General features: G+C 51.3%; 2 protein-coding genes across 4 annotated transcripts; one reads left to right on the top strand and one right to left on the bottom strand.

Moving 5' to 3' along the window:
* Positions 1–1,059: 1,059 nt before the first annotated feature.
* KCNJ1 (potassium inwardly rectifying channel subfamily J member 1) lies at positions 1,060–2,175 on the top strand. The gene has a single exon (XM_009097828.1). The coding sequence runs from the start codon at positions 1,060–1,062 to the stop codon at positions 2,173–2,175; it is 1,116 nt and encodes a 371-aa protein (XP_009096076.1).
* A 10,477-nt stretch (positions 2,176–12,652) lies between these two features.
* On the bottom strand, positions 12,653–115,653 carry FLI1 (Fli-1 proto-oncogene, ETS transcription factor). Of its 3 annotated transcripts, XM_018922798.3 has the most exons (9): positions 115,296–115,653; positions 113,406–113,487; positions 52,762–52,970; positions 42,225–42,379; positions 38,746–38,949; positions 32,312–32,377; positions 17,770–17,832; positions 16,076–16,123; positions 12,653–15,084 (listed from the first exon to the last, which is right to left on the bottom strand). In XM_018922798.3, the coding sequence occupies exons 2-9, from the start codon at positions 113,442–113,444 to the stop codon at positions 14,555–14,557; spliced, it is 1,314 nt and encodes a 437-aa protein (XP_018778343.1). In that variant the 5' UTR covers positions 113,445–113,487; positions 115,296–115,653; the 3' UTR covers positions 12,653–14,554. The 3 variants fall into 3 exon arrangements, with proteins under 3 accessions (XP_018778343.1, XP_009096074.1, XP_030088692.1); XM_009097826.4 differs by lacking the exons at positions 113,406–113,487; positions 115,296–115,653 and adding an exon at positions 87,372–87,832; XM_030232832.2 differs by lacking the exons at positions 32,312–32,377; positions 38,746–38,949; positions 42,225–42,379; ... (1 more) ...; positions 113,406–113,487; positions 115,296–115,653 and adding an exon at positions 19,066–19,355.
* Between the last annotated feature and the right edge of the window lie 25,466 nt (positions 115,654–141,119).

The raw sequence follows: 141,119 nt of genomic DNA on the forward strand, positions 1-141,119 counted from the left end.
ATCCAACATCCTCTCTGGCAACCAAATACATTTTATGCTTCAAGGGCGATAAACTCAGAAATCAATTATTTCTAAGAACACTCCTAAGTTTTGGGTCAAAATCAGGCCCTAGGATGGCCCAGGAACACCCGAGGCAGTGTCTGACTCCACAGTGCACCAGTGTCTACCCACACATGTGTGTCTGAGGACACACATTCCAAGACTGGAATTTTTCAGATGTAGGGTGATCCAAATTCCAGTCTGAAATTCCACATCTGTAGCATTTTCTCCATCAATGACTCTTATTCCCTGGGCCTCTTGTTAACATGGTTGGACATACAGGACAAAATAAGAGGGACAGAGAGATACACTTTCCTTTAAAGGATCAGGTTCAGAAATCCATTCTTAGTCTTAGCATCACCTTTGTGGTGAGCAAACACCCAAATTCTCCTGCTGGAGTTTCATCTTTTCTTTTGTTCTCACATAATAATCCTATTTGAGAAGCTTGTATGATTCCAGGGTCTGAATTTCACACCTCCAGACCCATCTCTAACCATGCTAAAAATAATGATGTATCTGCCTTAATTATGCCTTCTGCATCTGCTCCCCTTTGTCCCTAAATTTCCTACCCACATTTCATCCCACATTTCATCTAGGGTCTCCTAATGTCGAGATACACACAAAACTGCATCAGCAGACCAGGATTCATCTCCTAAAAGGCAGAAAGGTCTCCAAACCCAGAAGTTTTCCCCACACATGCCCATGATGGAGTTATTGCTGCTCCAGGCTTCACTTACACAACTGAGCACAGGACAATATTAACACTTGACTGCTCAGAGTTTATTGAGCAAGCCTAAATGATTGGTTTTTGCTGGAATGCTCCTTAGGCAAGGAACTCTTGAGTTTCCTCACCAGCTTACTGGAACTCTTCCCCACCAACTGCGGGAAAATATGCAAATTATATAACTTTGATCTAATCAATGTCTTGAGCCTGTGTCAGAGTTTCCCCTGGCTTGCAGGCAGAGGTTAAACCCTCCTGGTGGTTGTTTCTCACCCTGCAGAGCCCTGGCAACAGTGGGGATGTTCAGCTACCTCCGGGAGCGCTTCACCAGCCGCCTCCGGGAGCGCAGCCGGCGCCGGGCCAGGCTCGTCTCCAAGGATGGGAGGTGCAACATCGAGTTTGGCAATGTGGAGCAGTCCAGGTTTGTCTTCCTGATTGACATATGGACAACCATCCTGGACCTCAGGTGGAGATACAAGATGACCATCTTCATCTCGGCCTTCCTGGGCAGCTGGTTCCTGTTTGGGCTGCTCTGGTATGTTGTAGCCTACATCCACAAAGACCTGCCCGAGTTCAACCCCTCCATCAACCACACCCCCTGCGTGGAGAACATCAACGGCCTCACCTCAGCCTTCCTCTTCTCCCTGGAGACCCAGGTGACCATCGGGTACGGCTTCAGGTGTGTCACAGAGCAGTGCGCCACTGCCATCTTCCTGCTCATCTTCCAGTCCATCCTGGGTGTCATCATCAACTCCTTCATGTGTGGGGCCATCCTGGCCAAGATCTCCAGGTCCAAAAACCGGGCCAAGACCATCACGTTCAGCAAGAACGCTGTCATCAGCAAGCGTGGGGGGAAGCTCTGCCTCCTGATCCGCGTGGCCAACCTCCGCAAGAGCCTGCTGATCGGGAGCCACATCTATGGGAAGCTGCTGAGGACCACCATCACCCCCGAGGGGGAGACCATCATCCTGGACCAGGTCAACATCGAGTTCGTGGTGGACGCCGGCAACGAGAATCTCTTCTTCATCTCTCCCCTCACCATTTACCACATCATAGACAAGAACAGCCCCTTCTTCCACATGGCAGCAGAAACCCTCCTGCAGCAGGACTTTGAGCTGGTGGTGTTTTTGGATGGCACTGTGGAGGCCACCAGTGCCACCTGCCAGGTGAGGACGTCCTACATCCCCGAGGAGGTGCTCTGGGGGTACCGCTTCGCTCCCATCGTGTCCAAGACCAAAGAAGGGAAATACAGAGTGGATTTCCAGAACTTCAGCAAGACAGTGGCCGTGGAGACTCCCCACTGTGCTTTCTGTCTCTACAATGAGAAGGAAGCCAAAGCCAAAGAGAAGAAAGGTTATGACAATCCTGGTTTTGTCTTGTCTGAAGTCAATGAAACCAGTGACACAAAAATGTAGTGCCAGGTATTCGTGGGGCTGAGTTTTCAGAGAGAATTCAGTCTTGAGAGGATTAATAAATAATCAGTAAAACAAAACAGAAAGACAGGTTTGGGTTTTCTCTAGCCCAGCATTTGTTTTCTCAAAAGCCTCCAATCAAAGAGGAGCAGCATACCAGTGATCACTATTTAACTACTATATATATATTTCATAGAATTTATATTTTTATATCCATGAGATGTTTAATGAAGCTGCTATGTTGGAATGTCCAACTCGCCAAAGTTTTCAGGGGCATGCAAAGGTGTTAGAAAGCCTGAAAAGGTGGAAAGAAATTTTAGGACAATTAAGATACACAGCTGCTGGAAGGAGAATGTGAAAAGGAGAGACAGAAGGCAAAGCTAAAGAAACCTAAAGGACTTAGGAGCCAAAACCTCAAAAAATTTTCTGGTTGCCGAAGTCCTCTATGAAAACAGAGTCTCTGGCTCTGGAACTTGAGCACCTTTGAATGTTCTGGAACAATTCCTTCCCTCTTTCTTTAGGGCTGGTACAGCTGCAGGACAGAGCAGTAAGGGATGGGACAAGCCTAGGAAATAGAGAAGACAGGGCTTGGGCCAAGCTGCTGCATCTCCAACTCCAAAATGTGACTTCTCCTCTCTGAAAGCCTTTGACTCCTTTCAGGGAAAAAGAGCCAAATGGAAATGACAACTGAAAAACCAAGGAGAAGCAGAGACCCACTCTGGGACAAAAGGAATTTTGCAGCTTATTCCCAACCTGTCCCAGCCTTCATCTGCTCTTCAGTGCCCCAGGAGCTGCCTGGATGGGGAATAGGGAACCATTTGAAGACAACTCTTCAGAAAGGTAGGGAGATGGAGAACACATTCATTCCTTCACACCTGGCAGAAAGCACTCCACTGGGAGAAGAGAGGAAGTTCCCAGCTCTGGATGTATCCTTCCAAAAAAATCCCCAGTGCAAACAGAGATTATCTTCCCCTTTGAAGCACAAAGGTCTTGTTCAAACAAAAACACAGCCCAGGAGCCTCCTACCAACATTTAGCTTCAGATTGGGTTCCAAACTATTCATCCCCCCAGAGCCAAACATGCATCCCTACAGGAAACAACTCCTGCTCACTGGGAGCTGAGGAGTGCTGGACATTTTCTGGGGGTGATTTGGGTGATTTCTGACATAAATGCAACAAGAAACTTCAATACCTTTTTAGTGAATTTCTACTTTCTCACAGTCAGGTTTTTTTTCCCCCAATTCATTCTGTTACTGAGAGTCCTAGTGTCAGACCAGAGTTTTTGGGAACTCTTCCCAGCAATGTAACTCAACTCATCAATTTTCAATGCTGTGGTAAAATGGAAATCCTGTTAAAAGCTGCTGGACTAAGTGGTTTTAAAAGAAGGGGAGAATTCAGCAGGTCAGATGATGACAAGAGAAAGCTGTGCTGCAAATGAGCACAGTGTGAGTATGGAAATCAAACTCTGGGAAACAGGAGTGTCTAGGTCCTGGTCCCAGTGTAGTGTGAGCTCCTCTCTTGGGTCAGAACAAATCACTCTGCTCTGTATCTCCAATTGCCATCTGTAACACGGGACATAAACACTGACTTTGTACAGAGAGCAATGGTATGAACAATTATGTCACTAAAGCACTTTAAAAGCCAATTCTCAGCTGTGTCAATCTTTCCTCTGTTCACCACTGTCACACCCTTCTCCACTCTGGATGGGAAGGTCAGCACACAAAGTTCTGCTCTCATCACACATCAGAGCTACCAACAGTGGCTGCACCAGGGCCAGAACTGAGAATGGAGAAGCAGGAGTGAGACCTTTGAGGTAACTCACAGATAGTGCCTGATATATTAATTGTGCTGCATTGCAACTTTGGAAACCAACAATGGAAAAAATACTTTACAGTCCCAATCACCACAGCACCTTAGTGCCCTTCATATAATCAGCTTGGAAGGGCAGTTTTGAACCCCCAAAACAAACATCAAGAAATCAGTGGCAATGCACAGAAATCTCAGAGGGAGCAGGGAAGTGAAATTATGTGTTCAGAGACCCAGAGTGGTCTGAACCAAAAGGCTGCTCCATCCTTCCAGAGCTGCATTTCCTCCCAAGGCTTCCTGTACAGTTCCCTGGGTGTGATGTCTCCAGAAAATGGCACTGTCAGGGCTCAAGGCTCACAAGCTGCACCTCTTACCCCTGGGAGAAGAGATGCATCAAGATGCCTTTATAGAAGCAGAAAAAGTGTCCCCACTGGACAAAAATAGCAAGTCCAAGGGAAATCCATTTGAAAGGTCAAACCCAGCTGTGCAATGAGGAGTCAGGGAAGATTCCTACCTTAAGTACTGGTTTGGGATGTTAGTGCTAGTGGGAAAAAGAAACCAAATGCTCTGCAGTGCCTGTCCAAAAGGTGGTGCACACCCTCCAAAGCCTAGAGGGTCCCTAAACAGTGCACTTCCAGGTACTGCCCCTGGAAAGGCTCCTCAAAATCCTAAACCTCAATGTTCTTCTGACCCAGCAATGGAACCTTTTGCCCTGTCTCTGCAGCGTGAGCATGAGGAGGTGTTGCTCCATTTCTAGAAGCATGAAGTGCTCCCAGAGCTCAAAGAGAAAACACCTTATCCCCCTGTGGGGGTGGTTACCTGTGCTGAGAAAACACCTGATCCCCCTGTGGGGGTGGTTGCCTGTGCTCCCTCTGCTGACAGTCACACCTGCCTTGGAGCCTGCAGCACAAGGGAGCTGCACCAGGGGAAGGGTGGGTGTTCTTTTGTGTATTTTGGTGTTACTGGAAGGGATCCAGGAGCAGAGGAAATTCCAGGGGATGGATCCAAAGCTGACAGGGCCATGGCTGAGCTATCAGGCTCCCTTAGAGAAGGATCGTGCTGGGAGCTGACTGGGAATCCCAGAGCGAGCCTCCCGCTGGTGCCACCCCAGGAAGCCCTGGCAGCCCCACAGCAGCAGCAGGAGATAGAGCTGAGGGAGAGCCCAGCAGCAGCACAACAATGAGTGGAATTTCCTCTGGCTGTCCAGGGAGAGCAGTTTGTCACCCTGCAGATAAAGGCCTGGCCAGGAAGGAGGTTATCGGGGACAGGCCACTCGGGACACGCTCCGGAGTAAAGCTATTTTGGGGGCTGTCACCCCTGCTGCCATTAAAAGAAAGTTCAGTTAAGAGGATGAAAATAAATTTAATCTTGCTGAACAGAAGTGGCTGGAGGGAACCACAGAGCTGATATTGAAAGACAAAGGCAGGGCTCTTCACCCTGGCAGGGCTTCACTCCTCCAGCTCTGCTCAGGTCCCTGCTCCCTCGGGTGCCCTCCTGCCTTTGGGGCTCCCCACTAACTAGGACACCCCATGGAGCTGACAGCCTGGTCCATACCCTGCAAAGCTCTCAGGAGAAAGGCCTGCCCTTCAGGGGAGCAAACCAGACCATTCCTGCTGGATTAAGGCCTAAAGGATTTCACTGGGAAAGCCAAGCAGCCAGGCTTGGGAATAATGCTTCTACTCTAAACTTAATTTATCTTCTCATTTCACAAACAACATGTTTCTTCTACTGTATTTATTTTAAACACTCATTCAAGCTGTGCATAATAATTCAATCATTTTGAAATAGATTTACCCTCCTGCTGGCAAATGAATAAGGCATCCTGCTGACTGCTGGAGAAAGGGCGTTGAATTAAAATAACTGCTTTTGGTAAACTGACATGTGCTGGTTTGCTGTCTGTCTGCACACATGCTCAGGGAAGAGCTGGTGAAAAGGCACCCCTAAATAATAATAACAACAATAATAAGAATAACAAAAGCCCCTGGCACACTGTTCAGATGCTCCCACTGACTCGCACTGCTGGATTGTGGCAGACCACTGCTCACAGGCTGCCAGAGAATGCCTGGATAGCTCCTGCCTGGACACAATTCCCTGGAAACTCTGCTGCTCACCACAAACCAGTCAGCAGGGAGCAAAGACACTCGTGGTGGCAGCTGAGGTGTCCCATCCCCTTCTCCCTCCCAGGCAAACCCTTGGGAATTCTGCTGGGAGCAGTCAGGATTTCCACCTCGTTTCTTCACCCTAAAATCACCCCTGCCTTGATCCATGGTTGTGGTGCTGGCCCAGCTCCTGCTCCCCACAGGAGCAGGGAGAAAACACAGCACCAGGCCAGGAATGTGAGCAGAGAGGGAAAATGTGCAGGGTCCTAAACCCCCTGTGAATTCTCCTGCTGCAGCTTGGGGAAGCTCTGACACCACCAGCTCTGGCCCTAAATCACATTTAACCCTGTGACAGCATCACTGGAACTAGAGTGAGGAAGGTTGAAGCTCTCTCCATGGCTGCTCAAATACACACAAAAGATAATTCCTGAGGCCAGGCTGGCATTCCTGTGGTGGAAGCATCTGCCTGGGGACACTTTCACTTGAACTCACTGCTGCACATAAATTCATAAATTCTGCCTACTCAGAGGAGGTGGATGGGTGAGGGGAGGCTGAAGATGAGACAGACTCACTTGGTGTCTCTTTTTTTTACACTGCTGGCCAAATTTAAGCAAAGAAAGCATTAAGCCCTTGCTCTCCTGGGCAACCATGTCCCAACCAGCTGTGCAAAATCACCAGGTTCATTCATTGTGACAGCCCAGAGACAGGTCGGGATGCTGGGGACTATCAGGGATGCTGGGGAGCACCGGGATGCTGGGGACCATCAGGGACGCTGGGGAGCACCGGGGATGCATGAATGCAGCCATCCCCGATGTTTTCTGTGCCGCCGCCACAGGATGGCACCGCTCACCTGCGGATCAGCCGCTCCGCAGCCCCCAAACTCCGCATGGCGACCGCGGCAGCCTTGAAAAGCAAAGCAAGAATTTATTGGGACTGTTCCGTGTTTTATTACACAAAGTTCAATGCATTAGTGGCTCGGTTTTGGCACGGGCCGTGCTAGCAGGATGTATTTAGCCCCTTCACAGAAGTGTTGGGAATTCTCGGCGGTGAATTCGGAGCTGATGTGTGAGTGGAGGGCTGGGGACTGTAAACATCGGCTGTTGCTGCACCCAGCGCGGGCGGGGGGGGGTGGTGGTCAGGAACGGCGAGGTTGGGTCTTCAGAGACCCATATTCCATAGGTAACTCTGCTCTGGAACGCCAGACCACACTGCTCCCTACTTTGTGCCTCAGTTTCCCGAGCTGTTAAAACCCAACAGCACGGTGGTGCAGGGCTAATGCTTGGATTCCACGACCTCAGAGGGCTTTTCCAATCTCACTGATTCCATGATTCCACCACAGACCACCCCGGGACAGCCCTGAGTCCTCGCTATGTCAGTTTACAGCAGTGCCCAAGGCTCCTGCTCAGATGAAGCTCCCCCGTGCTCTGAAGTGCTCCTGGTGCAGCAGGGAGCCACCCCCCCCCCCCCCCCCCAAGGAGTCACTGTCACTGTGGCAGGGCCTGCAGAGCCATCACACCCCTTGGGATGGTTCTGGAAGCCCACATGACATCCCTTTGTGCTGCTGTGCCTGGGGCTTCACAAACACTGCTATGGAACCAGCCCAGAGTCCCAGGATGGTGTGGGCTGGAAGGGACCTTAAAGCTCATCTCCTTCTACCCCCATGCCAGGCCCCCTGCTCCCCTCTATCCCTCATGGAGAAGGATGCTGCTCCCCAAATTCCCACAGCAAGGCTGGGGTGCTGGTGCCACTGGGTCTGCAGAACTTGGAATATGCTGGCTGAGGAATTTGGGAAGCTGCTCAGCTCCCTGTAAGCCTTGAGCCTCCAGAAATGGAGCATTAAGGGAAGTTTTAAATCCTCCACAGAAACGCCTGCCCCAAGCTGAATCCCTTTCTTAATTTGTTTTACTGTAACACCACAGTAGACTCTTTATATCAGATATGTGTATATATAAACACACACACAATTATAGCAACTAGGTGTACATATACACACGATAATATCAAATGTGTGTATATACACACACAAAATTGTATCAAACATGCATGTATATATATATATATATATATATACTGTTCTATGAAATATACATACATCTATATGGAATCACAGAGGGGTTTAGGTTGGAAGGGACCTTAAAGTTCATCCCATCCCACCCCCTGCCATGGGCACTATCCAACATTGCTCCAAGCCCTATCCAGCCTAGCCTTGGACACTTCCAGGAGTGTGGTAAGTGTATATATATAATAGATAGATGATAGATGATAGATTAGATAGATAGATAGATAGATAGATAGATAGATAGATAGATAGATAGATAGACAGATGATAGATAGATGATAGATTAGATAGATAGATAGATAGATAGATAGATAGATAGATAGATAGATAGATAGATAGATAGATATGTATGTATTGTACATGGGTTCTGAGGGAGACAGAAAACCCAAGGAAGGTGTTCAGGTTTCTACAGGTGCCCTCTGCCAACGCCCCTGGCACAGCCCCCTTCAGCCACTGCTCAGGGACACCGGGAAGGCGGACCCTGTGCCCAGGGCTGGCTGTGTCCCTGTCCGGCCCGGGCTGGGGACACCGGGACACCGGGAAGGCGGACCCTGTGCCCAGGGCTGGCCTGTGTCCCTGTCCGGCCCGGGCTGGGGACACCGGGACACCGGGAAGGCGGACCCTGTGCCCAGGGCTGGCCGTGTCCCTGCCAGCCTGGGCTGGGACACCGGGACACCGGGAAAGCGGACCCTGTGCCCAGGGCTGGCCGTGTCCCTGCCAGCCTGGGCTGGGGACACCGGGACACCGGGAAGGCGGACCCTGTGCCCAGGGCTGGCCGTGTCCCTGCCAGCCCGAGGGGACCGTGCCGGGCTGAGCGCGGCGCTCGCAGCAGCAGCCGGGGAGGCGCGCCCAGCCCTGGGCTCTGCAGCTCCGGCAGACACAAACTCAGGCAGAAGCCAAAGCAAAGAACAAGTTTGCAGCAGTTCCTGGAAAGGAAGGAGCCGGCTCTGGTGGTGAAATCGCCCCGAACTGGCAGAGCCCCGGGCTCCTCATCCTCCACCGCTGCGGTTTCACATGAGAACTCCAGGACCGAGTCCTGTTGTGCCTGGCCCGGGTTAGGAGCAGCAGGGTCCCTTCACCTGGGAACCTCCCCTGCCCAAAGCCCTTCCCCTGCGGTTATTGTCCGGCTCCGGGTGGCTGCTCGGCTGCAAACCCAGCTGCGCCCATCCCCTGGCCCCCAGGGCAGATCCCCGGGGCAGCTCCCGCCGTGTGGGGTGCAGGGCTGAGGGGCTTATTGCTGAAATGGCCTTAAAACTGCTCTGCCTTTGGTCTTCACATACTGTGGGTTTGCTATCACGCTCTGTTCCCTGCTCCTGGAGCCTGAAGAGCTGATTTTTGCCAAGGATCTCTAATTCTATTCTGATATAATAGAAGAATCTGAGCTTCATGTGCAGGGATTTCTACCTCTGCAGTGGAAAAATCAGAACACATAAGCTAAATTATGTGTTGTCATTCTCCACATGACCTTAATCAGAGGTCTCTGAATTCTTTTCTGATTTGACAGAAAGGTCTGAGCTTTATTTGCAGCGAGTTCTGATTTCACAGATGAAAACTGTCATGTGTGTGTTGTGCTGGATATTGTGCAAAAATATACAAATAAGGTCTTTGAAGCGAATTCATAAATGCCAGCCCCTGACGTTTCCCTGGACTGCAACTCTAATTAACACCAAATGCAGCCACGCTCGGTTTGATGTGGGAGAACAGACTTGGGTAGACGGCAGGCTGAAGTCTCACCAACTAATTTCACAGGAGTTATTAAAAATACTGGATCAGCACAGCAAAGCAGCCTGTAAAAACTCTATTATTGTAATAGGATAATGAAGTGAAGCTGGCTGCTTTCATGCAGCATTTACAGACTGATGGCTCTTTCCTTGTGACACAGAGGTGGGAAACAGCAGCTGGGTCCATCCCTCCTTTGAGCACAAAGCTTCAGGCCCAGGCATTTACTGTCATGCATGTGGATGGAACACTGCAGCCTCACATTAAATATTTACATCAACAGAAGTTATGGCAGATTTCTCTCATAATTAATGTCTCGTTTGGGCTGGAGTGTACTTGTTGGGCATGAGTATGAGAAATCTGGCCTTGTCTTTACTAAGGAAAAGTCTTGGCACAGGAAAATCCCTCTCCCCTGTCCTGGCACAGGGAAATCCCTCTCCTTTGCCACAGCACTCTGTTAGAAATCTGCAGCTGTTTGGAAGTTCATCCTCAGGGCTAAAATACAATTTTTAGGTATATAAAGCAGGAAGGCACCAGTGTGCACAGGACGTGGGTTCTGGCATTCAGGGATTCTGGACAGGAGTGATCTCAGGTGCTTGGCTCTGGAAGGGTTTCTTATTCCCTAGACTAGAGCATCAAACAAGTGCTTAAGCTGGGAGCTCCTTCTTCCAGTGGGGTTAAAAAGCTTCAAAATCCAGTTCAAAGCAGGTTCTAAACCTGCTGGCTGTAATTAAGCAGGAGGAATTCACACACACAGAGACAGGACCAGCTCAAACAGAGAAAAGCACCACAGAGATCCAGCCAAGAGAAGCAGAGCTCTGAGCCTGTAAAGGCATCACTGTTTCTACTGCATGTGCAGGCTGAACTCTCTATATGAAGAATGTGGAGTTAATTCCAGTTTGGCATGTCTGATTAGATCCCATTCAGGGTTTGAGGCTGGTGGAACAGAAATCCTGGGGAAATACCAGATCCCTGGAAATCAGCAGCTGAATCCACCCTGAGTGCAATGGGAGCTGGATTTCCTGGGGAGCTCTGAGTCCTGAACATCAATCCAGGGAAGGTTTTCTGCTGCCCCTGCTGACTCCCAGCTCACAGCCAAGTGATCCCAACCATCTGCCTGTAAACTTTCTGATTTAAGCCTGAAATACTTGAATTCAATCTACCTTGTCCTCCTGGGAAAAGCAGAGAGTAGCAATAGGGCTGTCAAATTCCTTGTTTGCCTTTTCCCAGTGTGCCCCAGAAACTGGGGCTGGGAGGGCAGATCCCCCTGTTCCCATCCTTGCAGCTTCCAACGTGGCAATGCCAGGCTGATTTTGAGGAGTACAAGTTACCAGTCTCTGTCTTATTCCTCTTTCTCTGGGTGAGGAATGTAAATTATTGAGATCTTGTGAAAATGCTCTAAAAGGTGCCTGGGAAGTGCCCCAGTGTGAGGCTGTCTGCTACTCTGGGGGGAGATCTACTTGCTCTAAGATCCCTGGATTCCATGGGAATGCCCAGAGTAGGAGGCAAAAAATCTGTCTAGAGCTAAATATTAGCAAATACTAGGAAAAAAAAATATCCTAAGATAAATATTAGTGAATACTAATATTTAGAAAGGATTAATGCCAGCAATGCCTGAAGGGAAGGATGAAAGGAGGCAGAGAATACCTGAGTTGGGATGCTGCTGATCACCTCCCATCTCAGGAGGGCTCCTTTAACACACTGAGCAGCCCAGAATCAGATGCTTCTTAAATTGCTAGTTATTTTCAAATGTCTTTTTTTTCCCTCCAAGGTTTCTAGTGGCCAAATTTTGCTATGAGGGACATCTTTGCACTCTGATAACCTTCAGCTTCTGCCTTTAGATGCTTTTGTGCAATCCCATCTTCTGATTTTCCTATTACTGGCAGGCGGGCAGGACATGGTATTCAAATAAAATACTGGATATTTCCACTGATGCTGCACAGCCAGAATTAATCTTGCTGGTGCTGCGGTGGAAAACAACGGAGATAAGCAACAAACCACTCGCTCCTGTGACTAAATTGAGCAACTCTGTTGGAATCCAGAGAGGGAGCAGCTCTGGGGTGCTGCAATGGCCCCTTTCCCGAGCCAATCAGGCTTTGTCCCGGCGCTCAGCAACAAAAGGTTGTGTGCAGGAAGGAAGTGCTGTGCTTGTGCAGCCCTGCCTTCCCAAGGCTTTATCAGGTCTGCAGGAGCTCCAGATATCTCTCAGGACCACCGTGCAAAAGTGCAGGAAGTGCCGTGGCCTGACCTTTATCCACAATCAGAAGATTCCTTGGCAGAGCTTGTTTTTGCAGCCTCCGCCTCAGGAATGCTGTGGAGCACTGGCTCTCCCTGGGGTTTGGGGATAGGTGGGAACCAGGAGCAGGCTGGGCACACACTGACATTCCTGGGGGGCCCTGGGGCACCCCAAGAGCCACCTCGATTCTTCAGCTTCTGAGCTCTGGCTACCCTCCCACTTTCTTCATCTCTCCATGGACAAAAGCCAGAGCCTGGGTTTTAATCCCTTCAATGACCAAATCCAGTCTGACCATCTCTGGTAACAATTTTCTGGAATGAGTGGTCAATACACCAGGGATCAGGATGGGTTGCCACGACTGTGGAGATGCTTTCTTTCCCTTTTTAGCTAAATTTAATTTCAAGTGCATGCAAGTGTGAGAGGGGAGGGAGAGAGTGGGACAATTTGATGCCTTAGAGAAGAAAACCACCATTTATTTTGTCACTTTTTTTTTACACCATCTTCTTCATACAACTGTTTCATTGTAACATTAATACATTTAAAAAAAAACAACCCACCAAGATAGCTTGCAAAATTATATATATTTTAATATCCAAAAAGTACATTGCATATATATAGTAGCAAAAGCCCCATTTCCCATGGGTAGTTCCTTCATACTTAAATTTTGCGATTATTGCAGAAATGTTGCTTAAAAACACCCCGAAAGCACTAAGAGCTAACTGTATTAGCTTGATCTTCTCTTCCCACTTTGTTAAATAATTGCATCAGTGCTTGTGTTTAACATTCTGAGCTGACTCCAATGCTCTGGTTTCAGACTCCCCTCCTGCAATGGGATGCACATGGACCAAATCTCGCCCCCACAGAGTCCCAGGGGTTGGTCTAGACTAGATAGTTGTGATCCTGTTAATTGGCTGCCACTTAATACAAGTCAGCTAATGGGTTGTACATGGAACTCTCACCCCCCAGACATCTGTTCCAAACCCCAAATGCTTGTGGTTTACCCTCTGTTTATGGCACCAAACCGCTGCTTGTGCAGCGTCACATTCACATCTGCAAAGCTGGGGGTGGCTCAGAGTTCTGGAAGGGGTTGGATTTCCACAGAACCCCCTAGCAGAAGCCATCAAAAAGAGGAATATTTAATGGTTTTATCTATGAAGTGGTTAAGATCTTCCCAAAGTTCAGGATTTGGGTGAAAAGCGATCACAGAATATTGCAATGGTTGCCTTGAGATGTTGGGCCTGTTTTCAATCAGCCTCAATGCAAACACGGGAGTAAGTGGAGTTAATCTGCAGACAGCTACAACAGACTAATACAGAAAATCCTCTCCTCTAGACAAACCCAGGGCAATCTGGAGGGGTTCTGGCTACTTTGAGGGTCAGTCATGGATCCAATTGCAGGACTAAGCCTATCTCCAACAGATACATTACTCGTGTCTTAATTTTTTTTTTTTTTTAGCAAAAAGTACAAAGCTACAGCCCAAATGTACAGATTGAAAAGATGTACAAATTACATTAAAAAAATAAACAAAAAACAACTGAGCTGATAGTAAAAAACAAACCTGCATTTGTGACCGAGGTCAACTCGTTTTATTTACTCTTTCTTTTAAAACTGTGAGATATAGGGAAAAATAACTCTGCATAATTTATACAGTAATTTGCCTTCTGGTTTGTTGACCCTAGGTTTGACGGTCTGACAAACGCACAGCGTTCGCGAATCGGTGCTTCCAGAGCCCCGCGGCTCGGGCGGAGCCAGGGACCTGCTGTCGTTTATTCACTTCCCTTCTGTTCCCAGGAATGCCTGTGCTTGACTTTGCCTTATGCTTTGTTCAGGTTTCTGCTGCTTGCTGAGTTCGCACACAGTCAAATGAAGTTGCACTCTAGAAAAGTTCCTTCAATGCCCTTTACTTCTTAAAATATACATTTACATATATATATATGAATATATATATATATATATTTAATTTCCAGTTGGGTGAAATTCTTCCTCTGCCTTAGAGCTAAGATTCCAGTTGTGGTTCCCTGCAGCCCAACGTCCTCCACTGAATGGTCAAATGGCCAGTGAGAAAAACCCCATTGTGGTCATCTTTTCCTACGACCCACTGCTGGATCTATGCCTTGTCAAAAGCCTTTGAATCCTTAAAAATTGCTCTCATCCAAAAGCTAATAATCATTCCAGGGAATGGTGAACCATCTTCACTGTCACTTCCTACAGAGGACACAAGCCTTAAACCCCAAAGAAAATGCAGAGTACTGGCCCACAGGAGCTTCCATCTCTCAGTTCAAGACACAAGAGGCAAAGTTACAAAAGTAAAATGTTTGGTCCAGGAATTACAAATATCCAGTTTTAATTCTTCCCCAGAAAGGCCACAATTATCCATTAAGGGTCCCCCCAAAAACCATACAAATCCCAGGAGTAAAGAAAATGTCCAACCAGACTGCTCAAGGCCACTGGCAGATCAAAGCATTTAGTAATAGCTGCCCAAGTGCGGCGTGACGTGGGCGTTGGGGTGGCGGGGCACGTTGGGGTTGGGGTAAATGCTTCCTGCAGGGGAGGTCCAATAGGGGGAGGCTGCTCCAAAGAAACTGGATGATGTGACAGGCATGGAGGAAGGGTGTGGGGGCACAAAGTTCACCTTCTGCTGGTGGGCATGGTAGGACGGCATGTAGGACAGATCCGACGGGTACTTGTACATGGAGGACTCGGTGGGGTGGGGCTGCAGGGCCTGGGCGATGCCATGAAAGTCAAATTTGTAGGCGTAGCGCTTGCCGTGCACCTTGGTCATAATGTTCTTGTCGTAGTAGTAGCGCAGCGCCCGGCTCAGCTTGTCGTAATTCATGTTGGGTTTGCTCTTCCTCTCGCCCCAACGCCGCGCCACCTCGTCGGGGTCCGTCATCTTGAACTCGCCGTTGGTGCCCTCCCAGGTGATGCAGCTGGCGTTGGAGCTGTCCGACAGCAGCTCCAGCAGGAACTGCCACAGCTGGATCTGCCCGCTCCCTGCAGACACAGCCAGGGCAAAGGAAATGACTCGGGCCTTCCTGCTCAGGCACACACAAAGGCAGGAAACAGAAGGGCTATCTCGATCTCGACTGGGAACTGCTCCTTCGGGCCTTGGAAAGGCGACCCTAGCCAGGGATAAACTGTTCCCAGCAAACAAGTTACTCAGCCCTTTGTTCTGGGCCTGGGCCTGAGGTCACGCTGCATTTCATAATGGTTGCCTTTGGCCTTAAAATCCTTGGGCTATACATAAACAGGGCTTTCTGTGAGGACACTGCTCTGCGGAGTTTTCTCTGACTGCCTAGCACAGTGTACTTCACCCCTCCACTGCTCCCTGTTTGCCATGGAGATTGTTTTGGATACCTCCAGCTCTCTTTCCAGTGGGTGATCTGAGTTACACGGGATGATTTGTTCCCCAGATGATTCCTGGTTTTACTCAGTGCAGTTGTACAAGTAGTTAAGGGTAAGTTAAGAGCCTTAGGAGTATGTTTCCTTACAGGCATCCCATGTGTACAAGTTTGGTTACTTCAAGCAGGATTTGCTCCAGGCAAATTACTTACTCCCTAAAATGAGGGATTATTTACTGCAGATGATGTGCTAGGGACAGTTACACTATCACTTTCAGAGATGTTTTCTGCCTTTCTTCTTGTAAACCACAGCAGGCAGTGAAAAATTAATCTGTACTGCAAATCTGAGAGACCAGCACTTAAGCCCCCTATAAAACTTCTCAGGAATTGCTGTGGGTTTGGGTCAGAACATCCAGAATGGGGATTTTGTCCCAACAGAGATGTTGTTGCACCATTTTCCTCACTTTTCTGTAAGGATTTTGGCAAAAGCCCTTGTGAGGTCAGAGCTGCCAAGTTCAGTGGCTCTCACAGGTCCCCCCAAGGCTGCAGGAGCAGCAGCTGCTCCCCCAGTGCAGGCTGGAGCAGCAGCTCCAAAGGAAAATTCCTCTTTGATAAGGGGGGTCTGAAATGTAAAATGAACTCACCTGGATTGGCAAGACGGCTGCTGGTAGGCCCCAGGATTTGGTAGGGATCTAAAAAATAAAATAAATTAAAGAAAAAAGAAATCACTCAACAAAATTTAAAGGATCTTTCATCAAAAAGAAACTCCAGGTCATTATGTTTTTTCTAGAAACCAAATTTTCATTTTCTTTCTTCACTCCTTCTGTCCCTTCTCCCCGGGCCTAGAAGTGCTCCTTCTTTCTTTCTTAGCAAACAACCACCAGGTATTTCTGGCATCCAAAATGGCACAGCCACAGTTTCTGGCTCTGCTCTCAGACCTGCCTGCTTTTGCAGTCTGGGATCTCCTTGGACATTCCCTGCATTGTGTGGCAACCACAGCACATCAAACGTGGCAAAAACCTGTGGGACAGGAGAACAGCCACAAAGCAGAAGGAAATGTATTCCTTGTAACAAAAAAGAGCTCAATAAAAAGGAGAGCAGATGAGATTTTCAGATTCACTGGTTAGCAGCTGAGTTTGCAGCCCTGGGAGGGCAGGAAATGTTCACCCAAGTCTCTCTTTGTGAAGCAAACACAGCATTAGTGAGATGAGAGTAACAGGAGTTTGTGGCTGGCTCCACCAAGGCTGAGTGATTCTTGAAAACCCCACAAAGCATTTATTAGGAATGAATTCCTTCCCTTTCTGTGGGGCCTCCTCAGCCCTAATCTCTACACTTGTGCCTCTCTCTGGTTGTGGTGATTTGGATCTGAGTTTGCTGGTGGATTGAATGGGTTCCAAGAGCACCAAGCCCGGAGCAGGGGAAGGGATGGGGAGCAGCTGTGCCGGGCAGGGAGGGTGGGGAGGCAGCAGGGAACACCCCTGCTCTGCCCCGAGGGGCTGCTTTCCTCCCCGGCTGCTCTGGGCAGGGAAAGCCCTGCTGGGATGGGACAGGCGGGGATGCTCCAAGGGGATCAGCCCGGGGGGACCCTGCAGGTGCTGGCCCAGGGATGGGCAGGGGCAGAGCGGGCACAGAGCTCTGCAGGAGCGACAGGGATAGGACAGGACAGATGGATGAGGATGAGAGATCTCTGAAGCCAGGGCTTGGAACTTGTGGTTTATTGCCAAGGGCCTGGGTGCAGGGCCCTGCTCGGAGCTGCCAGCCACAGATCAGAGCAGGGCTGAGAGAAGTAAAGAGAGTGGTGAAGAGAGAGAAGGCAAGAGCGTGGTAAAGAGGATGAGAGATAGAAGTTCCCATTACAATACCATAAATCTTCTTCTGTGTTGAATATTCTAATTCTCACTAACCAATCTAGTTCAAGATACAAATCCTGTAGCATTTACATACAGCCTGTAAGAATCATTACATTACCATACTGTGTTCCATTTTAAACCCTAAAACCTCCTCTTTGGGCCCCCTCTGTCAAGCCAGCAGGGTCTGCTCTGACCCTTGGACCTGCCTGCAACCAGAAGGTGTTGTTTCATCCAAAGGGAATTACCTTCAGCCAGCCATACCATTGTTTTCCAGTTGTTCAGTAACCAAGGTATCTCAAAGCTGCTTTCATTTCAATCTCGCTTACAGTTTCCATATTCTCAAAATCTTTTGCCAGGCAATCATATTTATAAGGTTTTCCTGTTTCATCTTCCCCAACAGAGCCCCTTTGGGAGAGCTGCTGGCACAGCCCAGCCCCCCAAGCCCTCCCCTGCCTGTCCCTGCCCAAGGTCTCAGACCCCACTCTCACCTGGCTGGGGCCGCTGCTGCTCTGTTGTCTTATTCACATTTTGTGTCCCTGTGACAGGAGGGCCTGGAAAGAGAGAAGGGGTTTATAGGGACAAAGTACAAACCACATCCCACAGGAATCACAGCAACTGCAAGGGAAAGGCTTCCTCAGACTAAGGGCTGGTATTTTGGGGATTACACTATAAAATAAAGAGATGTCCCTAGAAATTTAAAATTTCTGCATAAAATGAAAATACACCAATAAGGAAAGCATTACATAGACATTTATAATTTGCCAAATAGTCAGTGAGACAAGGAAAATATTATGTAGATACTTCATTAATTTTCTGTCTTTTACTGCAGCTGAACTTCCATTCTAGTTTGCATCCATGCTGTGAACAAAAAATTGGATTATTCAATGTACAAATGCCAACCTCCTTCCACATTGGAGCTTTACCCATATTTTTTGCAAATGCAAGTTATTTTTTAGGCAAAAAAATTGGGGTTTATCAAACATTTAGTTGATAATATCATGGTGATTTGTATAAATCCCTTCAAGAGGAAGATCTATTCCTCCTCTTTGTATCATTTCTCAGAACAGAAAACTGTGACTCGAAGAATAATTCTCACATTTGGGGTGAGCACAGCTCAGGAAGCTGCAGAGAAAGGGAGGGGACTCTGCCAGGTGCTGCCACATGGATTCACAGCAGGAGAACCTTGCTGAGGGTCAGATGTGCCCACCCTGCCCAGGGAGAAGCCCCAGCAGTGGCACAGGGGATAGGGGACAGTGGCTCAGAGCCAGCAGGCTGGGCCAGCTGCAACACGGATTTTAGGGACAGAGAATTGGTCTGGGATGTCCAGAAATCAAAAATCAAAACTCAAATCAAACCAAACCAAACCAAAACCTCTACACCTCCCTATTGGAATCCGAGGCACCCTAAACCCAGCAAGAACAAGGGCTGGGTGTGAGCAGGGCTGGGGCAGAGGGGCCCCATCTGCCTGCTGGACTTTGCCTTTCTGCAAAGTTGGCAGAAGCTCTCAGAATGTGCCTGAACTGTCCAGATCTGTCCCTAAAACCACCACAGCAGGGGACAGGCCTGTGATTAACAGGGTGTCTGTGCAGAGGATTTGCTCCTGGCCCCTTAACCAAACCCCACAATATTACTCTGTCCATAACATCATTCTGCTTCTTATCTGTCCCTAGTTCTACCTCTTATCTGTCCCCAAATCTTCTGCCCCTCTGACCCAGGCCAGCTGTGCCCAAGTCTCATTTTAACCTTCCGTTGCACAGTTTGTGATTCCCACTGGGACAACTTACTTTTGGAGAGACCAGAATTCCCATAACTGCCCCATCCTGCTCTCCTGACTGCATCACAGGAGGGATCTAACAACAAGAGACAACAGGCACACAGGGCTTGAAAAGAACTTTTCCTAGAAAAAAACTTGTAAGACACTGGCTTTGCTTTGTGGTCCCAACTGGCTTGGCTGCTGTAGGGCTGTGTTTTTTTCCTCTCCCACATCTCCAGTGCTCCCCCAGCCCCTCAAAGAAGTGTAAATAGGGCTGTAAATGCAGCATTGGGCTCTTTGGGCAATTCCCAACCTGACACATTCTGATCATGAAGTGCTGTCCCTGCACTCAGTGGAATTCAGTGTGACCCATCCCAGCCTAAAGGAGACCCCTTCCTCTCATCCCCAGACCACAGGCAGAGGAGGAGGAGATGAACCCTGTTACTATTTCACAGAAATTCAATTCAGATTTTAAACCTGGTGAGGCTGAGGATTTGAGGTGACAATAAGGAGGCTGTTTCAAGGAGATGCAAAAGGGGGAAAAGCATTCTCCAGGGACATCCCAAGTGCTCCTCTGCCCAGCACCTCCTGCCTGTGGGGCTGTGCAGCTCCCTGAGGATCCATCCTGGGCACTGGCACATTCCTCCAGCACTGGGAAAGCCTGGAGGAATATAAGCTGAGGCTTTGAAATTACAGGCTTGCAGTTATTGGCACGGAAAGGAAAACACAGAGGGACGGGAGAAGGGAGGGTGGGGGAGCCAGAGGAGGAGGGAAGAGAGAGGAATGGGGAAAAACAGAGCTCGTGTAATCTGCCTGGTTTTATTTTTATTTTACTTGTTTGTTTTTTTCCCTTTTTGCAGAAACCACAAACCCCACTGCAAATAGATCAGACTGGAAAACAAACCACTGTGGTTTCAGCTGGGACAAAGAGTGGGATGGGACAACTTGGGAGGAGGGAGGTGACAGCTTCATCTACACTGTTCCAATAGGGAGACCTGTCCCAAAAGGGGCTCCTGTCCCCATTAAGGATCCCTGTCCCCATTAGGGATTCCTGTCCCATTCAGGATCCCTGCCCCATTCCAGATCCCTCTCCCATTCTGGATCTCTGCCCCATTGAGGATCCCTGTCCCCATTCAGGATCCCTGTCCCTGTTCCCGTGGCCACACAAGCAGCAGCAGGGCTGTCCCCTGCCCTGGTGCTGTTGGGACCTTTCCCCAGCCCCAGTGTCCTGCAGCTGCCCCTGCTCCACCCCAGGGGCTTTTTCCTGCCTGCAATCCCGATGGATCCCAGTGGGACAGAGCTCTCCCAGTGACCAAGAGCAGGAGAGCAGGGAGGGGTCTGAGGCAGACCCTGCCTTTTCCATCTCCTCCCTGCAGCCAGCTCTGACTCCCCCTGCTCCCCTGGGATATCCCTCTGAGTTATCACAACACAGCTATCAGAGCCACGTTTGGGGAAACGCTTTGGAAAACCCAAGTTCTGCACTGAGAAAAGCAAACTCCTCAGCAATGTCCACCACCTGAGATGTTAATGTGCATTTTGGTTTGTTCAATCCATAAACAGTTCTGTAATGTAACATTAATGGAAATGTCATATGATGATCTGTTAAAGGAAGGCAGCAATTCTTTTTCAAAAAAAAATCCTTTTCAAAATAGGGGAAAATTTCCTTCCCAGAAGGTAGTAGTGGAACTCACTGAAATTTTTCAGTTTTCTCTGATTTTTTGGGGGGCCAGATCATTGACTCAAGGGAATCAACTGTTACAAAGGGTTTGCTTGATCCAGAGTCATCAGCACGCTTTGAGTAAATAAATAGGCCATGATTTGGAGAGATGATATTCCTCCTCCTCCTCTACCTCCTCAGGTTTAATCAAGGCTGACTGACTGGATTCAGAGAGACTGAGTCCCTCTGCCTCAGTTTTTCCTCTATAAATATGGATTATGGAGCAAAGTGTGGGGATGTGTAGGGGTAGCCTTGTGTTGTAGGATGAGATTCAGCCCTGAGTGTGACTTGGCCATAATAAGAAGGGTTAAATATGATAATCAGCCCTGCTATTGAAACACCATGTGCACTCAGCTACTGCAAGTTTCCAACTCTTTCTCTCACCCTCAAAAAGAAAAAAAAAAACAAAAAACCAAACCAAAAAAAACCCCAAATCCAAATGCAGGAAGCTATTTTTATTTCACAAAAATCTCTGCAACGCGAATGAACCCACCAGCCCTCCTGGCTTCCAGGCCCAGGCTTGAAAGCTGATTGTACTTAAAGCAAAATGGAAAAGGCAGAGCCAGGGAACCCCTTCAGACTTTTGCAGGTTCCTGCAAAAACAGGATCATTCCCAGGACATGACACCCAGTGGCTCGAAGAGATCCTACAGAGCTGCAGCCAAACAGGGACAGGAATAGTCTTATCTGTCATTTAAACCACTCAGATTTTACACCAAAACTTGCCATGGGATGGAAATTCAATTAAAAGACTTGGACTGGGGTTCTCTCCTGGTGTAAATCAGCAAATGGCTACAGTGAAGTGGGACAAATTTATCCCAGAAAGAATCAGGTTCCTGAGTCTGGTTTAGACTTAAAAGGCCCCATGGAACAAGAGCCCTATGACAAATGTGTGTTCAATACAAAATGGAATTAAAGAGCAGAAAATAAATCATAGATGCTTTCAAGAACTGTCATTCTGCAGCTGTCTGGTTTATGTCCAGAAATTCCGCAGCATGAATGCTCAGTCTATTAGGAGGAAGGTAAAGGATATTAATAATGCTTTGCACTTTCACAGCACCTTTCAAGCGAGGATCTCACAGCTTTGCAAACATTCGCACTCACAGCGCGCCTGGCAAGAAGGTTAAATATCATTTTATTTATTCACAGGCATAAATGCACTTTCTGCAGGCTTTAGCTGCCTTTCTAAGCTGCACTGCCTTCCCCAGCAATCAGGCTGTGTGGGGCAGGCTGCAGCCCTGCTCTCTGTGCCATTTTAGCCCTGCTCTCCACTCTCTCACCCCAAATCTGCCTCGGTTGCTCCCCTGGCACTCTGTGCTCAGCTCTCCAGACAGCCCCTGTCTCCCCTGGAGCTGGGTCCCCTCCCAGCACCTCTGGGGCATATTTAGTCTGAACAGACTGATAGATATAGCTGGGGGCAGATGGACAGACACAAAGACTCCCTTCCCAGGAAACCAGCCTGAAAACCCCCAGGTGGATTCCCACACCACCATCCCGAATCCTTGTCGGTCCTGTCAGCCCGAGTGCAGCCCAGTGAGCAAGGCTTCAGGGATTCTGTGTTTGAGATATGATGTATTAGGGAGCAAACCCTTGCTGATAAACTTAAAAAAAAACCCAAAAAACCTCAACCCTGCTGTTTTATAAATCTGAGAGTTTGGGACAGAGGGGAGGCAAGGGGGGGTTCAGTGAACAATGGGCTCACAGTGCCTGAGCTTCCTGAGCTGCTGGGAAGTGCTGACAGCCCCTTCATCCTGCTCCCTCTGAGGAGCTTTCTCAGTCAGGCTGAGTCAGGCACCACTTTGTGCTACCAGCCTGATGAGGCTTTCCAGGAGAACAACGAGCTTGGGCTCTGGAACAGACACATTTCTTAGGCCTTTATTTTTCTAGGATAGATACAATGGGGCTGGGTCATTTATGGACTAAATGCTTTATGGCACTACAGGGGAATCTTATTTGGAATGCCACCCATGCTGGCACTAAAGGCAAGACTGGGAAGGGATGGAGAGCCCAGGAATCTTTGGAGCTGGCACCTCCAAGGAAATTCAGCAGTTGGAGGGTGGGAAGGGGCTTGTCCTAAGCCATGGAGGCAGAGCCAGGAAGGGAAACAGGGGGAAGGCAGACCCAGGTGCCCTGGGGGATCCAGACTTGTGATGTGGCCAAGTGGTCACCTGGGGTCTATTTTGTAGCAGCCACTTTATAGGGAGAGAGGGAAAGGAGGGTCAGGTAACTGGAGAATCTTGTGGATCTCATGGCCCACTTTAGATTTGCAGCCTTCTCCTTCCCCTTCTCCTGATCTGCATCACTGAAATCCCTAAGGCCATGTCCTGCCTGGAAATACCTGTGCTCCCAGTCCAGGTGAGTCAGGTCATCCCAGAAGAGTTCCTCCTGCATGCCAGGTTTGGCCCATGGACTCTCCTTGCACAACACAGGCTAGGTTTTGCAAGGTCCTCCTGCTTCAGGAGGAAGAAAGGTCCTTGGCCTGGTGGCTGGAATTTAAATTAGCTTCCCTAAATGGGGAAAGCAGACCCAGGTGTCCTGGGGGTGCAGACCTGTCATTAATCCAAGTGGTCCCTTGGGGTCTATTTTGTGGTAGCCACTTTATGGGGAGAGAGGGAGAGGAGGGCACAGAGCCCCAGGGCCTCTCCTGCCCAGGTGAGGCTGGGAGTGGTGGCACCTCCCTGGTGCCCTGGAAAGGTCCCAGCATGGGAACAAACCCAGCCCCCTCTCCTGCTGCCAGCCCAGCCTGTCAGCCAGGCCTGCCCAGGTGTGTGTGCCCAGCCCTCAGGCTGCCCCTTCCCCTCCTCCAGTGAGGAGCTGGGCTGGGCTCAAAGCCAGTGGAGAGCAGAAACCCAGGCTGCAGTTCCTGCAGGGACCAGGGGCCAAACCCACCCCCAGCTGCTCCTCAAAGCACCCAGGGCTCTGCTGTACATGGTGGCAGAAACATTGAACTCTGGGGCCCATACAGTCCCTCCCTGGCTCCAGGAACACACTCTGAGTGCTCCACACACCCCCAGGACATTTCTGACTGCCCCTCACACACCCCCAGGACATTTCTGAGTGCCCCTCTTACACCCCCAGGACATTTCTGAGTGCCCCTTTCACACCCCCAGGACATTTCTGACTGCCCCTCTTACACCCCCAGGACATTTCTGACTGCCCCTCTTACACCCCCAGGACATTTCTGAGTGCCCCTCTTACACCCCCAGGACATTTCTGACTGCCCCAAACACACCCCCAGGACATTTCTGACTGCCCCTCACACCCCCAGGACATTTCTGACTGCCCCTCACACCCCCAGGACATTTCTGACTGCCCCTCACACACCCCCAGGACATTTCTGACTGCCCCTCACACCCCCAGGACATTTCTGAGTGCCCCTCTTACACCCCCAGGACATTTCTGACTGCCCCTCACACACCCCCAGGACATTTCTGACTGCCCCTCACACACCCCCAGGACATTTCTGACTGCCCCTCACACCCCCAGGACATTTCTCACCCCTCACCCAGTGCAAACCTCCCAGGTCAGCAGAGGAGCTCCAGCTCCCCTCAGCACAAAGCTGGGAAGGCTCTGGGCTCTCACCAGAGAGAGCCCAGGTCTCTGGGTGTGGGCAGGGATGGTGGCACAGGGACTGGAGCAGGCCAGGGTCTGGGGACTCCTGTGGCCTTTGCCAAAGGCTCTGCCATCACATTTACCCAGGTGCAGGGACATGTGTCACACTGAGCCTCAAAATCTCACAGCATCACTTGTCCTGCAAGGAACCGCTTGTCAACTTACTACCTCTGCTAATTAAAACAATTAATTAACACATGTGCCACATGTCTGTCATTCCTGGCCAGTGTTACTGTGCCTGTTCCCATGGTTACATGAGACTTCCCAGCCCTTCAGCACCACACTCTTTCCCTTCAAGACACAATGTGCTGTTCCTTGAGCAGAGGAACCACCACTCCCAGGGTCAGAGGAGGAAATCAGTGATTCTAAATCTCTTCACTAAGAGGAAGCAACTCAGTGAGTGCAGAATGATTTCAAAATTACTTCTATTTTACATGATCAGGCAATTTGATTATTTCACAATTGAAAAATATTATCAAGCCATCTTTTGCATCCATCTGGGAGCACTGTTGGATGATCTCAGAGGCCTTTCAGCCTGAATGATTATGGGATTCTCTGATCTCTACATGGCTGTTTCACAGATCCCAAATCCAGGAACAACACTGGGTTTTGACCTGGAGGTAACTCAAACCAAGTAAGAAGGGACTGATTGCTGAATGTAGGTGAGAAATCTGCTGCAGAGATAGATGTGAAGGACAGATTTAGCTTGGGGAGTGTCTGAAAGTAGCTGAGAGCCTGGCTATGAATTGCTGCCTTTATAGAAATACAGATCAGAGGGATCAAACCTTTCTGATTGAACTGCTGTAAATCAGTGATGGATCAAAGCCCTGTGGCTGAAGGCCACTCATTTCCAGAGTCAGACAGGATCTGGATGGTGCAGGAATAGAGCTGGGATTAAGGATTACTGTTCCTGGCAGTGTCCAAAGCCAGGCTGGACAGGGCTTGGAGCAATCTGGGACAGTGGAAGGGGTGGGACAGTGGAAGGGCTGGCACTGGATGGGCTTTAAGGTCCTTCCAAGCCAACCCATCCTGGGACTGTGATTTCCAGAGGGAATTTCCTGAGGTAGGGCATGTTCAGGACAGGTGGCTCTGTTTGAGCCCTGAGCCCTGTTCCTGAGCAGGGGTGCAGGGAAGGAGCTCCCACGGGGCAGAGAGCCCAGCTCTGCTCCCCACTCAGCCCCAAAGTCACTCCCTGCTGCCCCAGCCAGAGACAGCCCCAGTGGTGCCTGGGGCTGGAGAACATCCCCAGCCAGCAGCGCTGGCACCTTCTGAGCCACGTCTGCCTCAGCCCTGCTGGCCTCACAAAGACACATTATGGAGAAAAGGAGGAAGTAATGAGAAGATTTTTGTTCTTGTTGTTGCTTTTTTAATATCAGCAGCAGAAATCCCAATGCACAGTGCACAGAGGCTGAAGAATGTGTCCTGAGAACCCTTCCCAGAGCCAGCCTGGAAAAGCAGATGCTCTCCAGCCAGCAGAGATGTTCCTGAGCCATGCAGGGCTGCCGGCACAGCCAAGGCACAGCTGCACATCCCCTGCACACTTAGAGAACCACCCAAACACAGCCAGGAGCAGGCAGGAATGTGCCCACGGCACTGTGTGAATGCTACCTCCAGCACAGGGTGTAAACCAAACATTGACTGGCTGCAGGTTGCTCTTGTTGAAAAACACACAAATGCAGAAGTAAAAAAACCCCAAACCTCACATCCATGGAGAAAAAGGCCATGCACACGAGAGAAAAGGGAAGACACACATGCACAGCCAGGGCAGTTTTATAGCTTTTAAGTCATCATCAGGAAACAAATTAACTCTTGTTTTAGGAAATAGCCCAAGCACTTCCAAGGCTTTGGGAAGGAGAGCCTGGCACCCCAGCAAACGTGTGACCCCCCCAGCACAAAAACACTCCTTGCACTGCACTCCAGGCAAAACAATAATGGCTCTTTTGCTGGGGGAAAGGAAGGATAATGGTTACTTAGAAAGTGCTCCAGACAAGCTGTCAGGTTGAATTCAGAGAACTGGAGTCTACTCTGGGACAGCGCTGGCTCAGGGTGATCCCTTGTGAGTTGGGTTTCCTGCCTGCTACAGCTTAAAGACAACGATTCTTTGTTTCCAGTTTTTCTGGTGAAAAAACACACGCCTGCCTCTGAAGAGGGTCAGGGAGAAAGCAGACAAAACACTAACTCTGGAATTTCAAAGGAAAACAATTAAAAAAAAAAAAAAAAGAAAGAAAGCATAAAAAGCAAAATCCAAGCGCGCTGGCTACTGTCTCCCCTGAACTCATAAATCCCTGCTTGGCCACACAGCCAAAATGAAAGGAGACCTAAAAAAGCCTCCCCTTTTCTGCTGCTGAGCTAAAAATGGGATATTTCATCACCAGGCACACAAATATCATAGAGAAATGTTTTAGCAAGTACAGACAATTAGGAAGGCACAAAGCTGCAGCTGCTTTTCCTCTGCCACAGCTGAAGCTGGGGAATTTAAAACCTTTGCTGTGAAAAGGGGCTGCACTGACACACTCAGAGGAGAGTTTATTGGACGTGGTCAATATTTTTCACTACAACCTTTTAGATCTGAAAAATGGCCTTTTCAGGAGAAGAGTTTTATACAGGAATTTGAGAACTTTTCCTGTGGGAACTGTGCTTATGCAACCTCATTCCCTCATTCCAGTCTCTGCCCTCCTCTCCCCAGTCCCCCCAAATCTGAACCTGTTACCCCAAATTGTCACTCAGTTTGACAAGTGGGACAGAAGAGTTTTGAGGAGTTCCTGCCAGTTTAAAGGGAGCAGAGGCTGCAGCCCTGATGGTGAGAAAAGCAGCTGCACAGACTCATATTTTGTGAGGTAACAGGGAATTGGGGTGAGAGAGATTTTAACTGATGCTCCAACACCAGGAAACTCTTTTTTTGGGCCTCATAGCAAACATTGGTACAAAGCCCCAGGAAATCACACTGGATTTCAGAGTTCACTGATTTATTTATCCTCTTAAATTTGCCAACAGGCCCAACAAACACACAAACAGACACCTTGTACCCAAACATCTTCAATGTTCATACAACAACTTCTAGAATGTGAACATTAATGTGGGATAGCCACAGCATAAACCCTTAAAATTTCCCCCCCTCCATCCCTGCTCATGCATTCACATAGAGATTTCTTCCCTCTTTGAAAGGTACCACATCCCTTTTTCCTCTGCTCTGCTTGAGTTTTGGTTGGATTGCTGAGACTTTGGGCTGGTTTGTCACTGTTCTCAGCCAAGTCTGGAAGGCTCAAGAAGGATCAAATCCCTCTCTGCAACTGCCTGCCAGCAGCCAGGGGTGGGGGGAGCGGGGTTTCTCCCAGGAACAACTACAGGACAGGAGGAAACGCCCTCAGGCTGTGCCAGGGGAGGCTCAGGCTGGAATTTCCTCATGGAAAGGGTTAAGTTGGTAAACACTGGGAGGGGCTGCCCAGGGAGGTTTGGAGTCCCCATCCCTGGAGGGGTCCAAGGAACACCTGGAGGTGGCACTCAGTGCCCTGGGCTGGGGACAGGGTGGGGATTGTTCACAGGTTGGTCTGGGAGGATGGTCTGGGAGGGCTTTTCCAATTAATATGATTCTGTTACCTTGGGCTGAGCATGGTGTGTGCAGAGCACAGACCTGTGTGAATGCAGCTTTTGAACCAGAATCCTGAACGACCTGGAGACAAACAGCCCCAGGAAGCTCTCTGGTTAATTGCCACCTGTGATGCTGAGCCTCCCCTCAGCCCCTCTGCCACCTCCCTGCACAAACACCACTTCCCTGGGAGCAGCAGTGTTGGACCTGGGGGTGCTCAGCCTGGAGAAAAGGAGACTCAGGGGTGCCCTCAGCATTCTCTCCAGCTGAAAGGTGCCTGTGCTCAGCTGGGGTTGGGCTCTGTCTCCAGGCAGCACTGACACAACCAGAGCACACAGCCTCCAGCTCACCAAGGGAAATACAGGTTGGATATTAAGAAGAAAGTTTTTCCAGAAGGGGTGATAGAGTTCTGGAATGTTCTGCCCATGGAGGTGGTGGAGTCCCCATCCCTGGGTGTGTTTAACCCCAGCCTGGATGTGGCACTGGGTGCCAGGGTTTAGGTGAGGGGTTGGGGTTGGGTTGGACTCAATGAGCTTTAAAGTCTCTTCCAACCCAGTGATTCTGTGAATTGAATTCTATGAATTGGAAAGTACCACACATCCCAGCCCAGGCATTCCCACAGGCTGCATGGCCACAGGAAACTTCACACATCCACACACCAGGGTTCTGCCTCTCTGGGAGCCCCCAGCTCTGCCCTGGCCGCAGCTCCTGCACAGCATTCTGCTTGAGTCTTAAACACAGGAATTACACAGACCCCGACACACTAAAAACTTTAAAACTGTGCTGGAGCAAGGCCAGAGAGCTCAGAGCCCTTTGGGGACGTGGCCCTTTGGCCTCCCAATGTTGTTGTATGTGAATATTCTTTCCATTTCCCTGTGGAAAGCTGCTCAAATGACACCGTTCTTCAGGAGAGCAGTTTAAGCTCTCCCTGGACTGGGGCAGACCTGTGGGCTCAGATTCCTATCCCTGTCTCCAGTACCCACAGCAGATCACTCATTTCTCCAAACAGTCCCAGAAAATGACCCAGACCATGTCTGCAGTGGGAGGGGGCACAGCTCTTTCCATTCAGCCATGAGAGCAGCCTCATTTCATCTCCCAGAAAATTGCTCTCCAGCCAAAAACCACTGGTGATTTTCATTAGAGCCATTTACTCCTCTGAGGCAGCTGAAGACAATTTGTCCCAGTGACGCTCAGTCCCATCCTTTGGAGTGTTTATGAGGCTGGGAGGGGGGGGAAGCTGAGGCAGCAGGAGCCTTGGAACAGGACAAGGTTCTACCTGTCTGCTGTGAGAACACTCAGCTGCTCTGGGCCCCACTGTGGGACTTCAGAATCTGCTGTGAAGATTCCCAGAATTCCTGCTGCAGAGTTCTGCACTTGAGCTGCCCCAAAGCAGAGCTGCAGCTTCTGTTTGCAGAGCTGGCACTGCATGGAGGGAGGGGGCAGAAAGCAGAAGGGAAAAAGGGAGGCAGGTCTGCAGCTGCAGCCAGGGCACCAAAGCCAGCCCAGGGACAGCACTGGGACAGGGCCAAGCTCCCTGTGCTCCTGGGGACATTGTCCTGGGGGAGGGAGCAGAGCCTGGGCTGCATCTGGAACATCTGCAGCTGTCTGTGCTGCAGCTGCACTTTTTTTCTTTGACATGTGGGTTCCTTTTTTCCAGCCGTGGATGGAATGTGTTGTGTAAAGCACAGTGTCAATGTATGCTAAGGGCTCCTGTCTCTCCCTGCAATCTGCACAAACAGCTTATTTGCACTAGGTCGGGAGAAAAACTACAGGAGGAGTGAAGAAAATGGTATTTTTTTCCTATCTTTGGCATGGTTGGTACTATTTCATCACCTGTTTTTGAATCCTCAATGGAAGGTGGTTAGAAAAACTCATCTGTTTTTATTCACAGACATAGAAAAGAGAAATATTTACAGGATTGGTAGATTCCAGATGCATTGGCATGAAGAAAACTGTTTAATCTTTTGAGAAGTTAAAAAATCATTCCAAAAATCATAATTTTTAACCTGAAATTCCTTTTGCAAAAGAATATAATCTTTTGGAGTGAAAATATCATCTTGAAGTGAGCCCATTAAAAAGGAAACAAGGAAAATCTTGTTTCCTAAAAAAAACAGACTGAGGAATTCCAAGTCCAGTTTTATGGGCAACAAGAGTTTCTGCTGTGCTATTGGATGAGCCACTTCACTCTGCTCCCCCCGTGCTTTATCTGCCAGCCTGTCCTGCTCTCCTGTCCCTTTTCCTGACCTTATCTCAGTAACCTCAGCCAGCTGCATTGGCTTGGAGTGGGGCAGTTTGTGCTACACCAACACCCAGTGTGGAAGGAATGGTGGAATTTATGTCCTCTAGGGAGAAATGGGGGAGGAATAGGTGGGATTTCAACGTTTCTATATAGTTCTTAATTTTTATTTGCCTCTCTCCAGGGCGTGCTTGGTCCTTTATTGACACATGATGAAAGTTCCATGTGAAGCTGAGGGCTCCATGCTGACAGCAGTGAACCCAGAGCTCTGTCAGCTGCACTACAGAGACACCCTCGAGGCCACTAAAAATGCAGGGGGAGGGACACTTTCCCCTCAAATTTCTTTCAGCCTGAGTGACTCAAGGCCCAAGTCACAAAGTGTTTAAAATTTCAGAGGAGTGCAGTTCTACACAGAGATTTTCTCTTGAAGAAAAAAAAAATCAGACTTTTCTTGGCTTTATATTTTAGCAACTGCCTAGCCTGAGACAGAATGAGCAGAGGTTTGGGTGTAAGGGGAAATTGTGAAGGAGAACGTGTCCCTATTTTATTCTTTATTTTATTCCCTTTATCCAAGCAGTGCAAGCCCAACTTGGATGAACTTTAAATAGATTATTGTTAATGTCAAAGCAGCAGTCAGAGCACAGCCTGAGTGGCTCTGTCCCTGTATTGCCCCTGGTTTATCAACTGGGGCTGCCTCAGAGGAGAGAACAGTGCCAGGGAGCTGCAGTGGCATTTACTGCTGGACAAAAGGAGCTGCTGGAGGAGCAGCCCTGATCTCGTGTCCAGCTCTGAGGCAGATGTTGGGGATGAAATGCAAGGAGAAAGGAGGGCTCTGAGGGCAGCACAGAAAGGAAGCAGCCAGACCCTCCCTGCAGGAGCTGTTAAATGTGGGCTCTGTTTGCTGCAGCCCCTCAGTGCAATGGGAGTTTTGTCTCTCCTTCCCCAGCGCTCTTTTAATCCAAACTTGTGGCTCGTCCATGCAGCCACATTCTCCTGAAGAGCAGAGAGCTGTTTGTGGCAGTCAGGGAGCTGGCACTGGGACAGGCTGGCTCCAGGGGGGTGGGCAGGGGTTTCACCCCTTGCCAGAAAGTTCTCCAAGGAAGAGCTGAACAGAGCCCAGGGAACAAACCCAATGTTCCTGCAGCAGCACAACAGGAAAGGAAAACCCCAATAGAGGCTCCTGTCCCTACAGAGGAGTTACAGATCACAGAATGCATTTTTGCTCTTTATCACCCTACTTGGGGGTGATCAATTCACCCAAATATTCACTATATCAATTCAACTTCTCTAGGTAGATAAGGGATGTGCTTCATCCCGTCCCTGCCCATAGCCGTGGACTGGAACCAGATGATCTTTAAGGTCCCTTCCAACCCCAACCATTCTGGAATTCTGTGGTCACACCAATACTCACAACTTTTTCCTAACTGAGAGTCCAGTTTGTCAATAAAAATAAGAACAAGGAGCAGGGTTGGAGCTGCAGAGGAAGACCTGAAACACCTGACTGAAGGGCCCATAAACAACTCCAAAGCCTGAAGGAGCCTCAAGAGGGTTATTAACTTTTAAACTCCAAGGTTTCTAAGCTATAGCTACACGGTCAGAATTTCTACTAGATTAAAAAATAAAAATAAGGGTTATTTGAAACAAAAAAGAAAATCAAACTAGTCCAAAATGAAAGCGTCAAAAAGATACATTTTGTCTTGCTTGGTGGTTGAAACGAGCTACAGATCCATGGATGGGTTTGGAATACCTGAGTGCCCTTTACAGTGGTGAAATTCATTGTGAGAAGATTTGATCCTTTCAACTGTGAACTCAGAGAGAAACAGAGTCTCAGGCCTTGCTGTCTGTGTGAGAATCCAAGCTGCTCCCATCAGGAACACAAAATGTGCCAGCAGTTCACCAGCTCAGCAAAACACCAGTGTGACAGTGACACTTTTGATGCCATGGCGCTGGCTGGACAAGCAGAAATGGCATTTCCAGCCTGGGTGGGGCTGCACAGTGAGAATTATTCCTTTTTAACTGTGCTGTGAATGCAGCATGGAGCAGAGCATTTTCTGCCAAGGGTATTATTATTAACAAGGTCTAGTTTGAACCCAATCAAACAGGGACATTTATATGCAGGACACTGACCTTCTTTGGTGGCAAGACGTGAGGAGTCTGTGTGGGATGGAGTGTTGTAGACCAGCAGTGAGCTACCTGCAAGGCAAAGAAAGGGAGTTAGAGCAGTCTGGGCACACTCTGCCAAGGGGAGCCATCAGGGCAGATAGGAAATGCTGTTAATGGCATGAAAAAAGCTAATTTTGCTGTTAAGTAGGCACACATTTTCTGTGAAACTCATCTAAAAGCTTGGTAGCTGTAGGGCACGTGTGCTGCTGTTTCTTCACCTGCAAAAAATATATTTGTCTCCTTCACTGAGTCCCTTGATGTCCCCCATTGAAAACTGATCTTAAGGGGTGAGGTTGTATCGGTACAGGATCTATCCCAGCACATCCTCCAGAAATGCCTGTGGCACAGTTTGTATGACAGGATAAGGAAGAAGCTTTTCTCTCTGACTGTGATAGAGAAATTTCCTGTTTGAAGAACAGGCAGGAGAAAAGACACAAATTGCACTGTCAGGACCTTTTGGGCCATTTTTAGAGTGTCACATGCTTGATTTGGGGCCAGCAGCTGCACAGCTCTTACTGGGATTCCAGCATCTCCCTGCTCTGGGGAATTTGGGAGCACCTCCCTTGCTTCAGAGAGGCCTTTCTATCCAGCGCCACATGACACACAAGTGCAGCACAAAAAGAACCTGTTGGAAGGGTCTCTGTTCTGCACAGTCTGTGGGGGAAATGTTCCTTTCTAAGCATTTCCCTCTGGTTCTCCTGTAAACTGTCCTGAAAATGGAGGAGGAGATCCTGGGAGTCCAGGGAAGGCAGCATGAAATACCCATTTCATGGCTGTCTGGTTAAGTGTGCCCACATCACCCCTGGGCTCACTTTCCAGCAGCTCTTGGAGCAGCTGCTGCCGGGTCAGTGACAGCCCTGACAAGGCACAGGGTCCTGTTTGTGCTGAGGCTATGGCTGGAGCAGCACCAATCCTGCCCTGGGTGCTTTTACAGCTCTGCAGATCCCCTCCATGAAGGGGATCCTGCCCTTGAGCATCCCCAGCCCCTCAGCAGGGCAGGAACCCCTCTCACCAGCTGAGCAGGACGGGCTGAGCCCTGCACTGCCACGTTCCTCCTGCCACCTGCACAGGGTCCCAAATGACCCCAGCTGCCCCTCAGTGCTCTCAGAGTCTCTCCCGTGAGAGCTGGGGCTTGGGCAGGTCCCTGCCAGATTTGAGAGCCTTTGCAGGTGCTGGATGCTGCTGGCCCTGGGCTGCAGTGCATTTCTGTCCTCTCCAAGGCAAACAAAGCCAGAGACTGCTCAAGCCAGCAGGACACGGAGGCAGGAGGTGCTGGGAAACAAAGCTGCTCGCAGGGAGGGGAGGAGGGATGGTACCAGACGCTGCAAGTCAGGGGATGCTTCTAAAGATCAGGATGGATGGTGAACGAGGAGGTAAAGAGTTCAGGGGGATCCCAAGGGCACCCTGGCTCTGAAAGCTGCCAATGGACAAAGGGATTGGCTGGAATATTTAGAGAGATTGGCTGCTGGGGGAATTGAAACAACTCTGTCCACGTAACTCATGTTTTCATCGGATGGTCTCTGGCTTTGGCATTTCTTTCTTGAATATCTGTGGGGAAACTACTGTCCACCACTCTCTCCTTTTCAGGTTATTTAAAGCAATCCTGAATGCAACGCCCAGCTTCCCCCTGCCAGACAGGGAAGTGCTGGGGAATTCAGAAACGTGGTTTTCTATGACTAAATGGGCTGCAAATGAGTGGCTGGGGCGGTGGGGGTGGGGTGATGAATAGCACTGAGCGAGCAGGATCAACCTACAGCTACTTTAGGGTAAAAAATGCAGCCCAAGCCACTGGAAAGGACCGGCGCCTCCTCCGGTTTAATTGCTCAAAGTTCTCACCTTTGCCCGGCAGTCTGAGGTTTCTGGTGGGAACACCACAGAGAGGGAAATGTGTTTCCTATTAAGGGTTTCAATGGAGGAGGGAAAGGGAGAAATGCAAAGACCCAGATCAGGACAGAAGGAAGCAGACAGACAGACACAAGCCAGGCTGCTCCTCCCTCTCTCCTTCGGGGGCAGAGTTTTGGGTGATGAATTTTCATTTTTGTTCCTATTCCCCCTCCCTGGGTGAGTGACACCATGGATGGATCAGCTCTGTGGTATGGTTAATGCAGTGAGGGCTGTTTTCCCATAATTAATGTTTAAACACGTTCTTTATGGCACCCCCCCACCCTTCCCTTTCTTTTATTTCTCTTGCATTCATTACAAAAATATGGAGAAGGACTGAAAAGAAGGAGAGTTTTTTCCCATAAACCCTTCCCTCTCACAAGGCAGCTCATCCTTCAGAGGGGCAGGAACATCTTGGTTCCACAGTCTCAGGTTTATTTAATTTGAAAGTCTTTTTCACCCTCAGCTTCCCCAGGCCCTGCATAGCTCTGCTGGAATCCAGGTCCTGCTGCACTTGGCAGGATGGTTTTGTTGGGCATTAACACAAGGCTCAAAACCACTGAACAGTTTTCTACTTCTCACCACAGCCTCATTCTTTCCTCTTTAGGCTCTTCCCCTTTGTGCACACTCCACAGCATGGCCCCACCACCAGGGAGGGAAAAGATGGAGGTGGCAGCTCAGCTTCTTTTGATCTTCATCCCAAACACAGCAGGGATGCATCTAAAACTCCCTTCCCCTTCCCAACAGCTGCCTGGAGAGGATTCACCAGGCAAAATGTGCTGGAGAAAGATCAGTCTGGAGCCCCTAAGTGTGTGGGGATGACCAAAAAGAAGGTGAATCAAGGCATGGCTTCATGATTTTGGAGAGGGAACAAAAAGGAACATGCAAAGAAAGATGATTGTTTGAGGGAGTGGGCAGGGAGTTCCCTGAAAGAGCCACTGGGGTGTTTTGGGAGGCTCCAAAGGATGGAGAGTGCTGAAGGACTGGGCTCTTCACTCTGAAATCTCCTGAGGGTCACAGAGGCTCTGGAATTCCTGCCAGCTTCCATGGCTTGTGGCAACAGGAAACAACTGCGCCATTCTGAGCCAGGCCTAAACTGGAGACTAAAGGTGCTGTATGATGAGTTTGGGTTACTCTCCTCTGCATTACACAGCTCACCTTGAACCTTCTACTGCTAAAACTGAGACTGAGATTTTGTTGAGGTCATGCAGATGTTGTTGGTTTATTTTTTCAGTCTGGACTCAGATGGGTCAAAATAATGCATTTCATAGACAGCTTTAAGGAAGTTTTCACCCTGATTAGGAGTGCAAAATGTTGAGAACCTTTTGGGAAAGCTCATTTTCAGGGGCTCTCCTTGTCGGGTGAGGAAACAGCTCAGAAAGTTCAGATCAGCTTTGTTTCTTGCAAAACAAACCCCAAAGTTGAGGATTCATAAATCATCACATATCCAGCTTAACATCCTGAGACCACAAACACCTTTAGAGAGCCTGGGCAGAGGCAACCCAGCCTGTAGGGCTGCACTGCCCCCAAATCCTCCTGTGCTGGTGGCCATCACCTGTTCCCTACCCTAAGCAGGGAATCTCTGCGGGAAAAACACTCTTCCAAAAGGGGAAAACTTGTGAAAATGAAAGCCCAAATCCCCATGGCACTGAGCTCCAGGCTCGGTGCTCTGGAAAAGCCATCAGCTCATTTGGAAGGGGTTTCTGCATGAGGGAGACACCCAGCAGTGCCCAGAGCAGCCTGTCCTCGGGCTGGGAGCAGCTGCAGGGAAGCAGGAGTGCTCTGCCCAGCTCCAGCAGCTGCTCTGATGAGCACGGCTGGGATCAGCACACAAAGATCCACCATCCTAAAGTGGCATGGACTGGCACTGAATTCCCTGTGAAACAGGAGTGAGCACTCTGCCTGAGTCCAGCAAAGTTCCTTGGGTTTTGCAGTGGCTTAATAGCACAGAAATCACTGCAGGCACTGCCCTGGCAGGACAGGATGTTCTGATGATCATTATTGCAGCAGCACTTAAATCTTGCAGGTGCACCAGGGCTGCAGTGCTGGGCACAGCCAGCACGGTGAGGCACAGCCCCTGCTCCACAGACCCACCCTCCTGCGGTAGAGGAGGAATGCCATGGCTGACTCTCACCATTAAAAGGCAAATATTAAGTATATGTAAGAGAAGTTTTATAAATGTATAGTTATGTTTTACCCCCCTCGCATTGTTATCAGGGGGTGGCCTGGGTTTGGGACATTTGGGAGGGTTGGCTTGTTACTATGGCAACAGCTGACCTCCAGTGTGAAAGAAAGTGATCTCAGGGTGTCAGGAAGTGATCTCCACCACTGGACACTGAAGAAAGAGTCAATGGACAGAACTTTGGCAGGGGATAAAGGGTTATAAGGCAAAACCTCCATGGTGTGGATGACGACATGGTGGGAAAAATCCTCTGCTCCCGGCACCGTAATATTTTCTCTATTCAGTCTGCTGTTGTATATTTTTAATAAGGTTTTAATAAACCTTATAAACTTTTGGAAGTATCATTCCTCACAATCCCAATGGAGGGGCCCAGAAAGAAGGCAGGATGGCTGGTGCCACCTTACAGACAGCAAAACCTCCTCATTTCAGATATTTAAAGGCAGACCCAGGGACTGCTGTACTGAATGTCAGCGTGCCCTGGTGCTGCCTTGCTGGGCGTGGAGACCAGTGTGACCAGACCTCAGTGTCCAAGGGATCAAGCAGGAAGCTGCTCCTGAGCAAATGAGCAGCAGCAGATGGTGAAAGTGGCCACTGAACCCAGGTTTTGGGGCTCGTGCCATGAGATCAACCATGCAATTCCCCTGATACTGCCTTTGGTGAGCCCAAACCACGGGACACAAACACTGGGGATGATCCTGGAGATGCCACCTGGAGAATTCTACTCCTCTGCTAAGCTTTCCAAATGCAGCCTGCTCGTGTGCTTTGACTCCATCCAACTCCATCTCTCTGACAATTCTCAAACCTTATCAATAGCACAACTCAAGTCTCTCACTTGGGTGTTTATCTTGTGGGAATTGAGAAGTGTTTCCGGTTCCAAAGTGCCTGATTTCCCCAGCCCCAGGCAGCTGGTTTGGCCCAAGCACTGCTGCCTGCACAAAACTGCCTTCCCATTTCCCAGGAAATGGTCTAATTCCACAGGCAATCCTTCAAAAGCTTCCTGTGGGCTAGCAGCTCTTTTCTGATGGAACAGAATTAAATTTGCCAATGAGTTTGGATGGGAAATTGTTTTATTGTCCAGTCACAAGGGACAACTGTTCAAATCCAACAGTTTGGGGATTTTTTTTTTTTGTTGTGAATCATTTCCTTGGCTCTACTTCTCAAGAAAAATAAAGGTGGGGCTTCCAGAGGCACCCATCTGTGATCTAACTTCTGTGCCACTGGAATCTGTGAAACTCCCACTGGTTTTGGGCAGGGAGAGATCAGCTTTGAAGAAACACCCTAAATTCTGTATCTCTGCTTTGCTGGCCAGAGGAGACATCTTCAGCTGCCTTTTCATCACAATTGGATTTTCTAGTGGAGAAAATACACTTTTGCCTTTCTCTCCCTGCCCTTCCACCTTGATTTATGGCACCATCTCCTGATTTTTGAGTCCTTAAATAATTATACTCCTATAAAAGTTGTTTCACTGGGAAAAACAGCAGAGCATGTGGGGCCCAGCTCCAGTTCTCTGCCTCATCAGAGCACCATTATCCTCAGCACACCTTTGTGGGGGAAAGAAATGCTTTTAGCTCCATTTAAAGGTGAAGAGGAAACATTTGGAAGCTGTGAATGTGATCATGATTGCACAGAAGTCTTGGAAAAGCTGAAATCTAAGACTCCCAGCATCAGGTGCATGTGCCATCCCTAAGGTGATCATTTCTGTTTGGGTGCTGGGATAACACTTTTCCAGCCTGCTCACAACTCCTGGGTTTTTGGGGCTTAATAGAGCAAAAAGGAGGATTGGATCCATCCCATACTCAAGTGTGGGGCAGAAAGGAGCAATAAAGAGCTTCCATAACCTTTTTTTTCAGAGTCTTGGGTCATCTGCAAGCAGCAGATTTACATATGGGGAATCACTCTTGGGTTTTGAACTCTCCCACAAACCTGGGCCTGCCGGAGCACAGGAAAGCTCCAGCCCTGGCCAGTTGTGGGTCCTGCTTATGGGGAGGGCACAGCCCTCTATCTGCAGACCTATGGAACTGTTTGCCTGAGACAAATCAGTTAATGTCAGGTTTAATCTCCATGGCAAAGTTGTGTATTTTTATCACATAGCCACAGATGTTATTATCTGTAAGACTTATCTAATCTCCTCCAGAGCCCTGCTCAGTTCTTCACCTCCCTGATAGCACCAGTAGCTCCATCTGTGTTCATCTGAACTTTCCAAGCCCATTTTACTCCCTGTTTCCCTGTTTGCTCTCTCTGCTTGCCTTTGGCTCATTTCCCTGTGCCTTGCTGCAGGAGGAGCCCGGGGAGTTCACCCTGGGGCGGGGGCTGGGGTGGGCAGGGCAATACTCACTTTCCCTGAGGTAACTGAGGTGAGACAGCAGAATTTCTGTGTTGTAGGGGGAGGTGGTGCGCAGGAAGTCGTCCTTGTTCATTTTGCAGAGCTCCTTGCCGTCCATGTTCTGGAAGATGGTGGTGTCGATCTCCATCAAGCCGTACTCCTTGATTGCCCACTCCAGCCACTGGCGCACATGCTCCTGGGTCCAGAGGGTGGGATCTGCCAGGGGAGAACAGAGGATGGGCACACACACACCTCCAGAGTCCCTGCAGCCCCGTCACAGCACCAGCCATTGTTTCCACAGGCAGAGATATTAAATTTACTGACCCCTGTTCAGGATGAACAGGCACCGTGCTGGAGCAGGGCTCAGCATGGACAACCTGGCCTGGTCACTTCTGCCTTCCCCACCTGCCCAAAGCTCCCTCCTCTGCTTGGGAACAGCCCTGGTGACATTGGACTCTTCTCTGTCTGGAAAAAAGCTTCCCGAAGGAAGCTGAGCCTTTTGAGAGGGAGTTCCTGTCCCAGTGTGGCTCTGCAAGGCTGTGCAGGGACATCAGGGCTGTGTGAGTCCCACCAGGGGCATTAGGGAGCCCCAGAGCTGGCACAAGAGACCCTGTTCATGGTCAGCAAAGGGACTCAGAAAAGAAAATAAAAAATAAAAATAACACATTAAAATAAAAATTTTAAAAAATTAATTAAATTAAATTAAATTAAATTAAATTTAAAAAATAAATAGTAACAAAAGAAATAAAATAAAATAAAATAAAATAAAATAAAATATAAAATAAAATAAAATAAAATAAAATAAAATAAAATAAAATAAAATAAAATAAAATAAAATAAAATAAAATAAATAATAGAACAGAGCAGCGTGCCCTGGGTGTGAGTGGGAGTTGTTCACCCCGGGCAGGAGCACAGTCCTGCCTCCCCTGTCCCTGTAAGGCAGCCAGCTGTGCGAGGGCTGGTGCATTTTGTGCTGTCTGGGCGTCCCGGAGTGCCAGCAGAGCTCCAGCTGTGGGATCGTTATTGCTGCTGCTGACGTAGGAGCTGCTCCAGCCCGGCTGGAGCTCAGCCCCGTGGAGATGAGTGGTTAAAAACAGCAATCAGCCTTTGAATTCTGCAAAGGGTATTAGATCAGAGGGCCCAGCAAGAGCTGGTGCCACAGTGCTTGACAGCCATTTTCAGAGCATATCAGCATTCTCAGATGTTTCCTGTGCTGCTGCTCCCCACGGATCTGATTTCCAAGCTGGAGTTGCACATTCATGTTCTGCTGCAGCTGCACAGGATTGCAGAGGAGTTCAGACTTTGGAGATGTCTGATGTGTCATTAACAGCTGGCCCAGCTCTGAGACAGACCTCAGACACTCTGATCCCAGGGAGCTGAGAACATGGATCAGGAACATGCCCAGGGCTCTGGGGGTGCTCTGGGCAGAACAAGAAATGCCTCTGCCTGGATTTAGGGGGTATAAAGCAATGCCTTAGCCCAGGGCTGGACACTGGGTGCCCAGGCTGAGGGTAGCCCTGGGTACAAAAGGTCAGGAGGTGCCCACACCTGGCATTCCAGGGCATCTCTGCAATAACAGCACCAAACAGGGAACTGAGACCAAGGGACCAGAAATGTAACTGAGACCTTTCCCCACTGAATCCCCAGAAAACCTGGGCTGCTGGAAGCTGAATTCAGAACAGGAATTTACAACCCCACACCTTTGCAACCCCAGTCTGCTCTGAGAACAACATGGATTTCCTTCAGGTTTTGGCAACAGTTAATTGAAATTCTGTTTTCTAAATACTGGCCAAATGCTGCAAATTTTACAATGCAAGTATTCAAGGGAGGATTCTTTTTTATTTTTTTAATTAAAAGACTTATTTATCTTGGGTTTTGAAAACAACCCAACATCTAGAGGGTAGAGTAAATTTGTGGCTTCCCTGTAAACACTGTAAAAGACATTGAATGGTGTCTGAAAATCTGCCTTCTTGAAACATGGCTTAGAGCTTGTTATTACTACTATTGTAAGCTTAATGTGACATTATTCTTGCTTATCTTCGCCCTAATGCGCTATAAATCTCCATTCTGGATTAAATTAAAATATCCAAATGTCTTTCTTGGATGACTGGGGCGCCTTCTCCTGCAGCCAGGGATCTGGGATGATGTTCATTATTGTCTTCCAAAGTCTGGTAAATCTCTGCTCTTTCACAAGGATCTCAAGGGTTTGATTTGTGAATGGTCATAAGGGGGGGAAAAGTCCTTTCCTTAACTTTCCTTCAAAGAGGAGATTCCAAATTTTCTCTTCCACTGAGGGCACTGAAAGTAATTCCCTCTATCTCAACAATGCTAAACTTCAGCTCACCTTTGGTTTTTTTAAACATACAGGATAAATACTGCCCCTGGAACATCTTTAATTACACAGGGACTGGCTGGTGCCAGCTGCACCTTTCCAGGCAGGGTGACACTGGACACACCTGTGCTGCTGTCCCCAAGCAGCTCAGCCAGTCTCTCAAACATCAGCCTGAATGGGATTCAGAGGTTTGCCATCAATCCTTTATTGGCTTCTCCTCACTGCATTCAGTTCAAGCCTTTCCTTTTCATCCTAAATGGCAAACAAATGCTTGGGAACTGTCATCTGCTCGTGGTCAAGACACACTCAGAGAAAGGAGCTGAATTCCACGAGTGCATTTCCTCCTGCCAGCACTGTCTGCCTGCTCTCCTGCCCTGCTGAAAGCCTCAGAGCTGGGCCACTTCTGGGATGTCACTGGGCCAGCACTTGGCTCCTTTGCTGGAAACTTCCTGGCCCTGGCTGTTTATAAACTTCACAGGGAAACTGCTCCTCATTTCAGGTTCCCCCCACAGCAGCTCTCACCCCTGAGTGTCGAAATGCATCCAGAGCATCCTGCCAGCCCCAGGCAGCAGATGTGGATACCAAACACAAAGCTGGACAGGAATGTTTCTGTGTGACAATTTTTGGAAGGATAATGCAGTTCCTTCAAAATAGAATTTTTCTGGGTTTCTACTTCTAAAAAGTAGAATAAAGGAAACAAAAAAATAAAAAAGGAAACAAAATAGCTCATTTTGAATCAATCAGTATGACTTGAAAGTGCAGCTAGATCCTGAGAGCACCAGGGGAGTTATAACTTGGGCCCACTTCATTCCTCTTTGATCATCCCCTGCGTGTCCCAGGAAGCAGATTCTCCTCTAACACATGACAGGAGATGGATTTGGTTCATCACACCAAAACAACACTTCAATCTGGGAAAGAAAAATTAAAAATAAAATTAAAAAAAAAAAAAAAAAAAGAAGAAGCACCAGTTATCTGCTGCCTATCCTGATTCAGATCATGCACTGGGACATGGGAATTGCCACTACCCAGAAACTCTGATATTTTCCTTATTTTTTGTGTGGTTTATAAGACAGAAAATTCCTCTGGGAGTGGATAAACAAACCAAACAAAAATCTCCTCCAGGCAGAGCAGGGACGGCTGCCCCGGCCCGTGGCAGTACCTGCAGGGACGATGACCCTCCTCTCGTTGGTGGTCATGTTGGGGGGAGGCCCGTTCTTCTCATCCATGTAGGTGCTGTAGCTCATGGGGCTGGATTCGCTCCCTGCTCCCACCAGCTTGCCACACTTGCTCACGCTGCAGTCCACGGGAGACTCCCTGCAAGACAAAGCAAAGCTGGGTCAGCATCAGAGCCCCTCCATCCCTGCACACAGGAGGGGCTGGCCCACTGGGGACACTCAGCTGTCCCTCTCCCTTATGGAGAGGCCATTCCTGACACGTTACTGGGTGTCATAAGGGCTCTGTGGGGCACCCAGGGGATCTCTGATAATGCAGCTGGAGTCTCCAAGGGAATGACTCCAGACAAGGCCATGTGTGCAGCAGCTCTGAAATACCAACACTCCCAAACCAGGTAAGGAGCCAGTGCCCAGGACAGCAGTCTGTGGGTTCCACCCCACTCCCTCACCCCTGGCTGCTCAGTGCATTCCAGCAGTCCTGCAGGCCAGCTGGCTGCTCCTGGGAGACCTGCTGGGCTGTTCCACCCTTTGTGGTGCTAAAACACCCCTCCTGTTGCAGTGCAGCCTGGCAGTGGGACACAGGTGCTCTGCTCACCTGCCCTGAGGTGTTTCTGCAGAGCTCACAGGGACACAGGAACAGCCCTTTCATGACTTTAACAAAGAACCCAGAACACCCACCCAAAGGAAGAGGACTGTCCCCAGAGAACACCCAATGGCAGCACAGACTGATCTATCCAGGGCTGAATGGGATGGAGCTTGTCTGTTCTTGGAGCCTCCAGAACTGCAGGAGCATTTGGATAACACTCAGGGACAGGGTGGGATTGCTGGGGTGTCCTGTGCAGGGACAGGAGATGGACTCGGTGATCCTGTGGGTCCCCTAAACACAGCCTGTTCAATTATTCTATTGTTCAATTATTCTATTGTTCAATTATTCTCTTATTCTGTTATTTTATTATTCTCCGATTAATAGTGCCACAGTTCACTACCTGGTGAGGAAATCTGGGAATCTTGGATGCCCCAGGCATGAGTCAGGAACTTCAGACCCCAGTATCAGGTGTGAAAAGGGCTCTGGCCCCAGTTTAACTCCTGAGGTGCTGGAGTGACAAAGAGGGGACATCCAGCAGTTCAGGTGGCACCATGCTAAGGCCTGGCCTACTGCAGAGCCTTGGGAAGACTCTGGGTCTTCAGAGAAGACTCTGTGAGTCTCCAGAGCCTGAGTGGGAGCAGGGATTGTGCTTTTCTCCAGCTGCAGGAGCTGCTCCTGCCTTTCATCCCTTCAAAGCCCAGCCCCAAGCCTGCCAGGCACACACAGCACATCCCACCTTGAGGGGCTTCCAGGGAAGGGCACATCATTGTCCTCACCTTCCCAAGGGGGGAATTAGTGCACAACCTCTGCACACAGAACAAACCCAGGCTTTAATCCCAGAGCCATTTCCAGGGCAGTTTAGGCCATGTTTAATCCCAGAGCTGTCCTCCTCTTCTGGCAGAAGCCAAGAGCTTCGGGAGGGAACCATTCCCTGCAGGGTAAGCACGGCGACAGTGCACAAATCCCACCCTCTGAGCTCAGCTGGCAAGAGTTCCAAGCAGGACACTAAACAAATTTGTCTCTTAACCTGAGCTGGGGGGGGGAGCAGTGCCTGAAATTCAGTTATCATGGCTGGGAGATAAATGCTCCACCGAGATATTCCAAGGCAGATGGTAATTTTTTCCTCATGCCTGACGAAGGGAATGTTGCTGGAAAATGGAAATAAGATGTATAACTTACACATGTTCGAATTTAAGGGTTTACTAGTTCGCCTACTGTTTTTCCAGGCAGGGAACCAAAATCTGCCTTCAGAGAGGCAACTGCTGAAGGCTCGATGTCCCCGGGGCAACCGGAGAGGCTGAGGAGCTGTGAGGGCTTTCCCAGGGTGAATCAGGAGGGCTGGGTCCTGGGGCACTGCTCCTGCCAGGTGGGCAAGTGCCTGTGCTGGCAGGAAATGGCCCTGGGGCAGCAGCAGGGAGCTGGGTGCTGCTGGGCACAGAGCTGAGAGCTTGGGCACAGAGCTGAGACCTGCTGGGCACAGAGATAAGTGCTGCTGAGCACAGAGCTGAGAATTTGGGCATGGCCTGGGCTGGGGAGGGCCAGGGGGGCATCCGAGATTTGGGTGTGACAGTGTGATCCAGGTGTGACACTGCTCCAGGTGTGATACTGCTCCAGGAGTGCCAGCATGATCCAGGGTGTGACACGATGCTCCGGTGTGATGATCCAGGTGTGACACTGTGAGCCAGGTGTGACACCATGCTCAGGGGTGTGACCCTGTGCTCCCAGGGTTCATACTGTCCTCCAGCGTGTCACATTGTCCTCCAGGGCGTGACAGCGTGATCCAGGTGTGACAGTGTGATCCAGGTGTGACAGCATGGTCCAGGAAAGACAGTGTGATCCAGGTGTGACAGAGTGATCCAGGTGTGACAGTGTGATCCAGGAGAGACAGCATGATCCAGGTGTGACAGAGTGATCCAGGTGTGACAGTGTGATCCAGGTGTGACAGGACGATCTGGGTGTGATGATCCAGGTGTGACCCTGTACTCCAGGGGCTCATACTGTCCTCCAGCATGTTACATTGTCCTCCAGGGTGTGACACCGTGATCCAGGTGTGACACTGTGCTCCAAGGAATCATACCCTGCTCCAGGGTGTCACATGATGCTCCAGGGTGTCACACAGTGTCCCAGGGTGTGACACTATGCTCCAGACTCTCATATCCTGATCTAGGCTGTCACACTGTACTCCAGAATGTCACAGCATGCTCCAGGGTGTGACACTGTGCTCCATGGTCTCACACCGTGCTCCAGGCTGTCACACTGTGCTCCAGGTGTCACACTTTGCTCCATGGAGTGACACTGTGCCCCAGGGTCTCACACTGTTCTCCAGGGGCTCAGACTGTTGTGCCCATAGGTGAGTGACCAGCCTCCTCTCCTGCCCTGCCTGGGGACCAGAGTTCTCTCTTCCATCCTGCTCTGGAGTAAAATTTCCCTGGAAAATGCCCCTGCAGATGGGACAGGCACTATTTATGATCAAATAATTCTATATATTTCACTCAGGCAGCTCCATGGGGAACTGTTCCAGCACAGACCCCACCTGCAGTGCTGGGTCCAGCTCTGGGGCCCCCAAGACAAGAATGTCGTGGAGCTGCTGGGGCAAATCCAGAGGAGAAGATGAAGCTACTCCAGGGGCCCCTCTGCTCTGGAGCCATGCTGGGAAAGCTGGGGGTGCTCACCTGGAGAGGAGAAGGCTCCAGGGAGAGCTCAGAGCCCCTTGCAGGGCCTGAAGGGGCCCCAGGAGAGATGGAGAGGGACTGGGGACAAGGGATGGAGGGACAGGACACAGGGAATGGCTCCCACTGCCAGAGGGCAGGAATGGATGGGAGGTTGGGAATTAGGAATTATTCCTCTGAGAGTGGACAGGCCCTGGCACAGGATGCCCAGAGCAGCTGTGGCTGCCCCTGGATCCCTGGCAGTGCCCAAGGCCAGGGGCTGGACAGGGTTTAGAGCAGCTTGGAACAGTGAAAGGTGTCCCTGCCCATGGCAGGGGTTTGGATTTGGATGGTGTCTGAGGTCCCTCCCAGCCCAAACCTCAGGATTCTGTGACTCTGGGATATCCAGACTCTTGGATACCAACACTTTGTAAAGAGCCTCTCCATGTTTCTGCTGGCTTGGAATGAGCACAGGGACAGAGCAGAGTCCTTGGCTGGCTGTGCTCCCTGCTCACATCATGCACAGTGACCCTCACAGTGAAGCAACTAAAATAACCCCGAGGCTGTGAGATCCCCTCAGGTTTTTGGGGTGATTTTTCACATGACAGACTCTGCTCTCCAGTTCATACCCTGCCCATCTCTTGCTCTGTCTCAGCAGCCCAACCTGGACAGCCAAGTCCCAGAAACCTCTGGCAGAAAGGTCTGAAGGGACTTCAAGGGACTGAGGTGCCCCTGCCGGGCACTATGGGCAGAGGAGCCACTCCATGAATCCTGCAGGACACTGAATGTGCTCCAGGTGCCTGGCAGGGTCGTGTCCCTGTGCCTGGAGAGCTGCCTCCCTTCCCTCTGGGGAAGTTTTGGGGATGGCTGCACCCAGAGCTGACCCTGTAGGACACACATAACTGGGAATAGCTTCACCCAACTGGGCAGGAGACTGAGCTATCCCTGAGAAAGCACCATGGACTCTTCAGTGACAGAAAGGGAGAAGATCCTTAACTTTGTGTCCTCTGGAACCCAGCATTTCCTACCAAACACAGCCTTTTCTTGGGAATTCAGAAGTTCTGCCAGCCTGAGTCACCCCTGCAGCCCCTGCCCTGCCCCAGGTGAGGGATTTACCCCAGCAGGAGGGGGGGTGCCTACACAGGAGAGGATTCAGCCTGGGGAACAACGACAGTGTCAGAGGAGAGCAGGGAGCTGGGAGCCATGGATGAGTTCATGGAATATCGCTCCTTCCTCAACTCCTGCATCACCCACAGGCAGTCTGGGATTCAAAGAAATATTCCCTCATCATTTGAAAGGGTTTGTGCCAGGGCATTTCAGCTGTCAGATCAACCCCTGGCTTTTCCCAGAGGTTCCAGTGGCTGTCCATGCTGGATTTGCTCAGGCTGTGGATGCCCACAGGTATATGGGCACAGCTCATTCACAAGCTCCCCAGAGCACAGATCCTGTGGCAGGGGCAGAGTCCAAGGAACGGAAGCACAACCATTCCCACTGTCCAGAGGCTCCTTGTTCCAGCAGCTCTCTCTGGGGATGCCAAGAGTTTGCATCTTTTGTTTGGGACAGTTTTTCCTAGACTGGCCAAAATGGACAAACAGCTTCCCTGGCACTGACCAGTAAATCCTCTGTACAGCTCCAGCCTGGGCTCCAGAGGTGTGGAAACAAAACCATCACTGTCCCAGGTCTCTGGGAACCACCTTTGACTTCTGCTTGAAAGAGCAAAATAATGGATTTCAGGAATTTCTGAACCTGACTCAGGAATATTTCCTCCTTTCTATCCTTCTTTTCCTATCCTTTCATGCCTCCTTTCTTCCACCCCTCTTTTCTTTTGAAATTTGCTGCTTTTTGGTGTAGAGCCCCATTTTTAATTTATCAAATCTGACTACTGATTAGTTTGACTATAACTTCCCAAGAAAACTCACTCCCTTATCAACCTACAACACTGGTGTTGAGTGAAGGAAGGAAGAACAGACACTGGGGTTCTGCCTGTGGTCCCCTCTTACAGAGGGAACAGCCAGCTCCTCCAGACTTGCATCTGCCTGGGCTTCAACCCTGCTCTCAGGAATGCCTCGGGAGGAAGGAGACTCCACTGAAAGAGGCTGCAGCAGATGGCAAGGTTCGGGTGGTTTGTCCCAGCCAGGTACAGGCAGACAGGGGGGAGATGCTGGGGCGGAAGGAGCCGGCAGATCCCACTAGAGGGCTCACACGGGGCTTCGCGGGGAGCTCCTCCCTGCCGGCGCCAGAGCAGGTCCCTTGCCTTGGGCTGACACAGCCCCCGGGCACAAACACCTTGGGGGCCCCGAACCTTGGCGGTTCTGGAGCAAGAGAAACATCACATCAAAGAAAGCCAGAGGGGTTTGGACTGGAAGGACCCTTCAAGCTCATCCAGTCCCACCTCTGCCATGGGCAGGGACACCTCCAGTTATCCCAGGCTGCTCCAAGCCCTGTCCAGCCTGGCCTTGGGCACTGCCAGGGATCCAGGGGCAGCCACAGCTGCTCTGAGACGTCTCTGCAGAACGGCTTCAAAGCATTCCCAAATTTCATTATTTCAGCTGGACAATATCTGTGCCACAGCTGGGATTGCCCGGGAAAGTTTGCCCACATCCCTCAGCACAGGAGAACTTTCTTTCACATTTGAAGATCAGACACATTTGTAATATTTTTAAAAAATCCCTCACTGAGTTTAGCTAAAAATGCAGATTAGGGGAAGCTCAGTAAATACAGTCAAGGTCTGGAATTCATTTTGAATTTCTGTAAAATATAAGGAAAATTTTATTATTAACATTGGTTGTAAATTGGGTTAAACTTTACCCAGCATTCATCTAAATAATCCTCCTCCTTTATTCAGTAAAATTTCAAATATTAATTTTTTTTGTTTATTTTGTTTTGTCTTTTAAACATAATTTTAAGTGGGTTTTGCTCTGAGCAAGATGCTGTCTGATGGCAAGGGCAGATTTTGAGGCCATAACCTGCCGCAGGGTCTGATCACAGTAGAGGAGGTAATGAAATTTCTACATCTGAATATTGCAATAATACAGAATTCCCATCTTCTCCCCTAGAACATTGATGCCTGCCTGGGCATCCCCTACAGACAGTTAGGATGCACTTACCTGGAAAATTCTTTCCAGTCTGAGGCTAAACCAGGGGATCCTGGCATGGGTAGAGAGCTGAGTGAGCTTTCCATGTTGGCTAGCACTTGGAGAGATCCTTCAAAGACCCTTCTGCCACGCTGCTGAGGACCAAACCCCCACAACACCCTCAGCCCTGCTCCTGGTGTGAGGGAAAGAGCAAAGCCAGGCAGTGTGCCTGCTGTCCCCTGGCACTGGCAGTCCCTGGAGCTGTCCCTGGCAGAGCACACAAACCCCAGCCCACGGCACTCCCTGAGAGCACAGCCCAGGCTGGCCCTGCTGGGGGGCAGCTGCAGCTCGGGGAGAGGACACTGACAGCAAGAGAGGCAGGGGCAGAGGGGCACTGGGTGTTGTTCAGCCTGCAGCTGGAGTTAGGTGGGATTGGGGTTGGCATTAGGGTTGGCATTGGCACTGGCACTGGGGCTGGGATTGGCATTGGCATTGGCACTGGCATTGGGGTTGGGATTGGCATTGGCATTGGGATTAGGGTTGGGATTGGCCACTCGCACATGTGTGGGGTTGGCCAGGCAGCTGATGGGCAGGGGAATGAGTGGTTAGAGTTGCCCAGTCCATCCCCACGGACTGGGATGGACATGCAGGGCAGGGATGAGGGGATGGAGGATGGAGGGAATGTTCTCCTGTCCTGGGTGCCCTGGAGCTCCCATGCTAAGGAGTTATCCAGAGGCAGGCTGGGAGCTCTGGCAGTGCATGGCCCTGACATTCACAGCAGCCTTTTCTTCTCTCCTGACAGGGGGTTACCTCTCTTTAGGGACACTGAGCACATATTTTATGTCAAGAACCTTGGAGTCTTGAGCAAATCTGTGATGAAGGATTTCCTATTTGCCAAGAACCAACACAGTCCAGGGGCCTTTTCTATGGCACCCAGGGCTCCTACAGCTGTTCATGAATCAGTTTGTCCAGGCAGAGCTATTTCCCTTTCTTCTGAGCAGAGGAGGAAATGGCTACACAGGAATCACCACAGAAGGACAACCCAGGATATTTCATTCCAGAGCACATGGAACGCTTGAACAATTTGGGTGTACAAGTACAGATACACTCTGGGTGATACAGAGCCTGTGCTTACAGAACCTGCAGAGCCCTGACATGTGTGGTTTATGCAGCTCAGGGGATGTGGAGGGCTCCTTTTCCCTGCCAGATTTCCCTGGGATAGAGGAGTGGAAAGGGAGGAATCCCTCTGTGTGCGTGGGTCTGGCACTGGGGGGGTGAGCAACTGCAGCAACCACAGAATCCCAGGATGGTTTGGGTTGGGAGGGACCTAAAGCTCATCCCATACCATCCCATCTCCTGCCATGGACAGGGACAGGGACACCTCTCCTACACCAAGTTGGTCCAAGTCCCAGCCTTGATTTGGGCAGCCTGGCAATGCTGCAAATGCTCCTTCCTCCTTTTCCTGAGAAAACCATGCTTGGTAGCCAAAGGTAACCCAAGGCACTTCCAAGATCCATCCTTCTCTCTGTGTTCTCTCCTTTTCCCATGTTTCACCCCAGTTCTGAGATTGGCAACACAGTGCAAATACCCATGGGGTTTTCAAGGAGTCAAGAAATGCCACTGAGGTACAGGCAGGGTGAGATGGAGTTCAGCCTGCAAATGATCCCCACGAGAGAGCAAATGCCACAAAGGCCTCTATCTGAGGGCAAAATCAGCATCTACTGTACACTCATGAGGGAAAAACACCATGCTGCTGTTTGATGTCTTTAACAGCATCATCTCTCTGTAGAGGTGCAAGGCTGCTTTCTGTTTCCAACTCTGTGCTCTGCTGTGTTCTCAGAAACCAGAAAAATGTGCTGCTAAACTCACCCTAAAGTAGAAAAACCCTTGAGAGTTTCACCATGAAACACTACAATGCAGAGATGTTTGTGACTTAGAAATTCAAATCACGTTTAAAATTAACAGAAATTGACATGAATTAGCATGAACTCTAAAAGCTTTTGCTAAAACCCAAAAGTGTATCTATATTATATCTATATTTAAAATTGAAAAATAAATTGAAATTTTTGCACTTAAATATTATGTTCAGGAAGGTGAATTTTGTTTCCAGGCTGTGCACTTGTAGTAATGTTTCTAAAATGTTTCTGGGCTGCTATAACAAAATGTTGGAACCCTGGATGTGAGAATTTCAGACTTTCTGTGCTGACAGGCACTGACTCCCAAGAGAACACTGCAGTGACCTGAGGCCATGGAGAAGCTTCCAGAATGGAATGATAGCACTGGGATTGTGGGTGTGGGGTTTGGATAGAAGTGTGTGATATCACCGGGTGGAAAACTTAGAGTTTAAGGGTTTAGAATATAACAATATCTATAAACTGAGATGGAGGGTTTAGGGCAGAGGTTGGTCCTTCTTTTTCTCCTTCTTCTTCTCCTTCTTCTCCATGGGTTTGGGTGGTTTTGTGTACTTGGACAGAAAAGTCCCCATTGCGGGGCATAAGTGATTAGTTATTGGGTTAAAACTAAAAATAATTTAGGTCTCATTTCTTAATTGGACAGTTTATCCTTAAAAGACCTTGTAGAGAAGGATAGTGAGCCATTTTTTACCTTGTTAGAGTGATGTGCTGTAGAACTCACAGCTTGTTAGACTGTAACATAGATAAAAACTAATAAACATCTGAGTCCAAACAAAAAATACCATCTTGGATTTAATCCCAGCCTTAGCAGAAAAGAAGCAAAGAATCCATTAACAAAATGTTTTCAAGCCATTCAATTTCCCATTGGGCCAGGGAAAGGATTCACCTCTAGGTACAAATGACAGGGGCTGGCTGTGCTGTGGCTGTGAGCTGGGCAGGTTATACCATCCCCAGGCACGCTCTGGGGGTTCACACAATGAACCTTCTCCAGTGGGCTCCTGAATTCCCTGTGTCACCTCTATACACTCAGAAGAGATGGGCACAATGATTTTTATTTTTTTTTAATTTTATTTTAATATAATATCTAATTATTCAAAGTCTGCAATGTGGACTTTTGTGTTTAATTACAAAATACTACTTAAACTTATGAAGAAGAAGGAAGAAGAAGGTGAAGAAGAATAACGTGGTTTTGTTTTAAAACTTTTATCTTGTTTTATATCTATTATTATATTTTAAAAGTCTAAGTTTTTTACATTGTGATATTATACACTTTTAATTAATGATATACTTGTAATTTTAGTGTTATCAATTAATTTTGGAAGGTTTTTTTATGGCTTCAGGTTAAATGCAGTGTTCTTCTGGGAGTCAGAGTATGCTAGCACAGAAAGTCTAAAATTCTCAGCATCCGGATCTCCAACAGGCACAGGCCCTTGGTTTTGTTGCACCTTGCAGACTCCCATAAAGGACCTCAGTCTCCTCTTTCTCCCTTCTCCACAGAGTTCACAGAATTCACAGAATCACTGGCTTGGAAGAGACCTTCAAGACCATCGAGTCCAACCCAGCCCCAACACCTCAACCAAACCCTGGCATCCAGTGCCACATCCAGGCTTGTTTTAAACACACCCAGGGATGGGGACTCCACAATCTCCCTGGGCAGCCATTCCAGAACTTTATCACCCTTTCTGTAAAAAAACTTCTTCCTAATATCCAACTTATATTTCCCTTGGTGCAGCTTGAGACATCAAAAAGCTTTTCATTTCTAGAAGTTTGCTTATGGCCTGGTAGAGCACAAATAAAAGGTGTCCTTCAGGGAAGCCCTGGCAGTTCAGCAGTGCAGCTTTCAGTGCTTCACTGGCAGAAACTCCAGTTACTGCTGCATGTTCCCTCTGTGAGTCCCTGAAAACACAGCACAGCCTCGGGGTGCTGAAGTCAGAGGTAAAATGTGAGATTTACAGCAGCATTTGCAGCACGAGTTCTGCCCTGTCAGTCTCATGCCCAGTCTGTGGAGTGTCCATGGAGACTGGGAGGGACACAGCCTGCAGGACTGCACAAGCAGGGTGCTCAGGCTGTTAAAAATGAGTCACAAAAGAAGGAATTGCAGGAGACTGGGACATGGTCCTGCACAGAGAGGTTTGTTGATGTGCAGGACAAGAGCACAAATGGACAGTGTGTGCTTTGCCTTCGTTTGGGCTCGGGGCTTGGATTCAGGAGCTGGGTTCAATGATCCCTGCAGGTCCCTCCCAACTGGGACATTCTGTGATTCCATGGTTAAGACTGTAAGTGTGGAAAGGGTCTTTCCTTACCTGGATCCGTTCATGTGGTCGTACTCCCGTTTGACACTGACCCTTACGGGCTGGTTGATCCACTCCTGCTGGGGGGGCAGGGGGTTGATCTTGTGGGGCTGCCCGAAGTCGGGGCTGCCGGAGGCTGTCATGTCCTTGGGGAGCTGCGCGGCCGCGCCGTACGTGGGGTCAAACAGGGACTGGTCGTCGCTCACCACCGACAGAGCCTCCTGGGGAGAGACAGAACCAGCCCTCAGAGCTGTGACTAAAGCAGGAACTGCCCTCTGGTTCTCCCTCTGAGCTGGGAGCACCTGCAGGGCCCCACAGCTGCCCTGAGCTGGCTGCCACCACCACCTGCCCGAGGAGCAAGAGCCCTGGGTCCAGGAGCCCCTATGCAAACCAGGGGTTACTCTGCTCTGCTTTGCTGGCTGCCATTTCCACCTGCCAGGGGCAATCGGAGTCTTTGGGGTCCAGGAGCCCCTATGCAAACCAGGGGTTACTCTGCTCTGCTTTGCTGGCTGCTGGCTTTGGGTGGGAGCAGCGTTCAGGTTCACTGGAGCTCTGCAAACAGCAGAGGAGCTGCTGGGGCTGTCACCTCACAGGGGCTGTGTCACCTCACAGGGGCTGTCACCTCACGGGGGCTGTGTCACCCCAATGCTCACTGTGAGCAGTTCAGCCCCAGTTCCAGTGACCGACCTGCCCACCTGCTGCACTGCTGCTCCAAAGCCAACTGGTGTGTATGGGAACACCTCTGGAGTGGCATGTGAAGGTCTCTACGTCTCCTTTTGGAGGGTTTGTGTGCTGTTTGTGTTTTGAGGTTGCTGCTGAAGGAGAAGCAGCCAGAGCAGGTCACAGTTATGGGTGTTTGTGGTAGGGGAAAAAATGCATTACTTTACACTTTTTGTTTATTTTGTGAGAAATGAAGGGCCGTGTGTTACCCAACTGTGCATTTCTAGAAATGCTTAAAAACAGGAAATTGTTATCCCCTTTTTTTTTAAATCCCCCTCCCTCCCCGCCCCTTGCTGAAACTCCAAATATTGACAAAAAGCTTTGGCTATCAATTTCCTTGTGTGGATGTGCTTGGGTTTTCTAAGTGAGGAGTGCTGGGCTCCTGATGGCTTTGGCACAGCCCTGCCTGACCCAAAGTGCATCTGGCAAGGGCTGCCTGCTCTGGAGGGAGCTCAGCTAACCACACACAACACAGCTGCCTTTATGAGTGGCAGGGCAGAAACCGAAGGAGGAACCTCCCGCACTGAAAGCAGCTCCCACTTTCATGTGAGCTGATGGAGCAGACTCCAAAACAAAGCTACAGACTCACCTACTCTGGGCTCTTAGTGCTCAAAATCCACCCAGCAGTGGTGTGTGGGCTGCAGAGGCTCTCTGAGCACACAGCTGAAACCTAGTGTGTGCTAACCCCAACATTCACTGGGCACAGCCTCAACAGGGAGCTTCTAAAAATAATAATTTATTGCTCTCTCTCCGCCCCCTTCCCCCAAGTAGTTGTTTCAGAGGTTTGTTTTGTAAATTCTTCCAGAACCAGTGAGGGAAACAGAAATTCTGACAGCTTAGAGAAGTGCAGCTCCTGGAATGCTACAAGAATCTAAGCACAAATCAGATACAACCAGGCTCATGATATTGTCACAAAAAAAGTCAGTAATTCAGAGTGTGCTGGGTAAACATGAAAACCCCCCTCAAGTTAACCCACTTAAAGAGAGCCAGGCCTACAAAAACCATCGCTTTTCTATCTCTGATCTCAGATCATGTAACAAACCCAAACAAGCCAAATTGGCCTAGAATTGGAGTGGGCCTGGCTAAGCTTGAATTCAGAGGAACCCTCAAACATAAATCCTGCTGAAGTTCCAGCACTTGCTGCACTTTGTGGCCAACCTCTCAAACTGGTTAGAGCTACTAAAGAGCAAAAAGGAGTTTTACCCCACACTGCCCAGTGGTGGTTGGTGAAAGGAGCTCACACTGTGTTCAACTTTTCCTGCAGCTTTTCCTTGGTGGATTCACAACCTTTCAAAAATACCCCTCCCTTTTTCAGCTTTAGAGTAAGGGAGGGAGAGGAAAGTGTCCCTGGGAAGGATTGGTGTGAATTGTGTCAGAAACCCCTCAAAGGGCTGGCTTTATCTCCAGGCTGCAAACTTTGCCTGTGCAGGAAGGTACAAGACCAAGAGATGGTTCAGGCTTAAAGTGGAGCAAAGCCTTCCCATCAGAGCTCAAGATTTGCTGCTCCTCTGATTCACTGAGGTCAGGATTCACCCTAGGCAGGGGTTTCCAATGACACATTTTCTGAAGGCTTCTACTTCCTCACAGTATAGAAGTGTCAGGTTTCCTACCTGAGGTGGTGGGTGAACCCCACACTCTGCTGCAGGACTGCCTTACGGCACTCTAGATCCAATCTCAGCTGGGCAGAGACAAGAGAAAGATGAATACCACTGCAAATTCATCAGATAAAGATTCTGCATGTTTGGGTTTGGAGATTTCCAGTCTAAAAACATACTCTAAAGCATACAAAAATTGGTTTTTGTTTTAGGGAAACAGTATCTGGGAAAATAACAATAATGAGAGTTATTCCATAAAATCAGTGTGAGAGGTTCTGCAGGACTTATGCAGGGATTGGAGAGCTCTTCTGAATTCAAGCTTAGTCAGGCACTCTTAATTCCAGGCTGCTTTTTCTGCCTAAAGACATTTTTCTTTTGAAGAAATTGTCTGGTGGTAAAGAAATTTGAAGCAGGGATCTCTCTGGCTGTCACAAAAGCCCCCAAACTTATCAACACTCCACAGAGTAACCCTGGACCAAGACTGGGGCTGCACACAGTACAACTTTACAAATACAAGCAAGTACACACTGCTCTGTGACACAGAGTATGTGGCAGAGAGCCTCTTCAGATAAGGATCTTCCTTGAAAGACAAAGTGGCTGCTCAGAGCTGCCTGCATGCAGCTGGTGTTAACTGGGACAGCAATAACCTCACTGCAGCACTGGGACCGAGCTCTGCCTTGTGCTGCATGAACAGCTTCATCCTGAAAACAGCAGGAGAAATCCGAATGCTCCGGCTGCTCTTGGCAGCTCCTGGGCCAGGAGAGGTTCGAGCTAAACCTGAGCTGGTGGCAGCACAAAGGCTCAGCCCCAGGGGTGCTGAGCCACCAGGCAGATGAGGAGAGATAGGGCTGGTGACACCTGCTCGGCTCCAGGGGCACAGCAGAGCAATGCTGGTGACATGCAAGGCAGGTCGGGTGGCACTGAGCCAGCCACGCTGCCACCAGCTCAGCCCTGTGCCCACATCCAGCTCAGAAAAAACACAGGGGGCGAGCAGCAGGCAGCCTTAGCTGGTGGGGACCCCTGGGTAGGGCCAGGGCTGCCTGGGACTTGGGCCAGCGCTCCTGGAAGGGGCCAGGGCTCGGCCCTAGCTGTGGGGACGTGCACAGCCCTCCCTGTGCTCGCTGTGGGCTGCGCTCCCCGGCAGAGCTGGCCAGGCCCGGCCTGCTCAGGGGCATTGCCTGAGGCACAGAGCGGCAGTGCCCTGAAACACCGGGCTTCTCTCCCCTGGAATCGAGAGCTGCTCAGTGTTTGGAGACTGAGGAAGCACTCTGAGGTGTGCCGGTGCCAACACAGCCTGCCCAGACGGGCACAGCCTGCCAGGTCCCCCCATGGAGCTGCCTCGGCCTGTGGCTTTGGGCCTGCCAGCTTGAGGCCGAGACAGGGGCTGTGTGTGCTACTCTGGCATATATGTTACCTTATAGTGCCTCTGGGAATAGGCTGGCCTCAGGTTTTCCAGGTTTTAATCACATTCCTGGCATAAATGCTGCCGTGGCAGCTCGTCCAGCTCCCTGGGCAGCCCAGCCCCAGCCCCTGCAGGGCAGCCCACCAGTGGCTGCCCCAAAGGAGGAGCTGGCACACACTCCTGCATCCCTCAGGCAGGAATCTCTCATGGGCCTCTTATTTGTACAGCAGTTTCCAGTTGTAAGAGAGTGAATGATCAGGTTTGCCTTTATTTGAATGAGCCATCCTGACCCAGGTCCCAGGTGAGGGGGACATAGCGGGAGCCACAGTTTGGCCTTGGCCCTGAGGGCAGGAACAGCCAGTCTGACATTCTGGGAGGGCTGACAAGCCAGTGCTTCAACTAAGTTTTCCTGATCTCCTTGCAAAGGGAGATGACACACACACTTTAGCAAAGGTTTCAGTTAGTTAATGAATTGAACAGGACATTTGAGACAGGAGAAAGGCCAGGGGAACAAGGGCTGGTGAGGTGAGTAGTAAGTGCTGTCACCCCAGGTGTCCCCAATAACTGAGGTGCCCAATGAGATTTCACCTAACATCAACCTTTAGCTCTCTACAATCACTTTTCTGGCCATAACCACATTTAAAAGGCATTGCTGAAGATCAAAGCTTCATCCTCCTCCACAAAGGCTGCCTTAGAAGAGAAGACAGCGCTGAGTACCTGAACCATTGTGCCATGGAGAGAAAACTCCTCTGCCAGAGAGGTGGCTGGTTTTTTTCCTTTTTCCCCCTTCCCAGCACTCCTGGTCCTGCGAGAAAATCACTCCTGAAATATTTTTGTAAAGAGAATGTTGCCAACACAGACCTGAAGAACCCAGACCTAACAAGGTAAAGCACCAAAATCCAAGGTCCAGAAGTGTCACACACAGCCCAAGGTTTACACCGAGGAGCAACCCTGGAGTAGAGATAACTTTGGCACTGCAGTGTTACAAGTCAGCATTTCTGCTGCCAACATCTCATACGAGCACAGAGATAACATCAGACTTACAAGAAAATGAGTCAAATAAGAAATTTAAAAAGGAGCAGGGTCTGTGCTGATTGTGGGGCAGCACATTAGGGAGGATCGGGCACTGGATTGGAAGACAGAGTGTTCTCATCCCTGCCCTCAATCTTTGGGAGCATTCCCCTCTCCCTGCCTTCCCCTCCTCTGGTGCCCTGCACTGTGCACACTGTGGGGCCCTGAGCCCCGGCCAGTGCTGCCTCTGGGACACACACAGGAATCCTTTGGGCACGCTTTCAGATTTCCACTCTTCCTTTGCTCCCAATCAAACCAAGATTTCCCACTGTGGCCTTTCCAAACCACTTTTCCTGAGGCTTGCTCCTGCTATTCCACCTTCCTTAGAGGATGTGATTGGGGCAGAGACTCCCCAGAACTCCCCCTAGAAAACTGGAATAATGAACATTTGATTGCCAACAACCACAATCCAGTCTTGTGCCCTTCACAATCCACTGAAGTCTGCTTAGGAGCATTTCCTGGCTGCAGCTGGAGATCCATCACCCCCCTGGGTGAGTGCAGCAGAATGTCACTTGTCCCTTCAAGATGCCCTGTTCTTCCCCCGGTACCTGCCTGCAGCACTGCTCAGTGTCCCCCACTGTGCTGCTCACAGCATTTCCCCATGGAGTTGCTGGTGGGGCTGGGACATCCCAGCTGCTGGAATCCCTGCCCAGAGCTGGCCCTGCCCCAGGAGGGATGGGATGAGATGCAGGCTGCTGTCACAGAGTCATGGAATGGTTTGGTTGGAAGGAACCTTAAAGGTCCTCCCGTTCCACCTCCTGCCAAGGGCAGGGACACCTTCCCCTCTCCCAGGCTGCTCCAAGCTCCCTTCCCTGCTGCTGCAGCAGCACTCAGGGTTAAGGTGGCAGTATACCTTTAACACTGTGTCCAAGTCTCTGCAGATCTGAGGTTTTCTGTGGGTATAAAGGAGGGGTTTCATTCATTAATTGTAGGGCATCCCACACTGCAGGTTTTTGCCCCAGTCTGTACTGGAGATCTGCTCAGAGCCACTGAGCAGGACACTGACCTGGACAAAGAGCCACCCACTCAGCCCAGGCTGCCTTTTCTTCCCTTTCCTCCCCCTTCCTTCTCTTTCCACCCAGGCTACTCCACTCCATCAAAGGGTAGCTTGACAGCCTTGGAACACACCATAATTCCTTCACAACTCAAATGAATGGGAAACCACAACATGGTAACTCATATTAGGCGGAAACAAAGCAGGAGTAAAAGCAGCAGAAACAGCAAAAACAGTGAAAGCCACCAAAATCATGCTGAAAATAGACAGCTCAAAATTGGGGCAAAATTATTTGGCAAAACTCCTCAGAAGGAAAAAAAAATACATATATCTTTATCTTTTGGGGGTTACTTTTATGCTCACTATTCCCATGAAATTTTGTATCAAGTGGGTAAAAGAAGGCTGCTAAAATCAATGCTCTATTATTTTCATCTCAGTATCCCCAAAAGCAGACTCAAAAAGGATAAAAATATAAATCATTCCTCTGTACTTCACTTCTCAGAAAAGCTCTTTACTTCAGGCACCCTTTTATAGGATCTGGACCAAAGACTTTTTTTTCCTCTGTCTAGACTTCACATTAATGGTTTCAGGGCCTATTTTGGTCTGTTTCCAGCCGACTGGGAATAACCAGGTGACAGTTTCTCTTTCCCAGCAAGTTGCTGCATTAAGCATAATGATAAGGAGGCTTAAACCAGGCCTGGAACTGTGGGAAATCCCCAGGAAAAGGCTCTGTGAGGTCTCAGCACAGGCCCAGGAATGGAGGTAGAATTTAAAAAGAACCTGCCCAAATTATTATTATTACTTGACCTCTGGAAAGTAAATGTGGTGAAAGCTGAGGCTGGAGGGACCATCCCTTCCCAATCACCCCAAATCCTGGAGTGTGCTGCAGCTCTTCCCTTGGAACACGAGCATCAGCAGCTGTGCCTGGAGCAGGAACAGCCCTGTCAGCCCCCAGCTGGCTCATCCCATCCCTGGGCTGTGGACAGGGAGCTCCCCAAGCACTCCTGCCCTCCCCAGTGCTCCCCATCCTGCTGGGACTGACACTGGCATGAGATGTGTGTCTGCTGAGACAAAGCACAGCTTCTGGCTGCCCTTCCCAGAGAACTCCCTGGCTTCTGTTCCCTGCCTGGCTCTGCCAACCAGGACACACGAGACAATTCAGGATGAGACCAGAGTGAAACCTGTCCTGAGTGCTGGAAGCTTGACCTTTGGCATGGCTTGGGCCAGGTTTCTTACCTTGGCAGGTAATTTCACTGCATCACTGGAAATCTGGCATCTGATAAAAGCCAGAAAATGGCTCTAACTGGGATGGACAGTCCTGAGCTTGAGATTATCCCAGGAGCCTGAAGTGACACAGAACTCAAAAGGATTCAGCTCTATGGATTAACCAGCCTGACCCTGCTCAGGCTGAGGACTGTTCATGATCTCACAAGATCTTTTCTAAGCATGTCATGTTCCCAGAAATCAATCAGCCTTTGCCAGGTATTAACACTCCCCTCAGTCACTTTCCTGTGCTGGTATCTCCACTCCTCTGTGCCCACAGCTTTTCACCTCCAAAGCTGTATCCCCTTCTCACTGAGACTGACACTGTTGGGTGACTGCTTCCCAGGGCTGAGGACTCAAATCCAGCCAGCTCTAGCTCACCTTCCTTCTGATTTAATTTCTCTGTCCCCTCATGCTTTTAAAATAATTGCCATGCTCTGAGCAGATGTGTTTGTAAACAGAGACACATGGACCTAACTGGGAACATGCACCCTTCAGTAAATATTATTGTAGCATTTTTATGGTCTTCTCCGCTGAAGAAACAGGGAGGGAAACTGCAAGATAATTTCAGAGTCTGGCTTGCTGACAAACCCCAAGAATCCCAGAGCAGAAATGCAGAAATGCTGCGCTGACCTCAGCTCTGTCCTGGAGCACCCCATGCCCAGCCCCTTGCCTTGATGTGCTGCCAGAGGCTCTTCCCAGTGGCTAGTGTTCCATCAGGACTTTGCAGACTGACCCAGCACTGTGTCAAGAGAGCTGAGCTCACCCCAAGCTGCATCTACCACTCCAGTAGTGTCACCCTGTCCCTCAAAGCTGAACTTCTGAGGGGTATTTTTACTCGTATCAGAAACTGAGACTGTGACAATCCTGCTGGTTTTGTTTCCAACATGCAGAGATAAATTGAAACTTTTCAATAGAAATGACTTGCCCTAGAAAGGAAAACAACAAATGGAGAAAACCAAAAATACTGGGGGTTTGTTATGAGAGAAGGTTTGTCCTATCTCTGGGCTTCCTCTCAGGCTGCCCTGGAAAAGGACAGAAAGCAGAGTCTTAAAAGCACGAAGGAATAGGTGCAAGCCATGAAACCTCATCTTTTCTCTTTGGGTTCCTACTGCCAAAGCACTGGAAACTGTAAAAAGAGCGTTCTCCCAGGAATTCAAGAGGTGGGAGGGGGCAGCTTTGGGAGACACAAATATTTCAGGTTGTGACTCAAGGCTCCAGCAGTGCCCATTCATTATTTTTATTCCACTTTGATACCATTGTCCCCGGTACATTCACAAGCCCGTGCCGTATCCTGTTTTGTTCCCTGACACCGTTCCCTGCACAATCGCAGGAAGCCCATCAGGAAGTGGCCATCGGGGGCTGCTTTGTTTCCATCCACAGAGAACAAAACAAGCTCCTGCAGCCCGACATGACTTATCCCAGACTGAGGAAAAACAACAGCATGAAAAGATCCCAGCAGCATGTCCAGGATCGAGCACAGCCTGCACTGCTCCCTGGGCCAGGAGCCTGCAGCACCTCAGCAGCTCTCGAGGGAATGCTCAGCTAAAAGGAACTATAAGGAATAATCCATCACTGACACCTACAGTGCATAGTGAAGGTCTGGACACTCTATGGGGGCAAACACAAGTCCAACACAATCCTACAGCTGAATCCAAAATGAGATGTGGCTTGGGTTTTCCAGTCTGAGAGCTTGAGTCTATTTGTGTCCTGAGCCCTGAGCCAGATTTGGGTTAAATCTGAGCTCAAGCTCTGGGTGCCCAAGACATCCAGAGTGCAAACTCAGGGTTTGAGGCCAGAGCTGGGTTTGTGTTAAATTTGAGCTCAGGCTCTGGGTGCCCAAGACATTCAGAACAGAAACTTAGGGTTTGAGCCCAGAGCAGGTTACTTGGGCTGGGTCAGGGCCTGCATCCCACAGAGCCCAGAGAAAAGAGGAGAGGGGGTAGGTGGTCCAGGACTCACAGGAGCCTGTTTGTTCCCCAAGGAGCATATGCATGCTCCTGATCCAGCACTGGGAGTCTGATCTCTACCTCTGCAGCAGACAAATGGCTCTGACTGGGATGGACAGGTCCTGACAGAGAGATTCCCAAAGAGCCTGAATTCACACAAATCATACTCCCATTTACAGGTGCTGGGAGCCGCAGTGCCATAAATGCCTCTCAAATATCAGGTTTAAATCTTGTGACTGGCCCAGGTTTGGATTTCCCTGCCCCTGGGCAAACTCGGGTGCCCCTGTTCAGCACTGCAGCCTCTGCTGGCTCCTGACCCACACCCCAGCTGCTCTGCTGAGCCTGGCAGTGGAGCTGAGGGCTGCCACCCTGCTGGGATGGCAGAATCCATGTTTTCCTTGTGCACTGAGCCCAGCCCCTGCGGCTCCAGTGAGGGGATTGTTTCTGCCTACGCCTATAGCAAAAGCAGAGATTTTGTGAACAAGCCTGCCCATGGCATTCCAAGGAAAACAGCTCGGCAGGATTACACTGCGATATTTTCTTTGTCAATCTCCATCGAGATATTTGAACAGGAAAACCCAGTTTACACTGGTGGAAATTCCCAGGGGCTTTTGATTTCTTTACAAAGGAACACCAATGTTTTAACTTTGGTGCAAGAGGAAAGTCCTGGAAGGATTCAGGGATTGCCATCACACTTACCTCTTGGACAAAAAGGCTGAATCCAATCCTGTCATCTGGGCTGGAGCCCAAAGTTAACACTGCCATACAAAAAGGTGTTGACAAGGTGCTGTTCCATCTCCTGATATCAAACATGGAAGAGCAAAGACCACCCCACCACCAGGTCCAGGGAGCTGCAGCAGGGAAAGAGCCTCTGCTGTATAAACGTAGTGAAGCTTTTGCTGAGGATAAACATTCCCACTAAATAAACACATCCAAGGCCTTCTCTGGTGTTACACCTACAAGAACCAGGCTTGAATCAGCAAGAATCTACAAGAACCAGGCAGTGAATATTGGCTGCTGGCTCACCCAACAGCAGATGTGAGAGTAAAAATGAAAAAAGGGCTCTTTCACAGCTGTATGAATATCCCCATGCCTCAGTTTCCCTGTCTGTGTGATGCTGCCCCCCAGAGAGCTCAGATTTTGTAAATCTCTTGTCCTTGGAGAAGGAGGCCACAGAACAGCCAAGTGTTATCCCAGGGGTAGGATTGATAGACAAAGCAAAACTGACTTTTTTCTGAGACTGAGCAAAAAACCCTCTTCAAAATTTCTTATCAGGGACCATTAACAGAAAGGCTGTTGGCTTTATCAGCGTGGTACTGAGAAGGGCTTTGGGCCTGGCTCAGATAAATGAGGTCCCTTGGCACCTCGAGAAGCCCCAGAATCATTGAATGGTCCAAGTCTGTACCCAGAGATAGTTTTCCATGCCTGGGAGATCCAGTGTCTGGTGCAGCAGGGTCTGTGGGTGAGGCCCTGGCAGGGATTTTGGATCTGCTGCAGAGAGGGCAGACAAGAGCTGCAGCAGAGGCCTCTGGTGAGTTTGGGAGGGGCTGGGAGGCAGGGCTGCCAGGAGGCAAATCCCAGCCCAGAGCCTGCTCAGCGCTGTGGCTTTGGCCAGGTCACTCAGCTCTGCATCCTTCTCCTTCTCTTTCACATTGTTCCCAAGGGCCAGTTTGGGGCTGATTCTGCAGGTTTCTGCCATCTCCAGGACGTCTGCTCAGACCTCATCAGATCCCCACCTGTACAATCAATATGATGGGTCTGTCCTGGTTTATTTTGCTGTATTTTAAATGAAAAATCATTAGCTCTGAGTCAATAACTGAAGTAGGGGCAGTCAAGTTCTGTCACAGCAATGATCCAAAAAAACAAAGCCACCATCTCAGGGGTGCCCTGCAGACACAGATGAGGCTGTTCCAGTAATTTTGCAGCATGGGAACAAACACAAAGCACCCAAACAGCACTCCAAGTCATTGTGTCAGTGTAACTAAACCAAGACTAAACCCCAGGTTGCCCCCGAAGTTCTTTCTCCTGTAGAGCAGAGGATCTGCTTTTCCCCCTGCACTTTTTGTGTGTTTTTTGAGCTGACTGCAGAGCAGAGGATCTGCCTTTCCCCCTGCACTTTGGGGTGTTTTCTGATCCGCCTGCAGAGTGTCTTCCTTTTGCTGCAGAGTTTCTTACACTGAGCCTGGGCTCAGTAACACAAATAAGAAGCAGAACCCTCGGCACATCTCCATGTTCTCAGCAGAGCTGATAGTGCTGCTCTTATCTCCAGCAGGGCAAGTCCCCTGAGCTGTGTTGAAAAGCCTTTTATCAGATGCAGTGTAAGGAGAGTTCTCTCTGAGATGTAGCTCTGCAGCTTTGGCAGCAAAGTGGGGCTTCTGAGTGAACCTTCTCTGGTTTTGTTTAGTGTTGGGGTGAGGGAGCAGGGCAAGGTCCTGTTTGTGGGGCTGGCAAGACAGGGCTGCTCCTTGGCCTTCCCAAACAACTCCCCACTCCCAGAGCCAGAGGAAAGCCCTGTCAGAAATGGCTTAACGATCTTCTAATATTTCCCTGCAATTAAAGGGCACATCTGTCTTGCAGACCCTGTCCTCCTTTGCTAAAGCACAGACATGAACTAAACAGTCTGTGGTGTCGGGCCCGGGGTAACAAAGGGGCCCATTCATAACACAGCACTCAGCCACTTTGTGTGTGTGAAGTGAAGGAGAGTTTGCATTTGGAGAATAACCTGTGCTGGAGCACAGGAGACTTCTGCTCTCATAAATCAATCAGTTTCTCCTGCTAATAACCCAGGCTGCTCCCAGCCCTGCCCGCAGCAAGCAACAGCCATCCTGCAGAGAGTCAGCTCTGTGGCAGGGCTTGGGGCAGAGCCTACAGGCTGCCAAAGCTCTGATTGAAGAGGGCTGGAACAATTGGTACCAACTGGGGTTCCTCAAAGTGTGGGGAGAAGGGGCCATCCCAGCCCAAGGAATTCAGAGGGCACCCCCATGGCCGGAGCTGTGCCAGTCCCTGGGCTGGCATTTCACACTGTCCCTGTGGCTGGGTCACAGCCAGGGGTGGCCCTGCTCTTGTCTTGGCAGGAGAACGGGAGCACTGCAGAGCAGACCAAACCAAACTGAACCAGACCAAACCAAACCAAACTAGACCAAACCAAACCAAACTCAACCAAACTGAACTGAACTGACCCGAACCCAACTACACCAAACCAAACCAAACCAGACCACACCAAACCAGACCAAACCAGACCCAACCAAACCAAACCACATCAAACCAAACCAGATCAAATCAAACTGAACCGAACCAAACCAAACCAAACCAAACCAGACTGAACCAAACCAAACTAGAGCAAACCAAACTGAACCAGACCAAAAAAAAACTGAACCAAACCAAACCAGACCAAACCGAACCAAGCCAGACCAAATGGAACCAAACCAGACCAAACCAAACTAAACCAAACCAAACCAGACCAAACCAAACCAGACTGAACCAAATCAAACTAGACCAAACCAAACTGAACCAGACCAAAAAAATCTGAACCAAACCAAACCAGACCAAACCGTACCAAGCCAGACCAAATGGAACCAAACCAGACCAAACCAAACTAAACCAAACTAAACCAGACCAAAACAACAGCCAGCCACCCCTCAAAGACCCATTCCTGATTTTAGTGAAACTGAGGACTTAAACCCAAAGAAAATCAATTGAGGCACACCTTGGCAGAGTCCTAAGCCAAGGCCAGGTTCTGCCCAGGCTGGGAGTATCAGGAAGTCCCTGCAGGCTAATCCAGGTGCAGTGTTTAACATTCATTGGTAAATGCCTTAGGAATGGGCACTTTGGGGTTTTTTCTCTTTTCTGAGCCCAGCACCTCGGTCATGGGCTGTATCTCTGTCTCTTAGAGCTCTCCCCATACAAACAAACAGAGTTCACACCTCAGCATACCTCATTTCCTCAGCTTTCAAGCAAGCAGGAAATGGCCAGGAAGCAGCCGCAAGATGGTCCTGTGGTTTCAGTACTACAGTGACATTTGGGAAATGGGGGCTCATTTACCATCTCGGCAGCAATGCTGTTTGTTCAGCTCTAGCCAAAGGTTTTGTGTACAATGAGAAGTAAAGAGGGTGTCAAGGCATGGGGTAAGGGATGGAAAAGTCTGGAATGTGGTAGGAGATCCTTGTTATATCCTGAGATTTTGGAGGCTGGGGGAAAATTTTCAATCCTTATGTTGGACAGAAGGTCAAAACAATTATCCAGAGAAATCCACCTTAAATTAACCAAAGTTTATTTTGGATAATCTGAGTGCTTCATTGCAGTTTTAACTGTTTCAGTTTCCTTAAAATATTGCTATTGCATTCCAACTGATGTGGAGTTTCGAAGGAAGCCTTGAAAAACCTGAGAAGGCACCACCTAGGGCAGCCTGTCAGAACTCAGCCTTTCCAGGGAACAGGAGGGCTTAGATCCATTTGCATCTTTCTGAGGAAAAGACACCATATAGGAAAAGGTCAGACTGTCTCTCACAGGAATCTCCTGTGTCTGTCCCTGGTACAAACACAGTGAATTCTGTCACAGCCTTTGGGGACAGGGCCAAATTAAGGCTCCCCATGCCAGCACAGCCACTGGGAGATTTGCCTTTGGGGTGATGTGGGATCCAACCTTCCCTGCAACTCTTTTTGTATTGGTGTGCATTGTGTGAATTGCAAGAATGATTCCAACTCACACAGGATCTGTCCTGGAAAACTTCCAATAGCCAAGCAGTTGGGATATGTAGACTTTTAATTATATTTTCAATACTTTTTGCAAATACTAAAGAAGCAATTGAATGCTTAGAAATAATTTAAGAAAATCTGTTTTGCTTTTGGCTCTGGCTGATGCCATTTGACTGCACAGGTACCTCAATATCACTAACATTTGGCATTTTGATATCATGGTGACTCAAACTACGTCAGATTCTTATCCTGGCCAGACTATGGAGGTCTCAAAGAGACCAAAGGAAAAGTGGATCCTCTCAGGATACCTGGCACAGACTGATCTGAGCAGCTCTTGCAAACCTGAATTGAGTTTTCTGGGGGTCTGATTTTCCTCAGCACTCAGGGAGCGCAGTGGGGCCCCTTTGAAGGCACAGGTTCTCCCTGGTTGGGAAGGTCCCACAGGAGCATCCAAGGGAGAAAGCAGGAGTGCCTCATGGCAGGTCTTACAGTCACCTTCCTCATCAGCATCCTCTAGGAGTGAGATTTCAGCAATTCAGCAGTGCCTCCCTGGGGGCTGCCCTGTATCTTCCTGGGGGTCTCAGGTGAGGGTGATGATGGAATTTCTCTTCCATGGGGGCAACAAAGAGATCCCAACATCACTTCAGATGATGTTTATAGGGGACTTGCTGACAGAACACCTGATGGAGCTACTGCAAAATAGGGGGAAGAGGGAAAATGGGTAAAGCACTTCAAAATTGGAATTGCAGAGTCACAGCAGGGTTTGGGCTAGAATGTTCTTAAAGCCCATCCAGTCCCACCCCTGCCACGGGCAGGGACACCTTCCACTATCCCAGGGTGCCCCAAGCCATGCCCAACCTGGCCTTGGGCACTGCCAGGGATGTGGAGAGGAATAGGTTGGAAGTAGGAGTCAGCTCCCAGGAGAAGCTGGTGGGGCAAAACGTTCTATTGGTCACATTCTCATTACACAGATAAATGCAGGTTTGGGGGAGCACAGGCTATGGAGATCAAGATCATTTTACATATCTTACACTGATGTAATCACTGATGCTTTACTGTCCCCTCCTCCTTCTCCATGCCACCCCAGACAGAAGCTGTTTGGGAGTGCCAGGGGACCTAAAGGTTAACCAGGGAGACAACTTTTTCACTGTCATCAAGGAAAAATGTTGGTGGGATTTTTAAACATGTCAAAATATTGCCTGCCTCTCTCACACACACTCAAGGTCACCCTTAGGGGCAGATTTCATGCTGCTTTTCTCATCTCTGAACAACTTTTCTGTAACACAGTCACAAGAGGCCCAAGGACGTCACTCTCTGGGGGTCACACAGCACAACTGCAGCAAAATTGGGCTGAGAGCACAAGGATTTGTGCTCCCAGGGCACTGCCTCAGGTGCTGAGCCACAGTGGGATGTGCAAACAAGGAGTTTTCCTCAGGGGCATCTTTGAGGGGGAAAATCTGAGCCAGGCAAGCAAATACATTTTATCCTTAATTTAAACCTTCTCAGATCCTAGTCTGTGCCTTCACTCAGCCCATATAAAACAGCACAGAGGTAAAGCCTCAACCAGCCAGAGCAGGGACAGAACATTCTGTCTCTGTTTCATTCATTAGGCCTTTTCTCCCCAGCCTTGCCTGCAATTCCCATTTCCTTGCCTCTCACAGCAAACAGCTCCATTGCACACACCCACTCTGCCTCACTGCCTTGCAGTCACAGGGAAACTGGTTTACAATGATTTTTTCTAAGAATATTCTTCTTCTCAGCATTCCTGCCTGATTTTGTGGGCAGGAGCAAAGGGATCAGTGGGGCCCTGGTTCCTTCCCCAGTGGGGCAGTTCCAGTCTGTCCGTGATCTGAAAAATTCCCTTCCCATTTTTTCATATACACTGAAGGAACAATTTATAATTTCTGGAGTTTCATAAAGATGGGATAGACTCTCTGGTTAGAACCAACCAAGACAACAGATCCAAGATTAATAAGTCTGGGCAATGTAAATCTGGGTTTGTTTTTCACTTTGGGAAGGAACTTTTAAAGACTCAAACAGCACAGAATCTTCCTTGGATGTGCCCAAGTTATCTTTAATGTATGACCCTAAGTTTTTAGCTCTATTTAGGTAGAAAGCCTAAGGCAAGTATTTATAACCTAGGCTTTCAATTCATTCTGTTTAGCAAAAAGAACATTTTCAACACTATTTAAAAAAAATTTAAAAAATAATTAGTGGTTTGAATGAAACTGCTGAGCTAAAAATTCTGTAGTTGCAGGAACTTTCCATCTGGTTCTCTAAAGACTTAATTCATACATGAGGATCCAGGGCCCTCCCCTCAATTTGTTTCCTTTCTCCTTGAGGTATTTCTGTGATTAACAAGCAGAGGGGAGTGTGACTTTTGCTTCCATTTTCACTGAAATAACAAATCCACTTAAAACACAAAATTCAGTAAATATCAGGCATGAAACAAGCCAGGAGGAGTTTGCATTTCTGCTTCTCTCAATTCAGGTTTTAATGTGCTCGATTTCCTTTGCCAGTCAAAATTAAGAATGGGTACAAATTGAAATAACCTGGGATAGATATGTGGATGAATGTGACAAACCATGGCATGGGATCCCTGAATGTTTTGAGTCTGGAGACCTTAAAAATCATCTTGTTCCACCCCATGGCAGGGACACCTTCCACTATCCCAGGTTATCCCAAGCCCCATCCAGCCTGTCCTGGGACACTTCCAAGGATGGGAAGTGTATATTAAACTGTAATTAAGTAATGAAGTGTCATTAATTTAACTGTAATTAAGTGCATATAGACATTCAAGTCAACTCATCACAATAGCAGGAGAATTTACCATTTTGCTGCCCTGAATTCCTTCCATAAAGAATATTCCTGGTTCATTGAGGATGAACATTCAGCTCAGTGGCACAACCCCCAGAGTGGCTGATTTTAAGCAGAAAAAGCCATTTTCACTGGAGCACAGAGCAGGGGGCATGTGTGTGACTGTGTGGATTCAGTCACACCCTCAGCCAGACACAAACCCTGTGCAAGCTGCAGAAAGAACAACAGGAAATGGCCGGGGGTATTTATAGCAGGATTGTGTTTATCCTGAAGTGATGTTTGCACAGATTATGATGAAGCTTTTCGTGGGAGAGGACACAGCTTGTGTCAGCTGGAGGTTTGTATGCACTTCACCCCACGTGCTCCTGCCAGACTCCCTCATCCCCCTCAGCTTTCCTTTGCTTTTTCCAGCTTTGCTGAGCAACAGGAGTTCCCCTCACTCCCTTTCCCCAGTGAGCCCTGGTACCACCGGTGTTAGCCCAAAACTTGACTTCTGCAGTTTGCAAATCTCCCCTGAGATGGCACGAGAGGAAAACAACCTCTCACACATCAGTGTCCTGAGTCACTGAGAAATGCAGGCCCTGCTGCAGCCACACAAAAGTTCTTCTCACATTTTGGGTCCTATTAACAAAGAAACTGATGGCACAAAATGCCTTTTACCAGAGCTCAGCTCTGCAGCACAGACTCCTCCTTTCCTGCAATTCTCCTGGGGGATAATTTCTGTGTCCTTTATTTTCAGATGGGGGATTGAAACACCTCCCCATTTATCCCTTTCTCGAGGGGAGGCATCTAGCAAGAAGTAATAATTTTCATGGACAGATCATCTCCATATCCCCAGCCTCACCTTTGCTATCTCTCTCTGATTTGAACAAGTAAAGAGACTTTTTCTAATTCATTCCCATTATCTAAATTTCTCTGAAGAGGCAAAAAAAACCCACCCCAAATACGGGAGGTGAAATAGATAGGGCAACAACCTAATGTCTCTGTGGGGGAAAGAGCCCTTCACCCTCCCACACAGCCCTGCAACCACATGTCCATCCCTGCCGAGCAGTTTATCTCGGCCACAGATATGGAATGGGGAACACTAAAATAATAATGATAAAAAGTGGAACTTGAGCAGCAAAGAACCTGCTATTACTTCATTGTCAGAACAGTTCTTCCTTATCTGAGTCACATCTCCTGAGGTTTGTTCAACTCATAAGCACTCAGCTCATTTCTCTGTTTACACCCCATGATATCTGAAAACCTTGATTAAAAGCAATCAGAAAAATCCATCATATGACACTGAGACCGTTTGCAGCCTGTGGCAGTTATTAGCAAATGTTAACCTTTCCTTTGAGAAAACAGAAGGAAATCCTGCTTTAATTTAGGCTTTCAAAGATCACCCTCCTCTATCTCTGCAGTAAATCAGAGCATCTCCACGAGGCCATTGTTTGCAAATATAATAAGTCCCGGGTTTGTGTGTTTAAAACCAAACAGCGAGAGCAAAGCATCAGGAAGTGCCCGTGAATGGGAGCTGCGGCTCGGGATGGGCGCATTAATTACTGCAATTGAGCCGATGCCCCGCGAATGCCGTGCGAGGCATTATCAGTGCTATTAGCGCTTCATTAGGGCTGCAGGAGCGCGGGCAGCTCCCCGGGCTCATTTGCATCCTGTTCTGACAGGTGCTGGTCCAGGTGTCCTATTGTCATCCCGAATTAATAAACATGCTCCGAGCCCTGCTCCTTTCATCGTCTGTGGGAGAGAGGCAAGAATAGAGCCCGAACGGGCTGCCGGGGGGGCAGAACAACCTGACCTCATCTCCCAAAAAGGCTTTTACTGGGGCTTTGCCAGCTTTAATTTTGAAGTGATGAGCTCGTACCTGTCAGAGCTCCTGTCCCTGCCGGAGTGCCGGCTGAGGCAGGACTGACACCAGCCCCGTGCTCTGCCCCAGGGCTTCTTCCTCCTTCCTACAAATCAGCGGGGCTCGAGGCTCCCCCAGGTGTATTTGCTTTGGGTCCTCTCAGCTCTCCTTTATAAACTCATCCTTGTCCCTCCCTGACCTCCCAGGTTCTACCTAACCCTCCCTTGCCAGTTCATCACTCAGAGAAAACTGGACTCCTAAAGCCATCCTGCTGTTGGTTTTTACATTTTTATTCATGGCAGGTGCTGATGATCCTTAGTAGGATGCACGCAGCAAGCCACGAGGGGCTTTAATTGAACATAGCCTTAATTGAACTTGGAATTGTATTTATAGGTGGCTTTTCAAACTTTTTAGGATATCATTTCAAGCTCTTCCCTGCAATCTTAAGAAATTCAGTCTTATTAAATAAAAGGTGATATTCTTATGCAGTTGGAGCAGAAATCAGCCTTTTTAGATGAAATCCAAATCCCACAAGAGCTGGCAGCAGCACTGCCATGTCACCCAGCGTCCCTCTTTCCATCCTTCTGCAGCAGCCTGTTGGCCCCACACTGTCCCTTCTCTGGGTTTTCTGTGTTCCCTGATTTCCCAGAGCCTCCCTGGCCATGTGGTGTCCAGATCCCATCACCTTTGGCCTGGGTACTCCCATCACACCCGGGCTTTGTGCTGGGTCCACCTGGGTGCCAGGGGAGCAATGGCTGCCAGGGCCTTGGTGGCTGCTGTCACCTGGCTGATCACTCCTACCAGCTTCTCATGCTCCTCAAGCTCTTCTGGCGAACATGGAATGCACTCCAGCCTCACCCCAGGGCCCTCTGTGCCTTGGGGGGTGCAGAAGCTTCATTGAATCTGCAATATTGCTGTCCATAAAAAACCACAAATTCCAGGCTGTCCTCATTGCCTTCCCTAAGGTAACAATTGAAGCTCCTGCTGTTTATGTGCAAAGAATATTCCTGAATATCTAAATATTCCAGAAATTCATCCCAGCCTGCCTCACTCCACTGAGGTACAACCAGAGGGAGTAAACCTGGGCTTCATGGCACCTTTCTCAGCTCCTGCACTAACAAATGTCCTTGACCTAGTGAGATAATAAGCACTTTTCTAAAACACATTAATTCATGCCCAGAAGAGCAGGTGAATGACCTTATTAGGGGACCAGGTTCTCCACGCCTCAGGTTGCCTGCCTGGCTCATTATTTAAACTGGTTTTATTTAAACTGGGCATCTTTTTATACAACTTGTGCATCTTTTAATTAACCTTGTGCATCTTTTTATTTAGGATCTGCATCTTTCTGTTTAGCTTGTGCATATTTTTGTAAAACTTGTGTATCTTTTTATATAACTTCAGCACCTTTTCATTTGCCTTCTGCATCTTTTTGTTTAGCCAGTGCATCCTTTCTTTTTGAGTGATGAAGAAACATCCTCCCACACCTGCACTCACTCTTGCACTGCCCCCGTACCCAGCCAGGGCTCTGAGCTTGCTCAAAAACCAAAACTCATTTCAAGTGCCTTTTTTTCACCTCTTTGTCTTTTAAGAATCAGCTTGCCACAAATGGCACTCACTAAATGACTGTCCAGGCAGACACAAAGGTGCAGCAGAGGAGGAAAGGCCCTGTCAGGTGCTGCAGAAGAGCCCCCAGTTCTATGGAGCATTGAGAGACAAGAGCTGTTCCTTGTTGTTGCAGCCTCTTGGGAACATTGCCTGCCATGTACCCGGGTGTGATCTGGAAGCAGATTTGCACCTGTCCCAGCAGCCCAAAATCAAACAATGACAGCACTGAGAGAGCCAAGGCACGGCCAAGGGAGCTCTGCTCCTCTGCTGCTCTCAGGTTCTGGGCACCACATCACCAGAGCTCGGGTTTTCTGTGATCCCAGACACCCCCCACACCTCTCTGCCCCAGAAGAGCAGCCCCTGGCTAATGTGGCCTTTGCATGTCTGTTTGTCAGGGCTGGGAGGAAGAGTGTCCTGGGAGGACTGGGCAGGCCATGTAGCTCCATCCCAGGGCTCTGGGCTCCCTCGTGGGACACAAACCCAGGTGTCCCACGAGGCCCCTGTCAATGCATTGTTTTAGGCTGCAGGGCTGCAGAGCACAGACTGTTTCTCTCTGTGTTTCACAAGCACCAGAACACTTCATCTCCTATAAATAGTTCTTTCCTAGTTTCAAAAGCGGCAACTCTTGCATCCAGCTGCTTTGAACTGGATTTCAGAGAGATTTTCTGCTGACATTTCAGGCACCTGCATGTTCTTTATCCAGGGCTTACAAAACTCTTTGTGGAGATTTGTCACTTCTCAGCTTTACCTCAGAAGAACATTTCCCATTTATTATTTTACAATTAGGAAAATCAAGACACAGAAACCTCTGATGATTTCCTCTGGGTTTCTGGGTAAGGAGGAGGAATAAAGCCAAGGAGACTCCACTTGCACGGTTTGATTCTGCCCAAAGCTGAGAGTTTCTAAAGAGGGCCATGTGAGCTGATTGTTATCTGCTGAGCAGAGCAGATACCAGCTGAGAGATCTCTCCTCCTTATCTTCTCACTAAATAATAGATGTCTGATTAAGATCTCATATGCTAAGAAAACTTTTTCACAGATAATGGCAGATTTCTGAACATGTTTCTCTTCTAGAAGTATCCTTATCTCCATAACCCTTTAACTGAGTCAGAACAGAAGGTGAATATCCAAGGGCAGGTCTTGGACACAATTCCTGGAGAAATTCTCACCTCCCAACACAGGATGAGCAACCTCAAGCTGTCCCTGTGCTTGTGCTGGGCAAATACACCCTGGGGATGGCTCCTATTCCAAACAGCTGAAGGATGGGCAGGCAGGGAACAAACAGGGAATGACCAGGCCTTCCTGAGAGTTCAGTGGCTTCTCCAGACTGCACAAAAAGTCACTGGCCGAGCCAGGGATGAATGTCAAGTGTCCTGGATCATAAATTTGTATTTTGAGACCTTGGCACAGATTGCCCAGAGAAGCTGTGGCTGCCCCATCCCCAGAAGGGTCCAAGGTCAGGACAACCTAGTCTCAGGGAAGGTGTCCCTGCCCACAGCAGGGGGGGGAACAAGGTGATTTTTAAGGTCTGTCCCAACCCACCCCATGCAGTGATTCTGTGATATATGAAATCAGCATCAGCTGAGCCTGAGCCATTTTACAGCTGTTTGCTTAACTCCACCACTTTACCCTGCTGTTTGTACAGGGTGAGAGCACATCCCTTTAATCCCTGAGCTGATGACACTCCAGAGCCCTTTGTTTACTCAGGGCATTGCCCATCCTTTGAGCCCTGTGTGCACAAACTCTGCACGTGCCCACCTGTATCTCCCACTGCCGCATTTGTGGGCGCCCCAAACACCCAGGAGGGGGAGAGGAGCCTGGGGAGGATATGAGGCACTGATGGAAACAGGAGGGAACCACAGAGTGGTTCTTTTGTGCTGGGAGAGGCTGTGAAAGCAGCACACACCTTGTGGAGGCTCAGCTCAACCAGAATGGAGCCCTCGGGACCTGAAAACAGCTGAGGTCATGATCTGGGTGAGGAGAGAACTTGGTGGCACTTGGGACAGTGGTCTGTCAGGACTTAGAAGGATTTCTCTGCACAGCCAGCTCCCCCTCTGCTCCTCTGTTACCCTGTTCCATCTACATTTCCCTTCTCTGCTGAGTGCCCACGCCTTCCACATGCCACATTTGGAAAGGTTTGCCTGGCCACCTGAGCTCCCCCAGCCTGGCACAGATCTGCACGTGGTGAGCAAAGGGTTGCTCACAAGGTGGAGTTTCTGTGGCTTAGGGTTATGTTAATTCATGAATTCTTTTTTATTTTTGGAAGCCTGCAGCTGTTAGTTTTGAAACAACAGAACCTCACACTGCAAGCAATGGATGCATAAAAGTGAGAAGCAGAGCAGAGTCCTGAGCCTGTGCTGGCTGCTGGCTTTTAAACACATCAAGTTTGGCTTATGCAAGAAACCATTTGGCATTTAGGCCCTGCTGAAATGCTGGCAGTGCTGTGTGTGTGGATCCATGGAGCAGCTCCACAGGCACACACATGGACTCTGCTACCTCCTCCTCCTCCTCCAGGGCACTTGCTGCAAACCCCTGTAAAACCTGGAGGCCTTCACACCTTGCCTCCTCCTCTGGAATGGCCTTTGGTCTGTGGGAAAGCATTCCTGCCATTCTCCAAAGGCATGCTATAAATACGTGCAGGACCCCAAAGGCTGGGAGCTACACCCACCTGTCAGGACAGGCAGAGGGCTGTGGGATGGTAATGAAGGACAAGGATGGGAACGACCACTGGTCCCTCTGTCCATGCCATGGCATTGCAGGACAGGCCTGGGCTGAGATCTCTGCTGCTCCTGAACAGAGCCAAAGTCATTCCCAACTTGGGGCAGCATCGCTGCAACTGGAGCAGAGGAGGCAGAGAGGGAACAGAGGATTTGCTGGGTCCCACAGAGTGGAAGCTGAGGTACAGAGAGGTGAAGTGCCTGAGATCCTACAGTGGTGCCACAGCTGACTGAGCCAGCCTGGGCACTGCTGACACAAAGGCTGGAGTCAGTTAACAGCACAGATTTTTCTGATTCACCAGAACCTAAAAAAGCCAAAGCATCCCAATCCCAGGATTGCATCAGGAGGGCATTTCCAGCCAAGCCCTGGGAACAGCCTGTGACACTTTTTGAGAAAAGGCAAATCCAGATGGGATCAGGTGCAGCTGAGGGCTAAGGAATAACCAGGAGAAGGAAGGTGTGAAGGGATCATAAGGGCTTTGTTTGTCCCAGCAAATGACAGAGGGGAGGTCCAGCAGTGGTCTCTAAATGCACTGGGGACAGAAGTCCTGGGAATGGAAAGTGCTGCAGTGGTGCTGGCATGAGAAAGGCATGAATCAGTCATGAGCAAATGCCAGCCCCAAGTCAGAAGAAAGTGTCCAAACCTCAGAAGAAAGAAGTTACGGAAGTCCTGCTCAATGGGGAGCAGTGGGGGTGGAAAGAAAATCCTTTACAGAAACCTTGGAGATTTTGGGAGAGGAATGACAGAACCTGTTCCTGTCTGACAGCAGAGCAGAACTCTAGAACTGCTCCCACTCTGGAGTTCAAATTAAGTGCCTTAACTTTTCTTCACTGTTCAGGAATTTTGAGGAGGACTCTCCTGTTACACACAGCAGAGACCACACTGGTCTCCAGGCACTGCTGCAGCACAAATAATTCCTCACACTAACGACCAACCATAATTACATCCTTCCTGCAGCAGTCATGACATAGGAGAATACCAAAACTGAGGAGCAGGGAGCAAACTGCAAGTTTATTCCATCCATTACTGAGCAGGCTGTGTCCTGTGGGGATGAGAGCATGTCTGCTCTCACATGCCGTGGTGCAAATCCAGAGGATTTATCACAAGCCAGCTTGAACTTGAGGGCATTGCTTTCCCTTTCTGAAGGGGATGAACTCTGTCCCTTTGTTGAAACCTTTTCTTGCTGCTCTGGGAAAACATTCCTGTAGCTGTGGAGCTGGGTGTGGGGTGCCCTGTGGAAAGCAGCAAAGGGATATTGACAACTTCAACACTGACAGACAGAAAATGCTGTTCCTGGCAGGAATGAGTTTGAGTTTGGAGTTAAGATTGGATTCACACTTTTCCTGCCACAAAAAGAATCCTATGGGGCTGCATTCGAGTAAGGTTTTACCCAGCCTTGCACACTCTGCTCACACTCCAGAGGATCCAGTCTCACTGCCAAGAGCAGCACAGAGAAAAAGCCTGAAAGGTGCCAGGGCAAAGTCCTATCCTGCATCTTCTCTGTCCAGTTCCTGTGTGGGTAAGAACACTTTCCATCCTGGACCTGCCCATGCTCCTGCTCCCTTTTCTGCAGCCCAGACTGCAGGACAAAACCGTGTCCTGGGAGGCTGGGCCCAGAGGCTGGATGAGGGTGGGTAGGGCAGCAGCTGGAGCCATGGCATCTGTCCCTTCACCTCCTGGAGACATCTCAGATGTCCAGCACAATCCCAGTGTCCTGGGGGAATTCACCATGGCTTGGGTAAAGTGTGACACACGTGACACTTGCACACCCACTTGTCTGGCAGAAAAACAGATTCAGGAGAAATGTGTGCAGCTCAAAGGACCCCAGACCCTGACCAGGGACCTGTGCTCCTCGTCCCTCACCAGGGCTCATTCCTTCTCCTGTCACTGGAGCTGTTAAAGACAATTTTGGTAATATTTGCAGGATGATACTGAGACTTCTGGCCTAACAATCACTCCAGCGAGTGCTTATTTTAAAGCTTGGTTGGTTCTAACAAAGTCAGATGTATGAGTTTAGAAATATCTGCTAAATATAAATATTTGTGCTGTGCAAAGATATACATGGGCATATTAGATCTAATTAAGGAAGGCTGTTACAGCTTGTGTCATATGAATTCTGCTTCGGGTTGGGAGTGTCATGGACAGAAAAATTGTCCCTGATGCAGTAAAGTGGCCCTGAAGGAGCTCTGGTCTGGATCCTCAGTGGCCTTGGAGACACCCCCAGCAGCTGCTCAAAACAGCTCTCAGGTTCTTGGGATCAATGTTGAAGGGATCTGTCCCCTTTTCAGCCTGTACTGCATCAATCCTTGCTGCCTCTGGTGATTTTTCTGTTGTAAAACCCTGGAAGGTGTTTAAAATTCAGCAGTCCCTGGGCAATTCTGACGCCAGGAACTTGTGAACAGAATCTTTGCATCTCTGTTGGTGCCTTGCTGAGTGACCAGATGCTTCCTGCATTTCATCTGGTTGTTTTTCCTTTTCCCCTTTGCCTGCTTGGATTTTGGGCTCTTATTCCATCTACATGCCAGGGTTTTCCTTGATGGGAACCTCTGGGGACAACTCCCATAATACAGGGAATTAATCATAGAGGCACAACTTCTGGTTCTAATCAGGAGCCAGTCCTAAAGGCTGAGCTGCAGAACACCCCTCACAGACAAATCCTCAGAATTTAATAGGGATTAAATCAATGGAGTTTTAATGAAAATTGAATTACACTGTATAGAAATTGTTCCATAAACAGAACACAGCAGAAAAGGCAAAACTTCCTTGATTTTCCCCTGGACTTTGCAGGAAGGTATAATTTTCTGATGCCTTTTGCTGGGCAGCCCAAAGTGATTTGATTAAAAATGACATTTCTGACTGTAAAGGTGCATGAGAACACCTCAAAGCAGTGCACAGAAATGTACAGAAAGGCAGTTCTGTAGGGGGCAATGATGTTAATTCTTTTCCTGGATCAAATAATGCAGCTCTTACTGCTTCCTCAGTCTTGGGTGAGCAGGATTCCCTGGAAACTCTGCCTGAATCCTCTGCTGCCTCAGCCTGGTGTAACCAGGGCCTTGCTCTGGCCACCCTTCCACACCATAGACACAGGTTCAGGCATATCCAGGAAACAGCCAAGTCCAGAATCTCCAATCCTGTTCCATATTCTGCCATTCCTGAGTGCTGATGGTTTAAATAAATGAGCCTTGGATTTCAGCTGCCTGCTCTGGGCAGGCTGAGTTGGCAAATTCCCTTTGCTCCACACCCACCTGGGTGGCCAAGGGGCTGCACAGCCCAATTTCCCTTCTCCTTTCTAATCACAGAATTCACAGAAATCCTGCTGAGCTCCTGGGTCTGGATGAAGGGATAAATCCTCAGAATGAACTCTACACTGATTTCAGTGGGAATTTGCAGCTATCCCATGTCTATTCCTGGGAATCAGGCCCAGTTTGCTCTGAACTCTGCACTAACATCAACTCTGCACTTGTCCAGTGGATTCTGGTTGTGTTTGAAGGGTTTTTATAGGCATCTACTCAGTCCTACTCTGAGCTCATGTTCCTCTGTCTGACCAGGAAAACAAGGCATCCTTGTCAGTCAAGTGAACAAAAACTTGGGATTTTTGTGCAGAAAAACCTCAGCTCTGAGATATGGGGTTATAAAGGATGGAGCATCTCAGCAGCACAGCTGGGGACAAAGGGCTTTCCCAAGGAAAAGGGTCCTCACTGCAGGGCAGGATTTGGATTTTGCAGCCATAGGAGGCTGTTCCTTGTGTGAATAGCAGGACTGAAGGAGAGCTGCAGCCCTTCAGAGCTGAGGAGAAACCAGGGCAAGAGGAGGTAATTGCCCTTCAGGGGGTGGTTTGAAAATAATCCAAATTAAAATATAATGTACAGGTTTGCCGTTCCCTGTGTGCCAGGGCAGTGACTGTGCATGTGTGACCTTTTGGGGGATATTTCCACCAGTGGCCCACACATTTCAGAACATAAATTCCTGGGTTCAAGTGTCAAAGTTCACAACACCAGCCTGAGCAAATCTCTGAGACCTCAACACCTGATATTTGCTTCAGCAGGACATTAAAAATCCCATATCTGCAGTGACACGCTGAGCCTTTGGGTGAAGAATTTCCCTTTCTACTTTACTACATTTTAGCTACTCAAAGCTGCCAGTGGCAGTGGTTTCCTTTCAATAGCACTGAGTTCTTGCCCCTCTGCAGCTGGCAGAGATGAAGAGAGCACTGGAGCTCCAGGCAGAGAAAAGACAAGGCAGAGGTTGGATGGTGAGAGTGTGAGCAGTCCCAAGGAGAACAGGAGCAGCAGAGGAGTTACAGTTTCCTTTGTTCTGTTAAAAGGAAAAAGGAAACACATCAGGAAACCAGACTGCAGAGCACAGGAAGTCTCACTCTGGCTGATAAAAAGGAACTGATGTGAGGTTGGTTCAGATGCAGTTATAAGTCAATCAAGCTTGGAACAACAAGAAGAGATATTCAGAAGAAACCAGAGAGCCAAATTCTGCATTTAGCTGTAAAAAGAGTATTTTAACCGCTCCTAATCTTTTCCTTATCTTGTTTTTTTTTTTGGTTTTTTTTTTTTTTTTTAAGAAAAACTGCTATAGAAGCCATTCAAATGAGTATTTTCTCATCATACAGAAGTCAGTTTCCTGAACTCACCACACCTTCCCCTGACCCCACCATACCTTACTCCAGTTTCTTTCTTTCACTCATCAACCAACTTAAAAAACTGTATTCTTGCTGATTTATCTCTTCCCCTCAGATCAAAACCAGCAGTATTAAGAAGGGCAGTTTTTTTGCTGAATGAGGAACCAGCAGATGAGTAATGAGAGGCTCTGCTGCCTGCTGGGTTATTTTTCACTGCCTCTGGATGACTGACAAGGATTGTAACATTCAGTTCCTGGGTGTGCAGCATTGGCAGGCTGGGCTTAAGGCTTTCTAATTTATTTTAATTGTTTCTGATTCCTTCACAGCCCTGGTAGAGTCCTGGGTTGGTCTATGCTGGAAGAACGAGAAGAAAATAAATACAAATAAAGCAGCAAGATTATCCATGACACTTCCTCTCCTGGGCAGTGCTTCTTACTGGATTTTAGTGAAAAATCAGGAAAAGAAAGAATGCTGAACACACATGAAGGGTTATTTTCTGTGCAGCATCCTGAAGAGAAGCAAAGGCTGGAATTTTGCACAACCCCTGGGTGACTGAACCTCCTTCCTCTATTTCCCCTGGTCCTTGCCAGGGTGTCATTCCCAAATTTTGCCTTTGGTGCTGTTTGGAGAAGCAAGAGGTTTGTCAGGAGAGCCTGAACCTCCTGCTGCATATCCCTTTGCTTGGGGTCTGCCTCGTGCTGAAGGAAAGCTTCAGGTGGGGGAGGAGGGCAGGAGGGAGGCACCGTTTGTGGTAAGCTCAGAGCCAGGTTTCCAGGTGGGTGTTACCGGCGGGGGAGATACACATCAGTAATTATGTGGCCTGGTAATGAGAGGGAGGAAGAAAACAAGCAGAAAATGCATCAACATCTTAAGGGCTTTGATACCTGGAACTCAGCAGAGCAGAGCAGGCACTGTCCTGGCACACACATTGCTGTTCATAGGGCTTGAAGGGTAGTAAGGGCACCCTGTCTGCCCAGGGCACCCCCTCACCGCCCAGGGCACCCCCTCACTGCCCAGGGCACCCCCACCGCCCAGGGCACACCCTCACTGCCCAGGGCACCCTGTCTGCCCAAGGCACACCTTCACTGCCCAGGGCACACCCTCACTCCCCAGGGCAACCCCTCACTGCCCAGGGCACCCTGCCTGCCCAGGGCACCCCCTCACTGCCCAGGGCACCCCTCACTGCCCAGGGTACCCCCACTGCCCAGGGCACACCCTCACTCCCCAGGGCAACCCCTCACTGCCCAGGGCACCCTGCCTGCCCAGGGCACCCCCTCACTGCCCAGGGCACCCCTCACTGCCCAGAACACACCCTGCCTGCTCAGGGCACCCTGTCTGCCCAGGGCACCCCCTCACTGCCCAGGGCACCCCCTCTCTGCCCAGGGCACCCTGCCTGCCCAGGGCACCCCCTCACTGCCCAGGGCACCCCTCACTGCCCAGAACACACCCTGCCTGCTCAGGGCACCCTGTCTGCCCAGGGCACCCCCTCACTGCCCAGGGTACCCCCACTGCCCAGAGCACACCCTGCCTGCCCAGGGCACCCCCTCACTGCCCAGGGCACCCCTCACTGCCCAGGGCACCCTCACTGCCCAGGGCACACCCTGCCTGCCCAGGGCACCCTGACTGCCCAGGGCCCCTTCACTGCCCACGTGTCTGAGGTGACACAGCACCCACCACTCGGCTCCACCTCAGACTAATGATTCCCAAGGGAAGCAGAAATCCACACTTGGGGGGGTATTTTAGGCTGTATTTCAAACCCAGCTATAAATGTGCAGCCATACTTTTGTCTGAAAATTCTTGTTGGCTCAGAAATGTCCTTGGCCCTCGCCCAGGGCTGTGTGACAGGCCCCTTTCACTGAGGTGCCCTCAGGCAGCTCCTTTTGATGCCAGAGCTTCATGGGGCACCTGTGTTCAGGTGTGTACCAGAGCACAGGAGAGGCACAGGCAGAGGAACAGACCTGCTGTCCAATTCAGGTGAGAGATCTGAAGAGGATTTCACATTTCTGATGCAAATTGGCTTCAAACCAAGCTGTAAAATTTAACTGGATGTGTTAGACCTGCTTTTTCTAGGGTCACATCCATGCACACCAGGCTCCTGCAGCTTCAGGGGTTCACCAAACCCCAAACACCTGAAACCCTGAAGTTAATGCTCCCCTGGCTCCCTTAATGCTCCTGCTGGTGCATGTTTGCTCTGAGGTGGGACACAGGGCCTCTCTGTAAGTGCTCAGGTGAACCAGGCACAAGGAGACACTTTAGTTTTTCAAGGGCAGCTGATGAGGGGCTGTAAAGGAACCTCAAACACTTATAGGCTGTGGGGGCAAAAGGCTGGAAGGTGCTCTGTGCTGGGGCTGTACATTCATGTGTTCCAGACCTGACCCTTCAGAGCAGATGGGAGCTGAACTCAAGAGGAAAACTCTCCCATGAGTCCAGGAAGGGGAGACCTGAAGGAAATAAATTCTGCTGCCTGCAAACCTTGTTCCAAGTGCCCTTCCCCCAGCACATCTCAGCTCTCAGGGTGTCATCTGAGAGCTCACTCCAAGCTGCAGCCTCCCCTGTGCTGCTCCTGGTGGTGTCCCTGCAAGGAACAGCATCCTGCACCCCGCAGCACTGCCAGGGCAAGAAATGCTGCGAGCAGGGACAGAGGCTGTTCCTCCCCTCATCTCACTGAAGGAATAGCCCAGAATTAAAATCAATAACTCAAATAAAAGCATGAAATCCTCAAGACACGCATTGCTACTCCTTTGAGTGACCACATCCTGTGGAGGTGAAGAGAAACTACACCAGGCTCTCAGCACCTCCTCAAAGCCTCACAGCAAAACCCCGAGGGCTTCAAATCCAAGCACTTGCATTGTTTGGTTGGGTAAAGGTTTTCTTCAGAGAAATCCTCCTTTTTTGAGGAAATCATCCTTTTTTGAGCGGGAAAAAGTATGCTACAGGCTCAGAAAAGGCTTTCCCAGTGTTTGCTGCCAACTGGGAGTCAGCACTGAACACTCAGAGCTGGTAGCACCCAGCAGGACACCGAGGCTGGAGGTTCATGCTAAGGCAGGAGATGTCCCTTTGCACACAGATCTCGAGGGGAAAATTCAAAATATCCCCATCAAAAAATATCCCCAAAATATCCTCATCATACAATCTTTCTAAATGTTTTTTGATGTTAGAAAGTTATTATGCAATATAAGTCTTTGAATGGGAATTAGGGTAGGAGGGAATATTGCTGTTCGTGCCCTGGAAATTCCAGATGGTTTTGTTCCAAACTGCTTTTGAGGGACAGCAACATGTTATCCCTCAAATTTTTTGTGATTTTTAAAATTATTTTTCCAATGTGGAGATTAGGAGCCTTGCCCCAGGAGTCAACACCCTCTAGTCAGGAAAGGCCATCCCTCTGGGGCCAAAGCCGGGGTGATTAAAAAGAGCCAAACAAACTAAAATTGCTCAAAAAGGAAACATTTTCTTAGTCTGAGATCCCCACGGCCAAGTTTGAGAGCGAGAGCAAACGCCTCCAGCTCACAAACGACCGTGATTGCTCCAAAACCCGGCCCCACCCTTTGCTATGGCAACGCCAACACACCAGTCCTCCATTCAAGGACACTGCTGTCCTCCTCTTAAATAATACAAAATCCTCGCTGAACGTCCCTCAGAGGGGCTCTCTGATGGCCACAACATCAGGATAATTTTATTTTCCTGGAATGAAGGCAAGAGCCACACAAAATATGCTTTTTCATGAACAGGCAGGCTCTGGCCAGTATATTTGCTTCAATTATTCTCCACACATAAAGTGGAACTGAAACAATTAAAGCAGCTCGAAACCACACCAATTGTTATTGTGAGGAAGGCCATGCATGAGCATCTTGCTGTTGATGAGATGTGCCCTTTTCTGATTTATTGTGAGGCAATGAAACCCAAGTCCCCCAAACACAATGCAAGTCAGTCAAAGTGGAGTGTTAACCCAAAGAAGATGGGATTTGAATGTCTAGGGGCACAATAAAAATGTTGCTGACTATTTAAAATTAGTGCAAACACAAGAGTCAGAAGTTTCACTGCTCCAATCATCATCTGCCAGTGCTATTGGCAGAATCTGAACAGAAGGTGGAAACAACTCAGATTTCCTGCACTTCTTCCTCCACAGAGCTCTTTGAGCATTGCTGCAGGGGACACTTCCCAAGCCAGTTCTGCTCACAGCAGGTAATACACAGATTATTTAGAGAGTGCAGCAAAAAAGGCCACCAACCTCCTCAGCAGGTGATCTGATTCTCCTCAAGATAAATAATCCTTTGAGAATAAATACAAATGTGTTCATTTTTATGGGGCATTGGCTCAGCACTGTCACATGTGATGTCAGTCAGTGCATGGTGGGCAATGATGACTTAAAATCCCGAGCTGATCCTGTGGTTTATGTTTATATCCATGGAATTCCTTGCTTGAGTTGAAAGCCTGAGGACAACTCAATTCACACTTGCATTCAATGTCCACATGGGATCCATGTCCACAAGGATCATCCCAATCACAATTATTCTCTGTCCATGCCTTGTTCCCCAGCATGGCTCTGAGCCCTTGGGACAGCTCAAGGCTCCAGTGGATTCATCCCTTCACCTGCAGCTGGGCAGGTGTGCAGGTAAATTACTCTAGGGAGGTAAAACAGCAGTCAGAGAGTCATCAAGATCCTTTCTGTTTAAAAGATGAAGAGGAAAGTGCAAGCCTGTCTTGGTAATGCAACCTAAGACAAAGCCAAATACTGGAGATTGCAGGCAAAGGGAGAGATTTGCAAAGTAGGCTGGACCCAAACCCTTGCATCTGCCAGCCTGCAGTTAAAGGCTTAAAACAATTAGTCTGTGCAATAGCATTGCATAGGCTTAAAAAACCAGCCACTTGTCAAATTTAAATTGCTCAAGAAGAAAATTATCTAGAGGGCACAGCCCTGTCCCAAATCCAGCAGTTGTCCTCTCCAAGAACAGGAACATTTCTGTGTTTGGGGTGTGAAGTGCCTTTTCCCACACCAGAACTCAGATTTCATCTTGGACTGCCCCGTGTTCTTGTTGTAGATGATGAAAGAACCTTTCTCTGTGTTCTTCTTGCTCTCCAGTCACTCATGTGCATCTTTCTGCCATATATTTCCCAACAAAAATGCAGAGCTCTGAGATAAATCAATGCCTGCGTGGCAGAGCAAAGCTGAGGGCATGACTGCTGTTAAATTGCTTTGCTCTGGATGTGCCCTTGGAGTCACACCCACCCTGCAGCACGGGTTAAAGACAGAGCTCAGCACACCAAAAGCATTGCAGCATCTCCAGCCACATCCTCTAGTGCTGCTCTTCACTTGTGAGAAGCCAGGCAAGGGGCTCTCACCCTTCCCTGCAGCCACTCTCTCTGTGGGGAGGCTGGCACTGCCTCCAAGCCATGGTTTTCTGCCCAGGATGAGAATTTACAAGAAGTCTCAGCTAATCCTTTGGGCAGGACAGGAACACAGAAAGAGGGTACATTGGCAGAGGGGACAAACAGGGCACGGGGACCTGCTGAGCCTGGAACAGCTTGGTAAAGGAGCCCAGGAGCAAATCCTATCTCTGGATCCTGTCTCTGGATCCTGTGTCTGGATCCTATGTCTGGATCCCATCTCTGGATCCCATCTCTGGATCCTGTCTCTGGATCCTGCCTCTGGATCCCATCTCTCGATCCCATCTCTCGATCCTGCCTCTGGATCCTATGTCTGGATCCTGTTCTCCCAGCCCCGGGAGTGTCAGATTCCTGCCCTGGTAGGGCAGCAGGGCAGTGGCAGAGGCTGCAGAGCAGCCCCAGGGCAGGCCCAGCCCCGGGCAGTGACCTGGGCTGTGGCCGAGTTCCTCCTTTGGCCGCAGCTCCAGCGTGACTGAGCCCAGCTCGGAGCGCTGCAGTTCCTCATCCCCAAACCGCAGCCGGGGGGAGCTCAGGGCAGGGGGGACAGGAGCAGCTCCTGGGGGGCTCCAGGGGAGAGGGGGAGAGGGGAACAGCCCAGCTCTGCTCAGGGATGGGGCAGGGTGCTCCTGGCCTGTGCAGAAAAGCGAGTCCTCATGTGCAGCACAGCAAAGGCACAGATGGGGAATTTCTGCACTTTCACTGCACAATATTTAGGGCTCCACAAATCAAAGAAAGTTGTGGCGCATTAAATGTATCCTGAATGAGGCCCAGGTTACTTTTGCTACAGATCTGAGGAGGTGGAGGGGAAAACCTGTCTTATTCCAGCCATACCTCCCAAATATTGTGCTTTCAACACTCCTGCTTTCTCCCTTCCTTTCTGACATTCACCCTTTCATTCTCTCTTTCCTCTTTCCATTTTCTCTTCCTGCCCATCTCCTTCCCTCCCCCTTCTCTTGAGACCTTTCCAAACTGTGCACTTGTCACAAGCTGCAATCTAAGGGAGACAGTTTCAGTTCCTGCCCGTTTGCAGCTTTGTTCTACCCAGGTCAGCAAAATTAAAAAAAAAAAATTAAAAAAAAGGAAAAAAAAATTAAAAAAGAAAGAAAAGAAAAAAAAAAAAAGGCACTTTTAAGGCGAGCTCGACACCCCACCCAGGCAGGCGATAGGCATCTTTCGAAATCCTCCAACCCAAACACACCCACAGCGTCTCTCGCTTCAAGGCTCCTCTGTTCGAGCGGCTTCTGTTCGGCAGCGCTCCCCAAGAGCCCGTCACAATCACACAAGGGTCCCCCAAAGGCAGCCCGGTGCTGCCTCGGCTTGGAGAAGCACTCGGGGAGCGCGGAAGGGCTCGGTTTATCCCTGCCGGGGCTGAAGGAGCGGCCGGAGGGCAGGAGGGCAGGAGGGGGAACTGAGCACAGCCCCAGCAGCGTCCCCGGTTGCTCAAGGCCACCCGAGGTTGGTTATGTTGGTGGTTTATTTGCCTCACTCTGCTTCCCTTTCCCCCAAGCCAGGCTGATGGTTCTCCTCCAGCCCGGGGCTTTTTCCCTGCCAAAAAACCCAAAAAAGCTGCTGGAGGAACACGGGCGACCACCAGAGCCAGAGCGCCTCGGCCAGGGCCGGGCGAGGGAGCAGGGCCAGGGACAGACGGACAGCGGGGCAGCTCCGAGCCGCGCCGGGAACGGAGCTGCCGCTGGCACTGCCCCCGAGCCGGGCACTCCCCGGCCCTCCTCGGGCCCTAATCCAGGGCTACGAACCGGCTGCGAACCCCCGAGCACCGGGGAGGCCACGGGAGAGCCCCGAGACGCGGCGGCGGCCAAAGAGGAGGAGGAGAAGGAGGAGGAGGAGGAGGGAGCCCAGCCGGAGCCGGCCCCCAGCCCTGCGCCCCTTCCCATAGCCCCCCCAGCCCGAGGGGACCCCAGCCCCTCCTGCACCCTTACCTTAATAGTGCCGTCCATCGGGAATAACTTCCAGCCGGGACCAGCAATATTCCACACATTGACCCGGTTTAGCCTGCGACTGACGCCTCCTGAAGTTTTTTATCCTTCTCTCTCTTTTCGCTCTTCTCGCTGCCCTTCCAGCGGTTTTGTTGCTCTCTCTGTACCCCCTCTCCCCCTCTCTCTCCCTCCCTCCCTCTCTCTCGGTCTCTCTCTTTTTTTAACTTTCCTTCTTGCAGCAGAGCGAAAAAGAGACAGTTAACCGGATGAAACGTTTTTTTCTGCTAATTTTGGGAAGTGAAGTCACTCGAGGAGGAAACCTTCGTCTCTACGCTGGTCCTGCCTTCTTGGTGAAAATATATATATTTTACATACAGGATATTTGCTCCATTTAGATAAGAAGGGGCAGAACAATAGCCACCTCTGTCACAGCTCCTCTTTGTGGCTGGGACAGCCCGGCCAGCGCAGAGCTTGCCTCGCACCCCAGCCCGTGTTAGGCAGCCTGTGTCATCTCACGGCTTCGTTTAACGTGGGGTTTTGCCTTTTTTTTTTTTTTTTTTTTTTTCTTTTGGCTGGAGCAGCTTTAGCCTGACTCACTGAATTTCCGTCTCTTCCCACAGATTTTTTTATTAATGCGTTTTCCAGTCAACGGGAAAAATTAAGGGGAGAAAACCGTAAATGCAATTCGGTGACGGCAGGCGGGGGGAGAAAATAAAAACTCTGGCGAATAAAACGTATTTAAAGCACATTTCGAGCCCTCTTCTTCACGTCTCCTAGCACGGAGCGTGAGCCGAGGGTGCAGCCGCTGCCAGGAGCGAGCGCTGAGAGCAATAATACAGGACAGAAAGACGGATTCAACAGAGTGCAACAATGCAGGACAGACAGACGGATTCAACAGGGGCTGCGGGCAAGCCGAGGCTCTCGCCCCTTCCCTCAGTTCCGCTCGCCTGGCGGGGTGGGCTGTGGGGCTGGGAAGGGAAAGCACTGCCATGGATGGGTTTCTGTCCTTTCTTTCAGGTGCCGGGAGTCCCTTCCCAGCCTACTGTCCCAGTGCGAGCTCCTCGCGGAGATGTTAAAGCCCCTAGAGCGGGGGGAACACCCCCACTTGATAAGCATGTCAGAAGCTCACGATCCGTACCAGAACAGCCGAATGTGCCCCTCCGGTGCCGTGTTCTGGCGGGCACAGCAAACAAACCCCTCAGCCAGCAGCCCTTAGACCTCGCTCCAGAGCGGGCGAGCCCCTGACGTGCGATCCTCCCTCATTCAAACCGCAGCGAGCGGCACAGGAGAAACGCGCGTTTTGCTCTTTCCGGGAAAAGCCGAACCCTTCCAAAGGGCCGGGGAAATGAGACAATACCCGCCTGTCCCGCTCCCCGCCCGTGCCAAAAGAACCACGGCGGAACACATCATGCAACAGCCGGGCGGCCCTCCTGCCCCACTCCCACAAACCGGGGCAGGGCAGCGAGGGAAAGAAGGGTGAAGGCAAGAGAGGAAAGTGCCAGGGCAGGAGGGCACCCTGCCCGTCGGTGGAGAGCGTTACCTGGTCCAGTGCCGGTCGCGTCCAGGCTTTTTGTTTCCCCCTGTCTTTAGTCCAGCCACGGAGAAGGGGATGAGGGGAAGCAAAATTATATCCAAAGTTATCCTGCCCCTGCTCCTTCCAAAAGGGAAATGCAATAATGCCACCAGTGTTTCTCCCCGGCTGCGGCAGGGATGCTTTATTAATACTTTATTTCTCCGAGCCCGAAGCTGGCAGGAGAGAGCCGCAGATCCCCCTTGCCCCTCCCTCCCCTCCCTCCCCCTCCTCTGAAATTAGCCTCATCAATTCAGCTACAATTTTTCAGTTCGGATGCAGACACGGGGCTGAACGTGACCAGACCTGGAGGTTTTTGGCTCGCTGCTTGCCAGCGATTGAGGCCGCCTGCAGCGGGAGACGCGGGGGGAGCGCAGGGCCAGCCCGGCCGCCTCCCCTCGCCCCGCGCCCCCGGCCCCTCCTGTCTGCTCCGCGCTCCGGGGCTGCGCCGGGGTCCCCCGAGAGCAGCACATCTGGATGCTGCTAGCGGGGTCAGGTCCCCCCTTGCCTAGGGCCACAAAACTGGAGTTCAATTAAAAGAAATCACCGTTAACCCTTTGCTTTCCTCATTCCTCTTGCTTTTCCGTGCCCACTGTCCTGCCCCCCGTCCCGGCAGTGCTTCGGTCCTGACTCCCCCCTCGGGGTTCCCACATGGCAGGAGGCTGCAGCGACCAGAAAAGCGAGAGGTTAAAGGGAAGAGTGAAACGCATCCTTTCAAAACCCGAATGGTTTCCTCTCTAGACGACGCTCCCCACCAGCCCCGACAAACAACGCGGGTGGGGGCTGAGGGAGAGGACAGGATGAGGATCTCAACCACGAAAGGAAGGGGACAAAATCCCCTGGAAGGGGACAAAATCCCCTGTCACCCACCAACCTCACAGGGCACTTTGAGTCGGGCTGCGGGACTGACAGTGGGGGAGCTGAGGATCCGGGAGAGGCGGGGGGAATCATCTGAAAACGGGCCCAGCTCTCGGGAGAGGAGCCCGACACCCTCAAATCCCGAGACCAACATCCTCAAAACCCTCTGAGCCCGACAACCCCAAAAGCCCCTGATCCCCACACCCTCAAACCCCTGAGCCCAACATCTCAAACCCCCTGAGCCCAACACCCTCACAACCCCCTGAGCCCGACCCCTCAAAGCCCCTTTGCCCAGCTCCGGGCTGAAGAGACAAACAAATCCGGCCCCCGCCGCGCATCCCCGGCGCTCCCAAAGACGGCCAGTTGCCACACAGACCCCCTGCCATCCCACCGAGAGATATTTTTGGAACCCAGCTCTGCATTTTATGGCCAGACGGGCACCGTGACCCGCAGGGGTTTCTTTTGCATGTCTGGCGATGACTGGAGCGGAGCCTGCTCAGATCACTTGTGATACTGGGTCTGGCAGGGGATGCTCCGCGCTTCTCCTCCTGGGTTTGGTCTAAAGCAGCATTTGGGAGAATCCAAGAGATAAGGGAATGAGCGAAGGTGCTACACACTCTAAAGAGAAGCCGAACAATCTGCTCTTTTCCGCCCAAATAACGAAAAATAGAAGTTGTGCATTATTTTTTCTTGCTGTTTCTGTTTTAATCCCCCACCTTTCAGACCACTCCCACCCAAAAAAAAAAAAAAAAAAAAACCAAAAAAAAACCAAACAAAAAAAACACCAAAACAACCCCACACCCCAAAAAACAAATACCCCCTAAAAACCTCAAAACCAAACCCAAACCCACCTTTGAAGTTATGCCATACTTTTTGGAAAAGGCTGAAATATTCATAACCTCCGGACACCAAACTCTGAATCATCCTAGGTGGTTGTGCCGTGACTCTGGGTATCTAACTGTTATTTAACTGAGTATTTGACTGAGCTTTTAACTGGTATTTTACTGAGTATTTCACTCTTATCTAACTGGGTTTTTAACTGTTACTGCATTTAACCAACGAGGGAGCCGAGACAGGCGGGGAAAGGTGGGCACGGGGCTGAGCAGGATCTGTTGCCACTCTGGACCTGTCGCTCGCCCTTCTCAGGTACGTAGAGCAAAGAATTGGGATCTGTTTCATGTGGTCACCGCCAGACAGCTGGAAAATAATTTGATCTTGGCAACCACGGAAGATTTCAAATGCTTACATCAGGGCAGGCTGGTAGAAATCAGTTACTCCTCTATCGTTATTATTGTTATTTATTATTATAATTGTTACTTTTCTATTTCACTCCGTTAACGAATGGAACGGAATTGTCGAGCGGCATTGTTAATTAGCTCAATATTGATCTCGGGCGCCTGGCATGTCCCCATCTCCTGTCCCCGTCCTGCAGCCGCTGGGAGCAGCCCCACACGGAGAAGGTGAAAACGCCGCGTTCGGGGTGATCCGCGAAAGGAATGAGGAACCACTGGGGGGACGTGGCCTGGAGCTGTTTCGTGTCCAGACCCAAAGGAGTTATCCCTCGGTGTAGTTCTGTGCCAGTCCCTCGCAGAACCCCAAAGACTTGGATTTTCTGTCTGTTACCCACACGGGATTAGCGGACATCACTTCATAATAAAACCGTCCGGTTATTCCCTAGGAACAAACACAATAAAAACCCTCCCCGTTGCAGGTTGGGAATCTGATTTTCCGAGGAGGAGAGAGGGGATTGGCTTCTGTCACCCTCTCTGAGCCCAACAGCATCAGCTGAGCTCTCGTTGAGCCCAGCCTGGAGCTGTGGCTGTGAACAAACGCGGGAATAGGGGAGGGGAGCTCAAAAAACCCCAACATCCACGCCCTGGCTTTGTGGCTAGAAAGAGCCTCATTTCCCACTAAATGTGACAGAGTGACCCCTTTGTAACAGGAGCTTTCCACACACGTGTATTTCCAGAGCCCGCGCGGGTGCACTGTATGTGTTATATATTAATACCGCTTTACAGATAACCTGCCACAGGTTCTATTCCCTCTGAACGTGTGCACAATTCCGTCTTTCTGGATTTGCAGGGGGCCAGAGTTTATCCCGCTCCAGCCTTCCCTGGAGGGAAACTCTCCCCCAACTCCAGGGAACGTTTAAAATCCCCGGCTCTGATTCTCCTCTGGCACTGACCCCAACACAGAAAGAAAAACGCGACGTGTTTGTTTCTTTTCTAGCCCCACATTCTTACAAGCAAAAAGCCCAAACTGCACCCCTGGGATTTGATCCCCCGAAACGAATCCCAGTTTTAGACCCAATGAATTGGACAAACCTCCGCTGCAGCAATAAAAGGGAATCGGGAGGGGGGATCAGAACTGAAGGATCGGGTCCCTCCTCCCGACAGGAACAGCTCAGGAGATCTGGGAGTTGAAGCCGGGAAGTTATTCCCCGCTAATCGGTACTAAGTAAAACATAATGTCTTAAAAGTGGGGTGGAGAAGATGCAGGAGCTTTGAAGCTGCATCGCAATGAGGGGCGAGCCAGGGGTGTCCTGGATGCTTTTATTTGAGTTCCATGTCCCAATAAAACAGCTCCCGCCCTCCCTCCCTCCCCCATCCCGCAGTTATTGAAAAGCTGAGGCACAAAACCCAAAAATACTGAAGGCCAAAAAAACAGACTGCAGTGCACTAGCTCCGAACGTCTGGCCCCTCGCTTGAGGCCATAATTAATTTGAGATTTATTTTTATTGGAGAACCCAGTCTCGTCTGACCTTAGCCAAACAAGACTTCAGCGAGACCCTTGATGCGCTTGAATGGAACAGAATATTTCTCTCTAACTTCTCTTCAGGCGGCCGTGCCTGCTTTGAATTTGTTCCTCAGACTTCATATATTTGGAGATTTACAGGAAAGATTTAAAGCATTTTTCCCCTTAGCATTCACTCTCTCTTTTCTTCCCTTTTCGCTCCCCTTTCCCTCCACACCTCCTCTCCTTCTAACCCCGGGGCTGGGAGAGCATAGGAAGGGCTGGAATACAAAATTCCCCGGATCCAGCATATTGGGAGGGGGGCGTTTTTCCTGTAAATTGGGAAAGAATGGAGCCATTAAAAGGTCGCAGAGCCGGGGAGGGGGTTGGTTGCTGCTGCCTGAAGATGGAGGTCACTGGAAAAGCTCGTCCCTTGTGCCCGATTTATTTTAGAAAGCTCCAACGTGCCACAATTCCAGGAGAAAAACAACTATTCTCCCACCTCGAGTTAAATTCAAGTCGTGCCTTGAAGGTAAAGCGGGAAGGGGCAATGCCAGCCCTTCCCCGCAGCGCGGGGCTGCGCACGGGAAAGAGGCACGGGGACATGGAGAGGGATTTTTCTCTTTAAAGTAGAGAGGTCGGTGCGAAGAAGACCTAAATCCTTAAGCACCAAGTTGTCATAAGGCGTTAATCAATGACTTGCTAAAAGTCCGACAATTTAGCGGCGTTTGTACCCCGAGAAATGGGTGTCAAAAGGGGAAGAAAGAGAAATGAATGGATATAAGCGTAATTAGTGAGCGCGGAAGGTGAGTGAGAAGGAGCTCACAGCAGCTCCTGCTCCCGAAGCTACCGCAGTGCCCACCCTGGAGGTGCCTGTGCCCTCCTTCCGAGCCCCGGGGAGCAGGACTGGAACCCTCCGGGATGCCAGGAATGGGGAAAAGGAAAAAAAACTAGCAAAAACGGATAAAGCACTGGAGGATGCACTCAGCTGATGTAAGAACATCAGCGCTAGGAGCGGGGAAAAACCAGTCCAGGGAGGCTTTGGTTCTTTGGTTTTGCCTTTCCTGCCGGGCTCAGGCTCTCAGCTGCTCCTGGAGCACGGGCGGGTTTCTGCCTGCTCCAGCCGCGCATCCCTGAGCACCTGCGGGCTGACCCCGCACGGTTCCTCTGCAGCGCTCGGTCCAATCGCGCTGCAAAACAAACGAAATCCCGGGATATTCTTTCCTGACAACCTGTCCTCTGCTCCTGTCTGGCGGGAAAGGGACTTGTCCATGCCAGGGTTTGGCAGTGCCTGCTCCAAAGAAACCTCCACTGTTTTGTCCTTAAAATAAGAGTTTACCCCCTCTCTCTTTAGGGCTTCTGTAAACTTTCCAGGCAGAGGAGAGCAAGAACAAACCCAATATTGTTCCCAGCCACGCAGCCCCTTTTCCCTGCATGAATATCCTTCTTTGTGCTGCGCCATAAACCTTAGGGCTGCGTTAAAGCCGGGCTTAAAGCGGGAACCCCGAGCTTGCCCTGAGGTTCCTTCCTGAGCAGAATCCATCTCCGTGCTCTTCCCGAGGGCTGGGGCAGCAGAACTGCGGGGGTCACTGCAGGGGGACAGGAAACGTGGGGGTGACACCGGGACAGCCGCTCCTCTCCGCCCTGGGCTTCCCTCTTGCTCCAAGGGACCTACCCGGTGGGGTCTGGGAGTGGGAACTGCCCGAGAGGAGAAATGCCAGGGGCAGGGCAGGGGCTCCAGGGGCAGGGCAGGGGCTCCGGGTAAAGAAAAGGAACTCCAGGAGAAGGAAAGGGGCTCCAGGAGCACGAAAAGGAGCTCCAGGGGGAGGGAAAGGAGCTCCTGGAGCAGTGAAGGGGCTCCAGGAGCAGGAACAGGAGCTCCAGGAGATGGGAAGCGGCTACAGGGGCAGGAAAGGGGCTCTAGGAGCAGGAAGGAGTTCCAGGAGATGGAAAGGGTCTCTAGGAGCAGGAAAGAGGCTCCAGGAGCAGGAAGGGAGAGAGGCTCAGCCCGGCCCCGGGCTGTCTCGGGAGGGCAGGGCACGGGAAGCGAAAGCAGAAGCGCTGAGAGTGCGAGGAGGAGGCGATAAAGGAGAATGAAGCGTTTGGATGTTGCCCAAGGGCAGAGAAAAGCGCGGGTCAACAATGAACCCCCAAATGATCCTTGTGCCTTTACACACATCTGAAAGCACAAATGGGGGCAGGAGGGGAGCGAGGGCTGCTGAGACCTGGAGGAGCTGTCGCAATGGTAATAATTAAAAAAATCAGAATTCAGAGGTCATGTTGCTTTGCTTATGGCTCTAATTCATTCCATATCCCCCCAGTCAGGATTCTAGTGCTGTCTTCTTTTAAAATTTAATTTCCTAATTATATTCCGTGTTTCATTCTCTAAAGTCAAGTCCCCGTGTTTAGATGAGATTAGCACCCTCTGATACATTGTGAATTATTAAATATTCGCAGATCAGCCAGACCCTAATGGCCGGAGGAAGAGAAATTCTTCAAGAGTTAAGCAGAACAAGCCATGAAGGATCAAAATTATTTTTTATTTCTATGAATTCCCAGCTCTCCATTGAATTAAAGCCCCTACAAGAAGTGGGTGTGAGAGAGAAGCTTGGGGTCCTGTGGCAGGAGCTCTGTGGGACTGGGTTCCCTGTCAGGAGCTCCATGGGACTGGGTTCCCTGTCAGGAGCTCTGTTGGATTGGGTTCCCTGTCAGGAGCTCTGTTGGATTGGGTTCCCTGTCAGTAGCTCTGTAGGATTGGGTTCCCTGTAAGGAGCTATGTGGGATTGGGTTCCCACTCAGGAGCTCTGTGGGACTGGGTTCCCTGTCAGGAGCTCTGTGGGACTGGGTTCCCTGTCAGGAGCTCTGTGAGATTGGGTTCCCCGTCAGGAGCTCTGTGGGACTGGGTTCCCTGTCAGGAGCTCTGTGGGATTGGGTTCCCTGTCAGGAGCTCTGTGGGATTGGGTTCCCTGTCAGGAGCTCCGTGGGATTGGGTTCCCCGTCAGGAGCTCTGTGGGACTGGGTTCCCTGTCAGGAGCTCTGTGGGACTGGGTTCCCTGTCAGGAGCTCCGTGGGTTTGGGCTCCCTGTCAGGAGCTCTGTGGGAATGGGTTCCCCGTCAGGAGCTCTGTTGGATTGGGTTCCCTGTCAGGAGCTCTGTTGGATTGGGTTCCCTGTCAGGAGCTCTGTTGGATTGTGTTCCCTGTCAGGAGCTCTGTGGGACTGGGCTCCCTGTCAGGAGCTCTGTGGGACTGGGTTCCCTGTCAGGAGCTCTGTGGGACTGGGTTCCCTGTCAGGAGCTCTGTGGGACTGGGTTCCCTGTCAGGAGCTCTGTGGGATTGGGTTCCCTGTCAGGAGCTCTGTGGGATTGGGTTCCCTGTCAGGAGCTCTGTGGGACTGGGTTCCCTGTCAGGAGCTCTGTGGGATTGGGTTCCCCGTCAGGAGCTCTGTGGGATTGGGTTGCCCGTCAGGAGATCTGTGGGACTGGGTTCCCTGTCAGGAGCTCCGTGGGTTTGGGCTCCCTGTCAGGAGCTCTGTGGGATTGGGCTCCCTGTCAGGAGCTCTGTGGGACTGGGTTCCCTGTCAGGAGCTCTGTGGGATTGGGTTCCCTGTCAGGAGCTCTGTGGGATTGGGTTCCCTGTCAGGAGCTCTGTTGGATTGGGTTCTCTGTCAGGAGCTCCGTGGGATTGTGTTCCCTGTCAGGAGCTCCGTGGGATTGGGTTCCCTGTCAGGAGCTCTGTGGGACTGGGTTCCCTGTCAGGAGCTCCGTGGGTTTGGGCTCCCTGTCAGGAGCTCTGTGGGATTGGGTTCCCTGTCAGGAGCTCTGTGGGACTGGGTTCCCTGTCAGGAGCTCTGTGGGATTGGGTTCCCTGTCAGGAGCTCTGTGGGATTGGGTTCCCTGTCAGGAGCTCCGTGGGTTTGGGCTCCCTGTCAGGAGCTCTGTGGGATTGGGCTCCCTGTCAGGAGCTCCGTGGGTTTGGGTTCCCCGTCAGGAGCTCTGTGGGATTGGGTTGCCTGTCAGGAGCTCTGTGGGATTGGGTTCCCTGTCAGGAGCTCCGTGGGTTTGGGCTCCCTGTCAGGGGCTCTGTGGGATTGGGTTCCCTGTCAGGAGCTCTGTGGGACTGGGTTCCCTGTCAGGAGCTCTGTGAAACTGGGTTCCCTGTCAGGAGCTCTGTGGGATTGGGTTCCCTGTCAGGAGCTCTGTGCGATTTTGTTCCCTGTCAGGAGCTCTGTGGGACTGGGTTCCCTGTCAGGAGCTCTGTGGGATTGGGTTCCCTGTCAGGAGCTCTGTGGGATTGGGTTCCCTGTCAGGAGCTCTGTGGGATTGGGTTCCCTGTCAGGAGCTCTGTGGGATTGGGTTCCCTGTCAGGAGCTCTGTGGGACTGGGTTCCCTGTCAGGAGCTCCGTGGGGTTGGGCTCCCTGTCAGGAGCTCTGTGGGACTGGGTTCCCTGTCAGGAGCTCTGTGGGATTGGGTTCCCTGTCAGGAGCTCTGTGGGACTGGGTTCCCTGTCAGGAGCTCTGTGAAACTGGGTTCCCTGTCAGGAGCTCTGTTGGATTGGGTTCCCTGTCAGGAGCTCTGTTGGATTGGGTTCCCTGTCAGGAGCTCTGTTGGATTGGGTTCCCTGTCAGGAGCTCTGTGGGATTGGGTTCCCTGTCAGGAGCTCTGTGGGACTGGGTTCCCTGTCAGGAGCTCCGTGGGGTTGGGCTCCCTGTCAGGAGCTCTGTGGGACTGGGTTCCCTGTCAGGAGCTCTGTGGGATTGGGTTCCCTGTCAGGAGCTCTGTGGGATTGGGTTCCCTGTCAGGAGCTCTGTGGGATTGGGTTCCCTGTCAGGAGCTCTGTGGGATTGGGTTCCCTGTCAGGAGCTCTGTGGGATTGGGTTCCCTTTCAGGAGCTCTGTTGGATTGGGTTCCCTGTCAGGAGCTCTGTTGGATTGGGTTCCGTGTCAGGAGCTCTGTTGGATTGGGTTCCCTGTCAGGAGCTCTGTGGGATTGGGTTCCCTGTCAGGAGCTCTGTTGGATTGGGTTCCCTGTCAGGAGCTCTGTGGGACTGTGTTCCCTTTCAGGAGCTCTGTTGGATTGTGTTCCCTGTCAGGAGCTCTGTGGGATTGGGTTCCCTGTCAGGAGCTCTGTGGGACTGGGTTCCCTGTCAGGAGCTCTGTGGGACTGGGTTCCCTGTCAGGAGCTCTGTGGGATTGGGTTCCCTGTCAGGAGCTCTGTGGGACTGGGTTCCCCGTCAGGAGCTCCGTGGGACTGGGTTCCCTGTCAGGAGCTCTGTTGGATTGGGTTCCCTGTCAGGAGCTCTGTTGGATTGGGTTCCCTGTCAGGTGCTCTGTGGGACTGGGTTCGCTGTCAGGAGCTCTGTGGGACTGGGTTCCCTGTCAGGAGCTCTGTGGGACTGGGTTCCCTGTCAGGAGCTCTGTGGGATTGGGTTCCCTGTCAGGAGCTCCGTGGGACTGGGTTCGCTGTCAGGAGCTCTGTGGGACTGGGTTCCCCGTCAGGAGCTCCGTGGGACTGGGTTCCCTGTCAGGAGCTCTGTGGGATTGGGTTCCCTGTCAGGAGCTCTGTGGGACTGGGTTCCCTGTCAGGAGCTCTGTGGGATTGGGTTCCCTGTCAGGAGCTCTGTGGGATTGGGTTCCCTGTCAGGAGCTCTGTGGGACTGGGTTCCCTGTCAGGAGCTCTGTGGGATTGGGTTCCCTGTCAGGAGCTCTGTGGGATTGGGTTCCCTGTCAGGAGCTCTGTGGGACTGGGTTCCCTGTCAGGAGCTCTGTGGGACTGGGTTCCCTGTCAGGAGCTCTGTGGGATGGGTTCCCTGTCAGGAGCTCTGTGGGATTGGGCTCCCTGTCAGGAGCTCTGTGGGAATGGGTTCCCTGTCAGGAGCTCTGTGGGATTGGGTTCCCTGTCAGGAGCTCTGTGGGATTGGGTTCCCTGTCAGGAGCTCTGTTGGATTGGGTTCCCTGTCAGGAGCTCTGTGGGATTGGGTTCCCTGTCAGGAGCTCTGTGGGACTGGGTTCCCTGTCAGGAGCTCTGTGGGATTGGGTTCCCTGTCAGGAGCTCTGTGGGATTGGGTTCCCTGTCAGGAGCTCTGTGGGTTGGGCTCCCTGTCAGGAGCTCTGTGGGATTGGGTTCCCTGTCAGGAGCTCTGTGGGATGGGTTCCCTGTCAGGAGCTCTGTGGGATTGGGTTCCCTGTCAGGAGCTCTGTGGGACTGGGTTCCCTGTCAGGAGCTCTGTGGGATTGGGTTCCCTGTCAGGAGCTCTGTGGGACTGGGTTCCCTGTCAGGAGCTCTGTGGGACTGGGTTCCCTGTCAGGAGCTCTGTGGGATTGGGTTCCCTGTCAGGAGCTCTGTGGGATTGGGTTCCCTGTCAGGAGCTCTGTGGGATTGGGTTCCCTGTCAGGAGCTCTGTGGGACTGGGTTCCCTGTCAGGAGCTCTGTGGGACTGGGTTCCCTGTCAGGAGCTCTGTGGGATTGGGTTCCCTGTCAGGAGCTCTGTGGGACTGGGTTCCCTGTCAGGAGCTCTGTGGGATTGGGTTCCCTGTCAGGAGCTCTGTGGGATTGGGTTCCCTGTCAGGAGCTCTGTGGGACTGGGTTCCCTGTCAGGAGCTCTGTGGGATTGGGTTCCCTGTCAGGAGCTCTGTGGGATTGGGTTCCCTGTCAGGAGCTCTGTTGGATTGGGTTCCCTGTCAGGAGCTCTGTGGGATTGGGTTCCCTGTCAGGAGCTCTGTGGGATTGGGTTCCCTGTCAGGAGCTCTGTGGGACTGGGTTCCCTGTCAGGAGCTCTGTGGGACTGGGTTCCCTGTCAGGAGCTCTGTGGGATTGGGTTCCCTGTCAGGAGCTCTGTGGGATTGGGTTCCCTGTCAGGAGCTCCGTGGGACTGGGTTCCCTGTCAGGAGCTCTGTGGGACTGGGTTCCCTGTCAGGAGCTCCGTGGGTTTGGGCTCCCTGTCAGGAGGTCTGTGGGACTGGGTTCCCCGTCAGGAGCTCTGTTGGATTGGGTTCCCCGTCAGGAGCTCTGTGGGATTGGGTTGCCCGTCAGGAGCTCTGTGGGATTGGGTTCCCTGTCAGGAGCTCTGTGGGATTGGGTTCCCTGTCAGGAGCTCTGTGGGATTGGGTTCCCTGTCAGGAGCTCTGTGGGACTGGGTTCCCTGTCAGGAGCTCTGTGGGACTGGGTTCCCTGTCAGGAGCTCTGTGGGATTGGGTTCCCTGTCAGGAGCTCTGTGGGATTGGGTTCCCTGTCAGGAGCTCTGTGGGACTGGGTTCCCTGTCAGGAGCTCTGTGGGATTGGGTTCCCTGTCAGGAGCTCTGTGGGATTGGGTTCCCTGTCAGGAGCTCTGTGGGATTGGGTTCCCTGTCAGGAGCTCTGTGGGATTGGGTTCCCTGTCAGGAGCTCTGTGGGACTGGGTTCCCTGTCAGGAGCTCCGTGGGTTGGGCTCCCTGTCAGGAGCTCTGTGGGACTGGGTTCCCTGTCAGGAGCTCTGTGGGATTGGGTTCCCTGTCAGGAGCTCTGTGGGACTGGGTTCCCTGTCAGGAGCTCTGTGGACTGGGTTCCCTGTCAGGAGCTCTGTGGGATTGGGTTCCCTGTCAGGAGCTCTGTGGGATTGGGTTCCCTGTCAGGAGCTCTGTGGGATTGGGTTCCCTGTCAGGAGCTCTGTGGGATTGGGTTCCCTGTCAGGAGCTCTGTGGGACTGGGTTCCCTGTCAGGAGCTCTGTGGGATTGGGTTCCCTGTCAGGAGCTCTGTGGGACTGGGTTCCCTGTCAGGAGCTCTGTGGGATTGGGTTCCCTGTCAGGAGCTCTGTGGGATTGGGTTCCCTGTCAGGAGCTCTGTGGGATTGGGTTCCCTGTCAGGAGCTCTGTGGGATGGGTTCCCTGTCAGGAGCTCTGTGGGATTGGGTTCCCTGTCAGGAGCTCTGTGGGATTGGGTTCCCTGTCAGGAGCTCTGTGGGATTGGGTTCCCTGTCAGGAGCTCTGTGGGACTGGGTTCCCTGTCAGGAGCTCTGTGGGATTGGGTTCCCTGTCAGGAGCTCTGTGGGATTGGGTTCCCTGTCAGGAGCTCTGTGGGACTGGGTTCCCTGTCAGGAGCTCTGTGGGATTGGGTTCCCTGTCAGGAGCTCTGTGGGATTGGGTTCCCTGTCAGGAGCTCTGTGGGATTGGGTTCCCTGTCAGGAGCTCTGTGGGATTGGGTTCCCTGTCAGGAGCTCTGTGGGACTGGGTTCCCTGTCAGGAGCTCTGTGGGACTGGGTTCCCTGTCAGGAGCTCTGTGGGATTGGGTTCCCTGTCAGGAGCTCTGTGGGACTGGGTTCCCTGTCAGGAGCTCTGTGGGACTGGGTTCCCTGTCAGGAGCTCTGTGGGATTGGGTTCCCTGTCAGGAGCTCTGTGGGATTGGGTTCCCTGTCAGGAGCTCTGTGGGACTGGGTTCCCTGTCAGGAGCTCTGTGGGACTGGGTTCCCTGTCAGGAGCTCTGTGGGACTGGGTTCCCTGTCAGGAGCTCTGTGGGATTGGGTTCCCTGTCAGGAGCTCTGTGGGACTGGGTTCCCTGTCAGGAGCTCTGTGGGATTGGGTTCCCTGTCAGGAGCTCTGTGGGATTGGGTTCCCTGTCAGGAGCTCTGTGGGATTGGGTTCCCTGTCAGGAGCTCTGTGGGACTGGGTTCCCTGTCAGGAGCTCTGTGGGATTGGGTTCCCTGTCAGGAGCTCTGTGGGATTGGGTTCCCTGTCAGGAGCTCTGTGGGATTGGGTTCCCTGTCAGGAGCTCTGTGGGATGGGTTCCCTGTCAGGAGCTCTGTGGGATTGGGTTCCCTGTCAGGAGCTCTGTGGGACTGGGTTCCCTGTCAGGAGCTCTGTGGGACTGGGTTCCCTGTCAGGAGCTCTGTGGGATTGGGTTCCCTGTCAGGAGCTCTGTGGGATTGGGTTCCCTGTCAGGAGCTCTGTGGGATGGGTTCCCGTCAGGAGCTCTGTGGGATTGGGTTCCCTGTCAGGAGCTCTGTGGGATTGGGTTCCCTGTCAGGAGCTCTGTGGATTGGGTTCCCTGTCAGGAGCTCTGTGGGATTGGGTTCCCTGTCAGGAGCTCTGTGGGATTGGGTTCCCTGTCAGGAGCTCTGTGGATTGGTTCCCTGTCAGGAGCTCTGTGGGATTGGGTTCCCTGTCAGGAGCTCTGTGGGATTGGGTTCCCTGTCAGGAGCTCTGTGGGATTGGGTTCCCGTCAGGAGCTCTGTGGGATTGGGTTCCCTGTCAGGAGCTCTGTGGGACTGGGTTCCCTGTCAGGAGCTCTGTGGATTGGGTTCCCTGTCAGGAGCTCTGTGGGACTGGGTTCCCTGTCAGGAGCTCTGTGGGACTGGGTTCCCTGTCAGGAGCTCTGTGGGACTGGGTTCCCTGTCAGGAGCTCTGTGGGATTGGGTTCCCTGTCAGGAGCTCTGTGGGATTGGGTTCCCTGTCAGGAGCTCTGTGGGATTGGGTTCCCTGTCAGGAGCTCTGTGGGACTGGGTTCCCTGTCAGGAGCTCTGTGGGACTGGGTTCCCTGTCAGGAGCTCTGTGGGATTGGGTTCCCTGTCAGGAGCTCTGTGGGACTGGGTTCCCTGTCAGGAGCTCTGTGGGATTGGGTTCCCTGTCAGGAGCTCTGTGGGATTGGGTTCCCTGTCAGGAGCTCTGTGGGATTGGGTTCCCTGTCAGGAGCTCTGTGGGATTGGGTTCCCTGTCAGGAGCTCTGTGGGATTGGGTTCCCTGTCAGGAGCTCTGTGGGATTGGGTTCCCTGTCAGGAGCTCTGTGGGATTGGGTTCCCTGTCAGGAGCTCTGTGGGATTGGGTTCCCTGTCAGGAGCTCTGTGGGATTGGGTTCCCTGTCAGGAGCTCTGTGGGATTGGGTTCCCGTCAGGAGCTCTGTGGGATTGGGTTCCCTGTCAGGAGCTCTGTGGGACTGGGTTCCCTGTCAGGAGCTCTGTGGGACTGGGTTCCCTGTCAGGAGCTCTGTGGGACTGGGTTCCCTGTCAGGAGCTCTGTGGGATTGGGTTCCCTGTCAGGAGCTCTGTGGGACTGGGTTCCCTGTCAGGAGCTCTGTGGGATTGGGTTCCCTGTCAGGAGCTCTGTGGGACTGGGTTCCCTGTCAGGAGCTCTGTGGGATTGGGTTCCCTGTCAGGAGCTCTGTGGGATTGGGTTCCCTGTCAGGAGCTCTGTGGGATTGGGTTCCCTGTCAGGAGCTCTGTGGGACTGGGTTCCCTGTCAGGAGCTCTGTGGGATTGGGTTCCCTGTCAGGAGCTCTGTGGGACTGGGTTCCCTGTCAGGAGCTCTGTGGGATTGGGTTCCCTGTCAGGAGCTCTGTGGGATTGGGTTCCCTGTCAGGAGCTCTGTGGGACTGGGTTCCCTGTCAGGAGCTCTGTGGGACTGGGTTCCCGTCAGGAGCTCTGTGGGATTGGGTTCCCTGTCAGGAGCTCTGTGGGATTGGGTTCCCTGTCAGGAGCTCTGTGGGACTGGGTTCCCTGTCAGGAGCTCTGTGGGATTGGGTTCCCCGTCAGGAGCTCTGTGGGATTGGGTTGCCCGTCAGGAGATCTGTGGGACTGGGTTCCCTGTCAGGAGCTCCGTGGGATTGGGCTCCCTGTCAGGAGCTCTGTGGGACTGGGTTCCCTGTCAGGAGCTCTGTGGGACTGGGTTCCCTGTCAGGAGCTCTGTGGGACTGGGTTCCCCGTCAGGAGTTCCGTGGGACTGGGTTCCCTGTCAGGAGCTCTGTGGGATTGGGTTCCCTGTCAGGAGCTCTGTGGGATTGGGTTCCCTGTCAGGAGCTCTGTGGGATTGGGTTCCCTGTCAGGAGCTCTGTGGGACTGGGTTCCCTGTCAGGAGCTCTGTGGGACTGGGTTCCCTGTCAGGAGCTCTGTGGGATTGGGTTCCCTGTCAGGAGCTCTGTGGGATTGGGTTCCCTGTCAGGAGCTCTGTGGGACTGGGTTCCCTGTCAGGAGCTCTGTGGGATTGGGTTCCCGTCAGGAGCTCTGTGGGATTGGGTTCCCGTCAGGAGCTCTGTGGGACTGGGTTCCCTGTCAGGAGCTCCGTGGGTTGGGTCCCTGTCAGGAGCTCTGTGGGATGGGTTCCCTGTCAGGAGCTCTGTGGGATTGGGTTCCCTGTCAGGAGCTCTGTGGGACTGGGTTCCCTGTCAGGAGCTCTGTGGGATTGGGTTCCCTGTCAGGAGCTCTGTGGGATTGGGTTCCCTGTCAGGAGCTCTGTGGGACTGGGTTCCCTGTCAGGAGCTCTGTGGGATTGGGTTCCTGTCAGGAGCTCTGTGGGATTGGGTTCCCTGTCAGGAGCTCTGTGGGACTGGGTTCCCTGTCAGGAGCTCTGTGGGACTGGGTTCCCTGTCAGGAGCTCTGTGGGATTGGGTTCCCTGTCAGGAGCTCTGTGGGACTGGGTTCCCTGTCAGGAGCTCTGTGGGATTGGGTTCCCTGTCAGGAGCTCTGTGGGATTGGTTCCCTGTCAGGAGCTCTGTGGGACTGGGTTCCCTGTCAGGAGCTCTGTGGGATTGGGTTCCCCGTCAGGAGCTCTGTGGGATTGGGTTCCCTGTCAGGAGCTCTGTGGGACTGGGTTCCCTGTCAGGAGCTCCGTGGGATTGGGTTCCCTGTCAGGAGCTCTGTGGGATTGGGTTCCCTGTCAGGAGCTCTGTGGGATTGGGTTCCCTGTCAGGAGCTCTGTGGGACTGGGTTCCCTGTCAGGAGCTCTGTGGGATTGGGTTCCCTGTCAGGAGCTCTGTGGGACTGGGTTCCCTGTCAGGAGCTCTGTGGGACTGGGTTCCCTGTCAGGAGCTCTGTGGGATTGGGTTCCCTGTCAGGAGCTCTGTGGGATTGGGTTCCCTGTCAGGAGCTCTGTGGGACTGGGTTCCCTGTCAGGAGCTCTGTGGGACTGGGTTCCCTGTCAGGAGCTCTGTGGGACTGGGTTCCCTGTCAGGAGCTCTGTGGGATGGGTTCCCTGTCAGGAGCTCTGTGGGATTGGGTTCCCTGTCAGGAGCTCTGTGGGATTGGGTTCCCTGTCAGGAGCTCTGTGGGATTGGGTTCCCTGTCAGGAGCTCTGTGGGACTGGGTTCCCTGTCAGGAGCTCCGTGGGATTGGGTTCCCTGTCAGGAGCTCTGTGGGACTGGTTCCCTGTCAGGAGCTCTGTGGGATTGGGTCCCTGTCAGGAGCTCTGTGGGACTGGGTTCCCTGTCAGGAGCTCTGTGGGATTGGGTTCCCTGTCAGGAGCTCTGTGGGATTGGGTTCCCTGTCAGGAGCTCTGTGGGACTGGGTTCCCTGTCAGGAGCTCTGTGGGATTGGGTTCCCTGTCAGGAGCTCTGTGGGACTGGGTTCCCGTCAGGAGCTCTGTGGGACTGGGTTCCCTGTCAGGAGCTCCGTGGGGTGGGCTCCCTGTCAGGAGCTCTGTGGGACTGGGTTCCCTGTCAGGAGCTCTGTGGGACTGGGTTCCCTGTCAGGAGCTCTGTGGGATTGGGTTCCCTGTCAGGAGCTCTGTGGGATTGGGTTCCCTGTCAGGAGCTCTGTGGGACTGGGTTCCCTGTCAGGAGCTCCGTGGGTTGGGTCCCTGTCAGGAGCTCTGTGGGACTGGGTTCCCTGTCAGGAGCTCTGTGGGATTGGGTTCCCTGTCAGGAGCTCTGTGGGACTGGGTTCCCTGTCAGGAGCTCTGTGGGACTGGGTTCCCTGTCAGGAGCTCTGTGGGATTGGGTTCCCTGTCAGGAGCTCTGTGGGATTGGGTTCCCTGTCAGGAGCTCTGTGGGATTGGGTTCCCTGTCAGGAGCTCTGTGGGATTGGGTTCCCTGTCAGGAGCTCTGTGGGACTGGGTTCCCTGTCAGGAGCTCTGTGGGATTGGGTTCCCTGTCAGGAGCTCTGTGGGACTGGGTTCCCTGTCAGGAGCTCTGTGGGATTGGGTTCCCTGTCAGGAGCTCTGTGGGATTGGGTTCCCTGTCAGGAGCTCTGTGGGATTGGGTTCCCTGTCAGGAGCTCTGTGGGACTGGGTTCCCTGTCAGGAGCTCTGTGGGATTGGGTTCCCTGTCAGGAGCTCTGTGGGACTGGGTTCCCTGTCAGGAGCTCTGTGGGATTGGGTTCCCTGTCAGGAGCTCTGTGGGATTGGGTTCCCTGTCAGGAGCTCTGTGGGATTGGGTTCCCTGTCAGGAGCTCTGTGGGACTGGGTTCCCTGTCAGGAGCTCTGTGGGATTGGGTTCCCTGTCAGGAGCTCTGTGGGATTGGGTTCCCTGTCAGGAGCTCTGTGGGATTGGGTTCCCTGTCAGGAGCTCTGTGGGATTGGGTTCCCTGTCAGGAGCTCTGTGGGATTGGGTTCCCTGTCAGGAGCTCTGTGGGACTGGGTTCCCTGTCAGGAGCTCTGTGGGACTGGGTTCCCTGTCAGGAGCTCTGTGGGATGGGTTCCCTGTCAGGAGCTCTGTGGGACTGGGTTCCCGTCAGGAGCTCTGTGGGATTGGGTTCCCTGTCAGGAGCTCTGTGGGACTGGGTTCCCTGTCAGGAGCTCTGTGGGATTGGGTTCCCTGTCAGGAGCTCTGTGGGACTGGGTTCCCTGTCAGGAGCTCTGTGGGACTGGGTTCCCTGTCAGGAGCTCTGTGGGACTGGGTTCCCTGTCAGGAGCTCTGTGGGACTGGGTTCCCTGTCAGGAGCTCTGTGGGACTGGGTTCCCTGTCAGGAGCTCTGTGGGACTGGGTTCCCTGTCAGGAGCTCTGTGGGACTGGGTTCCCTGTCAGGAGCTCTGTGGGATTGGGTTCCCTGTCAGGAGCTCTGTGGGACTGGGTTCCCTGTCAGGAGCTCTGTGGGACTGGGTTCCCTGTCAGGAGCTCTGTGGGATGGGTTCCCTGTCAGGAGCTCTGTGGGACTGGGTTCCCTGTCAGGAGCTCTGTGGGACTGGGTTCCCTGTCAGGAGCTCTGTGGGATTGGGTTCCCTGTCAGGAGCTCTGTGGGACTGGGTTCCCTGTCAGGAGCTCTGTGGGATTGGGTTCCCTGTCAGGAGCTCTGTGGGACTGGGTTCCCTGTCAGGAGCTCTGTGGGACTGGGTTCCCTGTCAGGAGCTCTGTGGGATTGGGTTCCCTGTCAGGAGCTCTGTGGGATTGGGTCCCTGTCAGGAGCTCTGTGGGACTGGGTTCCCTGTCAGGAGCTCTGTGGGATTGGGTTCCCTGTCAGGAGCTCTGTGGGACTGGGTTCCCTGTCAGGAGCTCTGTGGGATTGGGTTCCCTGTCAGGAGCTCTGTGGGACTGGGTTCCCTGTCAGGAGCTCTGTGGGATTGGGTTCCCTGTCAGGAGCTCTGTGGGATTGGGTTCCCTGTCAGGAGCTCTGTGGGATGGGTTCCCTGTCAGGAGCTCTGTGGGATTGGGTTCCCTGTCAGGAGCTCTGTGGGATTGGGTTCCCTGTCAGGAGCTCTGTGGGATTGGGTTCCCTGTCAGGAGCTCTGTGGGATGGGTTCCCTGTCAGGAGCTCTGTGGGATTGGGTTCCCTGTCAGGAGCTCTGTGGGACTGGGTTCCCTGTCAGGAGCTCTGTGGGATTGGGTTCCCTGTCAGGAGCTCTGTGGGATTGGGTTCCCTGTCAGGAGCTCTGTGGGACTGGGTTCCCTGTCAGGAGCTCTGTGGGACTGGGTTCCCTGTCAGGAGCTCTGTGGGATTGGGTTCCCTGTCAGGAGCTCTGTGGGACTGGGTTCCCTGTCAGGAGCTCTGTGGGACTGGGTTCCCTGTCAGGAGCTCTGTGGGATTGGGTTCCCTGTCAGGAGCTCTGTGGGATTGGGTTCCCTGTCAGGAGCTCTGTGGGATTGGGTTCCCTGTCAGGAGCTCTGTGGGATTGGGTTCCCTGTCAGGAGCTCTGTGGGATTGGGTTCCCTGTCAGGAGCTCTGTGGGACTGGGTTCCCTGTCAGGAGCTCTGTGGGATTGGGTTCCCTGTCAGGAGCTCTGTGGGACTGGGTTCCCTGTCAGGAGCTCTGTGGGATGGGTTCCCTGTCAGGAGCTCTGTGGGACTGGGTTCCCTGTCAGGAGCTCTGTGGGATTGGGTTCCCTGTCAGGAGCTCTGTGGGATTGGGTTCCCTGTCAGGAGCTCTGTGGGATTGGGTTCCCTGTCAGGAGCTCTGTGGGACTGGGTTCCCTGTCAGGAGCTCTGTGGGATTGGGTTCCCTGTCAGGAGCTCTGTGGGATTGGGTTCCCTGTCAGGAGCTCTGTGGGATTGGGTTCCCTGTCAGGAGCTCTGTGGGATTGGGTTCCCTGTCAGGAGCTCTGTGGGACTGGGTTCCCTGTCAGGAGCTCTGTGGGATTGGGTTCCCTGTCAGGAGCTCTGTGGGACTGGGTTCCCTGTCAGGAGCTCTGTGGGATTGGGTTCCCTGTCAGGAGCTCTGTGGGATTGGGTTCCCTGTCAGGAGCTCTGTGGGATTGGGTTCCCTGTCAGGAGCTCTGTGGGATGGGTTCCCTGTCAGGAGCTCTGTGGATTGGGTTCCCTGTCAGGAGCTCTGTGGGATTGGGTTCCCTGTCAGGAGCTCTGTGGGACTGGGTTCCCTGTCAGGAGCTCTGTGGGATTGGGTTCCCTGTCAGGAGCTCTGTGGGACTGGGTTCCCTGTCAGGAGCTCTGTGGGATTGGGTTCCCTGTCAGGAGCTCTGTGGGATTGGGTTCCCTGTCAGGAGCTCTGTGGGACTGGGTTCCCTGTCAGGAGCTCTGTGGGATTGGGTTCCCTGTCAGGAGCTCTGTGGGACTGGGTTCCCTGTCAGGAGCTCTGTGGGATTGGGTTCCCTGTCAGGAGCTCTGTGGGATTGGGTTCCCTGTCAGGAGCTCTGTGGGACTGGGTTCCCTGTCAGGAGCTCTGTGGGACTGGGTTCCCTGTCAGGAGCTCTGTGGGATTGGGTTCCCTGTCAGGAGCTCTGTGGGACTGGGTTCCCTGTCAGGAGCTCTGTGGGATGGGTTCCCTGTCAGGAGCTCTGTGGGATTGGGTTCCCTGTCAGGAGCTCTGTGGGATTGGGTTCCCTGTCAGGAGCTCTGTGGGATTGGGTTCCCTGTCAGGAGCTCTGTGGGATTGGGTCCCTGTCAGGAGCTCTGTGGGATGGGTCCCTGTCAGGAGCTCTGTGGGATTGGGTTCCCTGTCAGGAGCTCTGTGGGATGGGTTCCCTGTCAGGAGCTCTGTGGGATTGGGTTCCCTGTCAGGAGCTCTGTGGGATTGGGTTCCCTGTCAGGAGCTCTGTGGGATTGGGTTCCCTGTCAGGAGCTCTGTGGGATTGGGTTCCCTGTCAGGAGCTCTGTGGGACTGGGTTCCCTGTCAGGAGCTCTGTGGGATTGGGTTCCCTGTCAGGAGCTCTGTGGACTGGGTTCCCGTCAGGAGCTCTGTGGGATTGGGTTCCCTGTCAGGAGCTCTGTGGATTGGGTTCCCTTCAGGAGCTCTGTGGATTGGGTTCCCTGTCAGGAGCTCTGTGGGACTGGGTTCCCTGTCAGGAGCTCTGTTGGATTGGGTTCCCTGTCAGGAGCTCTGTGGGACTGGGTTCCCTGTCAGGAGCTCTGTGGGACTGGGTTCCCTGTCAGGAGCTCTGTGGGATTGGGTTCCCTGTCAGGAGCTCTGTGGGATTGGGTTCCCTGTCAGGAGCTCTGTGGGATTGGGTTCCCTGTCAGGAGCTCTGTGGGACTGGGTTCCCTGTCAGGAGCTCTGTGGGATTGGGTCCCTGTCAGGAGCTCTGTGGGATTGGGTTCCCTGTCAGGAGCTCTGTGGGATTGGGTTCCCTGTCAGGAGCTCTGTTGGACTGGGTTCCCTGTCAGGAGCTCTGTGGGACTGAGTTCCCTCTCAGGAGCTCTGTGGGACTGAGTTCCCTCTCAGGAGCTCTGTGGGACTGAGTTCCCTGTCAGGAGCTCTGTGGGACTGGGTTCCCTGTCAGGAGCTCTGTGGGACTGGGTTCCCTGTCAGGAGCTCTGTTGGACTGGGTTCCCTGTCAGGAGCTCTGTGGGACTGGGTTCCCTGTCAGGAGCTCTGTGGGACTGGGTTCCCTGTCAGGAGCTCTGTGGGACTGGGTTCCCTCTCAGGAGCTCTGTGGGACTGAGTTCCCTGTCAGGAGCTCTGTGGGACTGGGTTCCCTGTGAGGAGCTCTGTGGGACTGGGTTCCCTCTCAGGAGCTCTGTGGGACTGAGTTCCCTGTCAGGAGCTCTGTGGGACTGGGTTCCCTCTCAGGAGCTCTGTGGGACTGAGTTCCCTGTCAGGAGCTCTGTGGGACTGGGTTCCCTGTCAGGAGCTCTGTGGGACTGGGTTCCCTGTCAGGAGCTCTGTGGGACTGGGTTCCCTGTCAGGAGCTCTGTGGGACTGGGTTCCCTGTTCCATGGGATCTGTTTTCAGTGCTCTCAATGACTCCTCCGTGCTGAGATGGAAATCAAGATTCCAGCCCTGAGCTCCAATCCGAGTGACTCCACACAAAATCCTTGTTAAAGCATTTTCAATGAATTCCTGCTCTGCCTCCTGCAGCTACCTCACCTCACCCTCAACCCCGTGGCCTGAAGGTGTCCCAGGATATTTGGTGAATTTGTTCCTCTTGGGATTCCTGTGAACACCCTGTAGGTGTCTGGGACCTGGAGGGCACCCTGGAGCTGCCCTCTCTGGGCTCCAGCTGGGAGGGATGAGGCATTTTCTGTCCAAGGCAGGGAGTAAACCTGAAGTGAATGCACACTGGCTGTCTGTTGGGGAGGATTTGTAGAAAAGATCAATCTCCATCTCTCTTTTTCTGGTGGGCACAGTCTACACATCCCACAAAAGTAACAAAGGAAATACTTCTCCCTTCCATGGGAAATATGGCTTTGTGGAGAAGGAAAGACATTAATAATAATAATAATGAAAGAAGAAGAAAAAGGAAGGAAGGAAGGAGGCGAAGGAGGGAAGGAAGGAGGGAAGGAAGGCAAGGAAGGAGAGGAAGGAGAGGAAGGAGGAAGGAGGGAAGGAGGGAAGGAGGAAGGAAGGAAGGAAGGAAGGAAGGAAGGAAGGAAGGAAGGAAGGAAGGAAGGAAGGAAGGAAGGAAGGAAGGAAGGAAGGAAGGGAAGGAAGGAAGGAAGGAGAGGAAGGAAGGAAGGAAGGAAGGAAGGACGGAAGGAAGGAAGGAAAGGAAGGAAGGAGGAAGGAAGGAAGGGAAGGAAGGAAGGAAGGAAGGAAGGAAGGAAGGAAGGAAGGAAGGAAGGAAGGAAGGAAGGAAGGAAGGAAGGAAGGAAGGAAGGAAGGAAGGAAGGAAGGAAGGAAGGAAGGAAGGAAGGAAGGAAGGAAGGACACACTGAGAGATTACTGAGTCCCAATTCCTCTCTATCTCCTTTTCAATCTCTGCACTCCCCAGAGCCAGGGAAGCCCTCCCAGGTGAGGTTGGGGCAGCAGGGAGGGAAGGAAGGCAGGGGGGTCTCAGTGGGACCTGGTTGAGCTGCACCCACCCTCAGAGATGGGGAGGGGCAGCAGCAGAGGGTGGGGGTGCCCTGCCCAGGAGCTCACTGCACCAGCGAGGGGATCCACACTCACATTTCCACTGCCTGGAACATTCATCATTCCAGCCATTCTGTGAACAAGCACTGCCAGAGCCTCTCTGCTGCCCCTGGGTGCATTTGGGTCACTGGAAGTGCCACCAAATCCAGAGGGGCAGGGACTGACGTCACCCATGTGCTGAGGGTTCAAACTTCCTGAATTCCACCACACTCCCACCTTTATGAACTGCTCTGGATGAGCTGCCCAGGCACATTTTGGTGCCACTGGGACAGAGCTGCCCAACTCAAACCCCTCACAGCCAGTGGCAGACCTTTCCTTTGTCTCCAGAGGATTTTGGATCAGACTCCATGGAAATCGTGTTGAATTTTTAAGCACAGAAACAAGTAATTTACCCCGTGCCACCAGAGTGGGAGAAGCTCTGCAGACAAACCAGCAGAGACAGAATCCTTGCCCAAAATACCATCAGCTGAGGAGGAAGGGCTGTGGCAGAGGCAGAGTCCAGCACCCACAGCTCATGCCTCCCTCCACACTGCGAGTCCCACCTGGGGAGCTCTTCCTGGTGGATATAGCACAAACTCCTGGGAGGAGAAGCCTCTCCCAGCCCTTTTCCTGCAGCACTGCACTGCCTGAGGCTGACACAGCCGGGCACAGGCTCCCCAGTCCTGCTCCCCTGGTCACTTTTCCAGGCCTGGGGCTCGCTTCCATGAATCCAAAGGAATTTTGCTCCAAACGGAGCAGCCCTGGATCTGCTCCCAGCCCAGGGCAGTGACACCACTGCAGAGGATGGCACAGGGCCTTCCTCTCCTCATTGCAGCCAGAGCATCCTGGGGCATTCCCTGCATCCCCCAAGTCCACAGCCAGACACACACTGGAGAACCTTCCTGTGCTTGAACTCCCAGGGGATTTGCCTTCTCCAGACTGGAATTCTAGCTGTTTCCCACCATTTCTGTTGTTCCAGAACCTGACCCAGAGCTATGCAAACTTTCTGAGCAAAATTACCCCAAGATTCCCTGAAACACCAAGGTGGGAGTGGGATTTGGAGAGATATCAGCCCATGGGGAAACCTGCCCATTCCTGGCTGGATTTGTTGCTGTGATGTGGAGCAGCTGCACAAGCTCAGCCAGTGCCACACAGCCTGGGATCATCCCAAATTTGCATTTCCACTGCTGATTGTCCCCACCAGTGCCCAATCTGAGCCATTACCTCGGGATTATTCAAAGGAATCATTCAGTGGATCATCCCCAGTAATCCTGGGGCACAGATCATTGAGAAAGGGAAAGGAGAAAAAAAAGAGAGACCAAATTCCTGTAATAAATTATTCATTACAAATTATCCACCCAGCTGTAGTTAACACCCTCCTGTGTTTCTTCAGGGACAGGAGAGGCTTGTGGTTTCGATTTTCCCTAAGTGCTGCTGCATGCAGGGTTTGCCTCAAACGTGTAACCCAGATGTCCCAGGCTTGGTTTATTTACATTCTTGGGAGCTGTTGTGAAAAAAAAAACCCTATATGATGTCAAATATAATATAGAGCTCAACTGAGGTATAAAGGGACAAGGTTGTGCCAACCCTGCTTTGGTTTTTGTTTTAATCTTTAAAAATGAAAGGCAGAAGTGACCCATCAAAATACATTGTAAGATCCCTTTTTTTTTACTTAAAATAAGTAAATAAATAAATAAATAAATAAATATGTATAAATGCAAACAAATATTTAAAGTGCAAGATCTGGTAATATCAGTTAAAAACCAAAACAACTGAAGGTAACTTTCCCACTAAATTGCATAGAAACATTCAAGCACAGAAAGAAACTTCAGGAGCACAGAAAGAAATCCCAGTGTCACACAGCACTGCCTGGTGTGACAATCCACTGCTTCATTAGCTGAGAGAGATGTTTGCCTTTAACTCCTTCAGTATTCTCCCCTCTAAATCCATTCTGAAATGGACCTTGCAGGAACCACCCAACTCCACAGATCGTTGTGCTCAGGGAGCTCAGGAGCTGGCACGGCAGAGAAGAGAAAGGAAATTCAGCCCTGGCCCAGGACTAAGGGGGGCTGGGGAAGCAGAAAGCTGGAAGGAAATGGAAGAACCACGGTGACAACTCTGGGACAGAGCCCGGGAGCACAGCCCATGGGTGGGCTGGTTCCAGAGCAGCAAAGCAGGAGCACGCTGGAGTTAACACAGCCTGAGCACAGACAGCCCAGCAGCAACAAAGAGCACAGGAGAAACCCACTTGAACTCATCGTTTATCCCTGATGCTACAACTTCTGGCTCAGCCCTGCATGTTTCCAAAACGATAAACTCGATGTTTCCGTCTCTGACCCCTCTCCCACTGAAGATCAGGGGATTGTTTTCCGGATAAATTCAGTAAGAAAGGGAATGAGATTTTCAACCAATACAAACGACTGTGAATTTGGGAGGATTGGAATTTTTGACATTACCTGTTTAAAGATGCTGTCATGTCTTACCTTGACGTAAGACGAAGTGTCTGGTACAGTCTGAAACATCCTTACTTGATTATTAGATATATTTAAAGGTCCTAAATTTGACCTGAAATAAATCACAAAAATACTCCCAATCATATATTTGCATATAGAAAAATAAAGGAATAAAGCCCGATCTAAATAATAAGATTGGTAATAAAATATAGAGGGGAATGATCAAGCATTTAAGTGTTACTTTTTAAGGACAGAGAACCACATCAACACAGTAACTAAAATCAAGTAAGGGTCTCTGAGAGCAGGGCTTTACTTCTCTTTTTTAGCACCAGTTCGGTTTTTCCTTTGGATTCTCCCTCCTCCTCAGGAAAAGAGCCTTCTTCATGTTAGACCAGAGCAGAGGGAAATGTCTGACATTTGATTAACTGAATTTCTTAGCCAACAATTAAAAGCCAGCTGAAATACTCGTGTTTTCATGTCGAGCCTAGTTAACCCCATTGACTCGTACCCCGAGGTTTCCCCGGGCTGAGTGAGGGGCAGTTGCCTCTCTTGGCTCATTGAAACCATCCCGAGCCATTAACCCGCCGGCCCCGACTGATTTAAGGAACCTTCCCCACCAACAATAATTAAACCATAAATTAAAGAATACTCGGAAAGGAAGCATCGCTGCAAATATTAAAAGAGCTGTCAGGGTTGTCAGTCCCGTTCCTCTTTAGGGTCCTGCTCAGACTCAACGCACCCCATCTGGTTTTTTCTGCACTCCCCAGATTTGATGAGCTCCTGAAGAACCGGGAGTTTTCTGCCTCCAGCCCCCAGATCGTTAATGCACAGATTGACAACGATGGTGCAGAACGCGATGTTGTGCGAGAAAACAAACCCGCAGCCACCAAAACGTCCCACAGACCGATTTGATTTGTCCTCCCCGATCCTCCCGGGGTCTTCAACCCTTGTGGAACGAGCCAGAAACAATTAGCTAAGTGTAATTAGGGAAGTGTAAGTAGGGAATCATTGAGGACCACAGGCACCCCCACACACATCCCCGCCTGGCGCTCTGTGCTGGAAGAAAGAGTCCGAGATAGAGCCGGGAATTCCCGCAGGGAAAGGACCCGACGGGACGGGAAGGATGCGCAGGAGCCGCGCAGGAGCCGCGCAGGAGCCGCGCAGCCCGGGGGCTGGGCTGGGGCTTTTCTCCAAGCTCCTGAAGAAAAGCTGTGGGGTCCTGACGGCTTGTCCCGGTCTGATCCGAGCCAGCCCCGGGTTAATTACAGCCCCGCGTTAATGAAGCTGAGACCCCGCAGAGGCCGGGGACAACCCGGGCCCTGGAGCCGCAGAACCATCCGTGGAGTTCAGGGAAAGGAAAACAGAAATAAAAAGAAGGAAAAACCCCACAGCTCAACAACTGGAAAATAAAAGCTCGCTATCTGCACGTAACCCCCCTTTAATTGATTTTTAAATTATTTATTGCCCGTCCAGCTGGCACGGAGGGCAAGCGGCTCTAAGGCGGACAATGTGTTTCTGATAAGTACAATTCTTTTTTTCCCTGTCGTCCTCCCTCCTAACACATTCCAGTTTTTTTTGCTTCTGAACTTGCGACGGGGGGTGGGGGCAGGCAAAGCGGAGGGACAAGGTAATTTTGCCTCGCCAGTAAATTTTCTGGGGTCAAGGATTCCCATATTGGTTTTCCCCGCTCTCCTCTTTACCCCTGATTAGCGTCCCCCTCCCGCCTCCTTTACCTCCCTGTTGTAATTACGCCTGTGCATGTAAATAAATACATCTGCATATTTTGGAGCGGTTCTCAGGAGCCTGCAGCGGATTATTTATCAATAGGCTCTCCCTGCCAGCGTCAGCCGCCGTAGAAAAGGGGCTCTTAAATTACTTTTAGAATCGCTTATTCTTATTGCTATGGTTGAAAGGACTCACCTTTTAGAGCCTTTCCCCTCAGCCAGTGGCAGAGCAGTTTGTAAAGATCCAGGTTGAGAGCAAAGCCCAGCTCCCCCCCAGCTGTGGAGCGCTGCCCTTGCCGCTGCAGTTTTTGCGGGGAGAAGAGAGATTTCAACTTGTTGGATCCAAAGCAGCGCTGAAGTTAAAATTCCCAGCCCATCCAGACAGGCTGCATCAAGCAGGCATTTCCTCAGGGGGCTTCTGTGCTGCTCGCAGCTCCAGGACGTGCTTTGCTTTCCTTTCCCTTGCTTCTCTGCCCTCTACTTTTCATTTGATTTCCGTTTTCCCCCCTTATCAATATTCCAGCTGTTCCCTCAGATTATTCGTGGCCATGGGACATCCTCGCCCCGTGAGCCCTCCTGGCTCTATGAGCAACTTTAAACAACACACCAAAAACAGAAAAAGAGAAAAGAAAGAAAAGGAAAAAAAAAAAATCACAACTTAAAAAAAAAAATTATCTTGCTGAGGAGTCAAGCCGAAAAGAGACGCTGAGTGGAGCTCAAGTGCTACTTTAAATCCCCTTTTTAAAATAAGGAAGTTTCAAATATCCGTTTTAAAATCATCGGTCCTTATTTTGAGGTTTTCTTTCCTGACTCTTACCTAGAAAAGAGTTAACCCAAAGCATGACGGAGCACGCTGAGGATGCACAGGCTGGGAGAGCGCGATGGAATCGGCTCCAAACGATTCTTTCGGTTAAAGAATTCCGCATTTCTCCCTGAAAGCCGAAACCTCCAGCTCTTTTTAGCTATTTCACAAGAGCCTATCAAACAGTAACGTGTTCAGGAGGGAAAGGAAACACATCTTCAATCCAGGGATGGTTTTTCCCATCGGAGTCATGTTCCTGGTGCATTTTGTCATCTCAGAAACCTTCACAGACAATATTTTGCGCTAACCTGGGCAAAAACTTCCCGGGATTTTAGAACAACATCAATTTTAAATGCAACCGTCAGAAGGGTTACCAAAACTATTTGGAAAATGTTCTTCCATTCTCTATTCTCTTTCTCTCCTTCCCGGCTTTGCCCCAAATTCCAACATATTGAAACATTTTTCTCCTTAATAAGAGGAACATATAAAGTGAAGGGGTGAAAGGGCAACCTGGGAGCCGTGCCTTGAGCTCCGCACACAATTTACTCCCTGGTAGACGAGGCGTTTAGCATTCCTCCCAATTTCCAAGGAAAACAGACTCAGACCTGGACTCGGCAACCAGGGACCTCGCCACTTTTTAATATAGAAATTCTTCGGATTCTTTGTTGTTATTATAATTGTTGTTGTTTGGGGCGAGAGAAAGCCTTTCCCAAGGTGAGGGGACGGGTTTTAAGAAGCTTCCTCGGGATGGAAGGAAAAGCAAAGCGACAGGAGGGACACGCAGGAGGGAAGGGATCGGGGCAACAATCAGGACAGAAAGGAAATAAGGAAAAAAACCTCTAAAATCAAAAGCAGCGTTGTCATCATTAAAGGCTTTTTAATAATCGCGTGCAGGGGTTAAAAATGCTCTTTCCAAGCCTTAATCTCATTATTCTGCGAGGATGGGAATAACTCTGTGCCCAGCCGGACCTCACGGGCTCACGTTTCAAAGCCATCGCTCAATCTTTTCTCACGTTTCCACGTGTGAATTACACAGAACACGAATCGGGAGGAACCCGGGGCTCCCCTCTCGCGTTCACCGATGCCTCTTCCCCTTTTCCTGGCGGGGCAGGGAACTCGCGGGTGCATCTCTGCCCCGATCTCATCTTCCTCTCATTTTCCTGCACTTTTAAAGCAATCCCAGCCTGGCTCCGGCAGGGACTCCTGAGAACACCACAACCTGCCATGAAAAAATCCTTGAAAGGTTGGCGTTAACAGGAATTTGGGATGTAAAGCTCTTCCAAGTTCAGGGGAAACGCCTGCCCCGAATCCCGAGCTGGGTTTGCTGCCCCTTGTAACCAAACCCCAGAGCCGAGGGGGGAGCCCATGTGGCCAGTTCCAGCCATCCTGGGAGCTTTACTAGCCCAAAAGAAAATTGCTGGCAAATTGGAAACAGCTGTAGTGTCGGAGACTGAAAACCCCCAAGCACCATCCCCCTGCTCCTGGGCAGGGAAATGGCAGGAGTTTTGTTTACACGAACATCTCGGAGGCAGAGCCCCATTTCAGCTTCTCCTGCCCAAACCGTGGCTGAGTTGTTCACAAGCGACACCGCAGCCTCCATCAGCGGCCGCGGGTTTTTCAAGATGCCGATGAAATCCTTCCCTCGGCTCCCGGCCCTGTCCGTGTCCCCTTTAACGGGGGGTGAGGGACACAAACCCAGCGAGTTCCACCCCACAAAGGGATTTATCCGGGCACTGCCAAGCGCCGCGCTCCCACCAGCCCCGCAGACAATTGCTGCAACAAACGGGACGGTGCAAAAGCTCCGAGCCCTGCAAAATGTGCTCTTTTCATGTTTCCTATTTATTAGCTACGTTAAGAGAAAACAGACTCATATGAGTCCCAAATGGAGGCAGGGTATTAAAAGAGGCATGTGAATGCTCCAGCAATTACAGCTGAATTTGATTAAAAACGTCATGAGGGCTGCAAAAGCAGGAGTTACCTGATACACTCACCCCGAGGTTGCTTTAGGATGAATTATAACACAATTCATTTTATTTTAATAGGTCACTATAAGATTAACTGTTTAAGGATGGAGCTGTGCTATAAATGTTTACATCAAACCAGAGAGAAGCAAGCTTTCCTTTCGGGTTGTTTAGAAATAATGTTTATTACATTTTAAAATTCCTCAACATGTTAATTAGGAATAAGGGGAAAGTCTGGGAAGGCAGATGGAGCTCCAGTGCTTGACATGGAAGCACACACACGCTGCTGTGCTTCAGTTCCTCCTTCCTGGCAGGGAAATGTGGGGTTTAGAACTGTTCACCGCTGTTCCCACACACCATGGGCAAATAATGACAATTTGTTGGCCCCTGCTCCTCTGCCAGGCCTGGCCCACAATTTAATGGCACCCCAAAAGCTGCCGAGGAGAGAAGCCACAGGGGAGGTGCCACTGTCTGGGTGAAATTGGCCACCACAGCACCCAGACTGGGGGCAGTGGAGGATCCAGTGGTAACCAGAACCCAGATTTGGGTGTTTGGGAAGGAAAATGGGAGGATCCAGCAGTGACCAAGGGCAGAACCTCCCTGGGCTTCTGAAGGATCCCAAACACCTTCCACACCCTGCCCCCACTGCAGGCACTGCCACTCTGTGCTTTTGGGGCACAAGGTGAGTCCAGGAGCTGGGGTAAAACCAGGCTCCTGAATTCCCCTGAATCCCTGGATTCAGGGAAGAAGTGGTGGAACAACTGCCATGGAGAGATGTCCAGCTGGGTTTGCATCTGCTGTGCTGCTGGGGTGTTTGGACAAGATAAAAACCCTCTGTGGCTGCAATTTTTGTCTTTTCCCTGTGCTACCTTAAAGCAGCCTCTGATACAAAGGTACTTTTGCCTAGCTGGAGCCTCAAGGAGCAGTTAAATTGAATTAAAATTAGCCATATTCCTGAAATAAAATTATTAGTCTGAGAGAAAAATCCTCTCTGTTAGAACTGATTCTCATTTTCCATTGTTAAAAAGGACAAATTTAGAATTTTAGCATGAAAAATATTTTCTGTCATAAATTACCAACACAAAAAGGTTTCATTCAGAAAGCTCAGAAAGCCCCATTTCAGCAAGGATCTGCTCCTTCATTTCCACTAATTAATTTAATCATTAAAGGCACTTTGATGAAGTCCACTGAAAATCAGCAAACCCACTTTAAATATTTTTGGGACAAATATTTCAGCTTTGCTAAATCACTCTCTAGCAGGAAAACCACCTTTGAAATAGAATACACTTCACCCTAATATTAGTGATGGATGTGACCAGTGTATTCAAATAAATAATCATAAATTCTTGATAAAATCATTATCACAACACAGGGAAAGCTTTAGTTCCAGAGATAAAATGAGGGCATAGGAAAAAAGAGATTGTTGTTGTGGTTGGATGCTATATTTTTCCTGAAAAAGGAATGTTAGGTGAAGGTTCATGAGTGCCCCAGGAATTTTAATTTCCTTGTTCCCTGTCTGTTGGATGGGAACGAGAACCTTTCTCTTTTCACTGCCTGGATTTGAGGACACGTTTGGAGCATTTACTTCAAGGAGTGTTTATTGTGGAGTTACAAAAGTGAGAGTTTGGTGTTATTAAACTCCTGATCGTTTACAGAACATGGGAGTTCCACTGCCCTTGTTTACAAACACCCAAGGAAATGGTTTTCTGTCTGTGGGACGCCGTGGAGCTGACCAGGCTGGGTCAGGGACTGGTGTGAACCTCATTTCCTGTGGGTTTTTACCAGCCCCTGGAGAGATCCTCCTGAGGCTGTGTGGGGTGGGACAGGAGGGTGACAGTGACACTTCCTGGACAAAGAAAGCCTCAGGGATAAGAGGCAGGAAGGAAAGTTCAGGGATGGGGTGATAAGACCTCAGACCCCAAGGCAGTGGGGTGGGCAGAGGTGGGACAGGAATCCCAGGGCAGAGGGATCCAATCCCTGGGCAGAGGGGGGACAGGAATTCCTGTGGGAGAGGGATTTAATCCCACAGTGGCAAAGGTGGAACAGGAATTTCATCCCTGTAGAGTGGGATTTAATCCCATAGTGGCAGAGGTGGGACAGAAAACCCTTTGGCAGAGGGATTGAATCCCTGTGGCAGAGGCAGGACAGGAATCCCACACAGCCTCACCCCACAGCAGCTCTGCCCCTCCTGAGCAGTGCCCAGCAGGAGCCCCCACTCTCCTCTCTCTGCTGGACACGTGGCCCTGGACACTCCTCCTCTAGCCCAGGATTTTGGTGTTCAGCCCCTTCGGCGTCCATTTAGTGACAGGACATCTGTGGGCAATGATGTCACCCTCACAGTGGCACCTGCAGAGGTTCACCTGGGTGGCCCTGGTGACAGCACTGCCACCCCTCTGAGGTCCCTTCCCCACAGAGATCCCTGGCCAGCTGATGCTGACTAGAAAAATAGAAGAAAAGAAGGAAAAGAAATGTAAAACAAACCTCTTCCTCCAAAGGAGTTTTGCCTCTTAGAAGAGAGAAGTGGCCCCCAGTGACCCCAGGTTCCCTGCAAGATTTTCTGTTGCTTTGCTTTTTAGTAAATTTTACATGAAGTCCCTCTTACAGAAGAGATAAAAATCTTCTTTGGGTTATAAAACTCAAGGTTGCCCTTGCCTTTGGCAAAGCTTCCCCTCCTTGTATAGCCCAGCTCCACAGCTTGAGGACTTTACTCACTCTGGGATTGATTCTTTCCTTTTTTTTTTAAGCAAAATCCTAAATTCTTGTCCTGATTCTCCCTTGGGGCCTCCCTAGCCAACCTGGACTTGAGCTCTCCACCTCAGGAGAGACCAGGCAGCCCCTGAGGACATTTCTGGAGCTCTAAAGGGGCTCCACCTGCTCTGATCTCCACAGAAAAACAACCAAGCAAGCAAACACATCCATTATTTCTTCCCAGAGATCAATTCCTTGAAAATATTTCACCTTGTGAGATCCACTGTGGCAGGTGCAGGAGAGCAGGAGGAAAAAGAGGGACAAGAAAGGCAGCCCAAACAAAAACAGCCATCAAAAACATAAACAGGCAGAGGAATGAAAAGGATTAAAACAACCCCAACCCCAAGGTGAATGAAAGGAAAAGAAATGACTAAAGCAGCAGCTTGATGCCATTCCAAGGCTTTGACCTGGAAGTGTGTTTCCCATTCCACTCCTCCACAGAGAAGGTTTCTCTCTGAATCTGATGAACCATATAACAAAGAGGAAATTTAGAACAACACAGAAAAATGGTGTTTTTAGCCCTTCCAACTCAGCTCTGGTACCTTGGCCCTTGTCTCCACACTGTCCCAGCAGCTCGGGGGCTCCAGGCACATTTAAGGGCTCCTGGAGCAGCTTCTCCAGGAAGGTTTGGGGTAATCACTGCTCCCAGCTGGAGAGGAGCCATGATCTGGGAAATGTCCCTGGCTAATGCTGTGAGTAAGAGTTTGCTGCACCACGAGATGGCTCCATCAGGGCTCTGCCATGCACTGCCAGGGCCTCCTGGGCATCCTGAGCAGGACAGGGACAGCAGGAGAGGCTTAGCCCAGCTCTGACCAACTCTGGGCCAAAGAAACTGCCTGGGACAAGAGGGGAGAGCTGCTCCCTGTTGGAGTTCTGGATGTGAGGATTTCAGACTTTCTGTGCTGACAGGCACTGATCCCCAGGAGAACACTGCATTGACCTGAGGCCAGGGAGAAGCTTCCAGAATGGAATGATAGCACTGGGATTGTGGGTGTGGGGTTTAAATAGAAGTGTGTGACATCACAGGGTGGAAAACTTAGAGTTTAAGGGTTTAGAATATAACAATAGATATAGAGCAAGATGGAGGTTGTGGGGTGGAGGCTGGTCCTCCTTTTCCTTTTCCTTTTCCTTTTCCTTTTCCTTTTCCTTTTCCTTTTCCTTTTCCTTTTCCTTTTTTCCTCCTTTCCTTTTCCTTTTCCTTTTCCTTTCCTTTTCCCTTTCCTTTTCCTTCTCCTTCTCCTTCTCCTCCATGGGTTTGGGTGGTTTTGTGTAATTGGACAGAAAAGTCCCCATTGCAGCCATGGGTGATTGGTTATTGGGTTAAAAGTGAAAATAATTTAGGTCTAATTTCTTAATTGGGCAGTTTAGCCTTAAAAGACCTTGTAGAGAAAGACAGTGAGCCATTTTGTACCTTGTTAGTGAAGAACTGCAGAGCTCACTGCTGTGAGACTGTGACATTGATAAGAGAAAATAAATACCTGAGTCTGAACACAAAATATCCTCTCAAGAGTTTCAATCCCAACCTCGACAGAAAGAAGCCAAGAACAGTTCCCTGTGCAAGGAGAGGAGATGGCAGAAATGCAGATTTCACAGAAAGGTTTGGGTTGGAAGGGAACTTGAAGATCACCTCATTCCAAGCCCTGCTGTGGGCAGGGAATCTCCCACCAGCCTCAGACAGCAAAATCTGGAGGGGACGAAACCTGGATTCATACCATTCACAGGGGAAGGTGTGGGGTGAAAGAGGAATCTGTAGGAAGTGGGAGGGAAGGCTTGGTTTCCTCTGTGCCAGTGCTGGAAAGTACCTGAGGAATATCCTGGGATCCACAGCAGGGATGGAACCGGGTAAGCTTTGGTGCCTCCAGCCCAAAACAATCTGGGATTCTGTGAATGCCCTCAGAAGTGCCTGGAGCAGGGACAGTGCCTGGCACAGGGACACTGCGTGGGGCAAGGACACTGCCTGGAGCAGGGACACTGCCAGGCCAGGGGCACTGCCTGGCACAGGGACACTGCCTGGCACAGGGACACTGCCAGGCCAGGGGCACTGCCTGGAGCAGGGGCACTGCCTGGCACAGGGACACTGCCTGGCACAGGGACACTGCCAGGCCAGGGGCACTGCCTGGAGCAGGGGCACTGCCTGGCACAGGAACACTGCCTGGCACAGGGACACTGCCAGGCCAGGGGCACTGCCTGGAGCAGGGCACTGCCTGGCACAGAGACACTGCCAGGCCAGGGGCACTGCCTGGCACAGGGACACTGCCTGGCACAGGGACACTGCCAGGCCAGGGGCACTGCCTGGAGCAGGGGCACTGCCTGGCACAGGGACACTGCCAGGCCAGGGGCACTGCCTGGCACAGGACACTGCCAGGCCAGGGGCACTGCCTGGAGCAGGGGCACTGCCTGGCACAGAGGACACTGCCAGGCCAGGGGCACTGCCTGGCACAGGGACACTGCCTGGCACAGGACACTGCCAGGCCAGGGGCACTGCCTGGCACAGGGACACTGCCTGGCACAGAGACACTGCCAGGCCAGGGGCACTGCCTGGCACAGGGGCACTGCCTGGCACAGAGACACTGCCAGGCCAGGGGCACTGCCTGGCACAGGGACACTGCCTGGCACAGAGACACTGCCAGGCCAGGGGCACTGCCTGGCACAGGGGCACTGCCTGGCACAGAGACACTGCCAGGCCAGGGGCACTGCCTGGCACAGGGACACTGCCTGGCACAGGGACACTGCCTGGCACAGGGCACTGCCTGGCACAGAGACACTGCCAGGCCAGGGGCACTGCCTGGCACAGGGACACTGCCTGGCACAGGGACACTGCCAGGCCAGGGGCACTGCCTGGAGCAGGGGCACTGCCTGGCACAGGGACACTGCCTGGCACAGGGACACTGCCAGGCCAGGGGCACTGCCTGGAGCAGGGGCACTGCCTGGCACAGAGACACTGCCAGGCCAGGGGCACTGCCTGGCACAGGGACACTGCCTGGCACAGAGACACTGCCAGGCCAGGGGCACTGCCTGGAGCAGGGGCACTGCCTGGCACAGGGACACTGCCTGGCACAGGGACACTGCCTGGCACAGGGACACTGCCAGGCCAGGGGCACTGCCTGGCACAGGGACACTGCCTGGCACAGAGACACTGCCAGGCCAGGGGCACTGCCTGGAGCAGGGGCACTGCCTGGCACAGGGACACTGCCTGGCACAGGGACACTGAAAGGCCAGGGGCACTGCCTGGAGCACTGTTCAGTTCAACACACCAGTCCTGGGACCGTGGGGCTCACAGCTGGAGCAGGAACACTGCCAGGGCTGTGGCAGCACTGGGGGGCTCACAGCTGGAGCTGGGGTGTGCCAGGGCTGTGGCAGCAATGGGGGCTCACAGCTGGAGCAGGGACGCTGCCAGGGCTGTGGCAGCAGAGTGGAACCTGCTGGAGCGAGGTGAGGGCAGAACAGCAGCATCCAAAGCAGGGCTTGAGCAGTGCACAGGGAAAAGCCCATCTGCAAGCAGATGAAAATGCTGTGAACCCAGACAGTTCAGCCAGTAAAACGTGACCTGGACAGAGCTGGGGTGGCCCAGGGCCCTGCAGCTGGAGGCTGTTGGACATCAGTGGCACTCTGCTCTCTGTGAGGCTGCCTTTTCTCTCAGTAGCTCAGATATGAAGGCTCTGTCATAAATTACAGACCAGCTGCCCCAGAGAAGAGTTTGCAGAAGTTTTCCTGCTTAGAAACAGCCATCAGAGCCTGAAAGTTCCCTTCAGTTGGTTTTCCAGAGGAGAGCAGACAGCTTCACTTTTCCATTCCACAGCCATGCTTACAACAGTTTTTGGGCTGCCAGAACAATGTGAGCTGCTGTTCTTGGATATAATTAGCCCAGATATTTTTGTGTTTGAAATACATTACAGATGAAGCCCACAGGCTTTTCCAGTTACCACCAAACCCCTCGTGCACATGGGGATAACAGGTGATTATAAAAATAACGTGGTGGTTATAAAAATCTCCTGGTGCCCATGTGAGCAGCTCCTGCCTCGTGCTGTGGGTTCTGAGCCACACTGGTGGCACATGGACAAAGACCAGGACATCCTTTGGGGCTCAGGGAGCTTCCAGATTTATACAGCACATTTTAAAGCCCAGGTGGGACCTACTGAGCTGGGAGCGGCTGCTGGGCCCAGCCTGTGCTCCCTGTCCTGCAGAACCAAGAGGGCTATTACAGCCACGAGGGTTATTTCAGGGGCCTGCTTATGGGCTGAGGAGCTGTTGGGTCCTCACTGGCAAACATTCCAGGTGTGTGACGAGATCAGATGTTTCTGTTCTCCATGGCAGACAGGGACACTGCAGGCAAATCCTCTGCAGTCGTGACAGAGTCGTGACACCGAGTCACATCCCTGGCAGTCCTGAGGTGTCGGGTTGCTCGCTCACTTTTGTTGACTCTCTCCAGCCACCAGCCCCATTTCCTGGACTTATCTGGCCCAGCAGATTTCCCCTGCTCTCCCTCCTCCCGTGGCCATAAACACTGAACCTCCTGCAGGCCCAATCTGGGCTCGCAGCTTGTGGGAGCAGATAGCAGCAGATAAGGGCCAGGCCACATTGTCCTTCTGCAGCCTGCACCCGGAGTTCACTACTAAATCTGAAAATGTTTGCTTAAGGAAAAGGAAATGTGCCTGTGTGTGCTGGGGGGCAGCAGGAGGGAGGAAGAAGAGGAAGGGAGCTGGTCCAGAGACCAAATTGGGGCACACGAGAGGGAGGATTGATGGAGATGGATGGAGATGGATGAGGGGAGTTCAGCACAGGCCCTTGGAGCCCCTGTGCTCCTGTGCTCTTGCCCTGGGCCCAAACTTTGGGCCATTCCCAAAGGAGGGCAGTGCACAGCCCTGGGGTGAGCAGCTCCCCCAGGCTCCCCAAGGCTGGGTTTGGCTGGAGTGACACACAGCTCCTCACACTGTGGAGGGACACCCCCTGAGAGGAGCTCTGCCAAGAACCATGGTGGGACTTGATCCCTAAACCAGCCAAAAATCCAGTGTAAACACCTTTATACCCAGTGCTCAAACTGGGACAGCAGGAAACCTCTGTCCCTGCAGTTCGTCCTCCTGCATGGATGAAAAGTGCTCTGTATTCCATGTCCCTGCAGCACCAGGTGACACCTTGTCACTTGTTCTTGTCAGCAGAACAAACTTATTTCATTTCCCAGGTCCTGAGCAGGCCAGGACTCACTGCAGGCTTTGGGAAGCTCAGGAAGGACTCAGGACTCACTGCAGATTTTGGGGAGCTCAGGGGGAGCTCAGGACTCACTGCAGGATTTGGGGAGCTCAGGGGGAGCTCAGGACTCACTGCTCTGGGTCTCTGGGGGTGTGGGAACACTCCTGTGCTGGCAGAATGCTCAGGGTGGAGGGAAACTGTGGAGCTCTATGGCTATAAACCCTTTTCTCCAGTGGCCCTGTGTGAGGCAGGGGTGGTCCCTTCAGCTCTGTCACTGCAGCCCACGAACAGAGATTTCCAGCACAGGTTTGGGCACAGTGACAATTGGTCACAGTGTTTGGGCACAGTGACAAAGCTCCCACGGAAGAGAAGGTCAGGGGGGGCACATCCAGCAGCCCAGAACGCTTCCCTCTGAGCGTGCAAAGCTTCCTTTTGATCTCTGAGGTGCCGAGATAGCCCGGGTTCCCTGGATCAGGTAATGGCTCAGGGCCCGAGGCAGCCCGGGGCTGAAGGGAACAATAAAGGGAATTCCAGAGCCCGGCATTGCTGTGTTAATTTATGGATTGATTCCTGGTGCTGCTGAAGTCAACAAATCCTAACAAATCCCACTGCTGTCTCCACTGGGGGCATGAATTTGGAGATTCAGATATGCATTCCCTGGGAAGCTGAGATCCAGCAGGGATGCAGCCAGCACAGGAAAGCCGATAAGCTGATCCTCCTCTTGGGACACTCTTTAGATCCAGGTAGCTCTGAGGTGCAGGAAACACCCATATTTTTACACAGCTTTGGCAACAGACACATTGGAAACAACCAGAAGCAGGAGGAAACGATCGTGGAATCCCAGAATCCCAGAATGGTTTGGGTTGGAAGAGTCCTTAAATCCCATCTCATTCCAAGCCCTGCTGTGGGCAGGGACTCCTTCCTCCCCTCATCCATTATGGGGCCTAAGAAAGCAAAGGACAAATTGGGCTGGCTGGCCATTGATGCCTCTTTATCAATGGGCTGGGCACGGCTCATTTGGAAAACTCATTTCCTGGGATCAGAGAGAGCTCCAGGAGCTGGGAGGGGAATGGGAGCTCCTGTCTGAGCTGAGGACCAAGCAGCAGCTCCTTGAGCTGCAGCAAGTTGTGTTCAAGGAAAAGTCTGAACCCGTGGAAGTAAGGGGTCCTGGTGGGACTGACAGAACCTCTGGACCCAGGGGATGGCTGAGGGGATGGATGGAGGTGGGGATGGATGTGGGGATGGCTATTGTATTTGCAGGGATCCCCGTGGCAGGGAGGAATGATGGATCTGACTCCATGTTCTCAGAAGGCTCATTTATTACTTTATGATACTATATTATATTAAAGAATACTAAACTAAACTATACTAAAGAATACAGGAAAGATACTGAATGCTAAAAAGATAATAAAGTAAACTCGTGACTCTCTCCAGAGCCCTGACACAGCTCGGCCCTGATTGGCCAAAGAGTGAAAACAACTCACCCCAGAATGCAATGGAACAATCACCTGTGGGTGAACAATCTCCAAACTCATTCCACATGAGCACAGCACAGGAGAAGCAAATGAGATAAGAAATGTTTCCCTTTTCTCTGAGGCCTCTCAGCTTCTCAGGAGAAAAATCCTGGGTGAAGGGATTTTTCAGAGAATGTGAATGTGATGGATGGATGGATGGATGGATGGATGGATGGATGGATGGATGTGGGAAGGGCTGTGGGGATGAAGGGAATGGCTGAGGGGATGAAGCACTGATGCGCTTTTTTCCCAGCAGTTTGAAATCTGCTTCTCAGGCCTGCCCTGCAGCCTGAGAGCAGGGCTCTGTTCCCCAGTCCCTGAGAGATAACTGTGCCCAGTGCCATGGCAGCCACAGCTGGGTGCTTCTGGGAGCGCTGAGGGCAGAGCTGGGATAGGACAGAGTGAGCAGCAGAGCATCCCTGGCTTTCCCTATGTGAGTGCAGTCTCACACAGGGAGTTCCTGGAACACCACATGGGGTTTTTTAGGAAGGATTAACAGCTCAGTCCATGGGGATTCTCTGCTCCATCACCTCCCCACACCATCTCTGGCCTCTCCCAGGAAAATCCTTCACCTGCTCATGTTTCCACAGTGCCATTGAAGGAGGGCAATGAGAGCAGAGGGCAGCTGCAAACTCCCAGCTTTTATGGCTAAGCCATCAACAAATGACCTCAAAAGTTCCAAGGTGGGATTCTGAAGGGCTGGGGAGCTGCTCAGATAGCACCCTGAGTGCCTGGGTGAGGACAGATGAGGCCTGTGAGGGTTTCCCTGGCCGAGCCCCTGTGGCAGAGTGGTTCCAGCTCCCGTTCCCATCCCACTGTTTCCTGCTCCGAGCCTTTGATTCATGGTGCCCGGCCACCCATGACCACCCAGGGAAATGGGGGCTGGCCCAGGCAGCCAGGGCCCTTCATGGTGCCCCCAGGGGAGGAACAGAGGCCATGATAACATCACTGCATTTCAGCCAGAGCCCATTTGTCACTGGTCTGTTCCCAGTGACCCACCCCCCCGCCCCGGCAGGAGCTGCCACTGTCCCCAGCACGGCCAGCACCCAAACTGGGGGCAGAGGTGACCTCAGAGGGTCACCTCTGAGAGTCACCTCTGAGGGCTGGGCCCCCAGACTTTTCCTGGGGGTCAGGACATTCAGCTCTGCCACACAAGGAGTGGCTCTGTGCCTCAGTTTGCCCACCCTGTTCATTGGGACCTTGGGGATACAAAACCACAGGGAGCTTCCAGAGGCCTGAGGAGCCCTGGGAGCTCCTGGAGAGCCCTGGGAGAGCTCCTCTTCAGCCTGGGAGCAGACAGGTTCTCTCCCACCTCCCATCCCATTTTTGTCCTCATAAAATGAGCTCTCCCCAGGCTCATTTCCCAGTGTTTGGGTTTGGTTTGCTACTGGAATCCTCAGCCATGAGCAGCAGCCAGATGGCAAAGGCAGTCTGAGCCAGCTTTCCAAGGAGCTCTCCAAGTTCCTGGCTAAGACAAAGACACACTCGAGGACAAATAAACAGAAACAGAAGAGCAGAACATCAGTGAGAGCAGAGCCCCAGGAGGGGGAGCAGCCTGGACTCGGGATCTGTCAGAACCCAGGACATTGCTCTGGCTGCCCTGGAGGACTCCAGACCCTGGCAGGAGGCTCAGAGACCTTGGCACAGAGTCAAACACACCTGTGCCTTCCATTTTAGCCATGGAAACAATTCCCAACTTTGTGTGAGGAGTTACAAGCCACAAGAGTTTGAGTAGAATGACAGTGAATTTGTCACAGGGTGAAAAAGTAGAATTTTGGGGTTTTAGAATGGGGGTTCAAGAGGCGAGATGGAGGAATCTGGGCGTGTCTTGTCCTTCTTCTCCTTCTTCTTGTCCTCCGTCTTCTGCTGTGATGGGGACACTTCTGGATTGGTTTAGAGTAGAGACAGACTGTCTAACAGAGGTGATGGGTATTGGGAAATTATTGTAAATAAAGTACAGGCAGTTCTTAGTATAAAAAGCCAACACTGCCCTGAGGGTGGTCAGTGTGCCATGGACCGACCTGCTGGACAGACCTCAGCAGGGCAGAGAGAGAATGAAACAGATAAGAGAAAACCCTGAAAAGCAGAACCAATGAATCTCCACTTCTTCTTGGGTCATGGGGCTGGGAAAAAAGAGACTTTCTAATACCAGGGGGGTCATCCCAACCACAGAAACCCAAGAGGGATCAGAGAGGGGAGGCTGCAGCCTTGCCCTGGCCCTTGCCAACCCCAGCTCCCAGGGAAGGTACCAGGAGTGTCCCTGGAAAAGGATGAACAGCACCAATGGCCACTGCTCTTTGAGTCCTTTCTCAGTTACACAAGTCCTGTGGACAGCAGAATGAAACCGGCCTGTTCTCCCGTGGGATCCAGGGTGAAACCGGCCTGTTCTCCCGTGGGATCCAGGGTGAAACCGGCCTGTTCTCCCGTGGGATCCAGGGTGAAACCGGCCTTTTCTCCTGTGGGATCCAGGATTAAACCCGCCTGTTCTCCCGTGGGATCCAGGGTGAAACCGGCCTGTTCTCCTGTGGGATCCAGGGTGAAACCGGCCTGTTCTCCTGTGGGATCCAGGTTGAAACCAGCCTGTTCTCCCGTGGGATCCAGGGTGAAACCGGCCTGTTCTCCTGTGGGATCCAGGGTGAAACCGGCCTGTTCTCCTGTGGGATCCAGGGTGAAACCGGCCTGTTCTCCTGTGGGATCCAGGGTGAAACCGGCCTGTTCTCCTGTGGGATCCAGGATTAAACCGGCCTGTTCTCCCGTGGGATCCAGGATTAAACCGGCCTGTTCTCCCGTGGGATCCAGGGTGAAACCGGCCTGTTCTCCTGTGGGATCCAGGGTGAAACCGGCCTGTTCTCCTGTGGGATCCAGGGTGAAACCGGCCTTTTCTCCTGTGGGATCCAGGGTGAAACCAGCCTGTTCTCCCGTGGGATCCAGGGTGAAACCGGCCTGTTCTCCCATGGGATCCAGGGTGAAACCGGCCTGTTCTCCCGTGGGATCCAGGGTGAAACCGGCCTGTTCTCCAGTGGGATCCAGGGTGAAACCGGCCTGTTCTCCTGTGGGATCCCATTCCTGCTCATGCCCTTCTCCCACCGTGTCCCCTCCCACCACCCCGGTCTGGGCTGGCCCTGCTGAGCTGAGCCCATGTCACATCAGGGCCCTGTCTGGCTCTCCCCTCCAGCCAGGTGCTGATTTTTATAAAATCTGTAGAAATTTAATCATGACTGGGACATCCATGCTTCGGGGTGTGGCAGGAGAGAGGGGAGGGGAGAGGAGGGGAGGGCAGGGGAGGGGAGGATTCTACATCAAACAGCACAACAGCTCAGGATTTAGGTTGTTTGATTCTGTCAAAATAAATAAAAAGGAAAATAAAATAATAAAAATATTTTCACGATTCCTTTCCCCCTTTCTTCTTTTTCTTTATTAATTCTTTTAATTTCTTGTTATTTAATAGTAAAATATATTTAATATATTAAATATATTTCATATATTTATTATCTGGTTATTTTATTATTTTAATATATGGTTATTTAATAGTCAAAGCTTCAAAATCACTGATGAATCAGGAAGTGCGTTTTTCACTCTGCTGGCTGTTCCTGGCCTGTCCTGGGGTGCTTGGCCCATGGCTGTTCCTGGCCTGCTCCGCCCGGGACCAGAGCACCCCCGTGTGAGGAGGGGAGCCCTGGATTTGGGGCTGGGAGCTCAGGGGGGACATTTCTGCTGTAAACAGCACAATGGTGACACTGCTGCCATGAATGTCAGGAGTTACCAAAGGTGCCTTGTTCCTGGGCACCCTCAGGGCCAGCCAGGGCTGGGCTGAGGGGAGAGGATGGGCTGGCTGAGCCTGGGCAGGGCCAGGCAGTGTGGGCACCCTGCCCCGGCTCTGCCTGCCTGGGAGTTCTGGAATTCAGCCCTGATGTCACCCAGGGTGGAGATTTGTGCCCATCAGGAGAGATTTCTCCCAGCAGCACCACAGGGATCATCCCAGGCCGGCAGGTCTGTGAGGGGAAACCATCATCTCCCACCCCACACCTCCCTCTTTCCATCATCTCCTACCTCACACCTCCCTCTTTCCACCCCCTCCTTGAGAACTCCTTGTGCTGCTGTAAAAATTGATAACAGTGATGTTATTTTGTCTAGAAAGAATCATTCTAATTTTTGTATTTGTAATTTTGTTAAGATTATCTGGTGTGATTTTTCATACTCTGCCCCAGTGACATCCCACCAGTTAATTAAAACCAATTACACAGTGTATCACAGACTCTTACCTATTCCTGGAGCAGGACCATGCTCCAGGTTTGGTCCTGGAATGAGCCCAGATCCCCTGGGGGTTTGCTGTGGTGCTCATGGAATTTCCAGGCTGCTCTGGGTGTCTCCAGAACTCCTGAGAAAGGAGCTCTCCATCCCCAAGAGCTCCTTCCCCTTCTCTGGGCAAACAGCACCTCCCCAGCCCTGGGGAGGGTGAATCATTCCCGGAGCTTTCCGGCTGTGGAGGGCACAGCCAGGCCTTTCCTGCTGGGAGAGGCTTGGCACGGGCTGGGGCAGGAGCAGGTGCCACCCCTGCCATGAGCACAGTGACCTGCCTGCCCTGGCTGTGTCTGTGTGTCTGTCCAGGGGCTCCTGACACCCTGTGACACCCTGTGACACTCTGTGCCCCATCCTGTGCCTGCTTGCCCCTGGCAAGGGATCATTGCAGAGCCTGGGTGGCCTCTCTGCCCACCTGCTCCAGGAAAGCAGCACAGCTTCCAACCGGGCTGCACCCTGAAACAGCAACACTCCAGGAGAAGTGTGTACCCTCCCCTCCTGGGCTGCCTCAAACATATCGAAATCCAGATTTTCCAGAGTAGCTGGGGTCACAGCTCTTCTCAAGTTTCCCCACCTGTTGCAGCAAGGTAGAAAAAATCATAAAGAAGAGCTTCATAAAATCCATCCTGCTCTCCTGGAATCAGTGGCTGGCCTTGTCAAAGCCAGCACTTTGCAAATTCCCACTGAAAGCAGTCCTGGTGTGAGCAGTTTGTTAACATAATGATCTATTCCTGGGGGAAAAACAACCAGCACCTGTATAAAGTGGTTTTACACTGTTAGACAGAAAAATGGAAACTATCTCTGACAAACAACTGTCCCTGCATGTACATACCAAGGGTTTGAGTGACCAATGAATACAGAATAAAAATTATTACTGACCAATGAAGTCATTGGCAAGAAACTACCAACCAGTTGGAGTCACCCATGAGATCTGTAAAACGACATAGAAAGGAGTTGTGTGAATAAAGATGGGGCTTTTTCCACCATGAAGAAAATGGAGTTTTTGTGATTTATTCCCACAGCCACCCATTCATGCACTCTAAGCTCAGATCCCCTGCTGAGGATGGTCCCAGCTCCAGAGATGTCCCTGGCCCTGCACAGGGGCACAGCCAGCTCCTCTAGAATCAGATTTTTCTTCATTTTTACAGAAATTCACAGTCACTGAGCTGGATTCTGCTCTTGGTGATGTGTAGAAACACTGGGAAATCTCTTCAGTGAGGCTGGGAGCTGATCCCTGCCCTGGTCAGGCTCCTGCCCTCCCTCATGGCAGTGTCCCAGGAGCTTTTCCAGCTGCTGGAGATTGTTCACTGCATGTCCAAAGTGCCAAGGAAAGGTGCTCATCATCACAGCTTCCACTTGCCTGGGCAGCATCAGCTGGGCCCTGCTGGAGGTGAGCAGTGCTGGCAGACAATGAGAGGGATGTGAAACACATCAGGCAGAGACAGGACAGCAGCACCCACAGGAGGAAATGTTCTTTGTGCAAAGAAGCCAATTTCTGCTCTCTGAGCATCTTAACTTCACTTTTCCTTATATATTTTGCCTAACCCCTCACTCCAGTGGGATTCAGCACAGAGAGTGGTTCTGGCCTGCGCAGAGTGGCAGGGAAATCAGCTTTTCCTGCATTTCTGCCTGGGCTTTTTCAAATCACCGGGAATTCCAAATCGTGGGAGAATGAGCAGGGCAGGCTCCAGAGGGACTGGGGGAAGGCTCCTTGGGGGATACCTGTGTGTTTGAGCTGGCAGCAGCTCTGCTGTCCCCTTTCCATTGCTCCTGAGCACATGGCTCCTGCAGGCTCTGGCTGCTTGACGAGGTCTCTGGTGTTGAGATGACCCCGAGGTGTTGGAAAGTCTCTTTTTCTCAGCCCTGAGACCAAAGAAGAACACAGAGTTCCTTGGCTCTGGTTCTCAAGGTTGTTTATTTGCTCTTATCCAATGCATGGTCTCTCTCTGCCCTGCTGAGGTCTGTCCAGCAGGTCGGGTTGTGGCACAGTCCCTGCCCTTGGGGCAGTGTCATCTTTCTACACTAAAAACTACCTGTACTTTATTTACAATAATTTCCCAATACCCATCACCTCTGTTAGACAGTCTGTCTCTACTCTAAACCAATCCAGAAGTGTCCCCATCACAGCAGAAGACGGAGGACAAGAAGAAGGAGAAGAAGGACAAGACACGCCCAGATTCCTCCATCTCGCCTCTTGAACCCCCATTCTAAAACCCCAAAATTCTACTTTTTCACCCTGTGACAAATTCACTGTCATTCCCTTCAAGCTCTTGTGGCTTGTAACTCCTCACACAAAGTTAGTAATTGTTTCCATGGCTAAAATGGAAGGCACAGGTGTGTTTGACTCTGTGCCAAGTTCTCTGAGCCTCCTGCCAGGGTCTGGAGTCACCCAGGGCAGCCAGAGCAATGTCCTGGGCCCCGACAGCTGCTGGGACACTCTGCCCAGATCAGGGATTGTCCTTAGCAGTACCAGGCCCTGGTATAGAGAAATAGTAGATTGAAAGGAAAAAAAGAGGGGAATTGTAGGCACACAGTTTGTGGTGATTGGGGTGGGGCTGAGCCTCATGCCCCACGGGTACAGCTGTGAGCCGCACTGACAGCACTGAGCCATGGAGAGCCCAGGGGGGATGAGCAACCACAGAGGGAGCAGAGGGCACACAGGTAGGTGTAAGGCATGGACATGAGGGGTGTGAAAGCTTGGGCTAAAGAACAAGGAGGGCTGAGCTTTAAGCCTTCTGAAGGGGTGTGCTGTTACTCTGTGTGGGCTGAAGCTTTCTGAAGTTGCCTAGAGACACTCTGGCTATGGTGGCTGTGTCAGCTGTGATCCCCTGGTGTCCCCAGGAGAGCTGCTGGGCAGTCAGAGCTGTCACCAAAGCAGAGCTCCCCCTCTGCCCAGTGATTTGTTTCTCCTGACTTCAGACATGGAATGTGTTTCTAGATGGACATTTACAGAGTTAGAGCCACCTCAGTGCTGGCTGGGGTTGACAGTGTCCTGCTGCCCCCAGCTCTGCTCCAGGGATCCCTGTCCCAGGCCTGGGAGGGGGGTCCTGTTCCTGGGGCAGCTGCTCTGAGCAGGGTCACAGGGCTGGGTTCAGATCCCAGCTGCAGCAGAGCTCAGCCCAAGCAAGACAAACCATCCCTGCCCTGCCCCCAGCCCCACGCAGGGGGCTCAGAGCCCACACTCCACTGGGGGTGAGCATCATGCAAGGGCATCCAGACCCTCCAAGGACTTTTCCAGCATGAGTGATTCCATGAGTTTGTGACCCAATCCCAACCTGCCAGCTGTGCTTGCTGGATTTCCTTAGCCAGCCCCATGCCCTGATGTGAACACTGGAAGCAGAATCGGGCCCCTGAGGTAGCCAGGGGCACTGGGAGCACACAGAGGCAGGGGCAGGGCTGGGGTGTCCTGGAACCTGTCATTGATTCATGAAGTCAGGCTGGGGAAAAAGTGGGAGTTTCCTATGGATTTACACTTGGAGAGCTCCAGGGCTGAGCTCAAATCAATGAAGCAGAGCACGAGGAGGGCTGGGCTGAGGCTGAGAATGGCCCCATTTCAGCAGAGCTGAGCTCAGCCCAGAGTGTCCCCATGGGGGAGAAAACTGGATCAGGATCTCCCTGCAGGGGAGGGACACCTGCTCAAGATGGCACCATGGGGGAGAAAACTGGATCAGGATGTCCCCACAGGGGAGGACACCAGCCCAGGATGTCCCCAAGGGGGAGGACACCTGCTCAGGGTGTCTCCATGGGGGAGGACACCAGCTCAGGATGTCCCCAGGGGAGATTGCCCCAGCTCTAGTGGAACCCATCTCGTTTCCCTTTCTGGGGCTGTGCCCCCCTGCCTCTGGAATGGGGGTGTTGGTTTTGGGGCAGGGTTTCTGGGCAGGCTCAGGGACACCCCCTGGTGTCCCTGTGCTCAGAGCATCCAGGATGATCCCAGCAGGACCCAGAGCTTGGCTGGACACCTGTTTTTTACATCATGGGTGATCCTGGCTGAGGTATGGGCAGGAGGCACCAAGGCCCTGCTGAGCCCTGCTCCCTTTGGCTCCCAGATGGCATTTCCCGGGAGCATGGGGCCTGTGAGCACTTTGGGATCAGCCTGCAGGAGGGGATGAGGACACTCCTCACCCCCAGGGGCACTGTTAGCCCCCACCCCATTGTGTCATGAGCAGGAAGGGGCCCTGAGTGTCCATCCAAGGCTCTGGGGCAGTGGGAGGGATGCAGATCCCCATGGAGCCCCCTTTGGAGTGTCCCAATAATCCCCCTGGGTCCCATGGCCTGCTCAGGGCTGGGAGTGCTCTCCCTGGGAGCAGAGATGTCACTCGCAGCTGAACTGTCACTGTGCCACAGCCTTTCCTGGGGACCCCCCCACGTCAGGCAGACCCTGCACCCTGCAGGATCCATGGCTGCTCCTCCTTTCCCTTTTCTTTCAGTTATTTTTTGTTGTTGTTTTTGCTTTGTTGCTCTGAGCAGATGTTGGACACATCTGGCCCCAGCATGTTGGCTCTGCAGGCTGCTCTGTGCTGCCTTGGTGACAGCAGCAGGGGGGATGGTTCTGCCACATCTGCACAGTCCAGAGGTTTTGGTGCCTTTGCTGCTGCCCAGGACACCCTGTGGCTGGGGGGGTGGCAGAGGTCCCAGTTAAACTGGGCAGCCTCAGGGTTCCCAGTGCCAGGGAGGGTTTGGGGTACAGGGTGATCAGTGGGGCCAGGGCTGAGCTTTGCTCACTGACCTGGGAAAGTCTTTCCAGCTTGCCACGTCCCAAAGCTCTGGTAGGAAGTGCTCCCTGAGGAAAGGTGATGGTGAAATGCTCCTTTATTTTCTGAGTGCAAATCCTGCACAGCCTCAAGTGCACAATGGAAATATTATCAGGAAACTACAAATCAATAATTTTTGGAGGCTTAAAGGAGGAGATAAATTGCTCTCTAACAAAAATCACTTAGGAGCATGCGGTAAAACGTTTGATTTTCCACTCTGGAGCAGAGAAGCCCATTTTATGTGAATGTGTGTGGAAAAAAAAATCCATTTCTGAGCATCCCTGTGTGCCACAGGCCAGCCCATGCTGTCAGCTCCAGCTGAGGGTTTGAACTGCCAGTCTGTGGTGAGCAGGACAGGAATTATTGCACAGCCTCATTTCCCAGCTTTTTTAAGGAGACAGCATTGTCTGGAAGCAGTGTCTGCCTCCCTAAATATTCCCTGATAAAGCTGTGGCTCACTGCTGCAGGAGAGAAACAGGAACTTTATCCAACACCTCTGTGGAACCGTGGAAAGCAGAGTGCTGGAAGACTGGCAAGTGTAAAAATCATGGCAAGGTACAAAAAGTCCTTGGCCTGGGCTCCAGGCTGTGAAAATTGAATTCTTTGCTGACACCAATCCCGATTTGCTGCAGTGAGGGGAGGAATTTTGTGATTGCAAAGACAAATTCCCAAGGAAAATTGCCCTCCCACGCTGTGGTCTGGGTAATAAAGCTCCAAACCAGCTGGCTACCCCCAAAGCAAATGGGGATGGTTTTTAGTACATTATCCATCATTTCCAATTATCTGCCTTATCCTTCTGGGGGGGAAGGGAGATCCATGAAGCAAGAAAAAAAGGGAAAGGAATACATTTATTAATAAAAACATATTTATAGAAACATGGGTGTTGATTCTCCCATCTCCCATCTCTGGGGGAATGGACAGAAAAGGGGATGGGGACTGCTGGATCTTACTGAGAGCTTTTGGGGGGTGCCAAGGGGTGTCCTGCAGCCCTCTGCCACCGTGGATGTGTTGTACAGGGGCCACAGAGGAGCCCCGAGGGTTTCAGATGCCGTGGGCAGTTCTGCACCCCTGTCCCTCCTCCCCTGCACTGGGAGGGCCCATGTGGGGTTTGGGATGTTTGGAGGATTAGGGGAATTACCCAAGGCTTGCTGGCAAACAGGGGGGGTCAGCAGGTTATCAGTGGGAGGGAGGAGCTGTGTTTCTTCCATGTCTTTCCACAGGAGCAAAAAACTCATCTGAGTTGGAAAACCCCTTCAGCTGCTCCTTCTCAGTGGCACTCTCAGGTTTAGGGACATCCAGGAGTTCTGTGCCCCTGGGCAGTGACTCCTGAAGGAGAGCTGGGCCCACAGGGTCCTTCTCCTCCTGCTGGGACCTGCTGGAGGGCTGAGGGTGGAGTAGGTAGGGCAGAAACAGAACTGAAAGAGAGCTGGGAGCTCCCCAGAGCTGCCAGGGATAACTGATAGGAGAAAATGGGGAACTGCTTCATTTGGCTCTCTCAGTTTGGGGAAGTGAGAAGGAAAACTGCTACTGCAAGTGCCTGGGGATGCTGAGGAAGGATTCACAGAAACATGTGCGCAGTTCAGGAGGAGGAGGAGGTTTCCTTTGAGCATGGAAAGAGGCAGCCTCAGCCGAGCCTCAGGGTCTGTGGCCCTGCAGGCTCAGGGATGTGCTCCATACCAGGCTGGGCACCAGCAGGGAGCTGCAGAGCTGCTGAGCCTGCTCTGCCTGCAGCCCAGACAGCCACAACTTCCACTCCCACAAAAATGATTTTCCTCCCCTCCAATGCAGTTTCTTCCCTCACCTCCCATGCAGAAGCTTTCCTGCACCTTGCCCACCCTCGTCCCCTGCCCATGAGGGGACAGAGGGACTCGGTGACATCCCGGGGGGAGCTGGAGCAGCCGAGGGGGCTCAGCCCGGAGCTGCGCTCCCTCCGCCTGGCTCCCAGCTCAGGAACTCTCTGAAATGCTGGCATCTTGTGGCAGCTCGGGAAAACAACATTTCTACTGAGGCCAAAGCTGCCGCTTCAAGAAAGCCCTGGCTGTTTCGGATCCCGAGGATGGGGATGGAATTCTGTTAAGCAAAGAAAGAAATTGGGCGCATTTGTTCGGGGGGAAGAGGGGATATGGAAGTCCTGCTCCTCCCAGCCAAGCCCCGTCCCTTTCAGAGGATGTGGTTATCAAACCATGAACTTCCCAGATGGGTTTGGATCCCCATTCTTCCTCCATGCCATGCTTTGCCCTGCCTGTGGTCTCTGGGCTGGAAGGTTGTGTCAATCACCCGAGGAACTGAGACCACATGAGACATTTTCTCTCATCCTGGAGATCTCTCTCATCTGAGGGAACATCTGAGGGAGCTGAGATTTGATGGCAGCTCTGTCCCCTCCAGCCAGTGCCAGATAGGGGTGAAAAATCTCTGTGGGTTTGGCTCAGATCTTCTCCAGCTCCTTTTGCAGGTGCACTCAGCTGCAGTGCTGGGAATCCTCGTGCAGCAGGGGAAGGGTGTTCAGTCCATTGGAACAAGGGGAAGGGGTGTTCAGTCCATTGGAACACAGCTGCACTTTAAGGTGGACTCACCCAGGTGCTCAGTGTGTGCCAAATTCCCTCCCTCAGAGCCCTCCTGGATGCACAAATTCTCATCTCAGAGCACTGAATCACCAGGAGCAGCTCCCTCCCTCCTGCTCTGTGTTGCCCCAGGCAGGGACAGACTCTGGGGTGCTCCAGGAGCTCTTGTGGCCCTCACTGCTCTGAAAAATGACCTGGGGACCTGGAGCCTTTTAATAAAACAGGAAACATCAAATATTCCAGGGATATAAATAACCCAGGAGAACATCTGGTTCTGCACACTCTGTGTGGCCTGAGGACACTGGGACAGGAGCTGGAGAGATCCCAGTGCTGCCCAGCGGGGCCCTGGGGTGCCAGCAGGGCCCTCTGAGCCTGCCCAAGTGCTAGAGTCCTGCATGCTGAGAATTTCAGCCTTTCTGAGCTGACAGGCTCTGACCCCCAGGAGAACACTGCATTTGAGCTGAGGCTGTGGAGAAGCTTCCAGAATGTAATGACAGAAGTTGATTGTGGCTGTGGGGTTTGGATAGAAGTGTGGGGTTGTGGCCAGGTGGGGCTGGGCTCTGTCTCCAGCAGCACTGACAGACCCAGAGCACATAGACTCAAGCTGCACCAAGGGAAATATAGGTTGGATATTAGGAAGAAGTTTTTTACAGAAAGGGTGATAAAGTTCTGGAATGGCTGCCCAGGGAGTTGGTGGAGTCTCCCCATTCCTGGGTGTGTTTAACAAAGCCTGGATGTGGCACTGGGTGCCAGGGTTTGGTTGAGGTGTTGGGGCTGGGTTGGACTCGATCTTGAAGGTCTCTTCCAACCTGGTCATTCTGTGATTCTGTGAATTCTCTGAATATCACAGGGTGGAAAACTTAGAGTTTGGGGTTTTAGAATACAGCAGTGTATATGGGACACCTCTCCTTCACCTTCTCCTCCATGGGTTTGGCTGGTTTTGTGTAATTGGACAGAAAAGTCCCATTGCGGGCGCGGGTGATTGGTTATTGGGTTAAAACTAAAAATAATTTAGGTGTCATTTCTTAATTGGACAGTTTAGCGTTAAAAGACTTTGTAGAGAAGCATAGTTAGCCATTTTGTAGCTTGGCAGTAGAATGCTGTAGAACTCATGACTTGTAATATAGATAAGAAATAATAAACATCTAAACCTGAACATGGAATTCCATCTCGAGAGCTTCAATCCTGACCTTGACAGAGGCAGAAAAAAGAAGCTGAAAACTGGCACTGAAGAACAAGTTCCCTGTCAGCTCCAAAGGGAACACAGGAGAAAGGTGAGTCCAAGGCAGGAGCACAGGGAGGGGACACAGGTCCCACCCTCAAGACACGTCCCAGTTGTCAGCAGCTCTCCCAAACCCTGGCCCTGCTCCCCCGTGCCCTGTCTGGGTGAGCTGAGCCCTGGCTGGGGCTGTCCCACCCCTGAGGTGCTGAGGGATGGAAGCTCAGAAACCTGGAAAGGAGGAGGCAACCCCAGGTGTCCATGTCTGTCTGTCCTGATAGCCCAGCAGGGCTGGGACCAGCGGGCTCTTCCCTGCTCCTCCAGGAGGGTGGGAGAGAGGTGGGAGGAGCCATGGATGGATAGGGATTGAGGGAGTTCTGGGGCTGTTTTCTGCAGAACTTCTGCTGGTCTGGCAGCCCGTGGGGGCTGGAAGGACCAGGGTGGCTGAAGGCTCCCAGGGAGGATTTCTTGTGTGCATTGGCAAAACATGCTGGGTTTTTTTCTGGGAAAAAGGGCCAACTTCTAAGGAATGTGCTGGGGGAATGTTTTCACAGCCACAATGGGCTTCAAAAGATGATGCTTGTAGAGAAAAGACCAACTTAAGGTTCATCAACTGCAACATTGGAGAGAACAGACACACCTGGGGACAAATCCTTCTTCTGGGAGTGCTCTGTGCTTTGGTTGGGGGGGAGGCAGCCTGGGAGCCATCCTTTACTCAGAGAGACTCCTGACATGTAAGCCCAGCTCTAAATCACTTCCTCCTTTATTAGAAAGAACCATTGGCACAAGCTGCCACGGGAAGTGATGGATTCTCCATCTCTTGAAGTCTTTAAATCAAGACCGGATGGTATTTTGGAGGAGAAGTGGAGGCAGCAGGAGCTGGGAGCAGGGTGAGGGGCTGCCTCATCTGGCCTGAGTTAGATGGGAAGTCAGCCTGGATAATCGATGGTCCTCTCTGGCTCCCAGGGCTGTGCA

Source organism: Serinus canaria, chromosome 24 (genome assembly GCF_022539315.1).
Source record: "Serinus canaria isolate serCan28SL12 chromosome 24, serCan2020, whole genome shotgun sequence".
In the NCBI taxonomy this organism is placed as follows: Eukaryota; Metazoa; Chordata; class Aves; order Passeriformes; family Fringillidae; genus Serinus; species Serinus canaria.

Coding starts and splice junctions, on each gene's coding strand:
- KCNJ1 (XM_009097828.1), top strand. CDS start 1,060: ATGTTCAGCTACCTCCGGGAGCGCTTCACCAGCCGCCTCCGGGAGCGC.
- FLI1 (XM_018922798.3), bottom strand. CDS start 113,444: ATGTTTCAGACTGTACCAGACACTTCGTCTTACGTCAAG. Junction 52,971..113,405: donor ACACTTCGTCTTACGTCAAG/GTAAGACATGAC, acceptor GTCTCTCCCCAG/GAGGCTCTGTCGGTGGTGAG. Junction 32,378..38,745: donor CCTCAGTTACCTCAGGGAAA/GTGAGTATTGCC, acceptor TTTGCCTTGCAG/GTAGCTCACTGCTGGTCTAC.